The sequence below is a fragment of the Erpetoichthys calabaricus genome, chromosome 9 (assembly GCF_900747795.2).
Source record: "Erpetoichthys calabaricus chromosome 9, fErpCal1.3, whole genome shotgun sequence".
NCBI classification, from domain to species: domain Eukaryota; kingdom Metazoa; phylum Chordata; class Cladistia; order Polypteriformes; family Polypteridae; genus Erpetoichthys; species Erpetoichthys calabaricus.
In genome coordinates this window covers 124,587,456-124,704,177 of record NC_041402.2, presented here as the reverse complement: position 1 = coordinate 124,704,177, position 116,722 = coordinate 124,587,456, and the positions used below count along the sequence as shown (strand labels likewise).

At 37.5% G+C, this 116,722-nt stretch overlaps 1 protein-coding gene across 1 annotated transcript; it reads left to right on the top strand.

Moving 5' to 3' along the window:
- Nucleotides 1–15,945: 15,945 nt before the first annotated feature.
- trhr2 (thyrotropin releasing hormone receptor 2) lies at nucleotides 15,946–82,091 on the top strand. Its single transcript, XM_028809503.2, has 4 exons — nucleotides 15,946–16,147; nucleotides 33,756–34,290; nucleotides 38,673–39,099; nucleotides 81,095–82,091. Exons 2-4 carry the CDS (start codon nucleotides 33,911–33,913, stop codon nucleotides 81,515–81,517), a joined length of 1,230 nt encoding a protein of 409 aa, XP_028665336.1. The 5' UTR covers nucleotides 15,946–16,147; nucleotides 33,756–33,910; the 3' UTR covers nucleotides 81,518–82,091.
- Nucleotides 82,092–116,722: the final 34,631 nt, after the last annotated feature.

Here is a 116,722-nt window from a genome sequence, read left to right as displayed (position 1 = left end):
CTTATCTAGTAATACTGGGGCGGGACTGTTCTGATAGTAAAAGCAGTATTTACATAACTACTAGTCCCACATACCTGTTGGTGGCAGGTATGCAAACTAGTACACTCCCACCTCCTTGGTGCCCATTTGGGAACCAAATAAACTTTACAACGAATTAAGTTTTAATTTTATTGGCCATGAACAAATGAGGATGTCAGATGATTCTGTATTTCATGCCCTGAATGTCAACTTCGTCAGATTCCTAGGAGGGGCTGCGCTCCTCTTATTCCTTTACCCCTGATTGATATCCCTTTTGAAAGAGTCAGTATTGACCTCGTGGGACCATTAGAGCCACCATTACGTGGCCATAAATACATATTGGTCATCGTAGATAATGCCACCCGTTTTCCAGAGGCCATTCCTTTGCTCTCGGCTACTTCAAAATTTATTGCATGGGAACTAGTAGGGTTTTTTGCGTGTGTCGGGATCCCAAAGTAGGTATTAACTGACCAAGGGACTCCTTTCACTTCGGAGACATTCAAGGAAGTAGCCAAGTTACTACGAATTAAACATCTTAAAAACTCAGTCTATTACCCTCAAACTAACGGGTTGGTACAACGATTTAATCAAATGCTTAAAGAGATGTTATGCAAGGTAGTTAGCAAGGATGGAAGAAACTGGGACCAGTACCTTTTGCCTATCGGGAAGTCCCTCAGATCTCAACAGGGTTTCCTCCCTTTGAATTATATGGACGACAACCCCGAGGACTATTAGATATGTTAAAAGAATGATGGGAAGAAGAGGTCCTTCCCTCCTCTAACATTTTAGAGTATATCGCACAGTTACATGATAGATAGGCTAAAATCCGACCCGTATTAAAAAACAATTTAGAGAAAGCTCAAACAGCATATGCGCGATATTATAATAGAAACACCACTCTCTGGGAGTTTCTTCCAGGAGATCGTGTTATAGATCTCATACCTACTTCCCATTCTAAATTGCTGACACATTGGCAAGGCCCATACGAAATTAAGGAATGAAAAGGACTCTTCAATTATTTGGTTAAATAACCAAATCGCTGACCAAATAATAATAATAATAATTCATTACATTTATATAGTGCTTTTCTCAGTACGCAAAGCGCTATCCACACAGGGAGGAACCGGGAAGCAAACCCACAATCTTCCACAGTGTCCTTACTGCAAAGTAGCAGCACTACCATACCTGTGAGGAAGTAAGTGAGTATATCATGTGAACCTGCAGAAACCATGGAAGGACAGGGACAGCGATCCCTCCTCCAGCCAGACTCGTTCCCTTATCGTGAAACATCTTCACCTTAATTTCGATCCTGATTTGTCCTGGAAACAAAGATAGGTGCTGGAAACAGCCATCCAGTCTATACTGGAAGTAGTAAGTGAGCAAACTGGTTGCACTGCCCTGATTGAACATGATATAATTACTGACCCAGGGGTAATTGTCAGGGAATGCCCATATCGGCTTTCTGAGGCAAAGAAAACAGAGGTGGAGTTGAAAATCAGGAACTGGGTGTAACTGAAGAAAGCCACAGTCCCTGGTCCAGTCCTGTTGTCTTCCTAAACCTCATGGGATGTGGAGGTTCTGTAATGACTTCCAGTATCTCAATCAGGTTTGAGATCCAAGTTTGATGTTTATCCGATGCCCAGAGTGGGTGATCTTCTCGAAAGGCTAGGTAATGCTCAGTATCTAACTACTCTTGACATGACTAAGGGGTACTGGCAAATTCCCTTAATGGCCTCCTCTAAAGAAAAAACAGCATTCACTATACCTAGCAGACACTGGTAATATACGGTCCTTCCATTCAGTGTGCATGGGGCAATCAGCAACCTTCCAATGTCTGGTAGATAGACTGTTAAAGCCCCACAATTCCTACAGTGCTGCCTACCTGGATGACCTGGAAGGAACATGTAATGCAGGTAAGAACTGTTCTCCGGATTCGGATTAATCCAAAAAAATGCTTTTTTGGTTTAAAAGAGGCCAAGTATTTAGGCTATCTGATGAGAGGGGGAACAGTAAAACCACAGTGTTCCAAAGTTGATGCCATCTTAAATTGGCCACCTCCGATTACTAATAGGCAAGTACAAGCTTTTCTGGGTTTAGCAAGCTACTTCCGCCGATTTGTACCTCGTTTCTCAGAAACTGATTCGCTATTAACTGATCTAATAAAGAAAAGAGCACGCTTGAAAGTGGTGTGGGATGATAAAGCTGAAACTGCATTTTATGACTTAAAGATGGCCCTAACGTCAGCACCTGTGTTGAAAACTCCTTTTCATTTCCTTTTATTCTCTAGACCGATGCATCGGACACAGGCCTGGAAGCCACGTTGAGCCAATGCATCGATGGTGCTGAACACCCCATATTCTATCTGAGCCAGAAACTGCTAGATTGAGAGACCAGGAATGCAGTGGTGGAATGGGAAGCCTTGGCGATTAAATGGGCTGTGACTCAATTGAGGTACTACCTGCTGGGCCGTGAATTTACCTTGATCACGGATCATGCTTCCCTACAGTGGAGGGTCATGCATCGAGAGTCTAATCTTTGTGTCACCTGGTTGTTTTGTAGATCTTCAACCTTATTGATTCAGAGTCATTTATCGTAAAGGTTCTCTACAGGCTAACGCTGATGTGTCTGGGCTGAAGTCATGTCACATACGAGCACTTAGGAGGCAGCCAACAAGTCCTATGGTGAGTGAATTCTCGTGAGATAAAGGGTTATTATTGAGCATTAATGCCGCTATCCTTCTTTCGCCAGACCTACAGAAATAAAATAATGAAATACCTCACTTACCACCTTCATTTCCAGATCCACAAAATGGTGTTCTAGCTAAGGCATCACTTCCACTTCTGACTCCCAAAGATGATGTCACTTTCCAGTCCCAGCATGATGAGGTCACTTTCCGGCTCATCCTGATGATGTCACTTCTGCCTTTCCGTTATGATGTCACTTCCAGCCATACTTCCTTCTGGTCGCAATTTTGTATAAAAACCACCACCTTACTGCCATCTGTTGTCAAATGTTTCTTATTTGATCCAATTTTGCATCGATTTTTTTTGCTAGTCCACTGGACATTATACAGGGAAATTCTCCAACTCTTTTCAAGTTGTCAAGTCTCTTCATTTTACCACAAGGGCAATACAAAAAATAAAGCAATAAAGTACAATTAAAATGTCCGGGTATTCTAGTGTGCAGGAACACATAGATACTGAGGAGAAGCTCAGACTTGATTAATAAGAATAACTGCACATGAAAAAAACTGTTTAGGTGATGTGTTGTTTTAGTGTTCACTGCACATAGACTTTTGCCAGAGGGAAGTCTTTGGAATAGGTGATGCCCTGGGTGAGTTGGATCAGCAATGATCTTTGCAGTCCATTTCCTTACCCTGAACTCATATAGGACTGGAGTGTGTGGTAAGTCAGAGGATCTGATGATGCACTGCAGATTGCCCTTAGCCTGATCAGAGGCAGCACCAAACCAGACAGTTATAGATGATGTCAGAATGGACTCGATGATGGCTCTGTAGTATTGGACCAATATTGCTTGAGTGTGATAGAATTACTTGAGCTGAGGCAAATAGTAAGAATTATCATCAATCGTGTCCTATGATAACTAAACACATGTTTGATTTTGTTTATATGAACTCTGCCCCAATGTGTAAAATAATTCCTCCTCCCAACTTCAGCCAGTTACTGTATATCATGCCTTTGTGTTCTTATTCCATGGTAATCAACAGCTCTTGAAAACAGAATGGCAAGTGGAAGAGGTATTGATGGAAAAGAAAATCATTTTTTCAAGATAGTCTTGTGATTAGAATATTGTTAAACACTCGGCTACTCTGAACTACTTTATTAATACAGTACTGCATATTATCAGATACTGGATTTATCTGGAAATATACTGTACTAATGATATGGAGCCCACCAAAACAACTCAGACATATCCTTCTGAAAGCTTTGATTAATGGAAGGATTTGTAGGATTTGTTAATGGCCCATACTGCAACAATTACCTCAAGGGATATGCATGTATATAAAATATCCATGTACAAACTATGTAAAAGTAGTATAGAATCAAAAAGGTAAAACAATTTCTTAATAAGGCAGATGCCCATAATGACCTGCAGATATCTGTGGACTATCTTCTCCATTCTAGAGGGTGTGAGTCTTCAATCTATCTTTGATCTAGCCTTAAATGACCACTTACTTCAAGATGACTATCATCATTATACTGCCTAAGAAAACTGTTTTGTCTGAATTATCGTTAACATGTAACTATGACCAACATTAATTCTATTACAACAGTAAATAGTAGATCTTGTAAAAATAATGCAAGCTGTCAATAGCAAGTGCTAATAGACCAGTACAGGACTATACAACACCTAACAGGCACTGGCATATGCCAAAGTCATTAGAAGGCAGAAAAGTGTCACATTGTATTGCATTTAGGCTTATAAGAGCTACTGGGGAAGATAGCTGAGCTTAACTTCATCTGACCCAATATATGATTCCTAAAGTAAAATGCAGGCCTTAAGTTACGAGAGCAAAATCTTATTGATTAAATCAATCATCTTACCAAAACTTTTATATTTAGCAACGATTTCTTTACCCACAGACTCTTAAAAAACTTGAAAAACGTCTGTTCTATTTTTTTGTTGCTCATTACATGAGAAGCTTGGTCGAAAAAATGTAAAAAAAGGCAAATGAAAAGGAGGTAAAGGATTTCCAGATATAAGACTGTTTAAAGTAAAACATGTAGCAGAAATGGTAAGCTTAATACAACAAGGAAAAGGAAAGTAACAGATATATTAAAATATGAATTAGGGCATGTTTTGAGGAAATATAAAAAATATAACGCTCTGAAAAATAAACCCTATGGCCTTTGTAACTCCTAAACTTTTAAAGAAAGTAGAGGAAGTTTTAGAACAAATATCGCTAAAAAAAGAACATAAAGTTTTCAGAAATTGGAAATTTTTAAAGAAAGTATAGAAAAAAATGAAGAAACCATATGGATAAAAGAACTCCCCAAGCAGAGGCAGGACAAGTGTGGGAAATGATTGCCTCAAAAGACCTACCAAGCAACCTGAGAGATATGGCATGCAAAACAGCACACAATATACTAAAAACAAATCAAAACTTATTCAAAAGAAAAAGTGTGAAAAGTAAATATGAAAGTAAAAAGAAAAGGTGCAATAAGATAACGACTTTAGTACAAGTCATGTGGGGATGTTCTTATGCCCAAAAGGTATGGGAAAAGGCAAAAAAAAAGGGATTTTAAAAAACATTACATTAAATGATAAATTTGGTGAAAGTGTGGGTGAAAGAGAAAAAAGAAAGCTTTGGGTAAAGATAAATTTTATAAAAAACACAATATCAAAAGTAAGAAACAGACTCACATAGAAAAAGAAGAAAAAAGCTCAATTGCTAGTGTTTTACAGATGGCCAAAAAGAAGACTGAAGAATACAAAAGAGACTCCCTAAAATAAGAAAAAAGAAATAAGATCTGGAAGGTAAGCAATGCTTTTTTATAAAATCTCCCCTTTGTGTTTTTATTGTTTTTTCAATAGGTAAATTTCAGTTTTCCATGTAGTCATGTATGAGCAAAGGAAAAGAGCCAAAAGATGAATTCTGATAAGATTTTAAATTCATATTTTAAATTCAATAATATATGAAATAAAATAAGATTAGAACAAAAAAAAAAAGTAGGAGAATCAGAAGTCGCTGGTGTTACTAGCAAGAGCTCTGACTTTACAAACCCAGGACTTTTACACAGTATCCAGATTTACCAGAAGTACTTCCCAGTCATTGATCTAAGCTTAAAAGCCCTTCTGGTCATATGGAAAGTAAGCTTGGAGTCAGGAGGATTGTTAGAAACAACGGTTACTAACAGGAGAGCTAACAGGAGAAGTATAGTAAGTGCAGAAAAGAAGTGCTTGGTGTGGCACCTTTGAGTGAGAAAGTGTATAAGGCACCATAGCAGTTAAACAGAGGAGCAAATAGTGTCTGTAGAACCTAAGAGGGGCACTATGTTATTCTCTTTTGCTTTGATCTCTCTCTTTGTGTTTATCCTCTTATATATGGTTTATTTTTGTAATAAACATATCTTTGTTTTTTGTTGTTTTTTAACTGCCTTGGCATTATTTGAGTTTAGGAATTGGTTGACAATAATCCCTTTCTAAACCACCTCTCTTTAATGGCTAAAATCTACTTTGTTTCATTTTGGCAACTCTTTTAATATATCTATGGCTAAAGCTATTTTTGCTGCAATACACACAACCCTTTCAGGCCTGGCTGAGGTCCAGGTATATCAGAATGGTGTTTGTTGATTAATGTTCAGAATGGGTAAAGTCAATGGCTTCAAACTAACCTTAAGCTTTGAACTTACTGTACATATCTCTCTGTGTAACTGGATTGTGGACTTCTGAACAAGCAGACCAAAGGTCATAAGGATTGGCAGTGGCACTTCCTCTACTGTAATCTCAATTTGGAAATCCTAGAAGGATGTATGCTCAGCTCCCTGTAGTACTCCTTGTTTACAGTGATATCACTGTTTTAGGCCTAATCACTAGTAACCATGATTCAGACTTAAAGAAGGAAATAGAAAAATAACAGCATGGTACTTTAACAGCTGCCAGTCCCTGCATGTCAGTGAAATAAAGGAAATGACTGGTGGCTTTAGGAATTCAGGTGGTAAATATACCCTAATTTGTGATGGTGATACAGCAATAGAGAAAATCAGTTGCTTTCATTTTTGCTTATAGAACAGTATCAGAATGGTTCCATAAAACTGTCACTCTGTTCAAGAAGGCACATTAGCACTATAATGACATAGGAAACTGAGCATAATATGGTGTAGGTCCTCTAAGACAGTCTATATCAGGGGACTCCAACCTTTTTTCCCCTGAGAGCTACTTTTACAAAATGAAAATGGCCGAGAGCTTCTCATGTTTGTTGGTGTCCACAACTCACATTTTGCATTAAAAAACATCACAAAAAATATTTAGTTCACCTGCAAGTGCATTTTGTATGTCTGAATGCATTTTCTAGTGTATCTCACACTATTGGATTAAAACATGAATGCTGTCAAAACAAAACAATACATTACAAATACACCGATATTGCTTATTCATTTGTCATTTTGTTACATGTCACTGTTTCACTTCACAAGAATATTCACATGTCCAGTTGCATGTGTGATGTGTTTTTTAGTTAGTCAGATGACTGGCACTGCATGGAGTGTATGGTGGAGTGTAGCCACTTAGGTTCACTCTTACGGAGTCATTTAAATGTTCATCTGTCAGTCTTGTTCTGAACTTTGATTTCATGACATTCATGTCAGAAAGGGCAGACTCACAGAGGTATGTAGACCCAAACAAAGCAGACATTTTCAGAGTTGCTTGGTGAAGATTCTTATAGTTATCTGGCTCTACTAAGCTCCAGAAATGCTAAGAATGCTGTTGAGACTTTAACTGCACATTATTTTGAAGGTTTACTAATATATAATATATAATATATAAAATTCAGTGTCTCTCTGTCTGTATGCCTGTCTACTTTTCACGAGAGAACTACTTAACGGATTTAGATCGGGTTTTTTTCTATAATTTGCCTGAACAATCCGGTTGATTTTGTGACTTCTCTCACTGCGCTATGTATCATAGTTCATCCGATTTATTTGCGCGAATCTGAGATCCACGGAACGGGCCGAGGGGAGGGGCCTTCCTCACTCACTTACCAGCTTCTGACCGTGTTCCTTAGCTCCGCTTAGCTAGCGAACGCGAGAACAATTAAATTCAATTTTGTTTGATATTTAAAATAAAGTGTTACTTAGGTCTTGATGAGTTTGAGTCTGGATATTCTCTTAAGTGTATGCCACATTGAAAAGACAGATTGCAATTCAGACTGTGGATCGTGATTTTGTGTTAAAATGATCGTGATATGATTTTTTGGAAAGATCGCCCACCCCTAATTTGACTAATCAAGTTTTCAAATTTATGTAGGATTCATTAACCCTTTGGTGAGCTACTTGGAAAGGGGTTGCGAGCTACCGGTAGCTCACAAGTGACGTGTTGGAGACCCCTGGTCTATATACATTGCAGGAGTTTCCTCCTTTCCCATATGGCCCTTTCAATATTAGGTAATGATGGCTTTGTTTATGGTTTGTCATCCTTCTTGTACAGGACATATACTCTGATGAGCCAAAACATTTTGGCCACTCTCAAATAAAGCAAATGATATCAACTATCTCATGACAGTGGCACATGTCAAGGTCAGAGATATATTAGACAGTAAGCAGACATTATGTAGTTGTAGTTGACATGTTGAATGCAGAAGACATAAGCCGGTGTAAAAACCTGAGTGACTTTGATAAGGGCTACTTTGTTACGGCCAGACAACTTGGTCAGAGCATTTCCCAAGCTGCAATTCTAGTGAGAAGTTCACAGTCAGTGGTGGCAAGTACCTATCGATAGTGGTCTGAGGGGGGAAAACCACAAACTACCAACAGGATATTGGGCAGCAAAGACTCATTCAAGAGGTCAATGAACACTATCTGGTCTGGTACAAACCAAAAGGCTACTTTGGCACAATTTGCAGTTTATTTTAATGATGGATATGGGAGGAGTGCGTCATAACACAGAATACATTGAACATTAACATTGGCCATCACTGAAAGCACCTAAACTGGGCTCACGAGAATCATAACTAGACATTGGATCAACAGAAAACGGTCACCTGGTCTGATGAATTCCATTTTCTAATGCATCATGTAGGCAGCTGGGTGCATGTATATTGTTAATCTGGAGAAGAGAATACATCAGGATGCACTGTGGGAAAAAGGTGAGACGGTGGACTGAGTGTGGTGTTTTGAGTAATGTTCTGCTGGGAAACCTTGAGACTGGAAATTCAGGTGTATGGTAATTTGACCTGTACCATCTATCTAAACATTGTTGAGGACTAGGTACACCCCTTTATGGCAATTGTATTTGTTGATGAAAGTTTCATTTTTCAGTAGGATAATACTCCCTGCCACACTGAAACAAATTCCTTAGAAATGATTTGAAGAACATGATGAAGAGCTCATGGTGTTGCTCTAGTCTCTAAATTCCCCCAGATATCAATACAGTTGTGCATTTGAGGGATGTGTTGGAACAAGTCTGATCCACAGCAGCTCCAGCTTGCAACTTATAGGATTTTGAGAATCTGCTGCTAATGTCCTGGAGCCACATTCCATGGGCCACCTTCAGAGGTCTTGTAGAGATCATGACTTGGTGGGTCAGAGCTGTTATAATGGCACATGGAGGAGCAAGGCAGGAGGTCATACTGTTTTTGGATCATAAGTGTATATCAGAAGATGCTAAGATCACTGGTGATTCAAGACGCTCTAGCAAGGGGCTGTTTATTCAGTTACTGTCTGACAAGTAGTTTCAGTGTGTGGGGTTTCTGACTCTCCAATAAAAGAAGTATTGTTGCCTATGAGCCTTAAGAATGTTAAATCTTTATGGCATTATTCTTTCTTTTAAAATTTTCATTTTTAAATTTATATATTAATGTATCGCTTTGTTCTTTTCTCCCTATTTAATATTTGGTTGTATAGTGGAGAGATTTCCTGCAAATAGGTGTTGTGCATATCTTATAATAAATAAACTAAAATAAAGCCTCCAAATGCTATCCATAAGTTTATTTTTAAAAACAGATTTTGTTTTTTCTAATTTTATATGAATAATTTTATTTTGCCACTAGATGGGGATTGCACTACAGTGGTGTGGATCACCAATGATTCAAGTAAGTAAGCAGCTAAGATAAAACTTCATTTCCTATTTTTTCCACCAGATGGCTACTGTGTCTTTGATGAAAGTATGCAGCATTTCTCATTCTAAGATGTTGTAGTTTCTTTTACTTTATTTTGCTTGTTTTACTGTGGTTAAAATTAGAATCAAATAAAACTTGTCATTGTAATATTCAAATATTGGACAATATTTCTTTATTAAATAAATTATATTATTATGTTGCATTAATGAAGCTGAAAACCTGCTGTCATATTGTATTGTATGTATTATGAAACTGACCTGTTACATCACCTTTATTTGCTGCCTCGTTGTGTTATGTTGATACATTTAAAATGACAGAATTTGATCATTTGTAGCAGGCCCGAAAATTCATGTGACTTTTGTAGATGAAAACAACTATGGTGAGTAGTCTATGAGTAGTTTATATTTAGAGTATTCCTTGGGAAGACTTCTTTAAAGTTTTATCCCACAGTTATGCAGTTCTGGGTTTCAGAGAGTCTGTGTTGGTCTCAGCAGCACTATGAATAAAGAGCGAGTCAGCCATAGAGGGTTTGTGTGTTGATCATAAGATTTCTTAAAATGATATCCTGTAATTCAGCTACTGAGCAGCAGGTAGAAATACGATAAAAATCTAATTACACCTTTCTGTTTATCTGAAGAATTAAAAAGGACACTTACAGTTTATGCCTGAACTCCTAAAACATTTATTCACTCATGTATATAGCTCAAAATATACTTTCACACCATCCATTCATGTTGTGAACCTACTTAGTAAAACCTACGTCCATGGCAGGTGGCTATTCCATTAGAACAAGGAATAAGGTGGAGAGCACACTCAATCACACATTAATCAAGACACTGAGCTGGGAATGAAACTCAGATCTATAGAATTGGGAAGAAGAAGGGCTAGTCACTGTGGCACAATTCTCCCCTTATTCTTACACCAAAGCAACCAGATGAAATTTGAAAGAGTTTCTAAAATTATTTGCTAGTGTAACCACTAGGGGGCTTCACAGAGCCCCAAACACCACATTCAAGTTCCACCGACACAGTTCTGGGTAAAAAGTTATTTCATTGTACACAACTACCTTATCAGGTACTATAAGTCAGTCCAGTATAGAACAATACAATCTTAATGCTTTAGCTATCTCCTTCCACTTCCACATTGAGCATTGTCCCCTTCATCCCGATTCTGACTCCGCTAGTGAGTGTAGATGATGGCTGTTTTTATGGTTAACCCAGGAGTACTTCCAGTGCCATAGTACTGCATAACAGAAGTACTTCCGGACCATATGGATGCTGCACAAAATAGGGATGTCTCCTGATAACTTCCTCTGGCGGCACCCAAGGGCCCTGTCAGGGATGCCCTTCCAAACTACAAACCCCAGAGAACCTTGCGGTTGTCGAAAATGGGATCAATCAAGAGGAGCACTGCCACCTCTTTTACTGGGGGATTAAATTGCTCTTGATAGCATACCCCCAGTACATCCATTATCCTTTCACCCTGATTAGGATAAGAACTGAGCAAATATTCTGTCTCCATCACAGTTGGGATGCCAGACCATACATTATGACATTTACAATAACCTGGTAAATATACCTGTTAAAATGGACAAAAAACAAAATAAAATGCCATTTTTTTGTGCTTTAATTTAATTAATCTGTCTTTGGCAAGCAACTAGTCTCAGCGATAACTGCTGCACTTTGACTTGCAGAGCTGACTGAGGAGTCCTTTTTTGTGTCCTTCCTACAGTAATGTCTTTGGGTGTATGACCCGTTGTGACTGGCCACTCTTTCAGAATTTTGTAAACAACACTTTTCACCTTCTAATTTTTAAATTCATTCTTCTTAGTTAATGCATTACTCTCCAAATCAGAATTTTGGACCTTCAAGATGACAGCCAGGGCTCCCATCCATGGACGTTTTGATTGACCCTATATTCATGCTTAAAAAAAATAAAACAAAATTAAAATTAAATTTATAAGGAGTGGTAAGGATCACGCAGACAGACACTGCCTAATGTGTTCTAGTGAACCTTTCTTTGACTCCCTTTGTCATGTTAATAGTAAACTTTTCAGACCTTTCCATGTAACATCTACCCCTATGTTCCAACAAAAGTCAGTCTAGAAAAGGTTTGCAGAAAAGGAGAAACATCTTTTATCTTCTGCTTTCACTAATCCTTGGGTACAATTAGATATTCCTTTGACGTCAGTATTATTTCTTTTAAACTTCCTCTTTATAAAGATCCTTTTATTTTTTGCCTTTCAACAACAGCCCCTGCTTAAAATAATAATGACCAATAATGACCAGTATAATGCACTGACAGACATAACAACAAAATTATATATGTGGTTAACTTCCACTTGGTCCTTACTTTCAAATGCTCTTTAGATTAACTTTTAACATTCTACCATATAAGTTTGTACTGTGTAGTTGAGCATTAATGGGATGTTAGTTTAAGCATTAAATTAAATCTGAATCAGTTAGGGTCCAGTAATTTGGAAAATTGGCCTTTGTAGCTTGTCTGTTTCACTCAAGCTCCAGCTCTTTTTTGACTCTGGAATTAGAAGTTATTGTAAAAATCAATTTCTGATGTACATTTTAAATAACAGCCTTTCACGAAAAATTTCCATAACCCCATTATTTCCATGGAAATCAATTTCTTTACTTTTTACTTACTGGTCTGATTTACAATTTCCATATCAGAATTTACAATTGCATTACTTTCTAAATCCTTCAACATCTTTTTATAAGGATTTAAACTAAAAAGAAATACCATTTTAAATTAGAGGGTAGTTTTCCAAATCTGTCTATGGACCTGCCCTGATGTATTTTAGAATAACTGCATAGGGTAATGTTTTAATTTTTACTTTTAAAAATCAATATTCATGAGCTATGCTACCATCTGAGGACTCAAGAAGACACAGTGCTAGGTTAAAGCCTTTAATATTGCCAGCTTATGAAGAACTATGTTATGTTACATGTTTAGATTGCCAGTATTCACAATTGCATATTAAAGTAAAACATATTGATTTTCATTTTGCTTCTATAGCAGGAATGAAAAAAACCTGAATATCAGGGACTACCAGAGCCATAATCTTTTATTACAGTACAACCAAATTCCTAACTATTCTATCTCTTAAATTAGATTTTTTTTGTATATATTTTCTTGCATTTAAAAGTAAATGGCATTTACAGGTAGAATCAATCACTGCTATACTCAGTTTACACCCCTACTTCTGTAAGAAGTGATTTGAATTATGAATCTTTATTTATATAGCGCCATTCATATAATACACCATCACAAGGTGCTGTAAATAGCAAACAAAAACATATTTCAAAATAATCAGAAAATGCAACACTTTCAAAGTTTATGAAGTTTTCTCTGACCCATAGTCAAAGGATCTTATTCTTTTATGTTCTGTATTTGATCATTTAGTCCTTCCTTTGATATAATTTGAAATAAATAAAACATAGTTTTAAATATATACCTAGATAAAATGAGTGTGCATTGTGAGTTGTGAAGTGCTGTTACCAGGGAATGTAGCCTTTGAATTTTTCCTTATAGTGCTACATTTTTATTAAGTTACTGTAGTTAGATCCACACTGAAAGGAAGTAAGGTTGAAGGCACAGCCTTCATCAGGTGTACAACTGAAAAGCAAAAAGCAGGTAACATATACTGTATATAGGACAAAAGCTGAGAGTAGGTGCCTTTAAAGAGGATGAAGGGACTAGCTAAAATGTTGTCAGTCATTGAGACCTGGAGAAATATGTGATCCCATGTGAGAATGAGCATAGCTTCTTCAGATGTTTCTTGAAAAGTGTCTTTGAAGTGCTGTGAAAGAACACTAACAGAGAGATCAGTGTGGCTGTGAAGTGTTCTACAATAGGCCTTATAAGTTCTTTGATCTTAATGGCTGCAACATGCTTCCTGAAATGTTGGACACTTACTACAAGTTACACAGTAAATAAGATTTTTATACACACAAGATGCCAGTTGTTTAATATTGAGTTTACAAGAGGGACCTGATACAAGGGTGTTGTTGGCGATATATTTGTAAGTGAATCAGTGTTACAGCTCAGAGGAATGTGGCTGTCCTCTGTGAAGTGAGCTGGAATGAGGTTTGTGTAGGTTAGGTGCTCAATGGAAGGATATCAAGGGAGGGCTAGGAGAAAAGACTCCAGTGAAAGAATCAGTCTATAAAATGGCCATTTTTTGATGACCTGAGGGAGAGACAGAATGTTAGAGTGGAATGGGTGGACCAGAGGGATTTGGGTTTCATTTATAAGAGTTCCTCTTAGAATGGATGTAATGAAGATCTGCTCCTGGCTTGACAGAGGGCCCTGTCCACAATATGAAAGAGGCATCCTCTATGAATAAAGAAACTCCTCATTGTGAATGCTTCATTACAGGAGTCACCTTCATTGCTACAGAGATGGCAGAGTGTAAGGAACTGTGAAAGAGGCAGAGAGATTTTAGTATGCCGGAGATGGAAGGAGCTGTAGAGCAGGTAACTGTGAGTCAATTGGTTTGTAAGAGACATAGGTTTTAAGTTCTGTAAAGATAGATGGAAACTAGGAAAATCATTAATGAATTCCTGTAGCTATTGTATGTTCTGGAGCAAGAGGCAGCACCAGCACAATCGTTGAGATGCAGTATCTTTTGGGCCAAGCCAGTGCCATCGGAGGGGTTCATCAAAGGCTTCAGCTGCTGATTTTTATGCCAAGACTCTTCTATCTTTTTCTGTAATGTAAGAATAATATCGGTAAGCCCCTGATCTGTTTGTCAATCTTATGTGATTCAGCCCCTGACACTCCCTCCTCCTGCTCTTCCATTTTTTTTATCCAAGTAATCCAAATAAGACTGCATGAGTAAATCAAAAGAAAGACTAAAACCTTGATCTCTGCATTTCTTAACGACATCTCTGCATGGCTGAATTAACCATTAAGCAAAATAAGCAATTGCTTAGGGCATCAAGGGAAGATGGATACCACAGAAATTTTCTGCTGTCGGATTTACCATGGACAATATGGTGCAAAACCACAAATGGTGCAGATGAAATAGGTTCCACAAAAAGGGACTCCCACAAGAAATGAAAAAAATTACATATACTGTATATAATAAATAATATATATATATAATAAAATAATAATAAATAGCAATAATAGAGGTTAATGATACACTGTATATTAATCTTGGCAATACAACAAAATTAGAATCGTAACTGTCACATGCTCTACCGAGGTTCACGTGATCATTTTCTCTTGGTCATGTCGACTGTCCCTTTCAGTCATCCACTGAGAATGAGTTCAACTCATATATATGGGGGGCACCAAACCCTTGTAAATGTTTAGGGCCTCTGAAGGTCTTAATCTGGTTCTGCATACCTAGGCTAAAATCATTATCAGCCTGGGATCACATATTTCACCATGTCTCAATGACCAACTAACTTTTTAATTTCTCCCTGTATCTTCTTTGTTGTCAGCATTTGCACACGAACTCTCAGCTTTTTGTCCTTTCTTCAGTTTAGTCCCCTATTTCCCCTTATATATTTTACCCTTTCAGTTGTACAACTGATGTAGGCTATGAAGTCGAAACGTTGTTTCTTTAACTTTCTTAATTGCTGTATTAACTTCAAAACAATGAAAACTTGAATCAAAGTTACCCAATATATACACCTGTTTAGTAATACATTATTCATCATTTAAGCAATTTATGGCAAGAATAATACACTGGCAGCTCAAAATTAGTTACAGTTGTTTGAATGGCAATGTAATCCAAGGCAGCTGTTCAATAGAATAGGTGTTAATACTGCTGAAAAGATGTCTATGAATGGACCTGTTGGTCTTACATTGTAGTAAGCAGGTGCATAAAATATGGTGCAACAGAATTAGTGATATATTCTTAAAAGATCCTTAGATGTCAAGCAGCACGTTGTTTTCTACATATAATTATAGAGAATCACTACATAGGGAGGTATGGCACCATCCAGAGCTGAGGTGTGCAGAGCTGCCAAGATGCTCAGTGGCCCGCGAGCCCGAGCGTCTCTCACCGTGTGCGCAGGGGCGCAGCGCCGAGCGCTATAGGACACGGAGGAGTGAAAGCGGGATCAGCTGATTGAGAATTCCTTTATATGTGACAGCAGGGAAGCTCCACCAGCGAGATGCGAGAGAGGGTTACAAAGGAGATTTTTACTTAGAAAAAGGGAACTGACACTCGTTGCATTCAGTACCTGGAAAGCAGAACCAGTAAAAACCTAGGCATCCCTGTCTGTTCAGAGGTTCGCGAATAAAATAAAGAAGAGCAACATTCACCTTCCTACATTTCAGACTAGCTCATGATGGGGATTTAAGGTGAGTTTTCTTCTCTTCTCTTTTCCATGCAAATGCTATGCGTCAGTTGCATGCATCATTGTGTCCCGTGAGTGTGCTGTCTTTTTTAATTAATGCAGTTCGTTTAGCCCCCTCTCCAAGAATGCAGAAGGAAATTAATTTAAATACATTTAATTCAGTAGCTTTAACTAGAGGAACAGTTATGCCAAGAGTAAACGTGTGCATGTTGTGCTTTGTTAAACACATTTTTACCAAAAAAGTTATTTCTAAAATTTGTAAATGTGAAAATCAGAACGCAGGGGATTCTTTCTTTCTTTCTTTCTTTCTTTCTTTCTTTCTTTCTTTCTTTCTTTCTTTCTTTCTTTTGAACCCGCAAAGGTAGCTGTCATTCGTCTCTAATATAACATTATAAATATAAACTGCAGCACCATTAACTTTTCCGAAAGCAGGGAAGACCTGTGAATAATAATTGCAAGATTTCTTGTGTTACCGTAACTGCATGGAACTCAACAAGTGGTGATCACTACAGTTTAACATTGATGAATTCCCACCCATTAGTCATTATAAAACATACTATTTTAATGTATATTTCAGTTTTACTTAAATGAAAAATAACCCGACGGAATATATTACTGGGATGAGCAGCTGATACCTTGAATTGAATTGAGCGGGCTCGAAAATGAATAACAAAAGCGGGCTAAGCCGTTTTATTTCGAGGATAGGACTGGCATCTAGCGGTCAATAATGGTAATGCGCGGAATGAGTAGCGAAGTCTTATTTTTTAGCAGTCTGTGACTCGAGAAGAGAGTAATTTTTTTCTCAACAGAGTAACACACCTTTGATATTCAAATTGGAATGCACGCATTTATAATTAAAATGTTCAACAGCTTAAGCATGCAACATAATCTAATATTGACAGTCACTTGCCCAACGATATGACAAAAATCAGGTTATTCTATTTTAAACAGATATTTTAATAAAATTGATATAGTAATATTAGTTAAAGTATATGATTTGCTCTGTTTTAGTTGTTAGGGGAGAAACACACATCTAATGCATAATCACATTTATTGTTCATTGTGCGGCGTCTACCTCTCCTTCAACACCTACAGCAAAAAAAAATGTTATTTAATCCCTTATAGATCTTTCTGACCACAAGCAAGGGAAAATTTTGTTAATAATCTGCTTATTAAGAGTGTGTAACACTTAACCTGTTCTGCTTTATTGACTTAAATTGTTTTGCTTTATTGTGGTTTCTTTAAAATACTTTATGACATGGTATGAGTACAGTGTATTTCTTTGTATATACATTAATATAATGACCAAAAGGGAAACCAGCAGAATGCTTAAAATCCTGGACATACTTCAGTAACAGTTGGTTTTACTCTTACATGGCCCATGGTGCTGTAATAAATTGGATTAAAACTCAAATTTTTTGCTCTTGTCATTAACAAGTTTGTTCACAGCTCCGTTTTTATTGAGGTCAATGAAATCAACAATCACACATGGCTGATAATCAAGAAATGCTAAAATGCTGAAGGTTTTTAACTAGAAACACAAAGACATTGACAGATAATTAAGCTTACTGTTGACAAACACTGATTTTCAGTTAATTTATTTCAACTACATTTAGTGAAAATATATTTTGTTTCTCCTCAAAAAGTATTATTAAGTATTATAAAAGAGTATTTATGAAGAATATGTTTACAAATATTTTTATGACAAAATCTGCCTGTGCTTAAAGACAGACTGTGGTTTTCTGTGACTTAGAATTGGATCATACATATTGCAGAATATTATAAGTGCATTTAAATCTGTTCAAAGTTTGCATAGTTATTTAAAAAAAAAAACATTAACTTTAAAATTATGATTATTAATTTTGGCATAATAATAATTAAGCACAACAAAATAAATCATAATTCCTGAGATTTAGTTTAAGAATTTACAAACCAACTTCATTCTATTTAGATCTCTACAGGTTTCAGAGCCAGACTGATTTGCAATGGGCACTTGTGATAATCTGAAGGGCATGTGCCTGCAATTCTGTGCTCCTGCTGGAGCAACATGGCATACCAATGAAATTAACATCATGGAGTATGTGAGGAAATGCTCATGATCCTTAAGGGAAATAAGGAGACTTCCCTGTCTAATATAAGTCTTGTTAAACAGCTGCATGTTGTGCTGTCATGTTTTTTTGTTATCAAATTTCTGTACAAGGAATCTCAGGTAAAGAACTTTATTAGGCATCCAAGGCAGCACTCCTGATTAAGAAAGTATAATCTGACTTGGTGTTTTCATTTCTTCTTATTATTTTGACTTTATTACAAAGCCAGGCAGAAAAAGAGTCTATGTGAAAATATAGTTTGTGAAATTAATGCCAAAAGTTTACATGATTCATGTCATAAGTTGTGTTAGGTGCGTCATTTGTAATGCATTCAAAAATGTTATAATGTACTCATAAACTATTTGCACTAACAGGCTGAAATTCAACTGATAATGTCACACTTTTGATGTCTGTGGAAGAACCTGAATATTAAGCTGTTGTCAGTGCCATTTTCAAAATAGTCAAAATATGAGCAATCTCCTACTGGAACTACAGATCCAGATATTGCTTTCAAGTAGCTCTGTATATGTTATGTTTTATAGGACTGTACTTTGGAATTATTGAGACTCAAAAGTGCATGAAAGAACATGCAAAGACCTTGATTAGATCACAAGGACATGCTGATTAGTCTAGGTGTGGACTTGGTTGCTTTTTATTATTAGTGCTGTTATGTCTTTTTTGGTAGTGTTGTGATCAGAACTACAAATTGTAATCTAGATACAGTCTCACTAGTGCATTATAGAGTCTGAATTAGTTAACATAGTCTGACTTGTTAACATTGTACCCAAGGCCTCTATCTTTGACTTGATTGCATTTTTGCCACCTGTGTTGGTCCTGGGTTTATGCCATGGTGAACACCAACATATTTTTGGCCACAGCTCCTTTCAGCTGCTTGCACTGTTGTGGTCTTGAGTGGGGTTGATTAATACTCTGTGTACTTTACCTCTTCTGAGGTACAACAGACACTCTTCTGGAGTGAGAGTTGATTTAATCCCAAACAGAGACATCCCAAGACAAGCTGCAAATCACTTATCGAAATGGCAGCATCTGGAAGTTCCCAAGGAGGAGTGGGATGCAATTGCTAAGACTTGGCCTATCCAGCTTTTCTTATTGTCACTGTGATCCTTTCAAGTACTGTATAATAAAAGTGAAAGCAAAGTAAAGTGTTTTCATCAGAAATGCCAATGCAACAAGGTACTTGGCCAAACAAGAGGCCCCATTTAAAACAAAAATAAATATTTGAGCTCATTTATATTGGAATACTGGTGTACATATTAAATCATAAATACACACACAATTACATGTATTTAAACCCATACATGGCAGATGCACATGCAAACAAAGAAAACTGACTGGTTATTATTGTATTTGCCTTCATTATTATCTGTGCTATGTCTGTGAAAATATTGTGAATGAGTTACCTTCCTCTTCTTTGTTCTTCATATGCAGCTTGCTCTGTCCACAATTGCCATCTTGTGTGCTGTTTTTTCCCTTGTCAAATTGATGCTGACTGCATACTTCATATACTGACAGATTTGCTGCTATATTAGACATTTGGCATACTTCATGAAGAATTGCATCAGAGCAGAACATACCCAGCTATTCCCAATAAATTTTCTAACTATCCAAGATAATGCATAGAAAAAAGGTGCCATGCAGCTTTTCAAGTTACAGAAACTGGTTACAAATTCTTACCTAGATGTTCCTGACTTATAAATTTAGTTCAGTGTTTTCTTGACAGATAGCACCAATCTCATGGAAATGAACATTACCTGGTTTATGACATCTTATCTCCTGGCCCCTTTCAATATTTCCTGCCTCCCATTTTACAAAGATGTAATATCAGATATCAACATACAATATGCATCAAACAGAACAAGTAACAATAAACCAGTAAAACTGAATTGCCAGTGGTGTCATGGTCATAGGGCAGACAACTGCATGGAAGTTTCAGCATAACTCCTGACAGTCTGGTGGTAGAGCATTATAAATTTGGTGTCAGTTGTTGGGTAGAGTTTATTGTGAATGTGTTTAGAGTGTATCATACTTTAAAAAGAAAAGAATAAATAGCAATGAAGTTAATAGCAGTCTAGAAACTAATTGGGTATGAGTAATAATGGTGATGGACTCTACAAAAACAAGTTTAATGAAGGACAAGAAAACTATTTACTGTACATATATTTCATTGCCAGCCATGAGGCAGATAAAATATTTTGTGTCCTATTCAGTTTGATTGCCCCCAGAACTTTCAACTTACAGTACTCTATAATTTAAAACCTCAGTCCTCAAGTAAGAATTTCTCAGGAGTTACAACAATTCTGCAAAATTATCAGTTCCCCAAACTGGTGGTGATTACAAAATATTTTTACTTTCACACAATGAATCAGAATAGATAATCAGTTAGTGTTTATGTGGTAGAAATAAAAAAGGGTCTGCAAGATTGCAGGAAATCTGAATGTTTTATTGAAGAAAGTGAGTAGTTATGGCCTGAACCATTGAACATAGTTTTAATTGAAATTGCCATCCAAGAGAGGGAGAGGTTAGAAGCATGTTCTGATACAGTGCGTTGCAGTACCCCCCACATGACAAACCACCTCAGGATCCCAGGTTAGGAACCAAGTGCAGTCATGCAATGTGTGACACCTCAGCATCACACTAGTTCAGATGGAATGGAACAGTGTGAGTTTTTTTATGGTAGATGGAATGCCAATCCTGCCACCAAAACCCAAATTTTCCCTGCAGGTTGGAGGGCCTACTTTCCGGGCTGGATGCAGGTTAACGTTATACCCAGGACGGAGCAATTGCAGGTTAAGGGCCTTGCTCAAGGGCCGAATGGAATGGAATGTTATGGAGCTATGGAAAATAACACCAATTACACCAAACAGTGACTCCTTGTGGCAGAAGAACGTAACAGTTGTGACAAAAAGTGGAAGTATCATAAATACCGTATATACTCGCGTATAAGTCGGGTGTTGAAACCCAAAAAATCTATCATAAAATCAGATCCCGACTTATGCGCCCGTTCAAAAATGCGACACTTAAAATCTTCTTGCCTCCTCCAATCTCACATCAGTTTCTCAGACACATTGAATTTTTGTTGCAGCAGCACAGTTACCAATTTCTTTCGCCACTTCAATGACTTTTAATTTAAAAACAGCTTCATATTTTCCTCTGATTGAACGCTCCATCATAGATAAGGGATGCTCTTATGATTAAGGTGTATGAGGGGTGCGAGATAGAAAAAACACAAAACAATGCAAACATCGCTTCAGAATAGTTTGGGTATTACCGTGTGGTCACGTGGGCACAATACATACAACACAGGCTCCATGGTTAATCTCTCAGGTGGGTGTTAGCATATCATAATCTTTTGGACCAATAGCGCAAGTTTTCCACATTCGACTAATACAACCAACATTATAAAATACAAGAAGTTATATGGTAAAATCAAGCCCTGACTTATCCGCGGGAGAACTTAAACCCGAGTATATATGGTATGTAATTTGTTACAAATAACAAACTCACATACAATAAACAACTAAAGAAGAACGTTTTATTGAAAGTGTTAACAATTAAACAAAAATAGTTATTTGGATTATGGTACAGCATTTGTCTTTTCTGGTTTTCTGGAAAAATTTAATGTTCTCACCTGAAAAGGGGATCAAGAGGAAGGATAAGCTGTGTCTATTATTCCCATGTCTGTATACAAAATGTACATTGACTATATGTCCTTAAGATGAACTCATTTCTTTTTTAAAACCTAATTTAGAGAGTCTTTGAGCCCTGTGAGAAGATTGCATTTGTGTGCATGTTGTGGTTAGCAAATTAATTAGTAACAAGTACAAGCCCTACCTGGAACAGGGCTACCATTGTTTGTTAAAGACATACTGTTGAATACAGAGCTGGGCAAGAATGGTAAAAAAACTACTGTAGACACCTGAAACAGACTCTTGCAAAAGCACAAGAACAGTTACTCAAAAATTATACTGAAGTCTTCAAAAACACAAGGGAATGGTACTATTTATTCTATAGCCAAGCTATTCCACCAAGAGGGAACAACCCCAAAGGTCTATAAAACCAGACTTAGCGTTACTAGCCATAGGTAGGCTACCCTGAGTGTCCACTGTCAAGAAGAATGACTTGGTAAGGATATGTGGGGATTTTACGCTAACTGTGAACTTCTAAGTTTTTCTACATCAATTTTCTTTGGCTCATCTTGATGATAGTGTCCCAGCACAATGAAACTGAAACAAGTTTACCAGTTGAGAAAAGGTCTAAATTGGAGCCAACAATAAAAGCCATCCAAAGTTTATGTAGATTTTGTATAATAGGTGTGCTTTTCAGTGTGGTATGGTGGTTAAAACTGCTCCCTCGTTGATCCAGCATCAAGTTATTGTTGCTGTAGAATTTGCACATTCTCTACATGCCTGTACAGTTTTCCTCCCATGTGCCCAAAGATGTTCAGTTTAGAATAATTTATGAATTTCAATTGTCTTTTTGTGGGTATGTGTGTGAGAGATGGACTGGTGCCGATCCAGGGTTAATTCTTACCTTGCAGTTGATGCTGCCAGAATTAGTTGTGGCCTACTGCAAACCTGAATTGGATTAATTTTACGTAAGTTTATTTTTGCAAATGTGATATAGTAGAAAACCTCTGATCAGAATTTTCAAGGGGCACCAGGTCCTCTCAAAAGAGATGACAATGATAACCATAGAGTGCAAAGACAGGGAATTCCTTTCAAACTTGAAAACAGACATTGAAACAGAATATAGGCTACAAACTGAGTGAGAAATGCGAGCCCTTTAAAGAACCACTCTGTCTTGTGGCCACAAATTTGACACGCAAAACTGAAGACAAAACAAATTCTGTGGTCTAATCTCTGCAACCAGTAAATACAACACAACAAAGATTCTTCAATAGTCTTCCAAGTTATAGTTGTAAATTTCTATCCAACCACTCATTTGTGCTCCAACAATTGTGTCCGTTCTTAGAAAGGAATAAATGATGGCAGTGTGAGAAGTCCTATTTGGAAGCAAATACTTCAGAACAAGTAATGACGCATTATGACTTGGAGTTTTCTGTTAGACTAGCTTGTGATGCATCAACATATATGTTGGGGGCTGAGCTTACACAGGCAATGGGGGCTGCAACAGAGAGACACAAAGGCTTTGCAAGGGCCTTAAACAATTCCAAATGCATTCTCAGCTTGACTATAACTATTCACTGGCACTGGTGTGAGGTATCAAAAAATGAAAACACTTTATATAAACATGTGTGGCAAATGGTTTACATTGGTTTCAGATTAACCAATGATACTATATTTTTTTTATTTTGTTCACAACTTTGAAATAGAACCTTAGAGCTGGATAATTTTTAATGGAAGTATGTTGTGGCATTTTACTTAAAACTCCTTTAATCTAGTATCCATTCTTTTAATTGTTTAATTAATATTTTAGGTATGTCATGGTAAAGAGATCCCTGTTTGCGTAATTAAATGCAAAATATATTTTTTTATATTCACACTGGCATATCAGCAAAGAAAAGGTGTGGCATAGCAGTGAATTGCCTGACAGCTTCAGACAGAGTTATGAGTTCAAAACGATGCCATTCACTTTCTGTGCGGTGTTATGTTATTTTCACCATGTCTGTGTTACATTTTCTCTGTGTGAACTGCCTTTCTTCCACGTCACAAAGATGCACAAAGTTGGTTGGTTGATGACTTTCAATTGGCCGCCTAGGGTTATTGTAGGTGTGTGTCTAAGCATGACTTGGACAAACAAACTTCTTGTCCAGAGTCGGTCCCTTCCTTTTGTTCAATGCTCCCTTACCCAGTATTGGAAAAAGCAAGTTTTAAAAATGTGATATATTTATATATATATATATATATATATATATATATATATATATATATATATATATATATTGTGGAAGCTGGCCTGGACACAGACAGGTAGACATGTTTAAAGCACCACAACACGATTATTTACAAAACTAATATTTACAATAGTGACACACACAACCCCAAAACTCCCCCAAGGTCCAGGCCTTCTCAATAGTGCCCCTCTCTCTCTCTCAGGTCCACCTCCACTCCTCTCCTCCAAGACTTTGTCTCTCATCCTCCTGACTCCAGCCACTGAATGGAGGGAGGCGGCCCCTATTATACACACCCGGATGTGCTCCAGGTGCCTCCCAATTAGCTTCCGCCGGCACTCCCCAGTGTGGCGGAAGTACTGGCTGCGCACCCGGAAGCACTCGGGGTGTCCCTGGTCTTCTTCCCCCCAGCCTCCTCAGGCATTCGGGTGCCCCATAGCAGTGGTCTGGAGGAGGCGTAAGCCCTCCTCTGGTCCTCGTGGGCATCCCGGCTGGGTACCACCCCCAGCCCCTTGCCATATATAAATATATATATATATATATATATATATATATATATATATATATATATATATATATATATATATATACACACTAGGGGGTTACCCTCTGCTCGCTTCGCCCGCCAACCCCCTTTTCTGCGATATGCACCAGCCATTTTGCATTTCTGCTGCTTGCGTTGTAAAGAGGGAGGCTGAATGCACCCCAAGGAGACGCAGTTGCTCCTCTGAAACTCCCACTTAAATGGTGATACAATGGTAAACAAATAGTTTTTTTTTTAACCTCCTCTTTGCTCAATCAGCTGCTGGATTGCTGCTGCTGAGATGCCGCATGATCTGCATCTCGCGCGGCACTTCAAACATTTAAAAGCATGTACAGCAGCTATCTTTGTCATCTACTCTTTGTCTTTATTTCCGGCCCTGGGTTGGTGAAATCTCTTGGCACAAATTCTCATCTCGCAGGATGTGAGTTCTTGATATTTTTTAGTTTATAATTTAAAAACGTAATAAGAATCTGAAAATCTAACAACATCACATTAAAGTTCGATCAATTCTGAAAAGAATGATACCAAACATATAATGTAGGTTTGAAAATAAGCCTGATTTAAAGCGTGACAAAAAAATGACATAAAAACTTCACATAGAATCATTGAACAAAATCATTGCACTTTTAGGCTTAGGGTTATATATATATATATATATATATATATATAGAGAGAGAGAGAGAGAGTAGATATATATATTTAAATTTAAATAATTAAAATATTATTCGAAATTATGTATATACATATTATAGTGCTGTTGGTTAATTGAGTGTATTGTAAGTACTCAGTAACTAAGTACTTTTCGGTACACAATATTTGTATTTTTTTTTACAAAGGACTAATGCTATTGGCAGGCAATGAGGTGTGGTGGTTAAGGCTATGGACCTTCAACTTCAAACCCTGAGGTTGTGGGTTCAAATTCTACTACTGACACTGCAACCATGAGCAACTTACTTCACCTGACTGTGCTCCAGTTGGAAAACCAAATGAAATGTGACCAATTGTATCTTAGATGCTGTAAATTGTGAGACATCATTCAAATAATGATATTATTTGGTCATGGGAGCTGCTTACTCTTCAACAAGGGCCATCTTAACGCATGGGCACTGGCCAGGGGCCATGATGTTTCTAATGCCTATTTATGTTTCTTATTTGCTATCAAAACAGGGGTCCCAGCACACTACTTTGCCCATGGGCCTAAGATGCTGTTAAGACAGCCCTGTCTTGAATGTGCTATGTACAATTGCCTATGAGTAAAACATTCTTGTGTTTGATCAATTCATCCTTTTCCTAGCAACGTGGCTTTTGCTGATGATCACTGCAAAGCACAGTTTTACCAGAAAGTGTATTATTTTCAACTGAAATGGATAATCAGTAGGAATAATGTGAAATCTGAGTATATATTATTATTATTATTAGATATTTATGATTTTCAGTTTTTTAGGTCGCTCACTCAAGTACTGTATTTCCTTTTGTGTTTTTTATTAGTTGTATATGGTCTCCCATTAAATTCCTTAGATATACTGTATAAGTGCCACTACCCTATGTGTTACACTGATGTATTAACATGAAGAGTGAGGAGCACAGAGCAATAGCTTCAAGTCACACATCACAATTTCTGTGGTTTCCCCATTATAAATTCCAAGCGCCATTTTCGAAGACCAGCACTGGTGTATTGCATGATATAAGCACTGTGATTGAAGACCATTGGGAGAGTCTACTTTGGAATTACCATTAAGTCTCCTTTTGAGTTGCCAGTGCTGCAACTGGGGGCTGGAAGTAGACAGAGCAAAATGAAGAGCTGGTACGCTAGAAAAAACTCCCTGTTTGCAAATAAGAGTGCTGGAAATCAAAAGCAAAAAACTGAGAAGTACTGACCCACTTCAAGCATGGATGCAAAGAATTTTGGAAAACATGGGGTGGGGTGGGGCAGGACATCCAAAGTAAACAGATGTGCATGTGAATGTAAATAATTTCAGAGGTCAGGGTTGGGGGTCCCCTTTCAAAGTCTGTGGATGCAAATGTATATTACAATGGAGTAGCTTGTGGGAAGACCGATTATATTTAAACTGATTTGTAGGTATCAGGGTCTTAGCCCCATCTGTGATTGCTGAGCCTGGTCTTAAATGTATATTAAATTAATGAGCAGAGGGGTGTGGAGTGGTCTGTTTTGGCTTTCATGCGCGCATATAGTGGTGTAACATTAACTGGGTCTAAATTGTATATGATGGACAAAAGGATCAGGGGCTTCCCGTTATTTTCATGCATATAACTGAGAAAAAGATCAGGAACTGAGCACACAAGATCAGGGGCTTAAGCCACTGAAGCCTGTATCCACAGCTAGATGTCACTGCATTGCTCCTGGCTGATTTGGATTGGAGGACACCACTTCCGTCTCTACTTCACTCTGTTTTGCTTCTAGCAAAGTAACATCTACTCACAGCCACAGCACCTGGCACCAGCAATCAAGGTTTATAGCACGCTTGCTAACCACTGACCTTTGTAACTTTCTTGAGCGTCACCAAAATTTCACTTTCCATTTTATACTTCAGTCAGTCAGTCACTGTCCAACCCGCTATATTCTAACACAGGGTCACAGCCAGCACAGGGTGCAAGGCAGGAACAAACCCTGGGCATGGCACCAGCCCACCACAGGGCCCATTTTATACTTGACTGTAAACAATAAATGTGATCATATCTCTTTCTTCTTGTCCAAGATACTGCCTCTACTTTAGTCATTCAACCACCCTAATCGTTAATGCTGCTGTTCAGCCAGTCAATCGCTTCTGCTCCATCATTTGTTTGCACAAAGCATGCTCTAAGCACAGTGCAGAGCATACAAGTTTCAATTAAATCAGTCAAAGCATTTTTGAGATTTTGGGGTATTTATTTTGATTGGGGTTTTTTTAACCCCTAAATATTGAAATATTGATATGACCTATCTTAGAGGATAATTAGTGCACTAGATGCACCATTCTGCCAAATTTCAGCTTTTAACTAAATAGGAAATAGTGTTTTTGTTGATGATTGAGTGTGTGAGTGAATGAGAGTAAATGAACGAGTCAGTCAGCTTTGCATTATATATATATATATATATATATATAGATATATATATATATATATATATATATATATATATATATATATATATATTGTGGCCTGCAGGGGACGCACCAGCTGCCCAAACCCAACAAAGATAGACACAAGTTTCAGCACAACACATGTTTATTTCTTGGGGAAGTGCCTTCTTCTCGCTCCCCACAGCAGCACAGTACAATAAGCAATGTATTAAACACAAGATACACTGCCGCTTATCTTCTTTCTTCTTGGCTTCTCTCTCTCTCTCTCTCTCTATCTCTTCCTGTCTCTCTTTTCTGCCTCCACTCCTTTTCTGGCAAACTTTGTTCTCCTTCTCCCGACTCTGGCTCCTTGAATGGACTGACGCCGTTCATTTCATTCAGAATCCTGGGAATACTTTTGGTGCAATATACTAATGAGCTGGGATCACTTCTGGGTAAGGCGGAAGCTCTACATAAGAGGGCTCAGCAATTCCTGCAGCACCCCCTGGCAACACCCCTGGAACCCAATAGAGCTGAGCCGACAAATACCAATTCCCATACACCCCTCTCGGAATCTGAGGCGCTGTTGCAACCCTAGGGGGCTGCCAAGTAGAATTCTGGGGCCTTTCAAAAGCCATCTCCCCGTGTACTTCATTTAAGGAGGCATTCTGGCTGGGTAAAGAAGCAGGCTGTCCCTCACTCATATATATATATACATATATATATATATATATATATATATATATATATATATATATATATATATATATATATATATATATATATATATATATTGTGAAAGTGAACAGTCTTGACACACAAAGAAAGGTTTGGGGTAGCCACCCATATACTTGAAGCCTGGCTGAAAAATGGCAAAATAAGTTGCACAGATGTGTACAGAGTTCAGATCAAAACAGAACTGAAGTTACAGAGGAAGCGGTCTTGTATTTAAGGCAGGCAGGTAGAAGTGATGTCATTGAAGCCTGGAACCAGAAGTGATGTTCTCGGGGGAGGAATCAGAAGTGACATCCTCAGGGCCGGAACCAGAAGTGATGTTCTTGAAGCCGAAACTGGAAGTTGTGTTCTTGGGGACGGAACCTGAAGTGACATCATTGGGCCTGAATCAAGCAGAATTTCCCATGTCCGGTCTGCAGAGATAAAAGAGGAAGTTTTAGTGCACCCTGTCACCCCCTTTGCTGGTGTAGAATTACTTTCTTTTGGTCCATTTAGCTGCCTCCCATGTGCACGTGTGTGACAATATATATTAGGCCTTTTTGTGATTCACGTGCCTGTTTAATGGGTTAAAAAATATTGTTTTATCCAGGGCCAGCAACGAGGCAAACACCTCAGGCAGTGCTTTGGTCAGCGTGGCATTTTCATGTAATTTTTTCAACATGAAACAATAATACAAAAAAGTTAAGTTGTGTACCTAAAGAATTACATACATATCCAGTACCATATTTATATATACTGCCTTTATTAATTTTATATACTTTAGTCAATACTCAGCTGTATATATATATATATATATATATATATAAATTTTACCTGTATGTGTATATATATATATATATATATATATATATATACATACAGGTAAAATTCCATTACAACGAATTTCCAGGGACCTAAAAAATATTTCGTTGTAATGAAAATTTCATTGTAATGAGATTCTGTATTTGTAGCTATAGTGTTTTCTTTAACTTGCGTCCAGGCATCTGCAATCATTTCAATAGCTTCTTTCGCGTTAATTTTAATCTTCTCCTGTCTACAAGTTATGCTGACGAGAATTGTTCTCAGCATTTCCTTGCGATAATACACTTTCAGGGTGTGAATGATGCCCAAACCCAATGGCTGAAGCACTGCTGTGCAATTGGGTGGGAGGAATTCAACATGAACATTATCTAAATGCAGAAGCATTTTGTGGGCAGCACAGTTATCAATCAGAAGCCGAATCATCCTTTTCTTCTTCTTCATATTGTGAGGTTTCTGAACTCTTTTGGGATCCCCCCAATCCCCCCCGCCCTGGAATCCCACCCGACTTCAGAATGTCAAGCTGAAGTGTGTCCCGAAGCGTGATTGCCGCGTCTGTGTAAGACTATTTGTCTGTTGCTAGGGCAGGGCAACAGCAGGCTCACAGCGGTGCAGTGAGGCGCCACAGAAGAAATCCTAAAAGATCGGGGTTGCACTATAAGTCCCTGTCTTACACCCCAAAACATGAGGCTGAGTCTCAGTACTTTAGCAAAAACAGCTTTATTCACCTTGAAACAGGAACAGCACGGTTATTTATTGTAGTGGGATCTGCCACTCTCCTATAAACAGACACAGCAGTCAGACAGGGTCGTGGCCAGGTTAATGGCCAAGTAATCCTGTTCCCTGCATTTACAATGTTCCTTGCATCACCCATTGAGTTTGCTTTGGCAGAGAGACGCAGCAGAGTTGTGAACATATAAACAACATATAACATATAACAACATATAAACAGTCTTCCACAAACGCGGTGATTGCACTTCGGGATGCTCTTCGGTGTGTTGTCCAGTTGTGGGATGTCCTCACATTTTCTTGAATGAGTGCCGTATTAAAAGGAATGTTTCTTGAACAAGCATCACTGAACCACATAAAAACTGCTTTTTCGACATCTTCAAATGCAGCAGTTCGCATACATTTGCAACCCGAAATTTTTCTTCTTTTTTTTAATTGGTCTTTCAAGACAGTGTCGATGGCGAAATTCCGAATTCACTGGCAACGTCTTATTTCTTTTTGCCGCAATCGAGACCTGCAAAAATTTTAAGATTTTTTTTCTAATATTCAAGAATCCGAGTGGCAAAAAAAAATGAGGAAGTGTGGATGTCAAGAAAGAGAGGTGAAAGGACAAGGAATCATTCAGGATCATTGTTCCAGACCATCTTAAAGACAAAGCTCAGAGAAGCAAGCTACGTTTAGAATGTAATTGCCAAAGAGGAGACTAGAAGGTGCAGCACTAATCATTAAGACTATAGTAGAAAAAATGGCTCAGGGTTATTCTGCACTGCATTAACAGAGCTCACAGTAGGTGCAACCAGATGATGCAATTAGCTGAAAGTAGCAGACACGACATCCTTATAGCTGGGGGTTCCTCATATGAGTTCCAATCATATCCATAGTCTGTAATTTAAGAGAAATCAAAAAAGCTGGCCAGAGAATGTGACTTCCACACTCTTTTGTCCAGGAAGAACAGCTGAAACCCTGCTTTATTTGAAGTCATGTTCACTAAGATACATGTTCATGTATGAAATTCTCCATCATTAACAAAGAGATATGACTATGAAAGACATTCCATTCAAATGCAGTTTTGTATACTCTAATTCTGCATATTATACTAGCCATTGTACCTGTCAAAGAGAAGTAACAGAATAATTAAAAACTATTTGCAATCTCTTGACCTTCAGTGCCTTTCTTCTGTATTCACATGGGTGAATGTTTCTTCACTGGTACTCTGTCTCTTAAGTGTGTTCCCATAAAACCTGCTTCTTAGACTCTGTCATTATTAATGAGGCACCTTTCTCAGCTTCTGTCCTGTTTTTTACTTGCCCTCTTTGAAGCCAACTCTGTCAGTGAGCTTCATATGCCTTTACTCCCCTTCATGCATCTCACACTCACACTTCCTCTTTCGTTGTCACCAACATGGGGACACAGTTGGAAACTTGTTGAGTGTAGAGTTCACACAAACATTAGGAAGTTTTTCTTTACACGGAGAACCTTAGACACTTGGAATAATGTACCAAGAAGCGTGGTAGACAGTAAGACTTTAGGAACTTTCATAACTAGACTTGATGTTTTTTTAGAAGAATTGCGTGGATAGGACTGGCGAGCTTTGTTGGGCTGAATGGCCTGTTCTCGTCTAGAGTGTCCTAATGTTCTAAAAGTCAAACTGACCAACCAAATTGCTCTGAGGAACTGAACACGCATATCTTAGTATTTTGTTATATAAAGAACCCTGTCATATACAATTTCACCTGTGACTACACCAACTCTAAAAGAGGTAATACAGGACCAGAAGAAGTGTTACTAATACAACAGATACCATTACTGCTGTCAACTAGAAGTGGTTTAAAACTTTACACAAAAATGAATCACAGACCTGTTATAGAGTTAATAGGGTTCATTCAGAAAAGATAAAAATATTACATTTTGATTCTCATAAGTGCTACACAGTCAACAAACAATATTAAACAAAAGCCTAAATATTTTTATATATTGAATAATAAAAATATAAACCATCCACATTTAAAACCCTTGGAGACCCAACCACACCAATAACCCCTTCTATAAAAACTAAGAAGTGGCTCAAGATTCAACTAAAATGCTGGATATTGACCTCATCTGACCAGCAGAAAGAAAGCAGCTCCTATTTATAAACTATTTAAAAATGGAAGACTGTGGCCAGCAACTACACACTCCAAAAAAATAAGCATATTTCTCACTGGCTTTAAAATAAAAAGTAATAAAAAGGCCAAAAATGCACTAATAAAATATTCACCCATTTGGTGCTGTTGGGTGGGCGCCATGGGATGGGTGTTTTTTTTTATCTTGTATTGATATTTTTATGTTTGTGTTTGATTTACTGTAACTTGTATTTGCATATTTACTTAAGTTCAGCCATTATCCTCTAAAAGGAAACAGCACCAAGTATGACACCTGCAAGACACTTCCCCTAATATCAAAGACAAAAATCACACAAAGCCACAGCCAAATTAAACAGTTACCTCATATACCTGCAACTTTTAATACACACAGCCCACACTATCTGTCTGCCTCACTGTCCTCATTGCTGCCTTTTAAAGACCACCATACGTCATCTTAAATCCAAAGATCTCAGCTGTCTTTCTATCCTATCTGCTGCCTTACTGCCTAATCAGCAAGGAGACCAGTATGTCCTCAACTTCAAGGCTACACCAATTTCAACCTTTATTCAGTATTGCATATTAATTGGTACACATTTAACTGTTTTTGAAAATGTTGGGTAACACTTTAGTATAGGTACTGTAAAATGCATCTCTTATTCATGTACTACCATGTAAAAATACACTTCTTTGGGTCTTCATAACACGTAAAAAGCATCAGTAAGGTGTTTATTCATCTCTTCAATGTACCCTATTAACAAAACTTCACCTTGGACTGGTCTGAGGTGACTTAACTGAAACTCATTTCTCTTAATATCACATACAGTATTTAGACCTGGGAATCTGTCATATTAACAATTCATTTTACCATCATGTCAATATGACCCACTGCAAAGAGATGAATAACCTATCTACTGATGTTTTTTAATTTAAGAGACGGCCGGCAGCTCAACCTGGCCGGGACGCCCCTGCGATGGAAGGACGGGGGAAAGCAGCTTTTGTAGGATACTGCATCCCCCAAGATGCTAGATGGCAGCTCCTCTGGACTGCAGCAGTTCCCCAGATTCCCACAGGGCACCATGGGACATGTAGAGTAATGCCACAGCCCTGCTTGAAAGGAGTTGTGTTTCATCCATAGCCCAGAAGTACTCCCAAGTCACAAGGACGGAAGCTCCAAAGTACTTCTTGGCTGATGAAAACTCAAGTCCTCCATCTGACCTGGAAGTGCTGGAAAGTCACGTGGGAGGAAGAACAGAAGCACTTCCGGGTCAAGGCCTATTTAAAGGACTATTGATGACCCAGCAAGTGAGCCAGAGTTGGGTGGTTGGTGGACAAAGCTTGCTGGGAGGTGTGGAGGAGAGAATAGTGATTATTATTGTGTTTATTGATTGTGTATTGGTGTCTGTGGTGTTTTGGGAGCACTGTGGAAGAAGAAATATTTAATAAATATCTTCTGGGTGCTTTTAACCTGTGTTCTGTGCATCTGTCTGTTGGGCTTATGGGGCAACAGTGACCCCTAGTGTCCACAATAAGTAGAATGAAGACCAAAAGAAGTCTTTGTTAGGATCTTGTTACATAAGAGTAAATGAATAATATGCGCATTTTTGCACTACATACAGTAAAGTACAGTAAATTACCAAATGTTTATATTACTATTTTCTGTTTCAGGGATAATGAAACACACCAGCTCTACATTTGGAGATTCAAAAGGAAGCAATAAATGTAGAAGACAACTGGAAAGAGGAACATGAACAACTCTGACCCCACTGCAGATATGAAACAGTATTAAATATTCTTTCCATTTCTTTAAGAAAAAAATAAAGATGGATAACAGCAGTAAATTTGAAACACCAACCAACATATCACTGATTAACAGTGCAGACCTTGTGTTCAGGTCAATAGAATATAAAACAGTCTCTGTGTTTTTGGTTTTGGTGATATGTGGAATGGGCATTATCGGAAACATAATGGTGGTCCTAGTGGTTTTGACTACTCGCCATATGAGGACCCCCACCAACTGCTATCTTGTAAGTTTGGCTGTGGCAGATCTCATGGTTTTGGTGGCAGCAGGGCTACCTAACGTCTCTGAGAGTTTAGCAGGAACCTGGATTTATGGGCATGCTGGCTGCCTTGGCATTACCTACTTTCAGTACCTTGGAATAAATGTATCCTCCTGCTCAATCACAGCTTTTACAGTTGAAAGGTAAGATGAAAGAAAAAGGTTTAAAAATGGAATATTTATGGGATGCAGCTTCTTGGAATCCAATAAAATGCAAATCAGAGATTCAAACTCCTGTGAATAGAAACTGTCCTTAAATGCAAATTAATACTAACAATACATTAAAGGGCCAGTAGCTTGGAATCCAATAAAATGCAAATCAGAGATTCAAACTCCTGTGAATAGAAACTGTCCTTAAATGCAAATTAATACTAACAATACATTAAAGGGCCAGTAGAAGTGCACTCTGGAGTTACAGGCCAGTTTCTTCTGCATGTTGTTTATATGTTCTCCCCATGTGGAAGTCACGCAGGATTCCTCCTATTGTGCATAAAGCAGTCTGGTTGCCTTGCTAATTAAAACTGACCCAGTGTGACTCTTGACCATTTGTATGAAAGTTCTGACATCCTGGCAAAGTGGTAAGTGCTATCTCCTCCTTGCTCTAGGAGACTAAATTGCAATCCTGATCTGGTCACTCTGTGTGAAATTTGCACTTTTCTATATCTGAATAGATTTTTCTCAGAGTTCTCTGCTTTTCCTCTGACATCCCAAAGATGTGTGTTAGGTTAAAGGATGAAAGTATACAAGAAAGTGTGAATGTGTGTGCTGTATACTGTATGTGAGAGTGCTCTTCACTGGGCTGCCATTTCATCCCAGACTGGTTCCTGTATTTGTCACATGCTGCAAAGAGATACTCTTCCTTCCCCAACCCTAAACTGGAATTACTAGATTCAGAAATGAAGACAAGGAGATGTTCAATAATACCCTCTCCAATATGGATTTCTGCTTTTTGCCCAATGTAGCTGCAAGTTTTATGAAGTTAAGGAATGTTGTACCATTTGGATATCCTTCAGCCCCAATGACTGTGAATTGGGTTAAGCAAGTTAAACATTGGATAGATGGATGTGTTATTAAAACTGAAAGGATAAGCTGAGGTGTCATAATATCAAAATAGAGGGCTAGATGTACGAAAAGAAATCTGAAAAATGTTTAATTTTAAATTGAGTTTGAAATTCTTTAGAACTGTTTAAATATTCAAGTCAGTAAAACCTATAAAAAGATTTTGAAAAATCTAATTATGCAGAAGGGAAAATGAAAACTAGTCTAATCTAACTGTATAATATCAAGCTTCTATAACTGACAAATTGTTCTGCAGACATTCATGCAATGCATAATTACTAGAGCTCCATTTAAACAGTGTTTTTTTTAGTCTAGACAATTCCTCTTCCTCTTTCTTACTATAAAAGGTGATTACTGGTATAATAGCATTACAAACATGTATTAAAGGAAAAAAATAGTTCAACATGTTTAACAAATTTGGAGTTTCTTTTACTCTACAATTAACAGTCTCCATTTGTAATGCAGATTTTAGTAGAACTCCAAATACCAAAATGAAATAAAAAGGATCCGACACCCATAAACATCAATATGGAGCCCTGGCCAGATTATAATGAAAATAGTCTCAGATTCAGGAGAGGCATAAGATTTCCAGTGCCTGGCAGTTATAAGGATCCCCAAAGTAAAATTCATTGGGACTAATTAGGAGTGATTCAGTGGGAGTCCAGTAGTTGGGGGACTGCTAGTTCTAAAGCTGCACACTTATGGGGTTACTCGTGCACATTGTCTTTGCTATTCCACTCTTAATGGTGCTAATGGTTGGCTTTCACTTGGGTTTGGATATTCTGTCCTCCTATCATTTGTTTTTTAACATAAATCCTTATGGAACATACTCTTCCCTTCTGTTCATGCGTCAGAGGCAGCCGGAGGAATTTTTTCCATTTTTTCTAAGGGTTCAGTACTGTCAGAGCACAATGTCTGTCGACCACAATGAGGCTGAAATCAGATGGAACTGAATGTTTCATAATAAGTTTATGAATCAACTATCAGAGTAGGTAGATTTCAAGGAGAACTGAATTGATGAACAAAAGTGTAATTTTACCATCATGACAATATACCACACTGCACAGAGATGAATAACCCATCTACAAATGTTTAATAAGTGTTAAGAAGAAGCCTTTGTTAAGGTGTTGATACATAAGAGTAAATGAGTAATAGATTCATTTTGCAGTACCTAAACTAAAGTGTTACCAAAGCAGAAATTATTAATGTAATGTAGACATGAGAGGGCAGTGTATTATAATCTACCTAACATTTAAGTATCACCCAAAGGTTGATGCATGATCACGATAAAAAGTTACTCAAAAGGAAACATTATGTACTCCAACTTTTATTTTGTCCTTCAGGCTTTAAAATAAAACAATATCATTCCCCTGTCAATCTCTTTAAATAAAAAAATAAAAAAATGTGTTCAGAGTTGGCAAGTAGGTTAGGGCATCAAAAATTTGAGCATGCCTTTTTCCTGTTCTACAGTATGTTCAAATATCACATTAATCAAAGATTATAAGATCCATCTTAATAAAAGATTAAATGTCTGTGGGTCTGTCTGTGTCTGTCCAATTGCTATGTTTCTGCCATTCCAACAGATGGCACATTACTTTTTAATAATAAAATGCATTGCATCTGTTATTCTAGTAGATGGCGCATCACAAACATTAACACTGCTTTTAAGAATCCCATACAAAATGGCATATAACAGAGACACGTGCATTGCATGATGCATTGCAAATGTTAACGCTGAGGTCTACGTTGATTATTTAGATTTCAACCCGTCTTAAATGGGCAGCACATCTATAAAGGATCAAACTTAAGTTCTGTATCCTGCCATGACTATAAATGCCTATGCTGTGTTAGCCAAGAATTACAATATTAACTATTAGAAATTTAGTGGGTTTTGTGATCATTTAACAAGTGTGTTTTTTTTAATTTGATGATACTGTGGAGGTATCTAAATTTTCTTACCCCAAAAAGTGCCACTATGTGTTTGAATTTTTTTGTTTACACTGCTTGTGTATCTGTGAGCTTTAAGAACCCATGTTTTTGAAACAGGGGCCAACAACTGAGGTAGGCTACTTATATTTCTGACTAGATTAAAAACTACAGAGGAGACAGGTTGGGAGCATGCGCTGAAAGCATGTTGCAGCACCCCCCCGCACGATGAACCCCAGAACTTTTAAAATTAAACCAAATACATATTGCATGTTCTTGAATCTCTGATGTGGTTATGGCTATTTGGGGATAGTTTTTTTTATTGCCATTAAGTTCTGAATGTCTAAACATGTATAGGTAAGATGATGGCAACTGCAAAATAGGATGCCACACACTGTGTTTTAAAATAAAGATCTGCTGCATTCCTCTTTGAGAACATAAAATGGTTACCAGTGTCAAATGGACATTTAATAGTATTGATATGGAGCTACAGAGGAAAAAGACAGTGCTAATTTAACTATAACTGAAAAAACTTATACAGGTAATTGTTCTGCATGACTCTACCTTCTTTATCACCTCTGTGTGATCCAGAAATTATACTAACTGGGGTGAGAAGTGGTTAATTTAAATTTGGACAGATCCCAGTAGTTGCATCTAGGAGTGAGAGTGAAATACAGTACTTTAAAAAAATAACCTTAATTCACAATCATACATGTTAAAATGACTTGCTTCATATTTGTTTAAATGTTCATTGTCATTCAGAATGTTGCAGATCTATTCACTAAATGAGTTAAACCATTAATTCAGAAAACATGAATAAAGAAAATATTGAATAGACCCACTGATCCTTCCTTCTAACCATCTCAATTGAGATCCTCCACAATTAGATTGTTTCAAAACTGACCATTTGCTGTATAGCTGTCTACATTATTGATTTGCTTTGTCCAGCACAGGGCCATGTGGAACACAAATCAATCCCAGTCACTTTGGGTACAAGCCTGGAATCAGCCCTGAGCAGAACCCCAGTCCACTACAGTGCACACTCGTTTACACACTCACACTCACTCACACCACATCAATTTAGAGACACAGATTAACCTTCTTTGGGATGTTGGAAAAAAACAGAGTAGTATTTATCAAGCTTGGACTATTGGGTTGGCTGCACTGTGCCACAGTGTCAAGTCAACCATTTTGGTTTTCCATAAAATTATTTTGAATGAGTCTGCTTTGATTTCTTTTACTTGAGTGTTATGGAAGACATACTATATATGTTTGTGTTTTTATTGCTATTTTTCTAGGAATGTAGTTTTGTGCAAAAGAACAACTGATTATATAGTTTTTCTCTTAAATTTGTAAAAGCAATTTTAAAGATATTTGAATGAAAATGGGTTTAGACAAAATACATTTTGCTGTGTAATGAGACCTTGTTCTAAGGCTGTGGATTTTAAATGATGTGTGTCAATCCAAAATGGAAAAGTTGATTATGTCAAAACAGTTATGCTTTGTTACATGTTTATGCTTATCATACTTTATTTTTTAAGGTACATAGCTATCTGTCATCCAATGCGGGCTCAAACTGTGTGCACCGTGTCCAGAGCCAAACGAATCATCGCCTTTGTCTGGGTGGTGACATCAGTCTACTGCATGTTATGGTTTTTCCTGGTGGACATCAACATAAACAAAAACATGAATGTGGAATGTGGCTACAAAGTGTCTCGAGATCTCTACCTGCCCATTTATCTCATTGATTTTGCTATCTTTTATGTGACCCCATTACTTGGGGCAATTGTATTATACGGACTTATTGCCAGGATCCTGTTCCTTGGTCCTATTCCTAATCGAGCTGATACCAACACCACAGAGCGCTGGAAAGATAAAAGTGTAAAGGAAAAAAGCAGAATGGATTCAGAAAGCAGCAAAGGCAGCAATCGACCTCGAACCAAAGGAGCTCTTTCTTCAAGGAAACAGGTGGGTATCCAGACAAAATTTGCATGCTTTGATTTTTAAAAAATATTGGGGTTGTTTTATTAAACAGAACTTTAATAATTCTTATTGATGTGCACCTTATTTTATGGTATTTAAACACAATAGGTAAAAAAGACAACATTTAATTGTATATTATCTATAAATATGGTTTCAGAAATTACAAAATAATTAAACTGCATAATATAACATTCTGAAACCCCACTTAATCTGTGCATTTTATTGTGTGCATGGATTTATCTCCGGATGCTCCAGTTCTCCTCAACACATCCTAAAGATGTGAGTGTTAAAGTAAATTGCAATTCTAAATTAAAACCTTATAAGAATTTAAGGTGGTCTGGTGTCTAATACACGGTTAGGCTGCAGCCCTCTGTTTCTTTGAAATGGATTTAGTGGCTTTGAAAATGCTAAGTTAATTAAATTGAAAAACAACAGGATATGACATGTAACAGGATGATTGAACAGTAACCATTCATGTTTAATGTTAGGGATTGATAACTTTTTGTAGGTATGCTACTAAGAAGCTACCGATCAAAGTGAATGATTAAAAATTAGTAAAAGGTGAAAAGAGTTAATGCTACTTCTTCACATTTCCACAAAGCTGCATTTAAATCTCAGCTAGGTGATTGTTGTCGGGTTAATTAACAATTGTAAATTGTGTGCAGGAGTGTGCACTGTGATAGTCTGGCACGCTACCCAGGGTGTAAGTAGGCCCTGGGTATCCGTGACCCTAAACTCAGAAAATAAAATGAATATTAAGATTCTTTGTAAATTACACTGAAATGCCTGGAGACAGCAAAAATCATGTAAAGAAATTTTTACACTAGGAGTGTTTGATGTGCATTGCCGGGTGTACAATATTAATTTGCAAAAGAATATTTCAATTCATAAATACAAAAAATATATATAAAATAATGTACAAGGAGAAAGCAGTTGTTATCACTGACCAACAGGAATACTGTTGTAATTCTTTCCCTCACTAAGTCTTCCATTATAAGGGTTTTCTATGGCCTTTTATTTATTTGTTACATATGTTACTCTCATCTCTGTTACTTCATCCATCCTAGGAAAATATTTATTTTTTAGACAGACAGACAGACAGACAGACAGACAGACAGACAGACAGACAGACAGACAGACAGATAGATAGATAGATAGATAGATAGATAGATAGATAGATAGATAGATAGATAGATACTTTATTAATCCCAAGGGGAAATTCACATACTCCAGCAACACCTTACTGATACAAAAAACAATATTAAATTAAAGACTGATAATAATGCAGGTAAAAACAGACAATAACTATGTATAATGTTAATGTTTATCCCCCCCCCCCACCCCCCCCCCCCCCCCCACCCGGTGGAATTGAAGAGTCGCATAGTTATAAAAGTAAGTGTGTCCAGGGAACGAATCCACATAAAATAAAGTGATAGGAGTGATCAATAAAAAAAATAATCGATAAAATAAAGAGAAAAATAAAAGTAGAAAAGTAGAAAAATAAAGTCATACACATACACGGAGCTGCTGAAAAGGCTGCCACTCTCGGCGGCGCCGGAACTAAATCTAGGTTCTGTTATTTAAAAAATTTAAAAAAAAATCTTTCTGGTATCTAGATAGAAGCTCCTAAACTAAATCACTCACCATTACTCATGTACTCACACAGTGTACCCATTTCCCAAGCTTGAAAGTCAAGAAAAAATATTTCTTTGTATTGCTTGCTTGGTTTGCTTGCCATGACTGCATTGTTTTTATAAGTTCCAGTGTTATCACAGTCTGTCACGCTCCAAATTATGCTTAGAAGCTGAGTGAGTAAAAAAAAAAAACAGAAAAATGGCAGACCAAAAGAAAATTGTGGCCTGAGTTTGGGGTCCCAACACTGGATGCACCCCACCAGTACAAATCAGAGAATGGTTGTCTCCAGCAAGTAGTCAAAGAGTTGTCTTGCTAATGTAAGTGGTGTCCCCAGGTGAGATCTTATAGGACACCATTATGAGAAATGATTTATTTCATCCTTAGAACTCTTCTAAGGATGAAATAAATAATTTCTCATAATTGTGTAGCCTGAGGGATTCTCAAAGGAAAGACTAGTACAACAGTGTCCTGTTACTAATTTTATTTCTTATTGTTCTTCATTTTGCAACCATGTTTTTTAATGGGTGCCAGACTGCAAAATCAGTATAACTTCGATATAAAAGAAGGAAACTCAGAAGAGTCTGTGCTTTCACTAAACAACGGATGGATCTGTACAAAACACACAGTGCTCAGGCATATAAAAGAGAAAAGAAACTTTAAGGGAAAATATCGCTAGCTTTGAATATTGCTTCACCTTGATTTTGAATTTGGTTTTGTCCTAATAACACTGTGGAAGGTGAAAGATGAATTTTGTGCAATGACCATGCTAATGACCTTTATCCGAAAGGAAAGACCATTTAATATCTTTGCTGCCCGCTATAACATTTGTCTAATAGGGCAAACTCTATTTTACTAATTATAAGCTCATACGAGCAAAATAATTCAAAAATAATCTTTACAGCATACATTAGGTCTTCCAAGTACTTCCGTTTCAATTAATATTGTCAAAGAACATCACAAAGCACACCCTCAACATCACTCCTGTGATTCCAACATTTGCTGTGGATTCCTGAACCCATATGTTTCAGCACTAATTTTGGCCTTAATAAATGGGCTGTCTGAAGAGTTAAAAGATCACATGATATGGCATTCCATTGGTAATTAGCCAGGCCTTTAAAACTAGTTACTCACATAGAATAAAACTGGACACTCACATATAATATAGAAAAAGTGAAGAAATAGCGGTGAAGCCAGTATAAATTAGACCTTCCTATGGAGTCTTCTAAGAAAGTAACTAGTGTGAAGGAACACAGGAGACATATCAAGGAAGTATTATATTTTTATTGTGGAGGTATAGGACACTTGCATAATGTGCTCCAGTTAAACTAACTGTGCTCTGTGCAGGGGTTCTTAGAGTGAGCAGTTGCTTCCAGTCTATACTATATTGCTGATAAGTCTTTTAATGCTTGGACATGAATCCTTTTCCTCTTATTTCATTCCATACATTTGATGAAAATAGATCATGATGAACGCATTCAAGTAAAAATTGAACCAAGTTATCTACCAAGCTATTGATGAGTTTGTCATTTGCATTTCATGAGAACATTCACTGAGAACATATGAAACAAATGAAACTGTAAATGCTGTTGTTTAAGATGGAAAGAAGCAGTTAAGGGTTCAAAATCTTAACGGAATACTCCACTCCAAAATGTTCATTTTTATATCTGTTACTGAGTGTTGTTTGTAGTGATGGATGAGAAAAATTTCTAAGCTCAGTTTTCATAAAGGATGGAGAAAACAAAATTCTTAATACAGTAGGCTTCACTAGAAGCCAATGCTGAACAACAGCAAACAATATAAAAACATCTATGAAAAAAACTCATGTTACTCATGTCACAGAATCAGTATTTCTGACATCGAGTTGTATGCTAACTGTGAATAACTGGGGCGTGAGGTTTATATTTGAAGACTCATGTTGGCTGTTAAGCAACTGTGCTATATTTCCAAGCTTTAAAATGGCAGTTAATGATACTGGACCAGTGAATTGACCTTCTGCTAGCTGAAGTATTTTGGATATGCAACAAATATGACACCTACTTTCCTCATGATAATATTTATACTCGCTTTTCTTTATGTTTTTAATCACTAAATGTATGTCTCTATCAAATCTTGCTCAGCAAGGCTTATACCAGAGGTGGGAAAACTTAATCTCACTTGATCACACTTCTTTCACACACGACAGCATCTTCTGGAAGTGAGGCACCACTTCACTGCTTGCTCTGAGAGCGTCAAAGTACTGAGCTGAGCTTACAATGTGAACAATGAAGGAGGTGTGCCTAAAAAAGTGGATAAGTAGAGTAGATATTATTATTTTAGTAAACACTTTTTGTATCAATTGTCAGTATATATCAGTTTCCAAGGGGAACTATAATGAAATGCTAAATGCAATGCATGTTGTGAACAGCCACAAAATCATAACAGAAAAAAAGGATCGGTGGGGTGTCAGCCAGGTGATCCCTGTTTAATGAATAGAAAAAGTCTCAAAAAGAAAGCTTATGATTACACCAAAGGAATGGCTTTGCTGCCACATTAAATGCTCCTCTTCCCAAGCCAAGGTTTTGCTATGGAGCTCTGTCTCATAGCACATAGTAACCAAATGACCACCAATTTCCGGGCATCCTTCTGTATAAATACATTCGATTTTGGAAGGGGTGTGGCTTAGGTGGGCTAAATGTAATCTGCTGCATGCATCTCAGGGCTGTGGGTGTAAAGGGAGAAAGTGTTAGCACCACCTCTCATCCTGGGGTGGCATTGCTTATTTTAGCTGAGCCCTGAAGATGTCACCAATGTGCACCTGTGTGACAAAGTATTATAAATTACTTAGTGGCTACTGCAGTAAAACCCTATGAGGATAGTCAAAAGTAAAATGTATAAATTGTGCTGCATATTATATACGCATTATTTGTAAAGAAACAATGACTAAAAGGAGGGTGTTTATGCTATATTTTAATATTAGTGATAAAGTAATCCCAGAACCAGATGTACTAAGAAAGCTCCAGACTGGCTTCATGAAACCTGATTGACAATCACTGAAAATTGCATTTGGAAGCAAGGAGAACATTGGATAAAATGGGAAGAAGATGCTTACATTATTTTATTTATCGATTAAAGAATATTTAAAAAATGGCCATTTGCATAATCAAGCCACCACCAAGGTTGTGTTTCAAGTATTCATCTTCCATGTATATATGTCATAATAATGGCATATAACACTTTACCATATGTATTGTCATTTAAAATTGGCAATGGAAATCCTCTTGTCCTAGTAAAGAACTGTTACACTGTCAATTTTTTTAGCTTGTATAGCTTTATATTCATGTCAGTTACGTAAGTAATCATTTAATCTATAAATTACTACATACAGAGCACTGCAGAGGGCATGCCATCGGAAGGCATTTTGCAAAATATTCAAAAATTCAATACAGAGTGAGAGGATAAAATACAAAACTGCCAATGCATAATAAATTACAAAAATGCAAATATAAAAGAGTTTACTGAAATAAACATCAACTGATAAAATATGGAAGCTGATCAATGATATGAGTCTACCATATTGTAGAATGAGACTGAAAACAGTCAGTGCAGAGGAATCAAAATAGAGGTTACAGTTGTAGGTATGGATGATTAAAATGCTACAAGAAAAGGCAAGCTTTTAAGTCTGATTGCAATGTATCCACCGAAGAAACCTCACAAAGGACCTAGGCCCAGAAAACAAAAGTTATCATTGTTATCATAATTTTACATTCCAGATTTCCTGGTGAGAGTAATATCTGCATGTCGAGTTGACCTACCCAATCATCTTTATCCCTAGCAACTTCCCCTCTCCCTTTCTTAGGGAATACTCTGATGGTGCCAGGGCAGTCAAGAAATGTAATATCTTCAGTGTTTCCTGGCTCTGGTCCTCAGTTCTGTCTCAGTGAGTCATAGATTGTACCTGCCCTGAAAGAAACAACTAGAGGAATCCTAACTAGGTGCCCAAGACACCTCAACTAGGTCTTTTCAAACTGGAGAAGCACTAGTTTTACTCCAATGTTTCACCACATTGCTAAGCTTCTCACCCTGTCAGAGAGCCGGAGTCCAGCAGACCTGTACAGGAATTTCATTTCACTCACCTATACTTGTGATCCCAGTCCATCATGACCCTGAGTTCTTCACCATAGTATTGGAGAGCGGATGTAGACTGACAAGTAAATCAAAACCATTTTCCATGGACTAAGCTCCAGATTCATCACCACAGTGTGGCGCTGTTGTAAACCAGGTGTTCCAAAGCATGTACATCCCAAAAAGTTAAAAAGCATTTCTAATAATGTCCATCAGAGGGGGATACAGTGCCAGACCCCGGCTAGGTAAATGGGCAAACACAGAACCCTCTAAAAAATAAAAAAAAAAGTTTTATTCTTAACAAAAAATATTCAGTCACAAAGTGAAGCTCGGTAGAGCACAATGTTAAAATGCCCTTCCCTAAAACATAAGACATTCCAAGCAAACAAAGTCCCAAATTCAAAGAATGGTCAGGAAACACAGCGAAAAAGGCTCAGAAATATTTTTTTAAAAATTCAAAAGCACAGTGAAAAAAAGAACTCACTAAAACCCCTTAATGCATTTAAAATATACTGCCAGGAACTTTGGGGGACCCTCCAAACTTATAGGGCAGAGGGAAGTTCCTGGTGATGACTGGCATCTTTTGGGGCACCACCTACAAAACACATGGAAGATAACCCAGGCAGCTTGCATACTGTACATAGACACAATAAAAAACAAAAAAAAGTGCAAAAAAATCAACAAAAGTAACAGTAACATAAATAAAAAAATCAAAAATGAGCAAAACAGACCTAATAATCCTAAACGTCCTTCAATATCTGCAATAAGATGCTGCAGATGTTCTATCAGACGGTTGTGGCGAGCGCCCTCTTCTACGCGGTGGTGTCAAACTGGACAAACTGCTGAGGAAGGCAGGCTCTATTGTAGGCACGGAGCTAGACAGTTTGACATCCGTGGCAGAGCGACGAGCACTGAGCAGGCTCCTGTCAATAATGGAGAATCCACTGCATCCACTAAACAGTATCATCTCCAGACAGAGGAGCAGCTTCAGCGACAGACTGCTGTCACTTTCCTGTTCCACTGACAGACTGAGGAGATCATTCCTCCCCCACACTATGCGACTTTTCAATTCCACCCGGGGGGGGGGGGGGGGGGTTAACGTTAACATTATTCAAAGTTATTGTCTGTCTGTATACCTGCATTGTTATCACTCTTTAATATTTTCTTTATCAGTATGCTGTTGCTGGAGTATGTGAATTTCCCCTTGTGATTAATAAAGTATCTATCTATCTATCTATCTATCTATCTATCTATCTATCTATCTATCTATCTATCTATCTATCTATCTATCTATCTATCTATCATCTATCTATCTATGAATCTGAACCCCAGGCAGAAGGGTAACCCTTGTCAAAACTGACACAAGATGCACAACATTCATAAAACTAAAACTACTACTGCTACACAGAATTTGTTGCTCAATCTCATTATTACCTCTAGCTTCACTTGCGAGCAAGACTCCAAGGTACTTGAATTATTCTACTTTGGGCCACTGCTCACTTTTTACCTGAAAGAAACAAACCACTCTTTTCCAGACCATGAAGGTAAGAGTACATGGGTACAGCAGAGATGCAACCTTCAGATTCTCAGACTAGGTTTTCTTAAAACTGTGTTGTGATATTCTATCCATAGAGACAAGATATACACTTGGTGGAATCCACTGCCTATTTTGAACAGCCTCAGCTCAATAACAAGTAGGCAAACATGCTGTAACTCTTGCACCACAACTAAAGGCAAACTCCCGTGTCTGTACAAGGATAAAGAGTTGGTCCTCTGCTCCAAGATCAGGGTAGAATCTATATTCCTTCTCTTAAATCTGAAGTTCTGTTAGACAGAATCTTCATACCAATAACTTGGCATAAGTTTCCTTCGGAGGCTGAGGATTATTGATCCCTTGGTAACTGAACTATACCGTGTGCCAAGTCCTACAGCACTGCCCCCACCTTCCATGTAACACTGAATGATGATACATTGATGGATTAAAAGCCAGAAGTCTACATGACTATCATCATCAAGTCCTTCCATGAGAACCCTAAATACAAAGTGGACTGTTTCATTTATGTTAGGTAGAATGCCTAGAGGGGGCTGGGTGGTCTCATGGCCTGGAACCCATACAGATTTTATTTTTTCTTTCCAGCCGTCTGGGTTTTTTTTTTTTTTTTTTCTGTCCTCCCTGGCCATCAGACCTTACTCTTATTCTATGTTAATTAGTGTTGTCTTATTCTAATTCTTACTTTGTCTTTTATTTCTCTTTTCTTCATTATGTAAAGCACTTTGAGCTACATTATTTATATGAAAATGTGCTATATAAATAAATGTTGTTGTTGTAGTTGAAGAAGTGCATTAGTCAAAACCTCCTGTACATTATCCAGTGTCAGATCTCATCAACCACTGTGGCCTTGCCACTATGGTGCTTTTAAATCACCATACAAACCACAGCCACAGAGGTACACCCAACCGAAGTCAATACTTCTGACACATCCTCCTTTTTGGAGGAGGAGTAGGAGGAGGGGGGGAGAATTCCCCCCAGTTTAGGGGTTCCTGACAGTATTCTTTTCATTTCTCAATGATATCTAAAACTGAGGATAGTAGTGCTGAGAACAGGCTGGGTGACATCCCTCCTACCCCTCCTGCATGTTCTCCTGTTTCCTTTACTCTAAATTGGCCTGGTAAAGATGAATATAGTTATGTATATTAGCGAGCGTTTAACCGCAAAAGATGCTGCAAGGGTAGCATCCAGGACCCCACAATTCTGAAACTGGATGAAGTGATTATGAAAGTAGACAGATGGATGAGTGAATGAATGTTGGCATGTAATGTATGAATATACTCTTCATCATCATCCTATTCAGGATTGGTTACAGTCTTGCCTTGATTCTACTGGCATTGGCTCAGAGTCCCTGCCACTCTGTAATGGAGTAATTATCTATCGAAAATGAATGAATACATTTTAAGCAAGTTGTGTTTTTCAACATCTGAATCTCAGTGATATTAATAAAAGTTCACCAAAATTATTAACTCAGTTTTAGATGAACTTGAGGAGTTTTTGCTATCATGAAAATTGTGGTAAATCAAAATAATGGAAGTTAGCATGCCAAGTTGAATCTGCCCTGCCTTTCTGCCTGACATTACAAAAGTCAATCATTCCAACCTTTTTATTGAAATGGTTACTGTCCAAATCTGCAAGATTATATCAGATGTTGAGTTCATTTCCCTTGTTATAGAAGCCTGTTTTGTGATATCACTTATATTTCAATACCCTGAGAAACAGGCCTGTATTATTTCTTGGCAATGTAAAAATGGCAGCTATTTGCTGTTACCTGTGGGTTTATCATGATATTACATGAGGCAAGGATTTAGTTAAAACAGATAATTGTAAAAGAATATTAGTATTATAGTGTATATTTAGCAGAGACACTACTCTGGACATTTTATATATGATAGTTCTTTTGAGAGAAAATGGCATATACTTTAAATACACAAGTGTCTTGTTGTGTTTGCATGTTTTTCATTCATATCAAGCTAAGCAGATTTAGTCATTCTTAAAATACCTTGACATATAAATCTCTGTTGCTTTTATCATTTTCTTCACATCCAGTTGCTGGCATCAAAGACCTTTATGAAAATGCATTGTATATTCTTTAGCGTTTGTGCTTCCAGAGAAGGAAGTGACCACTTCACTGTGCCAAAATATATGCCTCTTTTCTAAGCCGATAACACAATGGATTTCACAACCTCTGGCAGCTTCTGTCACTAAGCTAAAGCTGATAACTGGCAGATTTCTGGAATAAATAAATCAGGCATTCATTGAAACTGAATACACTAGCCACTGCTCTTCTGTGGAGGAGGATTAATTACTCTCCACTGTATTACAAAGGCAATTGTCAAGTAGATGGGTAAAATAATGATCAGTTTTCCACGGCTATCTCTGTGTACCGGCGGCTTTGCTCGCCCCTCTTCTATTTCTTAACAAAATGACGATTTACTAGAAAATCTCATCTTCCCATCTCCAGTCAGAATCAATCTTTGCAGCTCTCTGGAACAAGGCATTTGGGGAGTTACTTTGCTGTTAAAAGCACTCCATGTCTTTCAACTTGCCAGGCTTAAATGCTTTATATAAATGTAGATATGACAGTTTCAAAAAAAAATGAAACAAAACACAATAATACAGAATGAAATTGTTTATGTAGATATGTCACTGGAATTATATTTGTACTGAGGATGGAATATTTTTAAGAATGTAAGTTATTTCTTATATTTTATACTCAAGAATTACAAGCTACAGAGGGATGTAACCACTGGATGCCACTGCTGCCTCTCAGCACTCACTTTAAATCTATATCTGTGGACCACCTGCATGGACTTTTTATGTTATTTCTTTGTTTGCAGGAGATTTTCTTCTGGTAATCTGGTTTTCTTACTAATCTTAAAGAAACGTGTGTTAGGTGACCTGATGTATGACATATTGTTCTGGTGTGAGTTAGTGTGGGCATACATGAGAGAGAGCCCTGCAATGGACCTTCTATACCATTTATCATTCTTTTTACCCGATACTGCTGGGATATGCTTTGGTTTCTCATAACCTTGTGACACAATAAGTGGATATATAGACCAATGGACCAGGGAGGCCACCCGATTACTAGTGATGAGCCAATGATTTGAGTGAAGTTGAATTTGTTTCACTTCACAAAAAGAATTGCAAAATAGCATAGTGAAATTTGCACCTGTGACCTGGAAAAATGGTGTTTACTATATAATATATTAAAGTGTTTTTCCATTATATTTTCATCTAATTTTCTGCCTTGCAGCACTGCAAATGCAAGGTTTACAGTTCCAATTAGCAGTGCTGGCTCTAGCTTGTTAGCTGCCCTAGGTAAAAGTGAAAATGTCCCAAACAACAGAGTCTTGAAGGCAATTGCCATACATATTATTGCATGGAAGGGCAAATGGGGTTTTGTTCCTCCTTGGATGTTCAATTAGTTGTACCTAACTGTCAGATCAAAGAGTGGAGGTTTGTTAGCTCGTGGTGGGTCAGTCGGCAAGGTGTACATGGATGTCAAATTGAAAGAATTACCACCTTTGATATTTCACACGAGTTGTACAGTGCGTGGATGTCAGATCAAAGAGCTGTAGCCACTGGCTATGTCATTGATATTAGCCTATGTGACTACCTAGTTCACCCATTTGATTGGGCCCTGCCCATCAGGAAGAAACTGGGTTGATGGGAGTGCGCCTAGGTTGGCTTGCACAAAGTTTAAATAGGATCACCACCAAAAGCATGATATCATCTAAAACCTTAAAAAGCTTTTTTTTTTACATTTGAAACATTTGAATTACCTCTCTATACTACAGATTCTATTTAAGAATACATCTTTTTATCATCACGAGTTGTTTTTAGCCACGTATATTGCTTTTCCAAAAGACACTGTTTCCCGTTTATTTTCATCTGAACCCTTTATTGAGAAATTTTACGTGTCCTAAAACGGTGTACATTGTTGCTGTTCTGTCTTTTGCCTACTCACCAAAAAGGTGGTGGTTCGTGAGGGCTTTTATGCCAAAAAAATGAGCAGCAGACCTTTTAGGTAACAACAAACAACAGCTTTTTATTTCGAACCCGCCATCAGCACCCAGCATGCCTTGTTCACAAAGAAAGTTCCCATCCCACTTTTTCAGACCAATCACAAATAGAACATTTGCATTCTGGGGTTCTGTGCTCAGACACCACAGTTGCAAAATCCTTACAGGACAAAGTTTTCTTCTTTCAACCTCCCCAAAATCCTTTAAAAACTGAAAAATAAAACTCTATTTAGTGAGTTGCAAAATCACATTCAAAATTAATTTTAATCTCAATTCCACAAACCTGTAAGTGAAAGAGAAATTAGTTGTTTTTCTCATCTCTACCTATTATATTTTGTGATGAAAGTTTTACCTAAACTATAATACAAGGTCAGAGCCACTAGACAGTGGTGGCGTAGTCTATGTTGATCAAATATACAGGTAATCATTTCATTGAACTGTGTACATGTGAAAATAAATCTGAAGTGATATGATTAAACTACATTTTTTTATCAAAGCAAAGCCTGTTATTTTTGGAACATCAACACTATTGTCTACCTGCAGCAATCTTTGTGAAACAACCCAAGCTCCCAAACCCCTCCTAGTGCAGATGCTTTCCGTCATCGATGAATGCATGAAATAATATAATGATATTTTTAATAAGGTTTATTAAGTAAGAAAAAGGGTAAAATATGAAAGTTAACTCAAAAGAAGTAACTCAAAAGAACCAAACCAAAAATCCATAATCCAAGAGCAAGAAAATATAAAAATGGGACCTGAACAACACAATTCAACAAAGAACTGAGGTACATAGATGGTATATATTATATATATATATATATATATATATATATATATATATATATATATATATATATATATATATATATATATATATATATATATATATACTTTGTTTTTTTTTGTTCTTTATTTCACCTTATACAATTTCTTGTATTAGGAATTTGGTAGTTTTTGCATACCCCTTGGGGTCAGAGCGCAGGGTCAGCCATTGTACAGCGCCCCTGGAGCAATTACAGGTTAAGGGCCTTGCTCAAGGGCCCAGCAGAGTAGGATCTCTTTTTGGCAGTGATGGGGATTCGAACCGGCAACCTTCGGGATACCAGCACAGATCCTTAGCCTCAGAGCCACCACTCCGCCCTATATATATATATATATACCTGCCAAATAATACAAAGAGTACATGACATGTGTTTTGCCCTAATTGGGGCACATCAGGTGCATGCGCATTTGCTTCTCCTTATGGGGATCGAACCTTGAGCATGAGGCGAAGCCTCTGCTGTTGCGCCACAGAGGCTGGTTCACTTATTTGACGGGGTGAAGATTAGAGTATTATATTCATAGGCCTGATTCGCAATCTGATAATTTGGATGGTTACCTACCAGGTAATGCTTGTCCTGCACTTCCGTCTGTCCTATAACACATCCATTATCTTATTCTGCCTCTGCTAACTGAGTGCCCAGTCCTTGGCCATCCCCACTGTATTCCATAAATTCATATCATACAATCACTAGTCCTCTGATTTTCTCAAGTCTTGCATCCCAGTTTATCATTTACCACACTCACAGAGGCATACCCAGCCTTGCTGCCAGTCTGCCCAGGCATACTTCAACTGTGCACAAATTCACATTGTAAGATCCACAGATCCCCGCATCTTAACACATAACTCTCCCCCAGCCTGTCTTGTACTACACCCACAGGACAAGTCCAACCTAAATCTTATTCTGCCTTTATGATCAGGATACCTATATTTCCTGGATCTAAAATTTTGCCTTCCTTACCTTCAGGACTGAAAATTTCACAATTACTTTCTGCTTAAATTGAGTCATTTCACAAAGCCAGTGAAAAAAAATGTAGCCTCATGCTATTGTCTAGACCAGTGTTTCCCAACCTTTTTTCTTTGGTGGCACATTTTTTTGTAACCAAAAACACCCCAAGACATAACACTATCTTAGTAACCACAAACACATTATATCTCATACTGTACATGGGCTCAACTGTCTGTAGAAGTGATACTACTGCAGAAACCAGAAAAAAACAGCTCTGAGATCAGCATTCACAGACATTGCACTTAGTAACCACTTTACTGGCATCTCCCAGCTGCTGTGTCCTTTTGCCTGCCCCTTTCTGCCTCAGAGGCAACTTGTATGCCCACTATCCACTGTTCCTGAGGGACTTGCTGGCAACCACACACCCATGCAGATGGACTCTAGCAGCCAGGAGACATGTCCAAAGTGTTCTAACATGACGATTGCGGAGCTGCTTTTAGCCAGCCTCCCCAGGCAGTCCTATCCTCCTCAGACAGGTCTCGACCATCTGCAGAGCTTGTACCTCTCAGGTTCAGACCCAAGTGTGCTCACTACTATTTCCAAGACACACCTGGGTAGTTCTCATGGCACACTGGTTGAAAAACACTGCTCTAGATGGCTGTGGCTAGTTTAATGCTGCTTGCATTTTTCAGAAAGATATTTTAAGTGTCATACCCCTGTTGTTGTCCACAATGTTTTGGTAGCAACACTTTGAAACAGTAAACAGGAAAAGCAAACAAAGGCATCACTAACACCACATTCAGTTAGCCAACCCCATTCGTCATAACAAGAGCTAGAAAAAGTCAATATGTAAGCTCATCCTCAATCACATGCCTGCTGCTGAATTCTTAAATCAGGCCAGTCTAATCTAAGCACCTTCATCTTCTTATCTTTTTCTTCAAGTGAACAATTTATGAAGGGATGTTTCGGTAACTGAATTTTCTTTGATTCAAGTTCCACTTGAAGTTGCTATTTCCCTAAAGTTGAGTTCGCTCATCTGTAGTTATGTCACTGGCAGAAGTGAACTGTGAACCATTGATGTGAACATGAAATATTGTGTCAATGATTGTCCAATCACATTAGATAAAAAAAAACTGAAATAATATTAATTCACTACCAATAAATGCAAGAGTGTCTGGGGCACAGAGAGCTGTGTTCCCAGAAAAATATGAAAGCAACCAATTAAAGGGCAGCCTTAGGCCACCTGCTTGCCAAAAGATCAAGGACTTACATACACTCTCATTTGGCTGGCATCCTTTACTCAGGAAATATAGGTATTCACACAGAAATTAAACAAAAACAAGTCATAACCAATTTTTAATGGATGTTGACATTCACTGACACCAGGCACATTGTACAAATTAACAGATTTATTTCATGATTATTTCATATTACCTAATGAATTGGAATAGAGTTTTTTAAATATTTTACTCCAGCACCCACATTACAAACCAGCACTGCTAATAACTTTTTTGTCCTTGCACTTAATTGCAATCATTTTGCCTTTTTGTCACACAGCTACCGTGATACCACAATGAAGGTTTACGTGACTGAATTCACTGAGCATATCACGGAAGTTCAGTTGCACTGAGCCGTATGCATCAGTTTCATTATCCATGTCAATGTCTGCTCACCAATTTACATCGTCATCCCCATTGCTCGATTTGTGCAATGGTTCAGTTTCAGTGTGTGCTAAAACTGCCTTTATAGTTTTTTGTTTGGCATTTCGTTTTTCACTGGTGGAACTCCCCCACTCATGAATATTTATGAATTACCCTAGAGTTATCAAAAAGTGGTAGAAAGCATAGAAATATTCATGTTTTTGCAGCATGATGTTATTTCATTCACTAGATGACAGCAGAAGATTGTCCCAAGAGTCATTCAGGCTTAAAACTATAAAGCATATCATTACACATCACCCTGAGTCTGACCCTGGTTTAACTGTAGTTGGGAAGAATTCTATGATAAGCTACATTCTGAGTTACCACCCAGGAGTTTAGTGAGTTGGGAATAATAATTATTTAGGACACTGTCTTATTGATGGTAAGCTTATAGGTCACCTAAGTCAAAACCATCCAATGTTAGGATACTGCGTCTCTTCTTTTATGTTTTCTCCCTTTCCATTTGATTTGGCACAGACAAAAAATTCAATAGTCACATTATTTAAAAGCTGGACATAAAATCGGAATAAAGGTAACTATACTTATAACAAAAACAACTAAACTAAAAAAGTAATATTACTTTTTTCACTCAATAATGGGTAAAAAGTTTTAATGGAGTAAAAACTGCCAAATAAAGCATTTCCTAAGGTTATCATTAATTATTAACAGTTAAAGGATAAATTTGTAAATTTGGTATTTTTGAAATGAAAGTTATTTTTCCAATCATCCATGCATGAATTCATTTGCCCAGAAAATTTAATTGTTAAGTGAAGCATTATTTAAAAAAATCTCTCTAGCACCAACTTACAAAATATATACACTGCAAAGCTGCAAAAGTTCTGATTTCAGAAATCATGTCTTTTGCAATTCTGAAATATTTAAATTACCAGTAACGGTGCACTGCATGTTACACTTGACTTATAGTTTCCATTCTCTTTCTCTGTACATTTAGCATTCGTTTGCTCAGAGGTTGATGCGCTTGCTGCTTCATGAGCAGTTCTTATTTTCTCCACTCTGGTGGCCTGCTTCTTCTCTTCTTTCATCGGCATCTTTTCACGTTAAAACTGATTAAGTCAGTTTTTGTGTTGCAATTACTTAGCATGTTAGTACATAAGCTGGCACTTAAGTGTTCAATCTGCCTCAAGAATAATTTATGATATGAAGAGGTAGAGGAAGTGACGGCAAAGGTGGTAGCGATTATGCCTTCTAGCTATCTGCCTCAAGAATGGTTTGAGATATGGAAAGGTAGGGGAACTGACTGCTGCCCGCTGGCAAGAGTTGATTCTACAATAAAATAAAATAAAAATAAAAAGGATAATAAAAATCATCACCCTGAAAGCGGACAGTAGATGTCACATAGTATATGTGTACCAAATTTCATGTCAATAGGTCAAACAGTTTGCGAGTTACAGGTAGCATATTATATAGGAAGGTAACACAACAAAACATATTTTTTATCACAAACTCTTGACCCTTCCCTATAAAAAGATATACTGTATACAGTGCATTCAGAAAGTACAGTATTCAGACACTTTTTAACATTTTGTTAGATAGAAGTCTTAGGCTAAAATTGTTTATATTAATTTTTCCACACATCAATCAACACTCAATATCTTAGAATGTCTTAGCAAAAACAGAATTTTAGAAATTTTTGTAAATTTCATAAAATGCAATCCTTGTTCAGAACATTGCAGTTGTTAATTGTCTTCTGATTTAAATTAAATGGCAGGTTGTTTTTATACTGCTGTCTTAAATGTTTCATCCTGAGAAAAATATTTGAGTACACAGCCACATTAGTAAGTGTATTCATGAAGAGGTTCCTTTCCTGTAATAAAGTCAGATATCTTTTAAGTACAAATGAGCTGCTGCATATTCAAATTAAATAAATAGGTGTGCATTTAGGTCAAATTGTAAAGGTGTTTTTATCATTTTTTTTACAATTCAGAACCTAGTAAAGTCATTGAACAGTATAAAAATGTATTACTTTAAATAACCAACAAGTGTACTTGAACAATGTAAAGGCAAAATTTGCAGTATCTATCTCTCTATTATAAAAAAAAAATACGTGACGTGATCTTCTGAAGAGAGCCAGAGAGACACTTCAGAGAGGCAGAGACACTTTCACTTCCCGCGACATGGTCAAGTCACATCATACTGACATCTGTTGGAAATATGTTCTCGCGTGACCTAGGCAAGGAAAGTAATAATCAGTCCAGAACAAGGGCAAATGAAAACCTTGCAGGTCCAAATGGGTTCATAAATAAAAGACAAAGAGTAAAAGACACAGCAGAACTTCATATAGACATTCAAAAACGTTGGCGCCATACACATGCAGAGAATTACAGATTTTGACAGCAGTGGAATTCGAAAGGCTCAAAAAAATCTGGCACGATACACACGCAGAGTAAGTTCAAAAATATGACAGTACTAAAATTCGAAAGTGTCAAACAAAAGAGGCTACAGATCGCATTCGCACAAACAAACGGAAATTATTACTAGGTGAAATAACAGAACAGCAAAAAGAGATCGAATATTTGGACGTAGGTGATATGTCGGAAGTATGTAAATATTGCTTGGCTTTAAAGTTTAAGTCGGAGACTTGTAGATCGTCTAATTCGTGTTGCCATCAGGGAAAAGTACTGCTGCTTCCCAGTGAAGAGCCGTTTTCGCAAGAATTAAAAGATTTGTTGTTTGGTGAAAGTGAAATCCACAAGCAGTACAAGCAAAATATACTCATCCACAATAATCTTTTCGCGTTAGCATCATTCAATGCACAAAACGTTGATTTACACAATAATGGACCATATACTATGAGAATCTGTGTTCCCGCAACAATTACAGCTACGACAAGTTTAATTTAGAAAAAAACCCAATTTGGTCGGGTATCTTTATGATCACGGAGAAGTGATGCAACATAGAATCAAAAGAGTTAAACGATTCAACGTAATAAAAGTTATCCAGCCAATAATGGATACAAATCCATACGTCCAAAAGTATCGCACCTTACACAACATTTATCAGCAAAACACGGACGAAGAGATTTTCTTGGATTTCTATATGAATCCGAAAGATCACACTCACATTTATAATTAACCCACATGTGACGAATTGTCAATGATAATAATTTCGAAAGACGGAGATATCAAAGACAGCGTAAATATTCGTGTATATCCAAAGGCAAAGCATGATTCGTCATTTATGTCAAATACATCGCCACATGCCGACCCATTACTCTTTCTTTTGCTTTTCCCAGATGGCGAAACAGGATGGTCGTACAATATGAAACAAACACATTCAGAAAAACGAATAACACCCACACAATATTTCGGGTCAAAATTAGCAATACGTTCCCATGTATTTAACCCACTTCTATCATCTCAGCGTCTATCGCAACATTACATTATTAATGCGTATTTAAAAGTCGCCACTAATTGTCTCTTCTTTATTAAATCAAATCAAGCTAAACTTAGAACGGAACATATGCAAGGTCTCATTGATCATGTTCAAAATTCAAATATCAATAGTTCAGACAAATTCAAAATAAGTAAAGCAGTAATATTGCCATCATCATATCAAGGTAGTCCATTAGCATTGCAACAGTTATATCATGATGCAATGGCAATATCCAGAACTATCGGTCGGCCAGATTTATTTCTTACAATGATGTGCATCCACAATGGCCACAAATCCACAGCTTCTTGAGAACAATGCCACCGGCTACATCACCTCTGGATATTCCCACTTTCGTAGGTAGATTGTTTTATCAGAAAGTCTTATTTTTATTGAATGAACTTGAAACGGTGTTCGGGCAAAAAAGAGATCTTGATATGCCATTTACAGTTTCCCGTGAGAATAGCTTTTGCAATGACAATTAACAAATCACAAGGACAAACATTTGAAAAAGTCGATTTCCAAGAGACAAAGAAACGATATTCACTCATGGCCAATTATATGTTGCAAAATCACGCTGTAAGACCAAACAAGGAATCAAAATTTAATGCAACCTTGAAGAAAAGTTCATTCTAAATATTGTTTTTTACTGACGCTGTAAAACAAAAAGTGAACATAAGTCATATGTAACAATTCCCATGAAAAAAAGCACTTTAAATTGTATTTACACAGGACCAAACCCGGGGGGTTGGCGAGTGAAGAGAGCAGGGGGCGGAGTCCCCTAGTCTACTACAGTATATAATAAAACGCTGACGTATGTGCAAGAATGTATCTCTGCAGGCAGGAGCTGAATGTCAAGTGGGAGGGACAATGTTTAGTACAAGGGGCAATGTCGTATAGGAGAGGACATACCTGACAGATAGGATGAAGTTTTCAAAATAAACGTTTGTCACAAATGTTGTTATCAAAATAAAAGTTTGTCATGAATACTCTGGAGTTTTCACAGCTTAGGCTACACATAATAGGAAAAATATACAATTTAAACAGATTTGACAGGATACACTGCAAGATGAGTTAAGCCATGTTCCCAAAACACAGAGCTAGACTAAGAACAGTCAGCCTAAGGGCATGTTTATTTCAGGCTGTCATTTTTTACCTGTACCTGTACTTGTACAGGAACATGCTCAAAAGACAGAGTGGCAGTAAAGAGGCGTTCACACACACACGAATACGGAGGAGAGGTGCTGAAGGTACACACAGGGCAAGAGACAGCAAAGATTTTTTTAAATAATCTATTATCCATCTGTGACAGGTACTGTGGCTAACAGGATTATTAATGAGCTATCAATCGAGAAAAGTATTTTTTCAATAACTTGTTTATAAACAAATAAAAAATCATTGCCCAATTTCTGAAGCTCTGTTATTATAAGTTTTCCAGTTGTATCTGTAGGCCTAACGTTCTCTTGCTACACTCAGAATTTCCTATTGTTAAATACTCATTACTTAAACAGTTATACACTTTCAAAATGTTTCAATCATAATGGTTTTTATAACGTGTTCCAACACCAGTAGTACTTCTCTACTAAGACGACTTCAGTGTTTTCAGTAGTGATAAGGAAAATGATTCAGGCAAAACTGAATTTAGAACAAAACTCAGTGTTTCACCTTACAAAAAAAAAAGTGAAACAAGTGGAATTTATCTTGCAGTGAAAAACATGCCATTGATACAAGAAGGAAGGTGTTTATTTCCTGTCTGTCTTTTTCATGCTTTAACACTAGTTTTCCTAAAAGCCTGCAAAAAGTTTCGCTCTCCCTGAACATTCTACCTTTCCTAATATACGCAAAGAATCTCGTATGTCCTTATCATTGTGCCCATTGCCCACCAAAAACTGTGTTTCTTTAGCAAATATGTCAAAAAGTGACACTCAACCTGTGCTCACCTAACCCCATTCAGCCACCCAAAGCCATTGCCCTGCCACAATTTTCACCTTCAGCTCAAGTCTGTGTTAAAGATTTTATCTAGAAATGAGTTGTAAGGAATTCTATAGGTAATGATAATATTGTTATTTAAAATACATACATTTCATGTGTGTTCCATGTATACAAGGATCTGTGTAAATGTACGATAAGAAAATGTGAGGAAAGAAATGTACACATTGCTAAAACAGGAGGTTTTTCATATGTTATAATAATAATGACATAATGTTGACATGAAGTGTAGAATGTGTAGACTGAAGTCCAAATATCAAATAAACACTTTCAAAAAAGATACAACAGAACAAGTGTACTTTTATTAAGGATAAAAGCACATAAAAAGAAATTGTTCAAATGACATGTTGCTGTGAATAAGTAAAAACTGAAATCCAAATATCAGTTGGTACAAAATAACATTTGCATACATGTGTGTGTTTGCGTGTTTCATTTTCAACCGGTTATATATGATATCCACACACGTGTCATGCTTGTAATGCTGCTGCCTTGCAGATCCACACAGGTGATGCAGTGGTGATATCGCTTCCTTGCAGTAAGGAGATCATGGGTTTGAATCCTGGGTTCTCCCTGCGTGGATCGTTTTCAGTAGTGAGCTATTATCTACTCTCTCTATATATAAAATTCTAAGCCTAAAAGTGCAATGATTTTGTGCAACGATTTTATGTGATGTTTTTTGTCATGCTTTAAATCGGGCTTATTTTAAAACCTACATATATATGTTTGGTATCATTCTTTTCAGAATTTATCAAAATTTTATGTGATATTGTTAGATTTTCAGATTCTTATTCCGTTTTTAAATTATAAACTAAAAAATATCAAGAACTCACATCCCGCGAGACGAGACTTAACCAAGAGTGCCAAGAGATTTAACCACGCCTGGAGCTGGAAATAATAGACAAAGAGTAGATGACAAAGACAGTTGCTGCACAGGCTTTTAAAAGTTCGAAGCGCCGCGCGAGATGCAGATCACGCGGCACGGCAGCAGCAGCATGCCAGCAGCTGATACAGCAAAGAGGAAGTAAAAAAAAAACTGTACTTGTTTCCCATTGTATCACCGTTCAAGAGGGGGTTTGGAGGAGTGACCGTGTCTCCTTGGGGTACGTTCAGCCCCCCTCTTCACAACACAAGTGGCCAGGGGGGTTGGCGAGTGAAGTGAGCAGGGGACAAGCCCCCTAATTATATAATAAAACATTTGATTTAAGTCTGTAACAGTCTGTGTTAATTTATGGTATTTGTAAAAGTTAGAGCTAAAAAGACAAATTATTTATCAGTGCTGTTACAATTACTCTGACGTGACAGAAGCTCGATATATACATTATAAATGTGTCACAAAAGTAACAGCGAAATAATACTAACAGTGTCAGATTAGGGGGAGTGTGAATGTGTTTCAAGTGCAATTTTGCTTCTGGTTTTATACTAATATGACAGTAATTTGTCCCAAAAAAAAAAAAATACGGGGCACAACAGAAAATAATCCCCCTGAATGTGTGAGTATAAAAGCTATTTTATTCCATTCTATTGAAATGCCACAGAGCACCTTGCATATAAACGCTTTGTGCGCTACTTGTGAAAAAGATTCACCATTATGATTATGCAAAAGACAGGGAATAACTGTGAGTGCAGGTGAATGGTGTTTTCAGACACTGAAACTGGGAATTACAGGGAATTCTTTGATGTGAAGGGATAACAGCAGACACACAAACGTGGGTGAATCATTTCTTCTTGTTATCTTGTTGAGCAAACTAGACACTGCAATGTCTACTACACTGTCACTTAATAGGAAGTACTCCCCTTCAAAGGCGTTGGCTCTGCTGTAAGAAATGAATGATTGTGACTCAGACGGTGGCAAAGAGGCTATGTTTGTTATCAAGGAATATGACGAGATAGACACAGAGGTGCACTCAAATGAGGATGAGGGTAGTACATCAGAGAAAGTAAGCAGAAGCCCTCCCGCAAGAAATGTCTGGTTACACAAAAGAACATCATTTTCAAATAAAGATGTTTTCAGGCGTGTATGTGTGCGTGTGCATGAATGAGAGAGAGCGACTGAGACAAAGACAGATTTGATGTCATTCAAGTGATTCCTGGAATATAAAATAAACAGTTTCACAAAAGGTATAACAAAATAAATGTGCTTTTATTCAAGAATAAAACTGAATAAAAAGAAGTTGTTCAAATGACATGTTGCTGTGAATGTGTGAAGACTGTCTATCATTTTCAAATGAAGATGTTTCATGCATGTATGTGTTTCTGTGTTTCAAGCGGTTATATCTGATATAATAAATATGTTTCATTTGAGTAGCAGTCTGTTTAAATTAGTTAATTGCAAATCACTTGCTTCATACAGATGTGGAAAAAAATGCAGGTAAACATGGAAATGTACAATAAGGCTTTAGGAGTCTTATTCCTTGTTCTCCCCCCTAAAAAAATATTGTTTTTATATCACAACTATGAAATCACAAATGAAACAAATTCTAATATTAAATTTGTGAATCTACGCAAATCAAAACTTCCTTGTTGCACAAATCATTACTTTTCAATTATTGTAGCATTACATTATTTGCTGTCTACGTGTTACAGAAACTTTCAGAACTTTTTTATTCATGTTACGTCCTGCAGAAGTTTTCACATTTGTTCATCTCATTTGTTGTGGAACAAATTTACAACATATTGTTCAAGCAGGTACAGCCAAGAAAGACTCTTCAATGCACATATTGTGAAAGGGGATACAATGACTTATATTCAATATCCCTCTGGTGTTGATAATATTTAATCACAGTTTTCATTCATACAAAAATTTTGTACCAATGAAAAAGCTGATTCATTCATTTGATAAAATCCTGACATGTCATTAATAGCTTGACCTTCTATTGAAAACATGATTACTTGTTTAATAACAGGGTATGACTAAGAGAGTAAAACATAAATTAAAATGAGCACCAAACTTATATGTTTCAAATGTCAGCGAGACCTTCATCTCGCTACCCGTCTCTTATTAATTAGAATATGTGCAAGTTGTGTTTCATGAATTAGATATTTGATAATGCAATAATTTTACTAATTATTGTGGGTCACAATCTACTTGCTTTTAAATGGAGCTCCTTTAATGTGGAACGACATTTCTTATTTAAGAGTAACAGTGTAAATTGTGAATGATTTGTAAAATGGCAGAAACCTTTCTGTATGTACAAGAGCTGTCTAAAATGGCCCATTATATCTAGCAGGAGCAATTAGTGAAACAATCCAGAGAGGAGAACTATACCAACAAGATTCACATTTGTGTTTACCTTGTAGAAAGGCTTTTGAAACAATCACATCTGTATATACCTTAATATTTTTTAATAATAATAAAAAATATATACTTTTATTTTTCAACTAAATTTTTTGGAAAATGAATATTTATCATAAACACATTTGTGTTGCTTACCTTTTGAGTTTGTAATTCATTTCAGAATGGAATATATCATGAAATAAAATTGCAGAAAAAACCCACACTATATATGAGGGGGATGATGATGTACTAAACTGTGTGTGCATTTCAAATAATCCCCTCAAAGCTGGAGAAATTGTACACTGCAATTGTACAAGTCTCATTATACTGAGTGGCAACATGCAGGGTAAACAGCAGGCTAAAGGTTTATATCATTCTAGTGACATTTTTCCTTTTAAAGAAAAAGAGTGTTTTCTCTGAATCAATAATATGACAATACATTAAAATGTCTTCTGTAGCTGCATGGTAGAGCTGTGACAACTTAGAGGTGGGCAGGGGTCAAAGCACTTCATGAAAAGGCATGGTGCACCACCCTAAAAAGCTGAGTGACAAGGGGAATGATAATTCTTGGCACATTGGTACCAAAAAGAACAAAAATAAAAGGCAGCAGCAGAGCATAATAAGCAAAAGGATTGAGGGATAGGCAAGAGATAAACTGGATGAAAGATTTATTTTTTGCGAGATGTCCCCCCACTCTTGTGTTGGCACAGTAGTAGGACATTGTTTACATCAGGGAATTACAAATATACACTACAAGGCTCTATTTGGACTAACCCAGAAAAGTATCTCCTGTATGAGGCATTCAAAAAGGTTAAATGTAATATTAATGAAGGCAAAATATTCTTGACTTTTAAATTACTAGTTAATAATTGAAACATGAGCTGTGAATTTTAATTAAAATGAAATTTCACACTGGTAAATATACTTGGCAAATTCTAATAAAAAATCTTTAATGAATACAGGGTGGAATATCTATTCAACTGGAACATACTGGGATTAATGCTCCAGTATTTTACTAGGAAACTTTCGAACCTTAATAAGAATACTCCTATTACATTCTTTCTTTCATTCATTGCTTCACAGAAACATTATTTTGACCTTTTGTCGCTAGGAGAGTCGAATTAAATGGCATATGGCTGCTAGCCAATACTCAAGCAAAGCGGATGATATTCCTTTTGTTGTTTGCTTGGGTACCATTATTTAATTTAGGTTTGTCTGGAGTACATTACTTTAAAATAGGGGAGGCTTTCCATAACATTGCTCCTAGATATTTGTCTGTTTGTCCTTCCATCCTTTTTCTCAACTAGTTTTTTTTTTCAATACATGGTTGTGTAGAACCTGGTTCTATCCCAGCAATAAGAAATCTTTTTAGGCGAGATGTGTTTTACTTTATTATAATGCAGCCAATGCATTCATATGCAGTGTCTATATTCATTCTCTTTTGGATGTAAGTTGTTGATTTTTACTAAACTTGTGAACTGATCTTCGTCATGTAATTTTCAAACCCACTCACTCCCAACTACGGTCGTGGGGGTGCTGGAACCTGTCCCTGCTAGAATAGGGTGCAAGGCAGGAACTAACCCTGGACAGGGCACCAACCCATTACAGAGCAATCACACACATCAGATACACACTAGAACCAACTTAGCATCACCAGATCATCTAACAGGCATGTCATTGGACAGTAGGAGGAAACTGAAGAACCTGGAGGAAACTCACGCACACAAAGGGAGAACATGCAAACTCCACATAGGAAGGACAAAGGATGCGAACCCAGGTCTCACTACTGGGAGGCAACAGTGCTACCACTGTGCCATTGTGCCACCCCTTAACTTTCGTTTTCTTGTTAAAAATATTAAAACCATTTGATCAATAGTATAGAGTGATGAAATGGTTAGAAAGAAAAACAACTGAAGATTTTGGACTTCCCTGAAAGACTGAATAATACACTGCAAACTAGGGTTACTGGCAATTGGCTATTGACTGACATGAGTTAAAGTTACTTTTACGATTTTAAACTATACTCTAGCTCTAGATACCAGCAGAGGATCCCTAAGGGAGGCCACACAGTGCCATGAAAATGTTTTTTACCCTTTCTTGATTTCCTCTATTTGTGTTTATTCACAATACTTAATTGTTTGTGATCTCCAGGTTAACCTGTAGGAACATAATACACAGTTTTTAAAGGAACATTTGATTTATTGATCACCTATTATCAACCATGTGACAAAGTAATTGCCCCCTTAGTAACTCAATCAACCAATGAACCAAATTTAAAGGAAATCGGGTTAAATTAGAATAGACATATCCAAGCTTGACTGCTGCCAGCCTTATTGAATTTAAACTTCACTTAAATAGAACCTTTCCAGCAATGTGAAGTTGGCTAAATGTTCTTAACAAGCAGCACATCATGTCTTGATCAAAAGAAATTCCAAAAGACCTGAGAAAGAAAGTTAGAGAAATATACTGTATCTGTCAAGAAAGGGTTACAAGGCAATTTCTCTATAACATTGGGACTCTAGCAAACCACTGTGAAAGCCATCATCTCCAAATGGAGAAAACTTGGAATAGTGGTAAATCTACCCTGGAGAGTATGGACCAGCAAAAGTACTTCAAAAGTGCACAGAAAACTTATCTGGGAAGTCACAGAAGAAACCAGATAATTATCTAAGGAACTGAAGGCCTCTCCCAGCTCAGTTAATATCAGTGTTAATGATTCCACCAGACACTGAATGACACTGGGCAAAAATGGCTTCCTTGGGAGAGTTGCAAGGCAAATACCATTGTTAAGCAAGGCGAGCATAAAGGCACGTCTAACATTTACCAGAAAAACACCATAATTACCCCCAAAACTGTTGGTATAATGTTCTCAGGACTGACGAGACAAAAGTGGAACATTTCGAAAGTCATGGGTCCCTAACATCTGGTGCAAAGAAAACACAACTTTCCAAATCATGTCCACAGTCAAACATAGCCATGTTAAGATGATGGTGTAGGAATGCTTTGCTGTTTCCAGGTCTGGGTAACTTGCCATCATTGAGGGAAGCATGAATTCAGCTCTCTACCAAAAAGTACTGAAGGAGAATGTCCGGACATCAGTCTGTGATCTAAAGCTCAAGCACAAAGTCCTGAATCTCATTGAGATGGTGTGGTTGGTCTTTAAATGGTAAAAGTACTGAAAAACAATGTCTGGTCATCACTCTGTGATCTGAAGTTCAAGTCCAACTTGTTTATTGCAGCAGGACAACCAAAATAGCCAGTCCACTTCTGAAAGACTGAAAAAAACCCTTGTGGTTTTTGCAGTGGCCTAGTTAAAATCCTTACTTGAACCCCATTGAGATGTAATGGCAGGACCTTAAATGGGCAGTACATAGTCAAATACTCTTCAATGTGGCTGAATCAAAACAATTCTGTAGCAACGAGAGGGCCAAAATTTCTTCACAGTGATGCCAAAAACTGATCTCCTGTTACTGGAAGTATTTAATTGCAATTGTTGCTGATAAAGCAGGAACAAACAAGTATTATGTTTAGGGTGGCAATTACTTTGCCACATTGGTAATGATAGGTGTTGGTGAACTTTTTTCTTTCAATAAATCAAACAATCATTTAAAAATGTGTATTGTGTTTACTCAGGTTGTCTTTTGTATTATACTAAATTTGTTTTGGGATCAATAACAATTAAGTGTTATAAAAAGTAAAAACAGAGGAAATCTGGAAGGAGCTGTCCAATTGCAAGCCACATAATGGAATTCATGAACAATCTGAAATAGAAATTGTTGTCGTCATGGTTGAATTCTCTTCTCACCAACACATTCAACAACAATAACAGCATTTATTTCTATAGCACATTTTCATACACGGAATGTAGCTTGTGGAGACTGGCTTGGACACAGATAGGCAGACATGTTCATGTCACCCAACACACGTTTATTTACAGTATTATTTACAGTCTTACTGTGCTCACAGACCCCAAAGACCCCAAAGTCCTGGCCACAACACAATGCCTTCTCTCTCTTCAGGCCGCCTCCTTGCCGTCCTCCCGACATCATCTTCCTTCCTCCTGACTCTTGTCCCTGACTGGAGGGAGGCGGCCCCTTTTATACACACCCGGATGTGCTCCAGGTGCTCCCCGGCAATCTTCCACTGACACTTCCCAGTGTGGCGGAAGTGTCGGCTGTGTACCCGGAAGCACTCCGGGTGTCCCTTCTTCTCTTCCCCCCAGCACTTCCGGGTGTGGCGGAAGCGCTGGGGTCCAGGATCCCCAAGGCATCAGGGCACCCCCTGGCGGTGGCCACGGGCCCCTACAGGGCAGAGCTTTCAATACAAACAGGGCAGACGCCCCCCTCGCGTTCTGGAGGAGGAATGAGCCCTCCTCCTGCCCTCCTGGGCGTCCCGGCCAGGCATGAGCCCCGTCCGGGTGCCACAAGCTCAAAGTACTTTAAAAGATAATACAAGAAAAACAAGTTAAATTAGGCTAGAATAACAATGAATAAGTAATAAAACATCAGTTAATACAAACTTACATAACATCTAGATATATATAAAATCCAATGTCTGTCTGTCTGTATGTCTGTCTGTCCGCTTTTCACAAGAGAAGTAAACAGATTTAAATCAGGTTTTTTTCTATAATTTGCTTGAACATTGCGGTTGATTTTTCGACTTCTCTCAACACGCTAAGTATCATAGTTCGCTTGCGGCAGCGATTTATTCACACAAATCTGAGAGAGAGGCTGTGGGCTGGGGGGGGGGGGGGGGTAAGCGGGCAGGGACCATCCTCATTCACGTGCCAGCCTCTGTTCGAGTCAGTCTGATGTGGCATTGGCAAGAAGGTTTTAATCCCCTGCATTCCTCTAATTGCGATGGACATGCCCTTTCAATTTTCTTTGCATGGTCAGCTTTGCGTCGCTTTCTCCTGGGTTAGTTCCCCAAGAAACTATATGTCCTCACCCCTGAGAGCAAAATCAAAAATATTGTATACCAAGAGGCCCTCGGATACAAAAGCTATAAATATAAATTCTTCTCAATACAAATTACATTTTAAAAAATGTTTTATTGATTTTTAAAGTTTGTCCTGTTTCACTACTACATGGGCGGAGCTGCTGGGGACAGCTAGTCAATTTATAAAATAAAAAGCTCCAATACAGAATAGAAGATTCAATATACAGTAGCTGCCTCCAGCTTATATGACACTTAAGTATTCATTCTGGAAACCGCATATAACTTATCTGAATGTTAAGTGCCTTCTCAATTGAAATCTTTTATTTGACACTGTACTTACTGTAAGTACTTATCAATTATCAGCGCATATCTTTTGTATGAGAGAGTATTTTGTGGTGTACTATATAGTTTATGTCTATATCATATGCAAATACAGAAAGAGAAGTATGTTGTTGCCTACAGTTTTTAAGGGAATGGTAACTTTTGGTTGGCATGGTGATGCAGTGGCAGTGCTGCTGCCTCACATTAAGGAGACTGGGGTTTGCATTTGGGTGTTGCCTGCATGAAGCTTGCATTTTCTCCCCGTGTTGGCATGGGTTTCCTTCAAGAGCTCCAGTTTTCTCTCACAGTCTAAAGGTATGCATTTAGGGGGAATGGTGTTGGTAAAATTGGTGGCCACCTGTCCAGGCATTGTTCCTGCTTACATATATTGATTGCTGGGATAGCCTGTAGCTTCACCACAACCCTGTCCTGGATAAGTAGGTTAGCAAGATGGATGGATGTTAACTGTATTTGTACAAATTACTTAAAACTGTGTTATATATTGATTTCAAAATATATTGCATAAGAACACACGAAATTTGACAAATGAGAGGTTGTCTGTCTGTCTGGTTAGCGTGGCTATCTGTTACAGACTCTGAACACAAAGAACGCCAAGGAGACCTAAAATCTGAAGGAGAAGTAATTGTACAGGAGTGTACAGGGCTTTTAAAACAAAGATAAAGAAAAAATAAGAATGAACCATTCATGTCTCCTACTGTCTACTTTTTCCATGTTACATCCTTATTTGGAGTCTTCCTCCTGCAAGCTGAATTTTTCTCCACTGTTCTTCCCAGTTTAAGTTCAACTGGTGCATCATCAGGAGGCAGCTTTAAGTTTCTGCCTATGGCTGCATCCATTGGAAGTTCAAATATCACTGATAGAGTTAGTAAAGAGCCAGGGAACTTCTAGGGCTTTCTTGATATGACCAGTCCTAGCAGCCCCAAGTGTCCTTGCATTTCTGGCCATCTAACCAATACTGTGGAGACTTACATTGGATAGAAAGCCTCCCTGCTGCCACCTAACAGCAATGAGGACCACAGGGATTTTTCCCATAACCTATCAGTGTCCAGGGAGTAGTTGGTGCCACATGAGTCACTTGCTCGAGGGTTTCACACACAATATTGGGGCATAATAACAACTATTAACTGTAGCCAGTTGACACTGGCAATAATAAAACTACAAGTGTGCCTGCCACCTGGGAATTCTACAACCTGGCTCCTGTTCTGTAGTATTAGAAACATCCTTGCAACTACAGTCCCTGCTGGGTCCTTTTTTTACAGGTAGCTTACAGCAGAGCTTACCCAGTAACCCATCTAAACAGTCTAAAAAGCTTTCAAGGTCTCTCCTTCAACTATACTGTTATGTAATTTTTCCAGATTCTGTGACACTCTGTGTGAAGAAGTGCTTGATGGCTTCTGTCTTGAATGCCCTTCTTCTTAATTAAATACACAATTCACTGTTAAATTAACAGAATTCTGCTCAGCCAATTTAAGTGATACCTTTGAGAATTTCAAGGTCCTAAGTTAGATTTTCACATAGCTTTCTCTATGTAAGACTAAAGATGCTCAGTTCCTCATGTCTATCAAATAGGACCTACAGCTTCCTCTAATCCATGGATGCATTTAACAGATTTGCCTTGTGCTGCTTCAGAAGCCTTTCTTACATGTGAAAAGCATGTGAGTTAGGTTAACTGTTGACTCTACATTTGTGTGTGAGAGTGTCTTGCACTGGGCAGGTGTCCCGTTTAAGGTGTTCTGTGCTTTATGCCCAATGCCACATGGATAGTTTCCGGCTGTCAAAAATACTGCAGTGGAAAAGTGTGTCCAGGAAACAAAAGGGAATATGAGAGGGCAAGACATAACTTGGTGTACAACCATAAGAACATTAATCCTATAATTAACACTTAAACACCATGATACCAACCTGGTAAGTTTAGTTGTAGCTGTAATGGGTAAGTAGCTGTATCACACAAACACAGAAACCGTGCATGTGTATGCTCAGTCATCATTCATTTAGTAGGCCTATTCAAGAAATATGTCAATTTTTAACAATAATTTCGATTAATCTTGAGCATTCCTAATGGAAGCTTGATTTCTCAGCTGTCTTTGAACTACAGTATGAAACATTTCACTTCTATAATACCAACAAAATAAGAGTAACTCCAAAGGTTTATGAACTATTGACTTAACATTACCTCCTGTCATCATGTCTTAATTGTGTCTGGCACCTAAAGAAGTTATGCATAATATGCATTATCGATACCAGCAGAACAGCAAGAAATTGAGCTTTAACTCACTGTCGCTACCTACAGAGTACATCTGAATTTGGAAAACCTAAAGAACATTCTGAAAAACATCAAAAATAACATTTTGGAATCAAATTTGATGTAAATCTTGAAAGACTGACTCATTACGTTGACAGTTGCTAAGAGGTTTCTCACTGCCAATTAATATTAACAAGAGGCATTTTAAGGGAATCAGAGTTAATCTGCAGGACAGGCAATGTGGCACAATGGTAAAGACTTTGGACTTCAAAGCATGAGGTGGTGTGTTCAAATCCCACCACTTACACTCTGTGACCCTGAGCAAGTCACTTCACCTGCCTCTGCTCCAATTGGGGGAAAAAAGAAATGTAATCAATTGCATCTCAAATGTTGTAAGTTGCTTTGGATAAAAATGTTGGCCAAATAAATAAATGTAATTTAAAACAATACTCGGGGATTTGCCTCAAACAATTGTATGGCTGCTTGTGAAGTTATTTCTCTCTTAGCATTTATATGTAGACTGAGGATGCTACTCTGTCACCATCCTTAATTCACAACAATCAGTTCATTTTTGTATTTTTCTTTTCACACCAATTAATCTCATTTTATTGTTCTACCTACCATTGCCAGTTTTCACACATTTATGTATATATTAGCATGTTGGTTGATTCAGTTTGAACTATAATAATGAGTCACTGACCACTAAAAGATCAAGTCACCTTTTGTTACATACCTATTGAGTAATTTAGCAGAATGTAATGCGATTCTTGCAAATGTTTATTCTCACAAGTCCAAAAGAATGCAAAATAATGGATCAACTAAAGGCCATTTATACTGCATGTGAAGTATAATGAAATATTTTCAATTATTGTATAGAACAATAATAAAATGAATACTAAAGATGATACTGCTACTACTAATAATAATACAGTAATGATAATAATGGAAGCAAGGTATAGAAGTAGCTATCAGTGGTGCGTCACAGCTACAGGAGACAACATTGAAATCATGGCCTAGCCATTGCTTGTGTGGAGTTTGTACATTCTTCCCTAATGTGCGTGGGTTTTTTCTGTATACTTTGGTAATGGAGCATGTAAAAAGGCCAGCCATCTGCCTGACCTGTGACTAAGACTTCATTATGTAAGCACTGGATCTACAAGGTCGATGGTCCTTACAATTCTGTAGCTAAGTACTTTTGTTGGCTGATTATTATTTCTCCTGTCTGATACATGTTATATGTCTATATATAATATTTACTTTTAATTAGGTAGGCTGCATATTTACGACTTTCTTTTTGATATCGCTTTGTATAGTAAATTGTCTTTGCTATGTTGTTCTTACCTCTGCACTGTATTTATACTGCATGTTTGTGCAACAGAGGAACTGGCAAAAAATACTTTCCAATTTACTATATTGTATTTGTTACAATAAATTTAAAAGTATTTTCTTTCCATATCTTAAACATGTGCCATTGAGACTGATATATGGCACACTGTGTCCCTAATACTGGAGTGATCAATTCATGAATGGGTGGTTGGACTAATAATGTACTATTTCCTACAATTGCTCTTCAAGCCATAACCATTTTCTTTCAGCAATTATACTGAACTATAAATGTTCTTTGTTTTGTCATTTTAAAAACTACCTTCCTCAACTATCCCATATTTTAAACTCTGCAAATATTGTAATCATCAGCGGCGTTGTGTTCCAGTCTTCTGAGCTGCATTTCTAGGTGATAAAAATACCATTTAAATTAAATATAAAAAAAACATTGAAAGACTATAAAGAGCTGTTATTATCTTCTCAGAGCAACAATACTGTTTGTTCTATTTTTTTTTAATCAATTCACTGTTTTGAATAGGCTTAATTACATCTGTCACATATAGCTGTTAGTGAAAAAGATCCTTGGATTGCAGACATATTGAGGATTATTAGCAGTATAAGATAGATGAAAAAGAAGTTCCTTGTGTGATGCCCTTACACAACAGACATCTTGGTTCCCTACCACAATGTAAGATTGCTAATTAAAATGTAGGAAAAAGGGTATTAAGCATGCACAGCTGGCTGTAGAACCTGGCAGCCATGGGATAACTTTGCATACTCATCTGGCTGTAGAACCCGACAGTTGTGAGATGGCTTTAAACCTCCTGTTGGTGTCATTTCTGATTAAGCCATTGGAATCATGTCTGGGGTAAGAGGTGGCTCCACTTTTGCTCTTTGGATACCAAAATACAACTCTGGTGTTAAAGCACCATGAAAAAGACAGACAGCAAGGGAAAGGGAGTATCATTTTCTGAAACAAGCCAATTTCAAAAGTCAGGGGATCCATTAATCCAAAACTCTAAAGGCCGATACACAAACAAAAAATCTAAATTGAGAAACACACAGAATGTTCTGACTCCCAATATTATTTCTGAAAAGCTAAATGTCCAACAAAGATTGATCAAAATATCTGTAAACTTGAACACTAAAAGTAGAATACCACCATCAACAAACCCCAGTGTAATGTGACCAGCAACTGGCATAATGGTCTGTTCTGCAAGGTTAAAATTAGCTAGTCCAAAAAACACAGCTTAAGTCAAGTGAAATTATTTCCATACAATTCATGCACCATATTGCAGCATGCAGTGACATGAAATAACATTCCCCAGGACCGCGATGTAACATATACATAAACACATAAATGAATACATAATACATAGATGGTAAATGAATATATAGTAATAAATAATAAGAACAACTAATTAAAAAAACAACAGTAGTAACAAGTGTAGCAGATGTACGGCATATAAGCTACTAGGATCAGATCTGAGGGCAGGTGGGTAGCACAGAGTTCAGAGTCAAGACAGTCAAGAGGTAGAAGCAAGAAAGAGATTTGACCAGAAAATGAGTCTAATAAAAGGTGTAGCCAAAAATGGAAAGGGATTATAAACTAGGAAAAACAATCAAACTGAATAACCAATACCCAAGGTGGCAACAAAAAAACATGGGTTATAAAGAAACAAAAATTCCCAACTTTATAAATGGATTGGTATACTTGCTAATTGTGAAAGATGTGATACAATATTCAGAAATTTGGATACCTGGAAAAGTGTTTTGTATCTTAGATAAATAGATAGTTACTTACATTTATGTAGCACTTTTCTAACCTACTCAATACGCTTTAACCTAGACAGTAGGGGAGCCACTTCAACCACCACCAAAGTGTAGCATTCATCTTCTGGATATTGCAATGGCAGCCATTTTTGCGCCAGTATGCTCACCACGCATTAGATATTAAATGGTGAAGGGATGAGAGAGATTTTAACTAATCAGAGACAGAGGATGACTAGTGGGTCAGAGTGAACAAGGTCACAGTGGGTAATTTAGCCAGGACATTTGGGTACATCCTACTTTTTTCGAAAGATGCCCAGGGATATTTTATGACCACAGAGAGGCTAGGCTGAAGGATGGCACCATTTTTACAGCACAGTGTCCTTGTCACTGCACTGGAGCTTGGGGATCCACACACAAACCACAGGTTAAGCCCACCCTGCTGGATTCACCAACGCCTCTTCCAGCAGCAACCCAAGCTTTTCTTATTTGGTTTCCCATCCAAGTACTGGCCAGGTCCAAATATGCTGAGCCTTACCACCAACAATATAGCTACAACCTTTGAAAAATACACAAAATGGTGGTTCCGGTGATCAAAATAAAAGTGTTACAAAAAACTGTTCAAAAAACTAAATCATAACAGTGTCCTAGCTCTGAGTAGCTAGATTTTTTTGCTCATTAATGCTTACCTTTAAATTTAACATCTCTACTTTAAACGCCTTGTTTTGTTACATCATAAGACTGAAAGATTTCTCAGTAGTCAGGCGATTTGATTGTACAAAAAGTCAATTCCCAACCCCTCATTAAAAAACAACAAAAAACTCCACACAATAATTTCCATTTTCTATACTTGTCCAGGAATCACATGTAAACAGGATACCTCAGACAATAATTGGATGATTCAGATTAAGCATTTATGCAGAAAAATGCAGGGACTGTCTGATTAGTGAATTCACATACTGAGACCAATCAAAGCCTGATGAAAATATAACTTCACACAACACTTCAATAAGCTTGTTTACAGAAATACATAATGTCTGTAAAATAAAAAAAGCTGATTTCAGGAGTAGCATCTTTCACATTATGTGAATTAGTCATGTCATGTTGCTGCATTCCTCACACTTTGAATGCTGTTTGTTAATGTATCCCAATATATAATATGTCCCTGGTTCTGTACTATTTGCATAAAGTGATGGCTTATCTTTATTTTTATTACTAGTAAATAAAGCTGCAATTAATTTTCAGATGCAACCCTCTCTCTGTCCTCAAAAATATTCTAGTTAATAAGTCAGAACTCCTTCAACCTTGCTCCAAAACTTCACTGAGCAAGCAATATGGTTTGCTCCCAGAGATAACAGATGGGATATGACTATGGACAGCATCATGAAGAGCATGCCCTTTACACTGTGGGCAGCTGGGAATTTTGACGCTGGTAGGAGATGTTGGTCTTCATAGCAGCACTAGTAACAAGTACTTTGGCAGGCATCAAAACACATCTGCTCGAAATTAATTAATAATTTGTTACCTATTTTCCAGCTCTGTCCTTATTTTGCATTTATTTATCAAACTCCCTGAAACTAATTGAAATTGATGGATGTACTACTGCATATCATGGATCCGGAGAAATAGGAAAAATGATTAGGTTAACTAAATCAAGTTTTCATGGCATGCCATAAAAATGTTAAAAGTGTTTTTAAAAAATTAAGATCTGTGTATTCCATATATTATTATAATAAACCAAAAATGATATTGTATATATTGTTAAAGGGTGACAAGCTGAAAGCATTTTACCAAAAACATCCACAGGAAGAAAAACAAAAATCCATAATTGTAGGAGAAAGACATAGAGAAAGAGAGAGATCAGCTCAGTAAGAGAAGACTCTTGATAACAGCTTAGACTGGTTGAAAGTGGGGTGCTCCGTGTTGGTGTGCCTTAAGCCAGTACTGGGAAAATCATCATTAATTAGCCTAACTGGTGCAGTTCAGCAAGACTCTACTCTGTTTTATCAAAAAAGTGGCATTGTGGCCTAGTCTTAGCACTACTGCCTTATAGCCCCAGAGTCCTAACTTTGACCACAGCCTGGACACTTCCTTTGTGAAGATTTTCACTGTTAGTTCAGTTTTATTCCCATATTCCAAAAAAGTGCAAGTTAGATTTATAGGAAGCTCTAAACTGGCCCAATGTTAGTCAGTGTACAGGTAGATGTGTACTTAAGTGTATCCTGCATTGAACTGATGCCCTGGTTATTCACCTTGCACCCAGTCCTGCCAGAATTAGATGTAGCTAAAAATGAATTATTCTGGAATCAGCCTCTACTATACCCTTTTCTATTTAAATCAGCTTAACATGTTTTATTCATTAAACTGGTAAGTAAAGAATGTGATAGGGCCTGTCATTTGTGAAGTTTGACTGGTTAATTATCTTTTTATTCTAACAGATTGAAACATGAATACTGAAAATTTTAGTCTCACATGATACTTCTCTATAAATATAGATGAAGTTCCCCCTGAAAACAAGGATGCTGACATTCAGTCCTGCAGATAAATCCTAGGCATTGGGAATCCTTACACATTTCTAGTGCACAGGTAATCAAAGTAGCCTAGACAGGTACAGCCTGAAGATGTTTGGATTTACCATTTCGATTTATCACCCACAACAGGATAGGAGTCAGATGCTGTGCTGATGCTAAGCAATGGAAAATGTCTCTTGGAATGGGGAAGATAATTTTTTTGGGAAATAAACTGGACCTTGTGTGGGAGGTTCAAAAGTACTGGCTAGATGTATGCTCACACACCCCTATGAGCAGCGTTGACTCTGGAGCCAGAGTTCTTGATCCTGGGAGGGTTCTCTTCTAATTTCCCAACAACAGAGACCTTAGAATACCTTATGAGTCCTTAGCATTGGGCCATAGGTTGCAGTTTTAGTCAGTGGACAAACCAGTTTTGTTTGCTAGGATACTCAGTAATACTTTAAATTGCAAAAAGGAAAACACTGACTGTTTGTTAGTATGCATCTATCAAAAACTTGATAGTTATACCAGAATCATAGAGGTGGTATTTTGAAGTGGGCAAATGTTCCCAGCAAAATAGTTTATTTAATCCCTCGCTCTAATGCCAAGCGCAACAGTTACACTCACACATACTTTAAAAAAGACGGTGAAGTACAAGAAACTGAAAATAAACTATAGCACTATTAATGCTGATTTAACTACCAAGCAGCCATAGATATAAGAAGCGTACTGTAGTGTCATCTGTATTGTCAGAACAATAGTCTCTGATACAACATGAAGGCAGAAAAATTTGAGAGAGAAAAGATGTACAGTATAAAGGTCGGATGGCTTGGGACGATGCGGGTTCTGCTCCACGCTCCCATCGGTGTTATGGAGCCCTTGTACCCAACACCGTCGGTAATGTCACCGATGAGCTAGACAGTGAGGCAATAACAATGAGCAAGAGGATGGTTTAAAAGTGCTAAGTGATTTTATTCACAGCAATCCAAAACAGTGTTCTAATAAAGTGCAGCAGTGCAATGTCCAATAAATAAATAATCCATTAAATGAAACATGGAGGTTAAAATACACAAAACAACACTTTTATTCACAGCAATCCAAAACAGTGTTCTAATAAAGTGCAGCAGTGCAATGTCCAATAAATAAATAATCCATTAAATGAAACATGGAGGTTAAAATACACAAAACAACAATCCTTTAAAACGAGGTTAAAACGTTTAATAGGAAGCAGTCTTTAAAAACAAGTGACAAACCCGGTGACTCTTCTGTTAGCCTGGCAGCTCCCCTGCTACTCCCATCTTGGCTGCTCAACAGGAGAGACGCTCTTTCTGCAGCTGGCCTTCTACCTACTCCTGCTACTACTGTCAGTCGCTTTTCCGATCCTTGGCTCCGGTCAGCTATCTGTGACAGTGACCTGGGAAATCCCACCAATGGCCAAGGCTCTCACGTGGTGGACACCACGTTCCCAAGTCCTGATTCCTGCTGTCAACCGTGGAGAATCATCCACATTCCAGTCACTCCCGTCCTTCATAAAATTCTGCGGGAGCGACAACAACTACTACGCCTGGGGTGTCAGCCTAACACCCAGGTTGCCTATTCAGCTGCTGCGAGCCTGTTCATGCTCGCTCGCTCGCTCACTCACTCACTCACTCACTCGCACCGGTGCACTCGCTCTCTTCCTTGCATGCTTCCTTCCGTAACCTCCGTCTTTTTTTCTTTTACTTTTTCTCTTACTTCTCCTCCCTAACCGTCTCTGGCTTCTCTATATATGCAGAGAGGACATGGCAGCTGCAGCCCATTAGCCACAGGAACAATCACGGATGTGGGCAGTCTCTCACCTGTGCACTTAGGTGAGAAACGCCCACACCGCAGATTGCCCTGCGGCTCGCTACAGTCACCACGCCCCCTCCTAACAGCAGCAGCAGGGTATTGTAGTTTGCCCCTTTTAATGATCTTATTCAAATGTTACTCTTCCCACTCTTTCTCTCTATAATTGGTAATTCTACCACATTCTCTCTGTCCTTGACTTCTAATCTTTTTGTCTGTTTCTCCCTGTGTTCTACCTAACAAAAAGAATGTTACATAATTTTAGTTTGGGGGTTAAGATCAGGGGATAAATTATAAAAATAAACCAAGAAACAATCAGGGGTATAATACTGGGAGATTTAACCTAATCAAACTAGGCAACCAAAATGTTAATCAAAAACCATAGTTAACAAAAACCTAGCGTAAAACAGAAACCCTTTGACAAAATAACAAACACTAAACCAAAATTCTTCTTGACAACAGTCTTGGATTTAAATAAACACGGTGTCACCACCTTTAAACTGGCATCCCAGAAAAACAGAAGCAAAATCCCAAAAAACAGAAAATGTAATACTCACTTTAAACACACTCAAAATAACTTCAATGGACTACTGAAGGATCTACACTCAGACTCCAAAGATAAAAGTCAGTGGTGACAACATAGTAGCCCCTTCTCTAATCTCAAAAACAGTAATTCAAAATTAACAAAGACAATAGAACAACAGAAAATATATACAGGACAGGTAATAAATCCTATGTGTAATATAACAAAGTTTAGTACACACAAAAAAAATTGTAAGTGTATTTAAATGTAAGCTTGATCTATATGTACAGCAAATATATATGCCTGCAAAAATATTTAAAGCATAAATCACAGTGATGCATCAATTATTGATTATATTGTTGCATGTTTTTGTGCTGTGTTTTGGCTTTTACATTATTTGGTTCATTATTTGCTCTTTAGGAGCTAGTCTGTTTTTAGGCAGACAGTGAATTTCCTACATATAGGGACAGGGCAGTATGCCTTTTGGTTGTAACAGTAAGAACAGTTGTTACCAAAGGACATTTTAACAAAGCCTTGGCCCCTCTTTTTGTATGCCTTTTGAATATGGCATGGTTTATTGGAGTCTCTTATTATGCAACTTTTATCATGCTTCAGTCGTGTGGTAGGAGGGCACTGGAAATAAACTAGAGGTTTTTACACAAGCATTGTGATTTGTCAAAGCCTCTACATCAGTGCTTTCAATTACTTTTTATATTTTGGTGTTTATACCTTTTGCTTCTTTTTAGACTGTCTTTGTTTAATGCTTTTGATATCTATCTTCTTATGTTTTGACCACTGCCCATTTTTTGCCTTGCCTCTTGGAATTTTACATAAATACAATACAAACTATTTTTATCTGTTTGCCATAGCATCTGTCCTTCCCACTCATCCTGGTGTGCACTTGCTGTCTGACAAGCCATTTTTTCCATCTCATCTTGTTAATGGCAATATAGTGGAACCCAGTAATTGTTGTGCACAGGAGATGATCAGTTCAAGGAGAAAAGAGAGATCCTTGTCCTAGACTAATAAAGTATCTATCTATCTATCTATCTATCTAGACAAGCCATGACCGAAACCAGAACTCAAACCAATGCGAAAGCATCAGTGTTAAGGACAACGCAAGAATAAAGGTCAAAGTCAAAAGCAAGGTCAATGCTGAAACAAGTCCTACAGCTAATCTCTTTAACTAACACTAAGAATTTTTAGTCATATGGAATATCCATAACATTCCAGTCACAAACCATGATAATTGTAAACATATGGAAAAGTGATACTTGAAAAGGAAGTGGTGGGAAAAAAACCTGTTAAAATAAATCAAATAATTCAAGATTGTTTTAAACTGTAAAATAAGATATTTTTTGTATATTTTATTAGGATAAGTAATAACAACACCAAAGAAAAAAGTATTATAACCAAAAAAAAAATGAGATCGCAGAGACGGGAAACAGACTATAGATAGATAGATAGATAGATAGATACTTTATTAATCCCAATGGGAAATTATAGCACTATTATGTTATGATAATGAAGAACCTCTATGTGCCATTGATTTATGAAACAGTCTGTAATGCAGTGTGACTAAAAATGCATCTTTCAGTCATAAAGATATATATATATATATATATATATATATATATATATATATATATATATATTTTTTTTTTTTTTTTATACTCCTTATCAGCTGTGGAAAATATTTACACTGCTGAGAAATTGTCTTATCTTATATGGTAAGCAGAAGGAAACAATTATTTGTGTGCCTATTAATGCTTTATCAGACCAGGGAAGCTTAACAGATCTTTAACCATAATCTAAAAAAAGATGAAATGGACCTTTGGAGAAAAAGCATAACCAAATACTAGTTTTTAGTTTTATTTAAAAAATGATGCAAAACCCAAAACCTTATGTCATAAAGTAATTAAAAACTGGCCTAACGTGAAAGAGTGTGTACTGTAGTAGTCTTGTGTCCCATCCACAAGGACGGTTCCTGCTTTGCATGTTATGCTGCTGGGCTAAGAATTGCCTATCTGACTTGAAATAAGTAGGTTTTAAAATAAGTATTCAATAAATAAATATTCAAACTATGTTCAATAAATTAAATGTGGTACCACTTGGTAGACTCTTGTTAGTTTCTTATGTTTCTTCTGAAATGTGTGAGAGATTGAAATTAGGGCTGTAACTCAGCATTATAATAAAGACTAAGACAGGTTCTTGGCAAGGTGATGGTAATGAATTACATTGGACTGTGGGCATAGATACTGTAATTAACATTAGAATCCCAAAAGCCTACGAAAAAAGTTGTAATCCTGGGCCACCTTAAATTCCTTTGCACCTCTCCATTAGCGTCATTTGTTTTGCAAATGTGTCGATGAACATAAGCAGCAAGAGGTCTGTCACTCATCCATCACTCAAATGATTTTTAACTGTTATTTTAGAATACCTTATATTCTTAACCGATTTTAAAAACTGAACAAATATGTATTGTTTTTATTGGTGAAGCATTCCTATGTTCTATTATGTTTGGGCAATTTTAATTTTGATTCATTTTATGATGTCTTGCAAACTGCATTGTGGTAACGCATTAATGAAATACTACATATTGATTAATCAGGTGGTTAAACTGAGAATATGTTGTCGATTAGCTTTTTTGAATGTAATTTTGTTTGCCTTGCTTATTTTATACTGATTCACTTCTTCACACATACCAGGGCAATGCAGGAATGTCCCAGTCTGAGAGGGCATTCACACATAAAAGTCTCAACACTGGTAAGGGGACAGAGATCCTGAAAAGTGCACTAAAGATCTGCAACCACTTTGTCTATTAGAAAATGTGTTTGTGTGCAGCAATAATTGAGTACTGTAATCTTCCCATATATTTATTTAGGTGTTGTTTTTGCACAATATACTAAAATCATAAACATGCATTCAAGACATAAACAACGTTGTTCAAAGGAAATTGAAAAAGAGAACACTGGAAATGTTTTGATGTTAACCAATTTAACTGTTTATGTCTCTAGAGAGTCGTTCTGCAAATTGACTTCACAGTTTTTTTTTTCTTTCTCTCCCTTAGGTTACAAAAATGCTAGCAGTGGTGGTGATCCTTTTTGCTTTACTGTGGATGCCCTATCGAACGCTGGTACTAGTAAACTCATTCATTGAAAAGCCCTACCTGAATGCCTGGTTTCTATTGTTTTGCCGACTGTGTATATATACTAATAGTGCCATCAACCCTGTTGTATATAACCTGATGTCCCAGAAATTTAGATTTGCTTTTAAAAAACTTTGCAAATGTAAAGAGGAGGAAAGTCAAAGGCGAACCATTTATTTGGCTCCAACGAATTACAGCATGGTTCGTGATGGAGTCACAGCAAGCTCTGAGGTAAACGGAACAAAAGCAGGACAGACCCAGGGACGACAGACAAAAGGTGGACATCTCCCAAAGATGCAAACTGTGGTCAAGAAAGATGATGAGATTTACTTTAGTGTAGTTTAACCTTTCCACCGTAGAGACTTGTATTCTAGCTTTTTAAACTGTGGTCAAAAAGCAAGAATTATTGGTTCTAAAGCATGGCAAGAGGTTAATATAGCTCTCAAAGATCTGAAAATGATTAAGAAGGCTGAAGATGTGGTTTTGTTTTTGGCATTAAATATTTATTTCTTCTTGAGCAATCTGTAACTTGTAAAGCTGCTTTAAACATAAGCAAGATTTTTTTGGAATTATAGTTGCCATCCAAACACAAAGTGACACCAGAACATTTTATATTTGGATATTAGAAATTCTTGTTAAGCAAAAACTGCTAATTTTCACATATTAAAGGAAAGGGATGTTAAGAATATGCCATTTTTAAACCTATTGATTTTTCTGTAATGGCATCCCATCTCGTGATAAGATCCTGCCTGACTTCCACTGATGTCTAGATCAGTGCTGGCTTCTGGTGGAAATAAAGCAGGCACAGAAAATACATGGATGGTAGAATGTATAACTTAGAAGATAGCATTCATTTCATTGATGGTATGTATTTTATAATTTTTTTTATTACAGAATATTTTTGTTTTATTTTATTTCACACAGTACTTTTTCACATTGATGCTCAGAAGAATCTACAGTAAGCATTATAGAATGTTTGCTATATTCTAAAGACATTTCTTGGTATGCTATTTTACAGTCTTACAATATAATAAATTAGTTTTGTTTTATGTATCAAACATTTCAAGGTTGTGAAAACATTTCAAATTAACATAATACATGTTCCAGCACTTCCAACTATAACTTTCATAATTCTTTGTTAAGAGCAGGTTGAATAATGTGCTTCTGAATAATATGATCCTGAATGTGCTCTTCTTTCATTTATGAAGTGTGTTAGTTCAAATATCTAGTTTAAGTAACAATTTGTTTTGAAAGAAACAAATGCCTCATTGGTTCAGTTAATGTTGCAAATTTTCCAGTAAATATTGTAACAAAAACTAAATCACTAACCAGAAAAAGGCATCAGGAATTTAAGAACAAAATTCTACATGAAAAGTTATTTTCTTTAATCTTTATCACATATGACAAGGATATTGTTTCGTAATGTTTGGGTGCAGTCCTGTATATCCCACAACCATTTACTGCAGTGCCATAATAGGATTACCTAGCACAGATCATCACTAAACCCGAAAAAAATGGATGAAATATCACAAAATAACAATACAATATTTACAGAAATTACAACAAAAAAATGTAACACCCAAAAATGCAACTAAAGGAATCAGATGAAAGTCCAATGAGTTTCCAACACTTTTTAAGTTGCCCAGCAACATCAATCACATGGGAGGGAGGCGGGGAGAGTGTGGATCTTTAGGAGATTACTGGTATTACCTTTTTGCTCACTTGTTGTCTCTTCTGAGTGGTGGAATTTCTACTGTACTTCCATTTTTTGAAAACGTCCCAGCTACCATGTTTGGATTTGACAATCAGCTTGTTTTCCAATGACCGCTCCTGCTTTGCACTATTGCCTCTGTTCCTGGCTAACTTTTACTTTGACTTCTTAACTGCCTGCTAATGACTTCTTCTGCTTCTTTTTATGCATACATTTGTTGTAATTTCTGACATATAACCAATGCTATGACTCATTGTAAATGTACCTTCATACTGCTGTAGCAGAAACTACTGAGTGAAAATTCATGCTGCAATTTTACATTTTGCACTACATAACATTCTATTTTATAAGAGGCTCAACTCCCAAATGGAAGTGCCCTGACAAGCACACACAGTATATCAAAAACAGCTAAGTTATTATTTACTGTACTATTTAAATTATGTATTGTGTTGTAAGGTAGCATGGGTAGTGCTGCTGCTTTTCATCAAGAAGGCCAGGGTTCATGTCCTGGGTCCTCCCTGCATGGAGTCTGCATGTTCTCCCCATGCATGTGTGAGGCTCTACCCCAAGGTCCAACGACATGTGTGTTTTTGTCGTGCAAGTATTCCGTTCCTTAATTTTACTGTAGTTGGAATTTATTGATTTTTTTTGTGGCAGTGAACTTCAACAGGCCAAATGTTCTGCATGAGTTGTTTCTCTTGACTCATTTTGTGACATTTTGCATGTCACATAAACTACTTCTGCTATGTGGGTGTTGAAGAGAGCATGTTTTATATGACTTAGTTGTTAATATATACTTTATATGCAGTGTCCTATGAAATCATAGTAGATGTTATATAATTGTGTTAATTATTGCTGAAACACAGTATAACTAAAATCAGTATGTTGTATGCTACGGATTGCTGCCAAGAAAACTTAAATTCCAATTGTCTATGTACAAGACTCCTTTAGTACCAGCTTACACAACAGTTCTGCCATGACCTTCATAACGCTTGGCACAATTGTGAATATGGATATTATCCATTGGTCAAAAATTGAGCAGTGCCTGCCAAATTTCAAAGTTTGTGTTTATTTAATGTTTACTTATAATGATGGCCTGGCTCCAAGACACTCTAAAAACATTTCCATTTCTGATATTTTTTTGCAATGAGAAGTCAAGCAAGATGACATCATTTATTGGCTAACTGAACCAATTACAATATGCAAACTTTCAAGGCAACTGAGACCCCTTCTTCAACTGCCTGAAAAAGGGTCCTCAGTTGCCTTGAAAGCCTGCATATTGTATTTGGTACAGTTAGCCAATGAAAGATGTCATCTTCCTTGACTTCTCATTGTGTCCATAATGACTAACATGGTACAACAGTACAACAAATCTATGACTGATATTGTTTTATTTTCTACTTGGTTTTAATGTCTAAAGTTGCATGCATTTCAGTGAAGGGTAGTGTCACATTTGAGAAATCATTTTTGATTTTGGCTTATATTCATAAATTACTATTTACTATAATACAATGAAAGCAAACTATAAAATAAAAACTAAATAAGCACACATTAAATTGATGCCATTAAACAAGTTGTTTCCTTCTTGTCCACCTTTAATTGTTGGATTTTACTAATTATTTTTTGTTCTAGACTGAGTTAAACCTTAAATTAGTGGAGCTAGTTTATTTCTGCCATTAACATTTAAACTATTATTGATAATATGCTCTCTTATATATAATTTTCTAAACTGAATATCTCGTACGTTTCTAAAACTGAAAGCAACCACCATGTTATATCTGCTAGCCAACAGATTTTTTTAAAGATTTTTGAACTCTGACAGACAGACCGACCTCACTTAAGAAAACCTTTTTATAGTGTGGGCTTGTGGCTGATGTATTGTATTTTAACACTTAATATTGATTGCTCATTTTTAGTAGTTTTTATTAATAATTTATTAATAAATAATCCTTTTTGACTTAGGCTTCTTTATTTTTTTTAAGAATGTTTCATCCCACACAAGAACTGTCACATTTCCAGTTTATCTTTTGCTATAACCTAAACCCAGATTTTTTTTTTTTGAATTCTCACTCATGTGTCATTAATTGGTCAAATATGCCTGCATTTGAAAATATGTGTTGAACAATCATTCAGTTTATAGCAGTCATCCCAGGTAATCGCAAATTACTAGTAACACTCAGTTAATTAATAAGGTGAATCAATAGAATAACACTGATGTTTACATCTTTTGACACTATTTTGTATTAGTCTGAAAAGTGTTAGAGAATGCAGTATCACACAAAGTATGCACTTACATACAGGAAAAACTTTGATTAACAAATAGAAGTAACTTCTTTATATAGCACATTTTATAATGAAAACCTTCTCACTGCATAAGTACACAACTTTAATAAAATTATTTGCATGTGTTTTTCACAGTTGGACGAATGACTTGCTTTGGGTCAGGTATTGAAACAACAGTCTCATGCTTGAAAAGCTGATTACTAACTGCTGACTATAAAAAGTTCTGTTTTACATTTTTTTATGGTAAAACTGTACTTGAATAAGGAAGAGAATGAAAATAGGTGTGGGTGCTGACATTATTTACAAATTTTCGTAAATCTGCTTAAAGACTGATTCATTCATAGTCAAGTTTGGCTTCAGATGTGACAAAGACAGACAAAGGTGGAGACAGTATTACAACATATTAAAGAGACTAGTTAAAAATAGCTTTACATACTGTTAGTACTAAATACATTATCATGAAATTCTCAGAAGTTATGTGTTTTTGTCACTGAATGTATATAAAGCCTCCACTGCACACATTCAAACAAGTAAAGCAAGAGGTATAAAGTAGTCAGTGACTGCAACATCACTATGGCCTTTGATGTGCTCACAGGCCAACATTGTTTCTATGTACAGAGCAGAAAGCAACCATGCCAGGAAATTTCACAGTTAGTTCCAGGAACATCAACAAATGGTTCCAAGTAGAAAAGCATAATTATTAACTCCATAGATGACAGACCCTTTCTCATTCATAGAAGAAAATAAGTAATATTTTAGTTGTACTTCAAAATGTACTGTTTTCACTTATACATAATGCTAGGGGTGGACAGGAAGCAGACTGACAGGACACACTGGTTTTAATTCTGTCTTTTCCCTGTTTATGTTCTTGTGTGCATTGAACCTACTGTGTTATCATGGAGGGGTTTTGGGGTGACCCTGTTCTTACTTTGTTCTATGGAGCCACAGTTATGTCCTCCACCTCAACTCTTATTTTTTTATCCTTCCTCTTACCTGGCCCAGAAGGAGACACAACACTTGCACTTGGGAATAATGGATCATTTCTGCACTGTGGCTCACTTTCCTTATTAAAGGACCTCTTCTCTTTATTCATTTAAACTCCAAGGGCAGGATAGAGCAAATACTAAATGCAAGCAACGGAGCAGGTAATAAACTTGTTTCCGTCATTATAGTCTTCAATGTTCTTAAATATTTTCAATAATCCATACAACCTGGCTATTTCAGGAGCTGTCATAGATGATGCTGGCTGACACACTCAATGTGTGTGTCATTTAGTCTCTTAAGGTTACATTGCTGTGTCTTCTTGGTTCTCAGTTTTCTCACCTTCTTCCTGGTTCTTCTCCCTATTCCTGCTTCAAGCCATCTTTTTAAAGCTTGTCAGGGTTAAGGTGAACACCCCAGTCTTTCTTTGCCCAATGTCATAATGACAAATCATATTAACATGAGGTGTGCATACAAGAAGATAACCAATGAGTGGAGGGTGTCACTTTTTACTTACATTGAATGTCGAGAAAATTACCTTTTTAAATTTAAAGTTGTCTTTTCATCTTGCTAGATTTTCCTTTTTATAGTGGCAAGTTCTTTTTTGCTAGTTTAGCCTTCTGTCTGCTGACTCTACCAGAGCTGCCCCTTCATATACACAGATCACGCACTGTGTGTGCAGCCTGTGATCAGAGGACATGGGGGTGGGGGCTCATTGGAGGTTCGCAGACCTTTGTAATTTAGGAGCTCAGCTTGATAGCCAATTGGATTGCATGTTTTTGTTGCTTGGTTTACTTGACTTCAGTTGAACAACTCCTTCCACAACCCAAATCTTAACCATTGTGTAAACAGGTGTATTGCGTAACGTCACTAAAGTGTAATGTAAAGTGGCAACCTCCTCAGCGGGAGGAGGTTTTTTGTGGTTATAATTGTTTCATGAATCATCAAATTAATGTCATTGACAGTCGTCTGTTGTGATCATTTTCCATTAACGAGCAGAGAGATGGCTTTAATCAACACCTGCTAGAAGCGCAGAAAAGAAAAAAAAGAAAAGAACAGTCATGAAAAAGTAGCTTATACTGCACTTGCAGTTGTGTTTAGAAATCTAAATTTGTCCAGCTTCCAGTAGCCTAATGTTATAACAGTTCCCAATACACTAAAGCTAGCAGTTTACTGGAATAATGGAGTAGCATTATGTGTAATAGTTTTGATATCGAGTATTTAACAGACGTTATGTGATGTTACAGTACCTAACTGACACATGGTTGAGGATTGTTTATTACCACCAAGTTGACCTCAGAACCTTTACATGTTGTTAAAGGCTGCTGACATTAGTCGACATCTTACTGTAGATGCTCTGAGTGTTGTTGCACTGAGGAGATGTTTGTAAACTTCACCAACACCTCAGCTCTCTTGTTTACTAGTTATTGATTGACTGAATTGTGGAAAAGCACCATGCAAGCAACTTTGACATACAAAAAGAGCAATTAGCTCAGATTAACTTCAATTGTTGTTTAGTTTTATTGGTAGCTAGCATTATTGATTTAGTTAATATCTTATTGCTATCTGCTGTCATTGAAAGGGCAACATGAAGTTTAATAAATTTATAAATGTAGGTGATACATTAACATGTTCATTTTTCAACTACCTAAATATTCAGCTTCATTTTGACCCTGTATTTACTGCATTTACAAGTTTATTATTATTAGTAGTAATAGTATTTTATACATTAGTAGTAGTTGTGTTTAATATTATTATCTTTATTATTAATAGTAGTAGTATTTGCATTTTAACCTTTTGTTTTTCATTATTATTAGTAGTAGTAGTAGTGGTTGCAGTAATATTAAAATTGCTTTTGTTGTTGTATCACATATCACAAGTGATACTGTTGGCTATATCAAACAAAGAGCAACAGCACACTGATTGTGATTGCCTATGAGGAGCCCCTTAAAGCAATATGCTAAAATAATAATAATAATAATACATTTCATTTACAGTATATAATGCCTTTCCCATGCTCAAGGCGCTGAAGGTTGAAAGCCCTAAACATTTGTAGTCAAGAAGTTTTTCTTCACACAGAGACATATAGAATTCAGGAATAAGATGCCAAGCAGTCTGGTAAACAGTAGGACTTTAGGAGCTTTCAGAATTCAACTCACTGCTCAGTGGTATTTTGGAGAAATTAGGTGAATAGGACTGAAAAGCTTGTGGGGCTTAATGGTCTGTTCTTAACCTGTTCTAATGTTCTACTAAACTCTGTAATCATTAATTAAACTCTACATAGCCCTAACTCTTAATTTCATTTTTAGGAATGCACAGTAAATAAAACATCGCGGCTAGTTTTACCTTTAGCCCCCTTATCAGCAAGCTGAGTAATTTAGACAGTGAATCAGAATCTCTATAAAAGCAATTATGAGCATTGACAGTGACAATTTACTTGCTGCAGTCCTGTTACCACCTTTTTCAGCTTTCTTAACAAGCAAAAAGAAAAACAGTCATTTTCAACAAGGTCCATTTAAAGTGCCTGCTACAAAAGAATTCCTCTCATGAGGACGAATGCACTTCCTGTTATTTATTTTAAATGTAAAGTTTTCTGAGTTGTCGTGATGTTTTGCAAGGTATTGACAATCAAGAAAAAAATTAAAAAAAAATATTAGTCACAGTAATTCAGACTTATGCTTGGCTAAAGTTGAACTGATAACAATTTAAGGGGAACATCTTACACAGCATATTTTTATTTTCAATGTATAAGGACAAATCAGTTAATGTATATTCCACAATTTAATTTGAATATATTTAATTCATTTCAACCACATTATATCTGGGGGTATTTTTCGTACGTGGATTACTCGTTTAGCTGGATGTAATTGTTGACGATTTGGCCTGATCCTGGATCTGTCGGTTTTTCGAAACTCTTGCTGGAAGTGTTGTCATAGCAACACATCCTAATCCTCAAACCTACTCGGAGCAGGTTTGTTCGATGTAAACAAGGATTAGCTCACACACTTAGTCAGTGTCTGTGCATGGAATTCATTCAGTCATGGCTTCACTGTTCATGAATGAGTGACCAATTGATATTGGTATGAAAATTATAAGAAGAGAATTTCATATAGAGAGGGGTTTGCGCGATCGGCAAGATCCTTTATTGCTCCCGGAGGAAATTGTTTTCGAAAGATACCGCTTTAGCCAAGGGGGAATATTGTACCTCAAAAATGTATTAGGACCTTATATTTGAAGTTAAATTCGGCGAATTCAGGCTCTCACAACCACACAGACAGTAAGCATTGCTTTGAGGTTTTTTGTAAGCGGCACTTTTTTATATACTGTAGGCGATGCGGAAAATCTATCTAAAAGTGCTGTTTGCCAGGCAATTCGTAAAGTCTGTTTGGCTCTGAAATATTTCCTTTGGGTTTTCATAGTGTTTCCTGGACACCTGCGTGTGCAGACCATAAAAGAGGCGTTTCATGCCATTGCAGGTATGGGGAATACACAGGTAAAAACACCCACAGTTCCATAAAGAATCTCACAATCTGCCTAACATTCTCATTACCCAGGATTTCCAAATGTGATTGGGGCACATGGGACTGATCAGAGTGAAGTTTGATCAAACATTTGGAAAATGTACCTCTCCTCCCGATGAATAATCAGACATAGTGTCTTCATCAAATATTTGACCTTTGTCAATATCTCGTTGGTCAGACACAGGTTCTAGGGATATGACATTCCCTGCAACTGACCCAAAAAAAAGAGGGCTATATGGAACCTACCTATGGCACACATTGAGGACAAATATATGCAATGACCATCCTTTATCTGAAATGAAATGACCACTGCATCCTGCCACTGGTTCTGAGGAGGAGCTTCCCCCTGGAATGCTCTCAGAAACAGGGCGATGGGCATTTTGCTGGAGAGCTAACTCTTCTGCAGGGGTTAGGTCTGGACTGCATGGACCTCCACCTGTTTTTTGCTTGTCTGCCTTCTTATTAGCTTTAAAATTAATGTTCTTTACATTATATATGATTCTTTATGTCAACAATTCTTTAAATAGTTATATATCTATCTATCTACCAATATTTACCAGTTTGAAGTATATTCTTGTACTTCACTTTAACCTGTTCCCATGTTCTCCTTGTGCTCACGTTTGATCTGGAATTATGACATATTAAATAATAATTAATCTGACACATAGGAAATGGAAACGCTGCTTTCAGTAAGTACAATGCACACTACTTAGCGTTTAATTTGTCGGCCACTTTTTGCCAGCCGTCTTTTCTGGTTTGGGCTGCTTTTGCAGTGTTACCCCTTGTGCATATTAAATCTTGAAATTCTTCATGTCCTTCGAATAAAAGGTCTTGCTCCGCTTGTGTGAGAAAAAAAAATGCGCCCGTTCTTTCGTCATTTTGTTACAGCCTATCAAAGACTTGCTGATCATGTTTTCTAGACTCAATATATATGGGCTTTTCAATCAGCGCGGGCACGCGCATTCATCTCGGATGATTAGATCCAGCTAGACTAATCTCCTACACGGCTGCATTTGAAAAACTGACTTATCTGGATGAGTTTCACTGGCATTAACTCATCCAAGATGAGACATCTGATCTCGGATGATTTAAGTGACGTACGGAAAATACCCCCCAGGAGTTGAATCATCTTCAAAGATGCAAATCCAAGCCATTTTCTATAGATAAACAGTTAGGAGGCTTCCAATTAAATATATATTAATTTATGTATCACTTTGCAAGTCAAACAACTTGGGTGAGATGTGACATTGGGTGCACCATACAGTACCTCTTCTAATACAGTATGTCGAGCCTTTTAACCCAGTATACCTTTTGAAAAATGGATCCTGTCTTCCTCAGCAGAACTGCCAGGCCTCTATGATTTAAATTGGGTATTTGGATTTCAGATTGTAGCACTTTATGTGTACACTAAATGTATGTATTTGTGATAAAATGTAATTTGAACTCCAAATTTTTATTTTTCATGAATTCATCTACACTACACTGCACATAACATTTCTATGGTTGTGTATAGAAAAAAATCTATTAATTTAATTGTGGTTAAAAATTATTTTGTGACCTTTTATGACATTTTCTCCTCCTCTGAATAATACCACTTAAATACCCAAAAGTGAACTAAAATTGTTTTACTATCTGTAACATGTCAATGATTTATTGTGCATCACAATTTTGAACATTTATGAAGGCTTTTGTGTTTTATTAAGCAAAAAAGAAATGTAAAATAAAGCTAGCTTTAATTATTTATTTTAAAAAGGCAAAAATAAAGTCTTTTAAATTGCAGTTTCACTAGATTTATCTATGTGGAGTAAAATTTTATTGTACCTTTCTAACATTGTAAACTTTTTTTCTTTGTTTTTTAGAATGCTTTCAGAGAATTTGCCTTAGTTTTTTCTCAGTTGACAACTGTCGAAGCACGTTTGCGTGATGCTGAGTTGTCCTAAATATAATATTTAGATGAGCTTTGATATTTTTGATCTTTAGTCGTTGTGTTTAATTGTGAACCACTTTGCTGTTGTAGTTAATTGTGTTAAGTCTAATTGAATGTACTGTGGTTGTAAAAAAATATTTATTTTTTATTTATTTTTGTCCTCTTAAAGAAATTACTTTGGAAAAAAATAAGTGTTCTGTACATATTAAAATAAAAAATATTTTTATTTTGATGGTTGAGTTTGTGGAACCTAAATCCAAAAGAATCATTTCAATTCTTTACAGCGTTTTTCAGCTCTGATGCTTTTAAATCTATGTTAAAAATATATAAATATATGGCAAATACAAAAGTTCACTTCTACATCATGTTTTCAGTTTTCTCCAGTAAGTAAATATTATTTTTATATGCCAAAGAACACTAACGCAAATTCAAGACTTTCTTGCTAGAAACATAACAGGTATTAAATTGTACTTTTTGATTTTTTTCCATGTGTCTGGAACAGCACACATTATGAGTGAGGGAAACACAAAATAATGTCAAATTGTGATCACCCAGAGGCAACAAAAACTCACCTTCCTTGATGTTTTGGTGTTTCATCAACCCATTCTGATGGCAACATAAAAAATGTAAAATCCACTTTGGTGAACCTTAAACTTGTATTTCAACTAAACTTGCATAAGAAATATTGATATAATAAAAAAACAGAAGTGCACTCATACTTGAGTCACACTGGCATAGGAGGTGAATTGGCCAGTGGGGAGTAATGTCCAGTCTAAACAACAGTGCAATTTGTGACATACAGTAGGTAATACAGTATAGGTTGTTTTATCTGCAAGAGGGAGGAGTTGCCTTTATAGTCATCAACAATGTCAAGAATGACATCAAGGTGGCTTAACACATGACGAAATGGGCACATATTAAATTATTATTGTTGTGAATTGTGACAATTCACACAAATGACAGAACATAAATTAAAACTCACAAAGGAAAAAGTTAAAATCTCAAAGTCATTATGGGTTTAACTACACAGTTCTTAAAACTGTGTCTTGTAGATGGAGTGGCTCTTCTAGGTAAAAATAATGCCTTCCCATTGTTACCTCTTTCTCTATCTGCTGTAATCGTGCACCACAGAACACGAACCATTCTGGAGTATGGGACACCAACTGGGTGAAACCCTGATTTAATTGAACCAAAGAACAGAGAAAAATGGGTACTCAAGAACAAAAACTGTTGGATGCAGTAGCCAAGGGTAAGTACTCTGTCTGAGCAGGTAATAAATTTTATGGGAGCTCCATCTCGGTGCAAGTGCAGGTCTCACTAGATACTTTCTTCTGGTCAGCCATTCAGCTTTGTAGTGCCTGTCTGTAAGGGTCAGGACTTATCCCAAAAGTTTCAGGTGGAACTAGGCATCCTCACTCAGTGGTTTCTCTGAGCTGTGAGTGAAAGACAACAGGTTGTAAGAACTAGTGCTCCCTCTCATCCCTGAGTGATGTCACTTACCTCATTTGAGCCCTGATGGTAAATCCCAGGCACACATGTGTGACACTATCTATTACTTTTGACCCTGGACTCCTTCTAACAATCCATTTTTGTGCTTGATCACCTAACAGTTTTAGATTCAATGGGGGTTCTTAATTGAGGAGCCTTTAAGATATGTATTCATTATGGTGACAGTTTCAAACTCCTTCAAGAGGCACCTGCTATCCCAAAACACTCCTTTCAAAATCCAGCCTCTGGGCTGCACCTCTTAAAGGGGCAACATAGTCCCAAATGGGAATGTATGGGACCATGTGCCATTTAGCAGCCAGGAGGTCGTCTTGATTTCTACCAGAATTTCTGGCATCTGTGTGTCTTTCTTCAGAATAGGCAATTTTCCCTTGTTTACAAGAAAAACTGTTCTTGCTATCTGCTCTCCCTAAAAGGTCCAGTACTTCTGTCAATTACTAGATTGCCTACATTTTTGTATCACAGGGAACATTAAATTGAAACTTTTATCTGAAGCCTTACCATTAATTCATTAACCTTCTGTAAGGAATAGGATATACGGTAACACTTCTGTTGTGCCAAACAGTGAGTTTCATGATTCCTTGCACTCTTAGTTGTGAACAAGAGATAAACATAGTACTATATACTCCTCCTCTTGCAAAATCCAGTCTTATCTGGATGAGAATCATGATGTCAGATTTAGAGGTGCTGATTCTCACACTGAGTACAAATAAAGAAAAAGGAAAAAGGACAATATTAGATTAGATAAAGTGTGTTAATCCCATGGGGAAATTCAAAAAGATATCAATATCATCCATGTAAATCAAAAATTTTTTCTTCAAGGTACATGCCTGAACTTTTATATCCTGCTCATAGAAGGAGAAGAAAGCTGTACCTTTGTGCAAGTGCTATATCTTCCTTTAAACAAATACTCCACCCATCTATTATATTTTTAAATATTGCTTACCCCATGTAGTTTGTAGTGATGACAGAGACAATTTTCTAATCTCAGGTTTTTGTGTAGAGTGGACATTTTGACAGAATGAAGCCAATGGTGACAACAGCAAACAATTTAAAAATGTCTATTGTCCCGTTGTCGACCCGACACAGACTGACAATGGGCCACGTCTTCCCCATGTCCCTCAGCCCTAACACAGTCCCAAAACACACAAAAGCTCAAAGCAAAAGACCACCACAAACACTTTTCTTTCTCCTCCACTCCTCCAAGGCAGCTTCATCCTCCTCCTCCTGACTGTGACACCTGGAGTGGTGACAGTCAGCTCCTTTTATAGCCCACGCAGAAGTGCTGCAGGTGCTCATTGACCTACTTCCGGCTGCACCTCCAGGTGTGGCTGCATTCCTGCCCAGACGGGCTCGTTAGGCTGTGCAGCTCCTCCTGGTGGTGGCCATGGAGCCCAACAGGAATGAGCTCCAGTGTTCCAAAATATTGGCCCCCGATGCAACCCGGGGGGGCTGGCACCAAGTGTTCCTGGGGACGTAGTGTACATCCCATGGCTGCTCTCCTGGATCCAGGGTCAAAGGGGCGTCCCGACCGGGCATGGGTCCCGGCCATCAGCCACACTATGAAAAAAAATTCATGTTACTTGTGTCATATAATCCACATGTATTATAATTATTATGCATTCATATGCTCAAAATGTGTGAAATGTGTTTTTTTGCTGAAATACCGGTAAATAAACTCTTCCATAAAATGAAAGGAGTGCACAATCCAAAAAGCACTTTCACATGGGTCAAACTTTTGAATTGAAGACAGGAATCTTGACCAATGAATGAGGGGAGAGAGTCAGATCTTTAATTCAAAACTGCAACCCACTGTGAGGGTCTTCTCTGTGTGGGCAACTTTAATTTTCCAGAGCCAGAATGAAATCCATATTGCTTTCTTCTGAATCCAAGGTTCAGCAACAACATTACCAGGGACGATGAACAGTGTAATTCTCATAAGGTACTGAATTGTACTTTTGTTTGCAAAGTTTATTTAAGTGGCCTGCTCTGTGACAGGTGACGTATAAAATAAAGATGGATTAGTAATGTAGTTCCCTCTGACGTCTTCTTTGAATATGCAGCTCAACATTCCAGTATGTCAATCTGGAAGTGCTTTATCATCTTTCTACACAAGTTTGAATAAAGGAATGTCCTATTATTGTCATCATTCCTAAAGAGATGTCATCCACCCCATTCAGCCTTACCACAAATGCAGTGACTGCAGCCAAAAAAATACAAAAATACAGGAGATAAATACAAAAGATTTTGAAATGAATAATTAAACCCTTCCCTATACCCTGGGGGCATTTTTCAGCAATCTCCACCTGAAGGGGGAGGGGGGTACCCCCAAAATAAAGCCTTATTATTTAAAGATTAAAGGCAGGTCAGTCGATTTTTAATTAAAACCTGACTGATAACTTCTCAAATGTGATAGAATCTGTATTTATGTCAAATTAAAACATTCTTTTACTTAGAAACTGCTGCTAAACTAGGAAAAAAAATCAGGCACTAAACAGCAATATTCTCAAAGTTTAGTTTTCTGATACAGTATAACTCTGGTATGAGTAATACCAGGACATTTTTTTCACCTCTGAGGTGTTCCCAGACATGTCAACTGTACCTGTGTAAAGTTCCATGTTGATAACACAAGAAAATAAGTGGTTACAGCATTTGGCACCATGGGTCCCCATCCATTATCCAAAACCTTTCCAAACAGGGATCCAGGTTCAGAACAATTTTATTGCACATAGAACAGCGAATCATATAACAACTCTGAATCCCATCTACTAATATACTTGGCAAGTACCCCCTTATCCCACATACACGTTTACATGAAGCTATTTACATTGTTTGCTCCTGCTTACAACAGTGTGTTTTTTCTTTATGCATGCCATCAGCTGTGTATCATTATTTTCATATATGGACATCTACGTATAATTGGAGACGTCACAGTCGCTGCCATCCAATGTTATAAAGTTTGTGCGTGTGTGACCTATTGAGTCACAACTAATGACCCAGAAATGTGAGGAGGTACTTGCCGAAGGTTGTCTTGAGACTCCTCTTATTTCAAGGATATCTCATGATTGATGTATCGTACAATAATGTGCTTGGACTTGTTTTGATTAGGAGAATCTACTGGTGTATTACTTGTAGATAGTTACTATTGTTTTGTGAAATAATATGTGAGAGGACACGAAAAATTAGAAGAGTGGTGTTTCTGGTTTTCAGCATGTAGCATTCAAAGCATTGGTTGGAATCTATTGGTCAGGACTTTTGATTGATGCATAACACTTCAGTATTCTGCATACAGAATAATTACTATAATTTTTTCTAATTTTTTTTGTGTAATTTATGAAACACCACATGTATGCTTTCATACCCAAATAAAAGTCAACCGTAAGTAGTGTAACATTGCTTGCAAACAAGGTATTGTTTGTGTCAGTATGTCACATACAGTAAGTAGTTCACCTGTATGATAAGGCGAAAGATTTTTAAATGATGGCTTGGCCCAGTACTAGGCCACTGAGGGTGTAAGAGTGTCTACTCATCTGTTTAAGTCATTACTTATTCATTATGGTCACACTTTATGTTAGTTTATAGAGTATCATGAAAATGTATTTGTTCCCTTCGTGATTTCCACTATTATTTAAATTTTTTATCATTCTCCAAGTCAAGAACTAAGCTTATCAGATATGCAGTAGCAGAACCTGAGGATTGTAGTGTTGGTGGTGGCTTCTGTGTTACAACATTTCACCTGGTGACTAGCCTAGTGGAGTCTTCATGGTCTCTTTGCCTGTTCTAGAAGTTTAGCACATTCACTTGAAGAATCTAAAATGGGTGAGTGAGTATTTAATGGGCTTACCTCCAACTTCTTAGAGACTGTGCATGTTAAGTTAATTGGTGACTCTAAATTACCCCTGTATAAGATTGTGTCTGGTTTGTGTGTGAGTGTTCCCTGTCATTGGCTGTTGCTCACCTTGTCACTGAATACTGTGGGATTGGTACTGGCTACCTTATGTCCCTGAACTCAATAACCAGGGTTAGAAAGTGGACTGATGTCATGGAGTGCCACTCCCATCTTGTGTTTGATGCTGCTGGGGTAGCCTTCCAGAGAATCTGTAATAGAACAAACAAATGCATAATATGGATCGGTGGAGTAATAGTATAATACCAAACAAAGATATATTCCTATTAAAACCTGTACGTTTTAAATCAATTCTTTATTTAAGAATTTCCTCGCAAAGAAATACATTTAAAAGGGGTCACTCTCATAGTGAAGTGGTTACATTAAAATTACTTAATAAATACTGTACAAACTGTGTAAAACTACATTTAATTTGGCAGCATAAAGAAGAAGGATGCCTCACGCCTGGACAAACTAGTGAGGATGGCAGGCTCTATTGTTGGCAAGGAGCTGGACAGCTTGACATCTGTGGCAGAGCGACGGGCGCTCAGCAGGCTCCTATCAATTATGGAGAATCCACTGCATCCACTAAACAGGATCATCTCCAGACAGAGGAGCAGCTTCAGTGACAGACTGCTGTCACTGTCCTGCTCCACTGACAGACTGAGAAGATCGCTCCTCCCCCAAACTATGCGACTCTTCAATTCGACCCGGGGGGGGGGGGGGGGGTTAAATGTTAACATTATTCAAAGTTATTGTCTGTTTTTACCTGCATTTTTATTACTCTTTAATTTAATATTTTTTTTTGTATCAGTATGCTGCTGCTGGAGTATGTGAATTTCCCCTTGGAATTAATAAAGTATCTATCTATCTATCTATCTATCTATCTATCTATCTATCTATCTATCTATCTATCTATCTATCTATCTATCTATCTATCTATCTATCTAATAAACACATTTAGTCACTGAATAGTTGATTTTGTGTGAGGTAGGTAAAGATATTTCCAAACCACTTTTCACAGCTGTGCTCATTTCTTTTTTACTCATAAACTTCAGGACATCTACCTTTGGCATAATGTCCCTTATACAGTATGTTGTCACACATGGGCATCTGAGGATCACCTTCCAGACTCAAGGAGGGCACTGCAGTCACGGCCCCCACTCAACTAAGCCACATCCCTTCAGGCTGGGATGGTATAAATCCAAGGTTTTCCAGAAGACTGTGTCTCACATGAGTGAGCTCACACACTCAGACCTGCTCAACAGAGCCAAAAGCTTATAGATGCCATTGAGAATTAAGAGGCAGATTTTGCACCTACAGTACAGTATATTCTGTTGCGCCACCACATGCTCATTTTTATTTATTTTTCTGGTCATTGGCAGTAAACAGGGTGACCTAGTTAGCACCCCAATTTTCCTTTGGTTTTGAGCTTTCTTATTTGCCTTTCACAATGTTTTGACCATATAATTGGTAAGATAAGAATACTGTCTGATAACAAAAAGCTTAGTCCATAAGCAATCACAAAGCAATGTCCTTCTCCCTTCAGTAATTTTTCAATTGCTTTAAGTCATTGCTTGGAAAATCCTGAGTATACTGCAAGAGATTTAATGTTAACACTTACATTTGTAATGTTCTGCTACAGTGCACTTGCTTCTATCAAGCAGCCTCATCTACAGATGTAGTATTTAGCTGTAGTCCAAAACCCACCTCTAGAACTCTCTATGCTGTCTATAATGAGAAAGAGACTCAGAAAATGTTGCCCTGATAAACTGCTCTGATGTCTGCACTTACCGTATTTTTCGGACCATAAGACGCACCTGACCATAAGACGCACCCAGTTTTTAGAGCAGGAAAGAAAAAAATATTCTGAACCAAATAGTACCGGTATACTAAAATATTTATTAGAATATAGCAAAATATGGTAATATTTAACAGCATAAACTCAACAGTGGTTTTAAGAACCATCATCACTTCCATTAACAAATGAGGAAAGACTTAGAGGTTCAAGCACTTTTCTAGTTTTCTGGAAACCCCAAAAACTCATCATTTCTAGTGTCAGAATTTATAACGCTCAGTTGCTCACAATCACTTATATCACTTTCTTCGCTATCTTCATATATGATATTATCTTCAGTTCCATCTAAGACATTGCTAATGCCACATTTTTTGAATAATCGTGCAACGATATCCTCCTTCACTGACTGCCATGATGTTTTAACCCATTCACAGACGAGTCATAGTGGGCCTCTTCATTCATCCAGTAGGAGTCAGATCATGATTCCCAGCAGCCATCAATTTGTTCCACTCTTCTCTCATAAAGACTTTAAATAGTTTGTTGATTGAAACGTCGAGAGGTTGCAACTGGCTGGTAAGACCCCCAGGAATTACAGCTAGATGAGTCTTCACCTCTTTAAATCTGTTTTTTGTTGTTTCGCTAATATGTGCTCTGAACTGGTCAAGCACTAATAAAGCAGATTTTTTCAGAAGCCCTCCAGGACGTTTGGACCACACTTTTTCAATCCATACTTTCATTCCATTTTCATCCATCCACTCTTTTTCATGAACATGCACAACAACTCCTCGTGGAATAACATCTTTTGGAAAGGTTTTCCTTTTGATAATTAGCATCGGTGGCAATTTGGTGCCGTCAGCACAGCAGGACAACACAGCAGTGCAATGTGTTTTCTCATGTCCTGAGGTTTTCACAGTTATTGTTTTGGCACCTTTGAGGTCAACCGTCTTATTAGATGGCACAATAAAGGTTAGCGGGACTTCATCCATATTCCCAATCTGGTCCACTGGAAAATCATTTTTTTTCCTAGCATTAATTACAAATTTATGAAAAGACAGAATCTTCGATTCATATTCTTGTTACATTTTTTGTGCAATTCTAGTTTTGGTGCGCATAGCAAGGCTGCTTCTCTCCATAAATCTGTAGCACCATGATGGTGAGCCAGTAAAATCCTTAATGCCTTTCTCTACAGCAATGCGTTTGGCTTCATAGATGATCATTTTTGTAGAAACTGAGAACCCCATATTCCGGTGACGTGTGATCCATTCTTTCATGTCCATTTCTAACTGTGGCCATTTTGCAGCATGCCCACAAAAAGTGTGCTTACCGGTAGTTTTATCAAGTTTTTGCAGCTGATCCTCCTGTTTCCTCCACTCTCTTATCATTTTTTCAGTTGGAGGTGGCCCAAAATATCTCTCCGCTGCTCTGTTTCCATGATCTTTGGCATATTTTACTACCTCCAGTTTAAACGGAATTTTATATGCTAATCTTCTCGTCTTTGACATTTTGTACCGTTAGACTTGCTGTGAAAGGCAACCTTTTTCGAGTTGCGGTGCACTAAGTCCAAAAATTTTCTTTTGCGGCGCACCTGAGGGACTGCCCATAAATAAAGTCGTGATGACACAATCTATGGACAATCGCCAATAAAAACAGTTAATTTTACAAGTTTGTAAGACATTTTATTAATAAAGGAATCAAAGGATAAATCTTAAATTTAATTAATGTGAATGTTGAGATTGTTTTTCAGCACATATGAGATTGTTGCGAGGATCAATTTTCGAAAGACAGACGCGCATTTCCTTGTCGATCATTTAAAGTCTCTCGCATTTCTTAGACTTCATTTCCGTAAGTGTTGAAAAACCTTGCTCACAGAGATTTTAAATATTTTACAAAAGTTTTCGCAGCGCCCCTAGAAAATTCCACGGTGCATCAGTGCACCGCGGCAAACCTGTTGCCCGACAGTGCGTTAGAGAATTGGTGTTTTTCTGAGGAAAATACAGTAATGAAAGAACTGTCAGTTGTTATGAGAGACATATTACCGTACACATCAGTAATTTGATTCATACCACTTGGCGATGCACATGGGTTACCGTAAGTCTTAATCCATGCATCGCCAAGCCGTATTACTATTAAAGGGCACCAACCAGCCTGACAGGCAGGGCTTTGCATGGCAGGAGAGACTATGTGTGTCTCTCCTGCCATGACGGGCTCCTTGCCTGCCTGCCTGTCAGGACACTGTGCGACATCACGTAGTCCCGGCCGGCCAATCAAGAGGCCGACTGGACGAACCCGTGCTCCGCCGAATGGAGCAGGTGACAGGGCAAACAGCGGCTCCACGGATGGGTGAGTAGCGTGAGCAGTATCTATGCAGTGCGTAGATGCTGATCATGCCTTTATTTTGTTTTGTAAGTGCTGCTGGTTAGTGCCCTTTAAAAAAGCACCTAGGCAGTGCTTTTTTTTTATTTTTATTTTTTTAATATACCACTGTACATTTGTTTTTTGTTTAAACACATTTTGTTGTAGAAGTACGGTACCTAAAACACTTCTGGTGATGGAATTGAATCCTCCTGTCTGGACCTGTCCTTGATGATCTGATCCTGTCAGTCAGTCAATCAGTGTCACACACACACACACACATACACACACACACACAGGGGAGGCATGAGCTGTGCTGATCATGTGACCTGAATGATTGACTGACCATTGAGACTCCAGGAGGCGGGAATTGCAGTGCTCTCATGAACACAGCTGCAACAAGCTGGACATGGAGCAGCACATTAGTACCAGCACAGTAAGAAGCGGGCGGAGGGAGAAAGGGAGACGACTGTCACAGGCTGTCATGGTTTTAATAATCTTTTATTTTCCCAGGTACCGGTACATTAAGTCCTTCCCCCTCCCCCCTTTTCGCCGTCATCGCCATCGAAGTCATCCGACTCCTACTGTTGGGGGACACTATCCCACCTCCTTCCATGTCATTTGACGCAGGGTATGTGGCGTGCCTGAGAGTGGTGGGCGTGCATTGCCTCGGCGACTGTTTTGTTTTGATTTATGACCAACATCTTGCGTTACGACCCGAATGCGGTCACGTGTATCCGCTTGTGCGATTGTAAACAAACAGCCGAGAGCGTTCGTAAGCGTCAGTCGTAATTTCGGTCAGTGCAGTGATTTATATAATTTATTCCGATAATTGCTAAGGAAGGAAGAGAAGGTAACGAAGGTAAAGAAAGCGATCACAATCGAAACGAAGAAGGACATTGTGTGGAAATATGAGAGTGGTGTTCGTGTGACCGATCTCGCTAATATGTACAGCATGTCGAAATCCACCATCTCGACAATTTTACAAAGAAAAGATTTGTATAAGGAGGCTCCTTCCAAACAATAACCACCTTCCATTTCATTCTCCTCCTCCTCCCTTCCTGCAGCCCAAAGATGTCAAATTAAATGGTGAGTACAGTATGAAATTGTTGTTTCTGGTAGGCTAGGCACTTTTTATAACTTTTTGGTTAGTACATTGAAAAATTATTGGTGTTTTGGTAAATTATGCACATTATACAACCCTTTTTTATTAAGAAAAGGTTAAGTAAGTGTTGCTGTGGGAGGTTCGGAACGCATTATGGGTATTTCCATTATTTCTTAAGGGAAAAATAGTCTTGACTTACAACCAACTTGAGTTACAACCAGCCCTCGCGAACGAATTGAGTTCGTAAGTCAAGGGTCCACTGTATCCTTTTACAACAGCCTTGCTGGACAGCATTCAGACTATTAGACGCACCCTCATTTTACCCCCACTTTTGAGGAAAAAAAAGTGCGTCTTATGGTCTGAAAAATATGGTAATCTGTAAAATTGTGTTGTGAGTTGTAACAGTGGCTCTGCATTTATCTACTCTTCTGTCCTCCCCATCCCCTTTGACTTCACTTTCTCCACCATGTCTGCTCTGACTACTTTGGGACATGCATTTTTAACATCAAAAATTGCATATAGTATATATTTTATTTTTATTGTTATTCTTTATCCAAGGAGACTTACAAAGCAAACCATAATATATCCAGTATAAGTAATTTACAAGTGCAAAGTAATACAGAACAGAACTCAATGTGGAACACATTTAGATGATTGAGAGAAGCTTGGGGATAAGAACTGAGAACCATCATTCAGTTTCTGTATATACTGTATGTCAAAAGGAGGAACAGTTAGCAGAAGGGGTGAAGCAGAACTGACACTTCTGGATGGGAGGCAAGGAGAGGTCAAAGAATAGAGACATAGATCTTGCATGAAACCATGGTCGGTGATGAGGAGATCGCCTCAGGCAGCACTTTGGTAAGGATGACATTTTCATGAAATGTTTTTTCAAACATTACAAAATAATACAAAAAACTGTGAATTATTATGAAATTTAATAATTGTATACACATCCACTTCCTTATCACCAACTATGGGAAACATTTTAATTTTAATAGTATCAAATTTTGCAAAATGCATTTCACACCGCTTCACCACACCACAAGCTTCTGAGAATCAAAAACCTGCATATGCATTTCAAAGCTACATTTTGGAACTTGATATTGGCTTAGATTTTTCTGAATTTCAAATATTGACTGTGCTATTATGTTTGTGAATTTATGGAATTTTATGAAGGTATTAGTTATTTGTACAATGTCTGTTAAATGCCATTTAATTAAACAGGGCAGGTGCCCATTAACTAGCAGGACAGGGTTTGAAAGTGCAAGGTATTTATAAGTAGAGAAATGTGCGAGAAGAACAAAACAGCCAAGCTTCATTTTGCTTTCAATTTTCTAATTGCAAAATTCAATAAAACAGTTTCTGAGTGGCTCAAACAAAAACAGTGAAGAATTCACATTTTTTTCCATTTTAATGCCTGTTTACGATGTGTGTTTTTAATTTTTATTTATTTAAATAATATATATTGTAATGTCTGCGGTGGGTTGGCACCCTACCCGGGATTGGTTCCTGCCTTATGCCCCGTGTTGGCTGGGATTGGCTCCAGCAGACCCCCGTGACCCTGTGTTCGGATTCAGCGGGTTGGAAAATGGATGGATGGATATTGCAATGTCCTTCATCCGGACCTGAGAAGGACACATTCCTCAGGTGGCTGAGAATTGTCAGAGGGGGCTAGGCTAAGTGCAGAAGCTGGCCATAAAAGCAGCTCTTGAGAGCATTGATGCAGATGCAGCACTTCTAGAAGCACTTCAGATATGTCTTTGTTCTAGTAAAGTCCATGGGCCTGGGTACATGGCAGCCAGCAAACTTCAGGTTTGGATCAGCTCACAGACATCTGGGAAAAAGTGTGGCAGATAAGTTGCTTATATCCCCAAGTGAGCAAAGTGAGCCTGGGCTGGTGGCATGCATCTGCAGGCACAATAAGGAAGCCATCAGGAGCACATAGAGCCACAAAAGAACTGAGTACAATAAAATACAATACAATACAGTTTAATTTTGTATAGCCCAAAATCACACAGGAAGTGCCGCAATGGGCTTTAACAGGCCCTGCCTCTTGACAGCCCCCCAGCCTTGACTCTCTAAGAAGACAAGGAAAAACTCCCAAAAAAACCTAGTAGGGAAAAATGGAAGAAACCTTGGGAAAGGCAGTTCAAAGAGAGACCCCTTTCCAAGTAGGTTGGGCATGCAGTGGATGTCAAAAGAAGGGGGTCAATACAATACAATACACAGAACAGAACAAATCCTCAATAAAAAATAAAAAATACAAATTTTTTAGAAGTACAGAGCAGAATTTAACAGTAGATGATATCACATAATAAGATTTGGATAATTTTAGACTCCTGGAGACCTCATCCATCAAGCTGCCTCCCCCATTTGGCCATTCCACGGCTGAAACAGTGTTGGGCCAGCCAATACGATGAAAGGACCCCTCTTTCTCATGATTCCTGCGATCCTCCATCAGGGATGACTTTACCTCAGGCAGGCAAAACAACTTGGCAGGTGGGCCGTGGCACCAAGTGCCACATTTGAGTACCGAGAAGAGAAACAGAATAGATGAGGGTTAGTATCCAATTCTAACTATCATGTTACTTATGTTTTAGTGCTAATGACTAACAACAGAGATGCAGTATGTACAGTTAATCAGCAGCTCTAGTCAGGATATGCTAAACTGAAGTAGTGAGTCTTCAGCCGGGATTTAAAAGCTGAGACTGAAGGGGCATCTCTTATAGTAGCAGGCAGACCATTCCACAGTTTAGGGGCCCTGTAACTAAAAGCTCGACCTCCCATTGTTATTTTATTAATCCTTGGAACCATAAGCAGACCAGCATCTTGAGATCTTAATGTGCGCTCTGGTTTGTAAGTCATGATAAGTTCAGACAAGTAAGCCGGACCTCGGCCATTTAATGCTTTATATGTTAAAGGAAGGATTTTGAAATCTGCCCTAAACTTAACCAGGAGCTAGTGTAAGGATTTAAGAACTGGAGTTATGTGTTCGTATTTTCTTGTTCTTGTAATAATTCTTGCAGCAGCATTTTGTATTAACTGGAGGCTGTATAAAGAACAGTTTGAACATACATGCAGTAGTCAATCCTACTAGAGATAAATGCATGAATTAATTTCTCAGAATCCTGTTTATTTAGAACTGAGTAGCATTGAGGAGCAGCTAATGAAGAAGGTAGCAAGCACAGCCCCAGAAGAAACCAATAAGAGTGCTAAGTCCATTCTCTTGTCTCTCACATCCTTGGTTCATTACAAAATGAACAACACACAAAAAACAGCATTTGAACACTAAAGCTTCTGGCTGTGAGCCACAGGTATTTTCCTCTTTAAGCCCAAGCCTACTACTATCTTTTACCCATAACACCTTCTATACAACAAAAATATTATGAGTAGAAAGTGACAGTAGAGTAGTATGGTGTTGTAGAGCACTTTTGCCATACAATATTTGAATCCTGGGCTCAGTCACGGTCTGTGTGGGGTTTATACATTCTTCCAATGTCAGTGTGGTATTCTCCTAGGTAACTTAAGTTTCCTCCCAATTCCCACAGATGTGTGTGTTGATATATTTGAAAATTCCACGTGGGCTATGTATGTGTGAGTAAATATGAGTGTGCTCTGCTATAAACAAATGGTTTGTATCATGAATTTACTAACGTGTGTAAGGTCCTGGGTATCATGGAATCTGAAAAAAGAATGATACTAATATAATATCTACATTCAGTAGCCCAACTCACAACAGAAGGTGGAAAGAGGTTCTTGTTTATTGTATTATTACAGAACTATCTTGTCAGATAACAACAGACATCTAAGTACATTGTGTTACTGGTGGCCAACTGATGTTATATACTCTTTGAAAAGTACATTGTGTTACTGGTGGGCAACTGATGTTATATACTCTTTGAAATTGGAAAAAATGTAATTCTCATGTAGAGGATCTGTTCAAAATATTTTTAAAACCTGGCAGGATCTAATCAATAACATTTAAGAACAAGCATTTAAATTGGGGAAAAGGATTTCCTCCCCTTTTTTTTCTACTCTTAAAGTTTTACTCTGACTGTTGGCCTTGCTCTCTTTCTCATGGGTGGGGGCTGATTTGAACTTATGTTTGGCAAGTTTCACTTGCTTGTATGGAATGTTACTTGCTTTCAATAAATTCAATAAAATGTTAAAAAAAAGAACATATCGTGACTCACACAGAGCATTTCAAAATAAAAGCACATACAAGACATTACCATACCAGGGTAGGCTCTGGCCCCCACATTCCTGATTTGGATAAGCAGATATAGTGCTGTATGTTGAGTGAATGAAAGAAATAAAATTAGAGTTAAATTTCCTAGACCCACATTTACTTGCAGGAGGAAAAACGATTGGGAAAAAACAAACCAAGGCCTGTCAAAATTGGTTAAAAAAAACGAAATAGCTCAACCTTTTGGACCTAGGTTAAAGGCTCTGAGGCATGAATAGAGCAAGCAGGTAAAACACAGATCCACAGACAATTTTCTGGCCTGCCTTTAGTTTACCCCTAACTTACCTGTCTGAGTGGGGGTAAGTATAAATATGCATTTTAGTACTTTGCTCTACATTATGTCTATCTTTCTCTTCTGCCAACAACTTCAAGGGTACAGTGAAATGAGGCAAAGTGGGCTTAAACTAAATACACCATCCAGAAGCCTTCACAATTCCATACATATAAAGTGACCCTTGATAACCACCTTAGTTCTAAATACATAAATAATAGCCCCATGAGAACAATTTATCAAAGATGGCACCGAATATATTCATATTAATGCTTGATTTAGGCTGTATTGTGGCTGCCTAAAGATGTGGCTGCAGATTCGGCCAAGAATCCACATAGCGAGCACTTAAGTGTTTGTCCAGGATCTACACAGTTCACACCTGCAAGGTACACACTGTGGCTGGTGGCCGGAACCCTTTCCTAACTGGGACACCCTGACCATGGAAGGATCGGGGGAGAGAGTATTTTCAGGACAGTTACTCCCCTGGGGCAACAGAACGCAGCCCCTTTGGTTTCCAGGGGGCACATGGACATTTCCAGGGCCCAGAAGTGTGGCCAGAAGAAGCTCGTTGGCCACTTGGAATCCTTCCAGGTGCTCCATAAAGGGAGCCAGTCTCCACCATTCAAGGCCCAGAGTAGGGAGGAAGAGCACAAAGCCTGAGGAGTAGTGGAGGGAGAAGGACTGGCAGCAAGAAGAGACTGAACTGTGTGTGGTGATTTGTGCTCTGTGCTGTGGGGAGCTGGGTGAAATGCTCCCCAATTGTAAATAAATGTGTGCTGGTTGGAAAACCTGTCTCCTGCCTGTTTGTGTCTGGGTTGGCTTTCACAGTACCAATATGTGTACAAATACACACAGGATGTTGGAGAGCAGAAGGGTAGAGTGAATGTCAATGCAGTACATATTCTGGGCAAGATGCTGTTTCTCATCTAGGACGCCTGGCTGGAGCAATAATTCTTCAGGTTGCTTCTGGACAGCTATTGTTTATTATTGTGCCCCATAGATGCTTCTAGAAATCGTACAATTTGCAAGAGTCTCCGTGGGAGCCAAGATGACACTGAAGTGCTTCATAGTAGCTTAAACAGGGGCCAGAGGTACTCTTGGGAGTAGCTTTGTAAGGGCCTCCATCTCCTCATTCAGTTAAGCTTAGAGTTCAAAGAGGAGAAGTGGCAAGGGCTTGCTCTTTTTTATCTTGTTTTGTTCCTTCCATTTCTAAGATCCTTTTTTATTTTGTTGACATATAATAAATTACCTTTCTAACCATTCACTGGAATGTACTGGTGTCTTTCTGGGTACAGAGTCTGCTCAAGAATATTCTAAAAAATATCAAACACAGGAGCAAACAGAACCAGCACTGATGGTACATGAAGAGTTTTCATGAGCGGACATCAAGTCTGTACTATAATATGAGGGAGAAGGCAATGCAGAATATCATGTAGAACTAGGCTGGAATCTTTAGACATAAATTTTAAAACACAAGGTAATACCAACCAGATCAAGTGTCAACTGGGAAACACAGTCTGGTTGGGTGCCAAGAGGAGTGCAAGGGCAAAGTCAGACCCCATTTTGAACAGACTACATGATATCTAGGGCACTCTGGCAAGAATAGTCACCAATCTGAAGAGACTGTCCTAAGGATAAAGCAAACCCAGAGGATCAAGTATCACAGTATGCATCAAAACATCTCTCAGAAATACCATAAACATAAAAACAAATCTAATTTATTTTTTAACCTAAAGTATGAACTTAAGGTGATACTGAGTAGGAAATCATCATGATCAAAATGCTTAGCAGGCAAGCATCCATTCAGTCATTTACAGCACCCACTTAAACCAACTTTAGGTTTGTGACAAGCCAGAACAGAACCTATGCCATTCTCATCAAGTGCAGGACAAGAAACCAGCCCTAAATAGGGAATGAATCCATGGCTGTGGTTACTTAGGGACAGCCAATATAAAGTTGCCCATCAACACATCAACACAGTGTGTGTGATCCAGGAGATAAAACTGAGCACCTGGAGAAAAATCCACACCAACATGTATTAGTGTGTGTTTGTGCAAGTTCTATGTACAGCCCAGAATTCAAACACAGTCTCCAGGAACTGGGAGGCAACAGTGCTAACCATTGTATGACTCTAATGTCTAATATAACAGATAATGCCCAAAAATGCTTAATCAAATTCAGGTCTGCAGGGCACCTTCACTCACATACACCCACATACATACTCACATGGATCCAGTTTAGAATCAACAATAAATATAAACCTACACATCTTTAGGATGTGGGAGGAAAACCTGAGTAATATGAGCAAAACCTACACAGACCTGGAACAAATTAGCAAACTCTACACCAACAAATTAGCAAATTCCAGAGAGCAAGAAAGTGTAAGGTTAAATTATAAGGTGGAGGGTTAGTGAGGCAGCATCATCTACTAAAGTGACACTGTACTGTCCCCAAAGTTTATTATGCCTCAAAAATATTTCATATGATCAACTGATTTTTGATACAGTTAGTATCTGCTTAGCAAACTGGCACACTCAATTAGCTTCAACACATCCATTCTTCACAATTGTAAATTGTTTAATGTTGCTGCCTCACAATTCCAAGAGACCTAGATGGAAACAGGCCAAGCCACTGTCTTTGTGGAGGTTGCACACTCTCCTTGTTTCTGTGTGAAACATTCTAATTGAATATCTAAAAGATATGACTCTATATTGATTCTGTGAATGTGAGTGAGGGTATGCCCAGTGATGGACTGATGCCCCTTCATAATCATAGTGCCATTCCTGGTATATTTAAAGAAGAAGGCATACTTGGCTACTATCTTTTACCCAATGCTACTCAGATATGTACTGACCACCCATGACCCATCCACTCCACATCTAAAATATCAATTTAGGATATCCAGGATATCCAGGATTTCATGTCCCTCTCAGTTTGAACTTTCTTCTATTGTGGGTTCTGAAAGCTCACTTTTCACTCCATAGCTTAAATAATGGTCTTCTCAATTATTTTTGTTTAACTTCAAGATTTCCTGCAGAAGATAACAATTAATTAATTTTACTACTAGCCATATTACTACTATGTAATTATATTGCTGGCATTTGAAATTAATTAAAAACAATATTTTGCCTATAACTCATAAAAGAAAAAATGACCTTAAGTAACACATTTTAGGATCCAAGCATGTCTACCTTGAATTTAATAAAGTATCTATCTATCTATCTATCTATCTATCTATCTATCTATCTATCTATCTATCTATCTATCTATCTATCTATCTATCTATCTATCTATCTATCTATCTATTTAAAACACTTGTCTAGATAATATGACTTGTACAGTGAGATGAATTGCGTTGCAGTCATAGTAGAGGAACTCCAGGCACTCAACAAACAGATTCAGAAACTCCTGTCCAGACGAAGATACCTTAGAGATCTGAAGGCTTGGCTGCTGGATAAACCGTCCTCGCCATCTGTAATCAGCGTAACATCAACCCCGCGTTGTGCCACTCAAGTCAACTTCACCCCCGCGCCTCGTAGGAGCGACACCGATGATGACCTCGGCGTATTTCAGCTATGCAGATGGGGGTTCAAGGCCAGAACACCTCCATCGGCACAGGCAAGCATCTTAACTCAGAACCGGTTCGACCCTCTCCACATCCCCAGTTCGCCTTCAGCCCCTGGTGATGTAATAGTGGTAGGTGATTCTATTGTTAGAAACCTCAATATCGCATGCCCTAATAGAAAATCGTTTGTTTCTTGTTTTCCCGGTGCTCGTGTCTGAGATGTGATGAGACGTGCGCCGGCAATCTACGAGAAGCACAAGAACAGGGCAGTTGGAGCAATTGTTTTGCATACCGGCGTAAACGATATAAGGCACCGACAATCGGAAATCCTCAAGGCTGACTTCACAGCATTAATTAAAGACACGAAGGAGAGGACCCCATCGGCAAAGATCTTCATTTCGGGTCCACTTTCTCTCGTCAGACGATCAAATGAGTACTACAGTCGTCTGCTAGGATTAAACAATTGGCTGCAGGGCTTCTGCAAGAATCAAGACATCGGGTTCATCAACAACTGGGACCTCTTTTGGGAAAGACCGTGTTTTTTCAAGCGAGATGGCCTGCATCCGAACAGTTTCGGCGCCTGGGTCCTCTCCGAAAACATATCTAAGGTAATTCGTTTATCTTGACTATCTATCTCTGCTTTTAACCCCTTAAAAATGCTACTGCTGTGCTTGGACATGATAATTGTTTAATAAAATCTTCCATAAAAGTGCACAACATAAATACTGTAATAACCAATCTCAATGCACGTAGAAAATCTAGGCAATACGGCATAAACACCAATAATTTAATTAAAGTTACTACTTTAGATAAACAATGTATTAAAACTATAAAAACAGATTATAGATTAAACAAAAAATACACACAGAGCGGCGCTAATAAAAATAACTTAGTTCCTGTTCCAAATATCAATAACGCACATAGTATTCATCTCTGCCCCTCCGAAACATTAAATATGGCACTATTAAATGTTAGAGCTTTAACTAACAAGACGTTTTTTATCAATGATCTTATTAGTGATAAAAAAATAGACTTTATTGCACTAAGTGAAACGTGGCTTAGCTCAGATGGTGCAGCTGTTTTAATCGAATCTGCGCCTCCAGATTACAGTTTTACTCGTGCAGATCGCCAAGGAAAGAGAGGTGGTGGACTAGCAAACATTTACTCGAGCCGGTTAATATGTAAAGATGTCAGTTTTGGTAAATTCACGTCCTTTGAGTTATTAATTAATTGTTATCCATGGAGATTCTCACGTTCTAGTATTATCCATGTACAGACCTCCTAAATTCAACGCGTCTTTCTTTGAGGAATTCTCTGACTTAATGTCAATTTTAATTACGAACTAGGACACACTCTTAATAGTCGGCGACTTTAATTTTCATATAGATAATCAGTGTGACCAAAAAGTAAACGAATTTATGAACCTCCTGGACTCTTTTGATTTGAGACAGCTCGTTAATCAGCCTACACATAAAGCAGGTCATACGTTAGACTTAGTAATTACTAAAGGACTAAAAGTTGATATAAAGCAGGTCATTGATACGGGTCTATCAGACCATTTTCTTCTACTTTTTAATGTAGAAATAATGATAGAAAACACTCATGAGAAGCATATTGTTAAAAAACGCTTCTTTGACTCATCAGCAGCTTTAAAACTTACAAACATTCTAAGCAATCAGTCCGTTTATAGTGCCAACTATAATAGCGAGGATAATGTAAATAGTAAGGTGGAAAGATTTAATACTAAGGTGAGAGCTGCTGTTGACATAGTTGCACCTGAAAAGACAGTTAAAAAATTTTCTAGCATTGTTATACCATGGAAGACCCAAAGAGTGTTTGATTTAAAGAGAACATGCCGTAGAGCTGAGCGTAAATGGAGGAAGACTAAACTAACTATCCACTATGAAATATTAAAAGTTAAAATAACAGAATACAATAACACAGTCTGTCTTGAGAGGCGCTGCTATTTCTCTAAGATTATAAATAACAATGCTAGTAATCCCAGAGTCTTATTTTCGACGATTGATCGTCTGTTAAACCCAGGTAGCTCAAAGGAATGCCTCCTAAGTACTTCCAGTAAAACCTGTGAGGCTATCGCTGTATTTTTCAATCAAAAAATTAATGATATTAGAAATAACATAGTATATCTCCCCAACACTAAGGATCCTCCTAAACCCCAGTATTCCATTATAAACAAACTAAACTCTTTCACTAGGATAGATTTACCTGATTTATATAAAATAATTTATCAAATGAAACCCTCCACCTGTGCCCTTGACCCAATACCAACAAATTTTTTCAAAGAAGTATCGGGCGTGCTAATTGATAATGTTCTTCCATCCATCCATTATCCAACCCGCTGAATCCAAACACAGGGTCACAGGGGTCTGCTGGAGCCAATCCCAGCCAACACAGGGCACAAGGCAGGGAACCAATCCTGGGCAGGGTGCCAACCCACTGCAGTTGATAATGTTCTTGACATAGTAAATTCGTCATTAGATACGGGGGTCTTCCCAGACTGTCTTAAGACTGCTGTAGTTAAACCCCTACTTAAGAAAAATAATCTTGACCCCTCTGCTCTTGAAAATTATAGACCCATCTCTAACCTGCCTTTCTTAAGTAAAATTCTAGAGAAGGCAGTCATTATGCAGTTAAATAAGCACCTCAATAAACATGCTATTCTTGATAAATTTCAGTCAGGTTTTAGAACAAATCACAGCACAGAAACTGCACTCGTTAAAGTAGTAAATGATTTGCGGGTAAATGCAGACAGAGGTCATTTATCTGTTCTCATCCTCTTAGATCTGAGTGCCGCATTTGACACCATTGATCATAATATTCTTAGAAATCGCCTTAGTCAATGGGTGGGCCTCTCTGGCAGCGTCTTAAATTGGTTTGAATCCTACCTGGCAGGGAGAAAATTCTTTGTTAGTTGTGGTAATTATAATTCAAAGACACATGATCTCCTATATGGTGTTCCACAAGGCTCTATCCTGGGTCCGCTGCTCTTCTCAATCTACATGCTTCTGTTAGGTCAGATTATCTCAGGGCACAACGTGAGCTACCACAGCTATGCTGATGACACACAACTGTATTTATCAATTGCATCTGATGAACACGAATCTCTTGATTCACTAACACAATGTCTGACTTGTATCTCAGAATGGATGAATAGTAACTTTCTCAAATTAAATAAAGAGAAAACCGAAATCTTAGTGATTGACAATAATGGATACAATGAGGCTATTAGAAATAAACTGGATGCATTAGGATTAAAAGTCAAAACGGAGGTAAAAAGCTTAGGGGTAACCGTTGACTGTAATCTAAATTTTAAATCGCATATTAATCAAATCACTAAGACAGCATTTTTTCACTTAAGAAACATAGCAAAAGTTAGACCTCTTATATCATTGAAAGATGCTGAGAAATTAGTTCACGTGTTTGTTTTCAGTCGACTAGATTACTGTAACGCACTCTTCTCAGGACTACCCAAAAAAGACATAAATTGTTTGCAACTAGTACAGAATGCAGCTGCTAGAATCCTTACCAGGAAAAGAAAATCCGAGCACATTTCTCCAGTTTTGATGTCACTACACTGGTTACCTGTGTCATTCAGAATTGGCTTTAAAATTCTGCTTATAGTTTATAAAGCCTTAAATAATCTCGCCCCATCTTATATATCGGAATGTCTGACACCTTATATTCCAAATCGCAACCTCAGATCCTCAACTGAGTGTCTCCTTAGAATTCCAAGAGCAAAACTTAAAAGAAGTGGTGAGGCGGCCTTCTGCTGTTATGCACCTAAAATCTGGAATAGCCTGCCAGTAGGAATTCGCCAGGCTAATACAGTGGAGCACTTTAAAAAACTGCTCAAAACACATTACTTTAACATGGCCTTCTCATAACTTCACTGTAATTTAAATCCTGATACTCTGTATATCCAAATCATTATAATAACTATTCATTCAAAATCTGTACTAACCCCTACTCTCTCTTCTGTTTCCTTTTCCGGTGTCCTTTTGGTGGTGGCACATCTACCCAAAGCACCATGATGTTCCAACAATGATGGATGGAGTAAAAGCCAGAAGTCTGTATGACAATCAGCATCAAGTGACTCCGTGAGAAGCCTAACTACAAAGAGGACTATTTTGTTTATGTTAGGTAGAATGCCCAGAGGGGACTGGGCGGTCTCATGGCCTGGAACCCCTACAGATTTTATTTTTTTCTCCAGCTTTCTGGGGTTTTTTTTTTTTTCTGTCCACCCTGGCCATCGGACCTTACTCCTTTTCTATGTTAATTAATGTTGTCTTATTTTAATTTCTCATTTTGACTTTTATTTTTCTTTTCTTCATTATGTAAAGCACGTTGAGCTACTTTTTGTATGAAAATGTGCTATATAAATAAATGTTGTTGTTGTATGCTAATAAGTTACATGTTCTTTTATATTTCAAAGAACATTCTTTACATCTGATAGCTCAACCCCTACTGAAACCATAAAGAAAAAGGAGTAAAACAATCATTTAACAAAAAATGTCTGTTGTCACAGAATTCACTCATTAAAAAACAAAATGGGATTAAGTAAAAATAATTATAAAACAGCTGACAAATGCTATCTGCATGAACTACAAGAACACAATTATGATATTAGGAGGACAGCAAACATACAGCAGATCAGAGATAGGTACTAACTTCCAAAATAATGAAACATTCACCCTCCCATTTACAGGTATAGCCTATTTAAAGAACAAGATACACCTGAGTATCTTTCCAAGTGAGCAGAAAAGAAAAAATAATCTATTTTTAATCTATGTTTACTTCCCATATTCTACAGTTATGGTTTACAAAGCCTTAAATAATCTCGATTCATCCTATATTTCGGAATGCCTCCCATCTTACACTCCAAATAGTAACCTTAGATCTTCAAATGAGTGTCTGCTTATAATCCCAACAGCTAAACTTAAAAGAAGTGGTAAGGCAGCATTCTGCTGTTATGCACCTAAAATCTGGAATGGCTTACCGATAGAAATTCGCCAGGCTAATACGGTGGAACATTTTAAAAAACTGCTAAAAACCTATTATTTTAACATGGCTTTCTTATAGCTTCATTTTAGTGCAACCCAGATATTCTGTATATGCATTTAATTATCATTTTTACTATGGCCCTGCAATCCGTACTAACCCCTACTTTTTCTGCTGTTCTTTTTCAGTTTTTCTGTGGTAGTAATCTGCGCCACCACCATCTGATCAAAGCACCATGCAGTCCTTATATTGATGGATTGAAGTCCAGGGGCCTCATGTATAAACAGTGCGTACGCACAGAAATGTTGAGTAAGAACGTTTCCATGTTCAAATCGCGATGTATAAAACCTAAACTTGGCGTAAAGCCACGCACATTTTCATGGTAGCTCATACCCTGTCGTACGCAAGTTCTCTGCTTGGTTTTGCAGACTGGCGGCATCCAGCATCAAAGCAGTGCTACTGTTCCTGTGTAATTACCCTTTCTTTTTTAGATCCACATCCCTGACGCGGCTTTATAAATACACTGAAATTAATCACATACTGTTTATAAGTTTAATGCATCTGATTGTAAATAACCTGTAACAATATAATGGTCCACAGAATGGTCAAACTATTTTAAATACCATAACTGCTTTAGCGTTGTTACTCTCACTGCACCTTCTTCTTCTTCTGTCAGCTGCTCCCGTTAGGGGTTGCCACAGCGGAACATCTTTTTCCATATTACTCTCACTGCACCACTAGCAGTATTTACATCACTGTATCTGAGTGTGAATCACAGATCTACAGCGATTGGAAAGAGAATTATTGGTATACAGCATCAAGCACTTGCTGCCTCAGCCATTCGCTATTTGAACTGCTCTCATCCGACCAACGCTTCAGAGCCTTTCCTATTCGGACCTCGTGGTTCACAAACAGTTTCATCCCAAGAACTCTAAACGCACTCAATCAGTCCATCAGTGCTCCTTGTAGAACTGTATGTACTTGCAAGTTACCGTGAGGTAATTGTACTTATGATACAGTTATAATATTGCACAACCTGGGCCACTTTATAAAGCACGTATTTACATATGATGACGATATAATTTTTAAGATGAAATGCAGCAAAACATATTTATTATATTATACAGATAAAACTTTAACTTTAACTACACGGTGCCGCAGCGCTAGCGAGCTTGAGCTACGTTCACGGTTTGTTCCTGCCTCGCGCTGTATTCATGCTGTGGCTGGCACGACACTGGAAGGATAGATGGATAGAATAATTAAACATTACAAAGATATTTCTATGTTCCTTAAAAGTTTTGAAGAATCAGCATTTTAAGCTTACAGATGGCTTAACGTCTATGACAGAGCTGATTGTGTGGCGATTGGGTATTTGGAGA

Coding starts and splice junctions, on each gene's coding strand:
- trhr2 (XM_028809503.2), top strand. CDS start 33,911: ATGGATAACAGCAGTAAATTTGAAACACCAACCAACATATCACTGATT. Junction 34,291..38,672: donor ACAGCTTTTACAGTTGAAAG/GTAAGATGAAAG, acceptor TTATTTTTTAAG/GTACATAGCTATCTGTCATC. Junction 39,100..81,094: donor CTCTTTCTTCAAGGAAACAG/GTGGGTATCCAG, acceptor TCTCTCCCTTAG/GTTACAAAAATGCTAGCAGT.